Here is a 135202-nt window from a genome sequence, read left to right as displayed (position 1 = left end):
GATAATGTACGTCCTAGATTGTGTTATTTTCACCATGCTGAAAACTGTCAATTGGTCTTATGGTGCATGTGGTACAAAGCCATTTCTGGCATTTCAGTTACATCAACAGTGCTCAGTCATCCGTGACGGTATAATGGAGTTCCCAGTGTCAAGAAAAAGAAGACATGGTTATGTAACAGATGGTGGTTACCATTTTCCTAAGTAATTAGTCATAGGCCTACCCGAGAAATCAACAAAATAAGCTCGGTTTCCCTTTTTTTTTTGAAACACCCTGTATACCTGCGTACGTATCATAAAAGTATCGTAGTGGGCTAAACAACCATGTATGTGGATGTAGTTTGGGAAAAGAAAATTCGCGCCCCGGCCCACATCGAATTCAGTGACCTTCTAAAATTTTCGTAGCTTTTCATTCGTTTGGGGTACAATAGTTTGGGGTACAATGATCAATTTACAAGTTCATGTATACCTCACTGGTAGCAATGTTTAGATTTCTAGTAAAACAGGAAACAGCCCAGCCAGGTGACGCAGTGGGAAAGTTATCTAAAATATTTATAAACATTACAACAAAATAGCCGATAGTATATCATTAGTTTCAATCTTGAAGATAATCGAGACTTAAAAAAAGATAAGATATATACAAGTACAACAAAGTTATAAATAAAACCAAATAAGTTTTCATTTATTTTGTCCCTGTTTATTTCTTAATGTAATAGGGCTCACATCTGAGTGTTTTGGCAAGACTGCATTTTGTGCCAGAAAATAAGGGGAATAAAAATCTTAGGAATAATGGCGCACGACACAAATTCCTCACTGGTCCAACGTCGAGATTTGAAATGCGTAAGCCTCTGTGTTCCTTTGACTCTAACACCTAAGTGGTGAGATACTACCTGACGTCACTGAGACATCATGACGTCACATTGTTTGCCTCATTGCATTCTGGGAGCAAGGTGCATTCTGGGGAAAATATTGGAAATGCGTTCCTTCACTGGTATTGCTATTATCTGGCTCCATCAATGTTTGTCGATTTGCTGTGGAGGAAACGAAAAGCCCATAAACTCCCCTGCATATTGCGGATGGTTTGTACAGTTCGATTTCAGACTTCATGGATTACGAAAAAGGGCCCGGGGGGAATTCTTTTCGACCAAGAAAGCCAAAAGGATTTTTTTTTTAGGAGGGAGAATAACAAAATATATGCCAACGATCCTGCATTCCCCAAACAAAGGCTTAAGGTGGCAGGTGCGGAAATTGTAAAGACTGATTTTTTTTGTAAATCATGCAGCCGACGCATGTGTGTGGTATTCTACTTTTGTTGGTACCAAGTCGGACCACCAGAAGCAGGTTCGGAACCTTTCACTGATTTCAAAGGAAGTTTTCTTTGACAGGGGTGGGACAATGACTCATACTTCAAGAAAAAAATCTTGAAAAAAAATCGGAGTTTTGTTTGATTCGGAGCATACTCAACGAGTAGGGTACTGTTATAAGATACATCTTAACACACAGGTTCAGTCAAAAAAGTGGAACCCAAACCCCCAAAATTGTATTACATATGTAAAGAAATATGAAGCACCAGAAATAATAATGACAGGAAAGCCAATTGCATAAGCTACGTTTAGATAAGAAAAATACTAAAATTGCTCAATCCGTTCATATAATATCACCATTTAAACACAATGACCCTAAAACCTCTTTCGTCCAAAAATGCGATTTCAAGAATCGTCCTCGCAATTGTCTTTAAACATCACCAGCGATAAAACCTCAGTTTAAAGTTAAAAATATTCAACAATGTCCCGTCTTTAAAAATACTACAGTTGTTGAAACAAGTATTCTCTGTCATTTTCTTTGTTGTTCCAAAACAGTCAGAATACACAATAAGTTGCTCTTTTGAACGAAGCAGGTTTTAGGTTCATCGCATTTAAATGGTGATATTTTTTAAACAGATTGAGCAATTTCAGTAATTTTATCATCTAAAAGTAGCTGAAGAAATTGGCTTTCCATCCTCATTATTTTGGTGATACATATTTTTTAAATATGAAATATAATTTGGGGGTTTGGGTTCCGGTTTTTTTTACTCACCCAGTATATAGAGAGATATGACACTTTACCATAAGCTTACATGTTTGATCTTTTTATTATAAGAATAATAAAAATAAGCATTTACAGAACGCTCTTGCACATAAGGTATTACAGCGCTTAACAGAAAAGTAAGTTACAAAAACAAAGACTCATAGTGAAAGCAGTGGAAGCAGTTCACGATCGAACAGAAAATTCTTGAGACAATTCTTGAATCCTTCAAGTGACTGCGCTAAGCGAACAATGTTGGTGCAAAAAATTACGGCAAGCGGTTCGTGGCTCGCTTAAGGGCCCCGAAAAAGTTTTGTATTCTGGATGCTCTGTGTTGCGATAAGAGACAATTTCTGACCACTTTAACCCTTTTTTTTGAAAAAAAAGATGGTGGTGTACGCAGTGCCTGACTAGTCTTTATTGCGACGTCACTTTATAAAAAAATGGGATCCTTTTTTGGGGTGGTGGTGAGGGTGGGGGTGGGAGTGAGGCGGGGGGGGGGGAATGGTCCCCGTTGCCCCCCCCCCCCCGATCCGCCCTTGTAGTCCATCTCCATTGTAGAGTCAAATTCCACGCCAAGATTCCGAACAGTGTTGGATGGTGTGATGACAGCATTCTCGATTTGGATTGATAAATTTGACAAGAAATGTCGCGAAGACGGATTTGTGGCAACCATACATTGGGTCTTATCACAGTTGAGATGAGACATAAACCATTTATGGTGGATCAAGCATAAGCGGACATTGCTGTGTCAAAAGGACTGTAATTTTACTGTGTATATTAAAGCTTAGATAAACATAAACAAAATAACTTCGCCGGAAACCCGTAGAAAAAAATAGAAATGACGTTACGTGCCGGAAGTTCCGCTTTTGAGTGAATTCCTAGTAAGCGGGTCAGGTGCAAAATTCCCAATTACCTCACCAGTGTGAGTCGGATGAGAAATTTCGGTTACCGCTGATGGTTCGGACAAGTTCAATTTTTCACTGCGCATCAACAATAGCAACCTATATGATTCAATACAGGACGGTAGTGAACAGGTGCGCCTTAAAAAGGCACGAGCAGCGGAGTGGTACGAACAGACAGCTTTTGAAGCTAGCACGGAGTGGTTGTATGTACAGTCTGAACTTTTGTAATAGGCAACACCCCGGTCGTGAATTGGTACAGTAAGAGCCCGGGCCGAGGACAAGATGATGACCATTGGTCTGGTGACTGTCTTCTGTCTGGTGGCAGGAACGCTTGGGCAAGGTAAGACAACAGTAAGCCCGGTAAGGCGAGCCGGAGTTAATTCTTCTCTTAACGCCTTGCAAAAGACGGCATGCCGGCGCCTTCTGTGCGGGGCAAGTATTAAATAAATATACGTATTATAAATGAATACGTACCCAGCCACAAACGAAATGAGCAAATTGGCCGTGAATGTTAGTGACAATTATAACGACGGGAAATTGGTTATCTGGCAGACATTTCCACAGACTTGGGTACAACTGTTTTTCAATCTTTAATGTAAAATACCCCAACTTTACCTGATCTATATACCCCAAGAATTTCAGTATATATGTTTTGAACCGCGAGCAGTCGATCTAGCGTATTTCCGACGGTAAGTTTGGTCTCTAAATAACAGCTATTACATGGATGCATTGAAATGTCTCCCTAAATGTCTGGTGTCTGCCTCAAGGTATAATTATTAACGACTAAATGACTCCCTCAGGTAGCATTAACAGGTGTAATACAAAGCCTTTATAAGGCGCTCAGTAGGCATATGTGAAAATAGTACTTATTCAAAGACGCCGATGTAATATGAGAGGAGATATTGATGGTACAGTGGTTGCCGTGTCGCGAGCTGCAGCTACTCGCATTCTCGTCGACGCGTCCACACAAAATGGCTACAACGCAACAAAAACGATGGCCGCAAATAGGGCTTCAGCCTGATTCGCGCTTTTCATGCAAAAAAAAAAATCACCTGATCGATACAACCAAAGCTGTTTTGGATCGTCAAAGATCCAAAAAATGCACACATCAAGACACTATTTTTTTTAGCAAAAGATGGATTACGATTTTTATATGCCTGGGACAAATCGACAAAATAATAACAGTGAGATTTCCGTTTTCGTCGACCACGACGAAAACCTCCTACATTTTTGACGGCCATCAAGCGAAAGATGAAATCGTATCTAGAAAAAATGTCGTGTGCGTGAGATCGTAAATATCGTAAGAAAGCTATTTCGTATTTATGTTTCTAACCACCTCGATTTTTTTTACAACGCCAGAAGCTGGCCGCCATTGTTAAACACGGAAATGGTATGCTCTTGTGACCCAAATTAGATGCCCCGCCTTCTGATTGGTCGGAACACCTTCTTAATATTCATGCCATCACATGATTCACATGGCGATTCGTGTTGAATTTAGTGAATTCTGACAAAGAAAATTCAGTTCAGAATAAAACAATGCATACACATTTTGTTCCTTCCTACAGTTCCAAATGCACCGTGTTACCAAACAAAAAAATCACTGCATTTTGTGGGAATTTGTTTACTCACAACTCTTATCTCAACTTAATACTCGGAGTAAGGATGCAACTGAACAGTAATTTCTTTTTCTTTTAAAATGAACAGTTTGCATTTCTAAGACACACTGTATTTCAATATCGTTAATGCTTCTTCATTTTAACTACGTTTCTCTTATCTTGTCTCCGAATGATTATTCTTGTAATTTTGTTATTTATTTTGTTATTATTTTATTTACTTTGTATATGTTTTTTACGTTATTTTTGGGGGGCAACTCTCCGGACACTGTTGTTTAACTCTGGAGCAGCAGCGGCTGGCCAATTTCATAGAGCTGCTTAAGCACAAAATTAGCTAGCTGGTCGTTGATGCATGACGAACGAAATCTGATGCAAAAATAGCGTGACTCCGAGCGTTCCAACTCGTAGGTTATTTAGCCTAGTTGTAACCAAACCCGGCAGGAATACGGCATGAACTACTTGTATGTAATATGCTTTTTCAAATAAAATCTCAAACAATGGAAATATATAGAAATATATCACCTTTTGACTCCGTGATCAAACTTGGTGATGAGTCAAAGTCCATGCATAAAGAGCAAACTATATGCTCTTCGGTAATAATGTGCAAACCAAACCCGAAACCGAAACCGACAGGACCCGAAACCGACTTCCGGTCGGGTCTGTTCGGTTTCGGTTTACCATTTACATTTTCGGGTGGGGTCAGGTCGGTTTAGCCATCTTTTGAAAAAAAACGAAACAAACTGAAATAAACCGAAACAGTTGAGACATTCAGGTGATACAATATTACTGACAAGTCATTGTGACTGCAGCCGATTGTGGTGTGGTCACCTAGCGCACTATCGGGTCGGTTTGAGGGAGTTAATGTCGGTTTCGGTTCGGTTTATATCCCTGATGTTTCGGGTCGGTTTGGACTTGTCAACCCGACCCGATGCACATCCTTACTCTTCGGTACTGCATGTAAGGATACACAAATTATGCGGATTTGGCAAAACACAATTTAGGGACTATACTAAAGATTATCATAAGGTATCTTTACAGGGTGAGTCAAAACCCTGCCCTCCCCCTCCCAATAAATTCTTCAAAACATTGTAAGCAATTCTCACCGATTGTCATCCAATGGGATCGGATAGTCAATACTTTCATATATCAGTTATTTTTCAAATTGATTTTCTAGTACAGATGTCAATTATATCTTTAAAATTATTTCATCTACTGCTTTGCGATATGAAAAAAAAGGCATTGGTTTCCCAGTTCAAACTCATGCAAATAGTTGACCAAGGAATATAATATTACAAACACTAGTATTTTGGTGGATTAAAAAAAAATTCAATTTGAACTTAAAGCATTGATTTAATGACTTCTCGTGCCATATAGTAGCCACATAGAGGTGGTTGTAATGGACGTGGCCATATCTACATTGTGCCGGGCAAGCATTGTGTACGCGTACCATTGTACAGATACGCTTGCAAACGTATTTTAATTCAGCTTTCATTCTTTCTTTATTAGTGATTCTCTGTTGTGTCAGTTCATGGCAGAAAGCCAATGAGCAAACTTTTCTCACAAATAGTTTCAATGGGCAAATCTTTGGGTTCACAATTTCAACAGAAGAAAAATACCAACAGTGTCTTACTGAAATGACATCGCGGCAACAGCGCCCTCAGTTGTCTGGAAAATCATGGCAAATTTTAAATGTTGAAAGAAGTGCACTTTTCAGTAAAATTAGTAACCAAAAAGGGATGTTAATTAGTTTTCATACACTTAAAAGAGGATTAGAAACTGACACAAAATAAGTTCCGAAGAAATATTCACTTCATGGGCCCTTGAATTTGACAATAGAAAACTGAAATAAAAGTTATATGATTTTTTTGGGCTTTTCCTCTGTTGATCCACACAGTCTTACAGAATTCGGTATTTGTACCTCAGAAATGGCGTCGAATTATGGTTAATTTGTCTTATTTGTTTTTGCTCTCGCAGGTTGGCCTCCAGAATTTAGTCAGTGTCCTTCAGACCAGTATCACAGTATCGCTGATACTAAGCCCGGTGTAAATGTCACCTGGCGGGAACCATACGTCCAAGACGACTACGGTGAAACGACTCAACCCGTCCAGACATTCGGCCCCCAGTCTGGTTCCATTCTCGAGCCCGGGTTCTACACCGTCATCTATAAAGCCACTGATCGGGTTGGACATCCTGTTGAGTGCTCGTTCGATATTGAAATCCAGGCATATGGTAAGACTCGGTTAAGGAGAATACACGTGAAAGTGTGGATTCGTATTTTAAGAATTCACGAGGCGCGAAGCGCCGAGTGAATTTGTCAATTAAGAATCCACACTTGCGTCAAAAGAAGTATTGGCATTAACAGTGAGTGGAGATGAAAAGACATGGGATAAATGTTGCAACCTGACGCCACTTCCGCGATTGTGTACAAAGTCTATGGAGAGTCAAGAATTTTTTTTAAAAGTATTTCCTAACAAAATTGGAAATATTTCTCAGTCCCAGATTCATGTCTTATCATCATTTTTGCATGAATTCCCTTCATTGAGATGATATATGGAGGAAAAAAGTGGCGTCAGGTTGCAACATTTGTCCCGGCTCCTTCCGTCGACAAATTGATATAGGTCAGACGATGATTTCTTTCTGACTCGAAATAGATTTTGCAGTGACGGCGGACAATCTGGCAGTGAAGATGCATTGGTAATTTCGGAAGGAAATTTTCACGCATATGGTCCTATTAATGCTCATTATGGAGAACAATTGTCTGACGTGTTCAAAGTGTGGATTCGTAATTCCGAATCCACACTTCACTAAAGATTCTTCGTTCCGAATCCACACTTTGTGACCAGCGTAACAGATTCGTAGTTCCGAATCCACACTTTTAACAATAGTGTGACGTCATAGCAATGGTTTAAATTAAACTTAATTCATTAAAGCCCCTGTCACACAGTGCCGTTCTGGCATCCCGATGGTGTCACGACCGTAGATTTGGCAAAACTGGACGAGGACTTGACGGCAACTGCTCAGGAGTCAGGACGCTCGTGTTGGGGACTTGTGGGGGACTGCATAGGTCGTGAATTAGACACTGGATTGTCCTGACAGAACGGCAAAGTGCCCCGACTCTTTTGAGCATGTTCAAAACAAACGGGGACTCTCCCGTCCTATTCACAACAGGGTAAGGACGCTGCAAGGTCGGGCGTGGACTTAACTCAAACGGCCTGGAGAGCATCGTTGTGAGAACTACAAGCACGAAGCTGCATCGGGACCGTCTTTCATTCACGGGTCTCCTACGTCTGTGCCGCTCTTACACAGTACCTATACGGGGCCGTATCATTAGTCCGACGCCTCATAGGTCCAACGCCTCATATGTCCGACGCCTCATAAGTCCGACAATGGACAAACGCTGTGTCAGATTTATGCGGCGTCGGACCTATGAGGCGGAATGAATAAATTGTATGCCTACTAAGTCTGACGCCATGAGGCGTCGGACTTATGAAGCGTCGGACTTGTGAGCGGACCCCGCCCATACCAAGACCTCCGCCCGTTGATAGCACTAATCACATGATAGACTTGACGTCAACGGCTTTAATATACGGGACGAGGAAGGGGTGTGGACGGGAGTGTGAGCCACATTTGTCTTGAATAGAACTGTCTGAGCACGGCTTGGACTGGACAAGGACGGGACGAGGACGGGGAACACACACAGATTGTGGTCTGGGATCCAAGGTTGGAGCCATAATTTTTTTTTTTATTTCCCGCGTTGCAGCCACGTTTCAATATTTTTCTTTGGTAGTGACCATCGTATCACGCACGGGGTTAGAGAGCGGCACTGTGTGACATGGACTTCAGGCTCACAGTATGACTGAGCGATTGACAGATATTTCTATTTCCCTCCGAGTGGCAAGCCACTCCACTGCAAGTTGTTCTGCAACTTATCATTTTTATACTGCTGGTTGGAGAGAAGCAAGATAAATCGGCAGTTGGAAAATAATCAGCAATAATCGATCTTTGAGTATTGATTTCTTCGCTTCGCCAATGTAGTTTAAGAGTGTTGCATACCCATTGCTGTCTAAGTGATAGCGAGATGAAAATACACAAGCTTTCTTGGGTAGTATACTTGAACGCATAGCTTCCTGTCTAAGACATCTTGTCACTGGAAACCGAAGTTTGCCCCCCAAAAACCAGAAAATTGAATTTACATCCCCATTATCCAAAATAGAGTTAACAGTTAACTCTATACAGAAGACAATCCCATCACTTTTGCGATAAGTAATAGTTACTATTTCTTACAGCTGCGATTGACGTGTGTCAATCTGCTCCGTGTCAAAATGGCGGCGACTGCATTTCATCCAGCTCGTATTCATATACCTGTTCATGTGCTCTCTATTCCGGGTTCAGCGGAACGAACTGTGAAATCCCACCTGGTAAGTGTTGAGAAAAGGTCATTTTAAAAATCATGAGAATCTGTATCGACTGAATCGATTGTTGTTTAATAGACCCGATTTAACAAGGGCGGATTGAGGGGGGGGGCGCAACGGGGGCCACGCCTCCCCCCGAAAAAAGTTTTTTAAGTGACGTCGCAATAAAGACAGTCAGTGCGTACACCACCATCTTTTCCTTAAAAAATGGTTAAAGTGGTCAGAAATTTCCTCAGATCGCACCACAGAGCATCTAGAATCCAAAACAAAATTTCGGGGCCCTTCAGTGGGCCCGAACCCCACGCCGCCATTTTTGACCCACATTTTGGGAGACCAAAATTTTGGTTGCCCCCCCCTCCAAAAAAAAATCGTTCTGGATTCGCCCTTGCTGATTGACCACTCTTTCTTGGTAGATTGTTCAATTAGAAGAAGAGCACAAACAAGCTGAGAGGCAATGACAAGCATTATAAATCACATGACTAGTTTGGCTGGTAACCTGGTTTTTCTAAACAGTTTTTTTTTGTACCCGGCAAATGTCTGTACTTCACAACTCCATGAGCTGAAATCTCCTGAACTGATTGTGTTTTTTTTTTTAAAATAAAACAATTAGAATGGCCTTTTATTTCACAATGATAGCAAGGACTTCTTCAGAGGCAGGAAGGAGCCCTTGCTAAAGCTAGAATATCAGGCCCTCTATTTTCTTTTTAATTGTAAGCAGAAATACAAACTGACTTTACCAATGCAAACGTTTTTTTCCCCTCACTATTTCTTAAATTTTGATGATACTGATGACATCGCAACATCAGATTCGACTTTAATGGAAATCTGTGGGAATTTTGTCAATTTAAGCAGAGTTATTTCATAACATGTCTCTTGTTACGAAATGGGAACTGACCAATTTTAGTAATCCTCAAAAGAAAAAAAGAAAAATTTTCACTTCAGGAAAGATCAGAAAATAACGAAATGGATATGAATGTTTATTTTTTTCTTCACTTGAAAAAGTAACTGACACATCCGATTTTTTATTCTACTAGAATCATTTGAATGTTTTCTACCATGTGAAAATGGCGCTACATGCATCGACACCATAGACTGGTACGAGTGCAGATGCACGCCAGGCTACACGGGCATATACTGTGACGTGTACAGTCCTGCAACAACGCCCGGCCCAACCACAGGTTAGTTACTCATGATTTCCTTGGAGTTCTTGAAGATGAAGGCATTGTTCAATTAGAAGAAGAACCTGCAGAAGCCGAGAACCATCGACAAGTACTTTTAACCATATGACTAGTTTGGCTGGCTGAGTTTTTTTTTTAAATCTAAGCAATGTTTTTGTGAGACCAGCAAATTTCTGCACTAAGAAGATTTTCCTTTTTTTAACACATGTTTTCCTGAGTACTGAGATATATCTTTTGTTCAAAAATCGCCTTTCACAGGGTTTCTCTCATAGCTCTAGGTCAGGGCTACACAAAGAAAGAAAAACCGATAATCGGTAAGGCCAGAACAGAAAGGCCAGGCCAATGCCCACCGCCTACCGGTGCAGGGCTCTGCGTTTAGGCCTGTTCTAGTTATTCTTCGTGTCCTGAACAAGAGAAATGTTGTTCTCATGGATGTGAACATGTCTGCGCCAATCCAGTTGTTTAAATATGGCTATGTTTTTCCTCTTGCAGTTGATGACTCTCCTCCAGAATTTCGCCCGTGTCCCGCAGACATTGCTCGCCGTATCCCTGCTAGTAATGGCGGGGTAAGGGTGACCTGGCCTGAACTACACGTTGAAGACGACAGTGGTGAGACCATTCAACCCGTCCAGATTTTCGGCCCCCGATCTGGTTCAGTTTTCCACCTTGGATCCCATTTAATCGACTACGAAGCCCGCGACTCGGCAGGGAATACTGCCTTCTGCTCGTTCCATGTCAGAGTCACGGCTTATGGTAAGGCTGGATTAAACTCAATTCAATAGGCTGAAAATACGACACAGCAACTGCAAACATTTCTTTTTCCTTCCTGGATGGGAAGCCAGTGCACTCCAAGTTGCTGCCCAGTTGTAATGCCGGTATCTGTTGAATCTTCGGTCTAAGGAACCTTCGAACCATCGGCTTTATTGCCCCCACTGACGTTATTTCAAAAGCGCTGTAAATTGATTGCTGTCCAAAATACAAGCTTATTCAGGTTGGACTCGGACCCACGAATTAGATGTCAAAGGTTGCCATTTGTTTTTAGAATTTACATTCCCATTTTACAAAATAGAGATAATTACTCTTGACAAAACTGTTCTGTTCTACCGTAGAGCCTCCATCTATTTTCTGCCCGATTGACATCGACCACTGGCTGTCAAGCGGCGAGTCATCCGCCGTGATTACCTGGGACATGCCTACCGTGCTTAGCTCCTCCGGCCATGCCCGCTTGACCTACCAATCCATGGAGTCTGGCTCACGTCTGCGTCCGGGGACATACACGGTCCGCTACCGCTACACCGATGACTCTGCCTTGGAGGCATCTTGCTCCTTTACCATAACCATCCATGGTAAGTCGGTCAAAGTCTGCGTCTTGGAGAAATATCGAATCTAAGAAGCAATTTACAAGGACATACTTTCAGAGGATAATTGAATAAAGCTGGTTGGAAAATTATCCGAGGCATCCAAACCTTGATTACGGTAACTGCAGTTCTGCGCACTTTTTGCATTGCTAGTTTTCTTTCACAAATACCCAAGACAGAACTTTGACCCATTCCTATTGGTCGAGAGGCCGTCACATGGCTGGTTTTAAACGGTTGATAGAGATCAGCTGGCTGGTCCAGTGTCACATGAAATTTGGACTCGTATGAAATCCGGGTTTTGTTTACCGTTTTATTGGTTGAATATTAAAACATCACGAAAGCATGCACAATACTACCAGTGATTCGGTATTTCATAAGTCCTGAATGCACATTTCACCGGCACAGCTACATTCTACGCCACATCCCGCAGTACGCGCAACACGCGCGCACCAATCCCCATATAAAAATTAAACCAGAATTCTGCCAGAAATCTGCCCAAAAAATCCATTCTGTCAAAGTTTCTGTCAAACTCGTTTTAACAAAAAATCTGTAAAAGTTAGCCAAAAATCGTCTAAAACGATCACCCTGTTCACAATGTCAGCCAAGAGTTTGCACGGACAGTTAATTTTTCCCAGTGCATTATATTAGGGGAGATGGTCGACAAATTTGCAGTGCGGGACATTTGAAATTGTTCGTTTTTCTGGTCAGTAGTTTCAAAGCATATGATTGATTCGAGTATTTTGTTTGCCCTTTTCTTTGCTTTTTGTCAATATGGGATTGTTGTAAGGCGGCAGAACGATATACCCCAAGCTACAGCAAAATAACTCAAGTCGTCTGCTGATACTCATTCAATTGGACCATGATTTGTCGACCGTGAACTTGAAAAAATGACTCTCCATGGCAAACTCTTGGTAGCGCACTGCATTGTGAATCGCCCGATGGACTCCAACCTCCTAATGAAACTGATCTGTGGTATTTAGTGTTGCGTCCTTTTTTTGTTCTTTAGACTCCTGGAAACCCCAGCATCCAATACAGGGACCCCAGCATCCCATACAGCATTCCAAGGACTTGACACTGAAAATTGTCATCCCCGTTGGGGTACTGGTCGTCGTTCTGGCCGTCGTGATGTCGATCGGGCTCTACATGTACAACAAACGGTAGGAACTCCCTTAAACTTTCTGCATTCTTGGAAGTATTTATTTTCAATTGAAGGAATTTATACAGTGCAAACAAGCGGGGAAAACATCTCTTATTTCTGGATATATAATAAGGAGGAAACAAATGCAAGTTTTAACTGGTTCACTGCCTGCCTGACAGTTTTGTGTAAAACTGAACGATTGGTTTGGTTATCCTTACCAAGAAAACATGTATTATATCAAACCATGTCATCTTGTGGGTTATATAAAAAAAAGCAATTGAACAGCTATCTTGAGTTGACTGACAAACGAGTTTAAAAGTCGTGTCAGAGTTTAAACAAATGAACCTTCAAATCTAGATCGATCAGTATGTTTTTCGATGTTGAAGACGATCGTCTGAAATTTTCAAATCTTGTATTTTGGATCTTAAATTAAATTGCCTTCTCTTTTTCCTACGAGTGTTAACAAATTGGAACAGAGTAAACATTTCGACTGACGACTAATAATTATAAAAGATTAAAGGGTCATAAAACAGAAGATTTCAGGGTATGTGGTAATTTTTCCTTTCAATTTTTATTTTGTAAAAAACAACAACAACAACAGCAGAAGGAGCATCAACAATGGCGATTCCTCTTCAACCTGCGGCGGCATGCGTATCTTGAAGAATGAGCACCTGCCTGCCGAGGAACCGCGCTATTCCACTCCACCCATCGAAAAGACTCAAGAGATTGCCTAGACATCTGATATCCTGCGTTGACCCTGCCTTCAGAAGATCTGACCACACCCATTTAACCACACCCATCCCCCCTGACCGTGATATCTGACCGTACCATCCGTTTAAAATCCGATGTATTTAACATGCAGGTTATCAGTACCTTGTTTGATACCAGTTTTTTTCATCATTACCAGGCCCATTTGACCACGCCCGTCAACTATGAGGTCTTAAGAATATCTGCTGGAATTGCTTTTCCTCCTGCGATCCCCAATTGTTACTGGATCGAAAAATGGTGTAATTTTTGTTTTCACTTTTCCCACCCATTTTGTAGGAAATTGATTGATTATTAAATAGCGGAGAAGGCAGGGGCAGTAAATGCACCACGACTCCTGAAGATTTGTAATAAAGAAAAGAAAGATTGCTTTAGTTCTGCTTTTTCAGTTTCGGGTTCTGATTTTGTTGATGGAATTTGAAGTTCCCATTTTTAATTTTGTTTTTTATTTGTTTACACTTTTTTTGGCATGGAGCTTCAAATCCTTGTGTTTATTTGCAGCTAAATGTACGTCATATACACAGTTTACATTTGCAATTATTTTACCGCTAAACGCCTTTATTTAATTAAGCTATTAATCGGTTTGTGATTTACAGTAATATCTCGAGTGTAACCAGAATTAGCAATGGTTTTTAAAGTTTCAAACTTTCAGGAAAAACTATCCACTTTCCATTTAACTTATAACACAACAGCTACAGACATCTTTCAAGCATGATTTTTAGATACACGAATCACTTACATTCGGCCCATGCAGACACGGTGGGAGCGATTGGGATCGGAGACATGGGGGCATACAGGCCCAATATCCTCTCCCACGAGCATACATACTTTCGAGAAAAACAAATTCCCGCCGGTTTTTTTTTGTGCGTGGTAATTCCACAAGGAAAACATTTTAGCCATTGAAATTGACATAGAAACACGTGCGTACACGATTGTCAGATACGAACAGCGCCATCTATTGGTGCCCTCCTCGTTTACGGAATTTTCCTGTTCCCTTTGTTTCTTGAAAAGACTTTTTTGAAACATCATAATCAAAATGTGAATGCCCCTCTTTCAATGACGTTCCCTTACCGCTGATTCTGGCAACACTTTGCACTCGTTTACGTGTTTATGATTGGTATGTTTTATTCAAAATGTATTTTGTACTCAGACATATATTTCTTTTTATTAGGAAAAGAACTTGACGATTTATTTCAATTTCTCAAGATTTCAGCTTCATAAAATTTAAGCAAGAACATTTTGCTCAAATCTGATAAAAAAGAGCCAATGAGCACATCTCAGAACTTGTTTATCTGTTTATGATTTGTATGTTTTATTCAAAATGCATTTTGTACTCGGACACAATTTTTTATGACGAAAAGCACTTGATGATTCTTTTCAATTGCACGAAATTTCAGCTTCACAAAATTTGAGCAAGAAAATCTTGCATGATCCTAAACATACTCAATACTGCTGAAAAAAGGCCAGTGAGCACATCTCAGAATTTTTCTATCAATCAATCTAGTTTATTTCATAACTTCATAATGAAAACATATAAAGTACGTAACTTAATAGATAAACAAAACATAAAAGTAAATGACAAAGATAAGTAACAAAGATAAATGAAAAGCAGAGAAGTTATAAGGAAGTTGTAAGAAGTCCAAGGACTTATGAAACACTCCCTTTTTACCCCCCCCACCCCCACCTCCCCCCCCCCCCCGAGAGAAAATCCCAAGTGTTCCCGTTACACGTACCCAACTACCCCACCCCAACCTAAGATGTTCCATTAACTTAATAAAGACAAGAATGTATGTATAAAACAATGTACAATGTAAACACTGTGAGAGTGGTAAAGTAGTAATAGGCCTAAACAAAATAAACAAAATCAATTTCCTTGCAGGTAGTTTCTATACAATGTTTCGCTTCAGAAATAAAAGATGGCAATCCGTTCCAGAGTTTGCAGCCTTGATAGCGAATGCTGTGTTGGAGAGCTGTGGTTTTACATTTAACTTGAGTGCATTTATGTTTTGAGGACCGAGTAGTATATGTATGGTTGCTAATTGAAAAGAAATTGTTAAAAATAACAAACAGGAAGGTTGCCTTTGTGGTAATTATACATAAATACCGCAGTTTGCATGTGGTTGATGTTGGATACTTCGAGCACATTATACTTCCTAAAGCAATCCTGCACTGAGTCACTATACTTCAACCCTGTTATGTATCTATGTATTCACACAACCATGATTGATTCACCGCTGTTATTTGGTTTTATTGTGTATAAACGAAGTAGATTTGAAGTCATTTGAAGTTATGCTAACTTTTTTCATATATATACAGATTTTATTGCTGCATATTCGGTTGTCTTAAAATAGTTTCTTCCTAATAAGTGCATGTTACCCATCAGTTTTGTTTGTTGTTGCTGGTTCAGGATAAATTAAATTGTGAGGTAAAAAAACCATGCACATTTCTTTAGAAATAAATGGTGGTTGGTTTCTTGCAAAATAATGACACCACTGTTCCTTTGCTTCATTTCAAATTATATATAATTTTTTTTAAATTTTTTTATTTTTGGATTATGAGGCCATATTGTACATGCCTCATAATAAGAGAAGAGGCTTTGCTATATGTATATATTTGTATATATATTTATATAGCTTTTATGCTTTGTAAGGCCCCCGCCCCCCCCCCAAAAAAAACCCCAAATTGTCGATCAAATTTTGATCATGCGCGTCAATCTGTTTTCTCCTTCAAATTTTCAGCGGTAGCTACAACAGCGCCCCTTCTTTTGCCGCACCACCTCAAATTTTCGCACCATTAAGGAACACTGTCACGGAATGGGGAGGGGCACAAACTGGGCAATAAAGCAAAATAGTCCCCACTTTCTCTGTACAATCCAAGCATGGGAAAAAAGGTTCGCATGTTATCAATGCTTTCAATATTGAGATTTCAGATCGAGTGCTTCGTATCATTCTATTGTGTCGATGAAATACAAAAAGCTAATATCTGTGCCATAATAGATTGGGCACTTCAAGTAAACCCCCCCCCCCCCAAAAAAATGGTGATGATATTACAGGAAATGGGTCACTTGGCCCATAGACTTGTGTACAACAAGTTTTTTCATCTTTAATGTTACTTAACCCCAATTTTACCTTATCCTTCACCCGCGAATTTCGGTTTATTTCATGAATTGGACCATGAGCAATCAATCGAGCCTAAAAGTCTACCTCTAAATAGGAGCTGTGACATTAGGTAGACACTGAAATGTCTCCCTAATGTCCGGTGTCTCCATAAGGTATCATTAATGACCACAAAATGCCACCCAAAGGTACCATTAACAGGTGTAATAATAATATAGGCTTTCCCGGAAATTTTAAAACAGTTTTCGTTTGAATTCATCGATTCTTATATTCAATTTCGTCCAGCAACAACGATTTAGTGCACTTTCAATGTTTCGTCTTTTGTCAGACAATTTCAAATTTAGTCCAAACAAATTCAAACAATGAGCACACGTTTTCGACCCGGTGTATTCAAATTCGTCTAATATTGATTTATATGAGATGAATTCGATCTCTGAATGCTGCCATTCGGCAACAGGTAGACGGATTTGATCTGTTATGACAAATATTCTCGACCCCTAAAAAGGGTTACCAAACTTTGAAATTGAATAGTAAATGACTAAATTGGTTTTGTTAAAAGCATGTTAAATTTTTCTCGGACGAAATTGAATGTTGGAGTTGGTGAATCTGAATGCAAAATGTTTTAAAATAGCCGGGAAAACCTATTATAATAATAATAATAAATATAATTTAAAAAAGATAACTGACAATCCTCTTTTAACAGAAATCTGTCAACTTTGTATCAAAAATCGTTCTTTTTTATTTCAAATAATCAATAGTTCTCCCTCTTCAATCCTTTCAAAGGTATACAATATCAAATATAAAACTATTTCCTTTCACGATTGTGATTATTGTATTCAAATCTTTCTCATTTCTCCAAAGATAAAGGATATTGTAGTCATGTGTACTCAATCTAACCATTTACTTACGCTAACTCTTTACAGGTATAGAGGAAAAATGGTACAATTACCGACAGAAACAATATTAACCGTAACACAAACCAATCGCTAAATTCTTAAAAACAAAAGAGGAGTATCATCATAGTCGATAAATTAAACATAATGAAGACAATTCATATTTCAGCACTTAATAACTTGAATGCTTTTAAAAACAAATCGTGATAATCGAAAAAGATTATGTTCCTTTTTTTATTATGGCTACACAAATATTAAATATGATTATTTTGTTTCAAAATCTAGTATAATCGGCAGATAGGTGATGGGATTGTTCATTGTTTTGATGATAATAGCATGGAATTTGGCACACAGTCAGAGTATGTCATGAAAAATATTTGGCTATAGGGCCATCGCTGGTTTATTTGTCCTTTGAAAAAATATAAGTTGAAAAACAGGCAATGGCAGCCATTTTGAAAATTTTGGCTATATAGAGCCATTTGCGATGGCTCTATAGCCAAATATCTTTCTCAATCTGACTGTGTGCCAAATTGGCATGCTTTTATCATTAAAGAGTGCAATCGCCTCCCTCCCCCAAATAAAAAAATATTTCCGCTATCTGCCCCACTATACCACGAATGGAAATCCCCTCGGAGTGCGTTATTTTCAATGGGTATTCAGGAACTTGTCAAGAAACCAGTCTGTGTTTAACCACGTTGCTTTTGTACATGTATATTTCAATATAGAGTGAGTGCGCATTACAAGTTCAGAACAATTGTTAAATCATAATAACACTATCAAAATTAAAGAAACTTAAAATCACAATAGTAAAAATCAACATATAAGAATACAACAATAATAAAACCTTATCCATATCTTTTACACAAGAAACATCTTAAGCTTGGTTTTTAAATACTGAAAGAGTTCAAGGGAATGAACAACATGCGTGACGTACTTCCACTAGTGACTCTGCTCCACAAGCAGGGTATGCGGTGGCTGACCCGGGTGAGCCCCGAGAATGACTTCCGACCCGAACGGCACGGTGCTGACCCGTGTCGATCCGGGTGAGCTAAACAAACGCACCCAATAATTGAGGGACGGTATTTAAAGTAAGGCAAACAAATAATAATAATCAGTCTCTGGTCAGACCGAAGTTCCGGAATCGATGCGGCGACGCATTATTTTTTTTTTTTTTCAAGCTTGAATTGTACAGACACGGTTGGTACTATTTTGCTTGTTTGTGTCCTCATTCTACATTGGTGTCCTCCATAATTTGCCTTGGTTCCCTTTATCATTTGCCTTGGTGCAATTTTTCCATTCCTTGGTGCTCCTTGGTTCAAAAATTTGAGGAGGTGCGGCAATAGAGGGCGCTTCCGTGTTAATTTGAAGGAAAAAAGGTTGACGCCCATGATTAAAATCGACGCGCGCTGACCAGAGACCAAGTACTTTTTTTGGCCTAACCAGTCAAGAGAAAAATATCGCTCTAGTTTTTGGAGGTAAACACTTGGTGGCACCCTATGCTGTGAATATCTCGTTTTGATGAATATGCATGCGGATATTAAGTCAATCCCACTATGTTCTCTGTCCCAGTCTCGGTCTCGTCGACACTCTTCGGCGGTTGGTACAGCTTGTGAGCGGTGAACATGAAAGCCAACGTGATGAGCTTCAGCGCGAGGGAGAAGATGATGGCATACAGCGCGAGGTCGCTGCGGTTGTGGAACCAGCACTGCCCCCTCTGGCCGTCCTCTTCGTGCCACAGGGTGCAGGTGGCGTCGATGATACTACCAAAGATGATCGGACCCGGTAGGGAACCTAAAAACAATCCATAATCAGAGACGTGAATACGTGCATACGAAGTGAGGATCAGAACTTTATCTATTAAACATAGTTCTTCAGATTTGCGAGGGGATAAGCTGGGTTAAACGGGGTTCCATATAACGTCCTATATCTTCCTTGAATTCAGAGTTCTATATGGTTCTTAAAAATTTACAGAGTTTTATAAAGTTCTTCAGAGTACTTGTCAGGGAACCTGAAACCTACGGCGTTCCACGGTGTTCTAAAGAATGCTTCAGTATGCTATGGGCCTTATTCATAAGTTCGACATATTAAATTGAAGGCGAGGTAAAATCTTATTTTTGGAACTTGCGAATGAAAGTCAAAGCAATGTCATGAAGTAAATTACAAAATCAGTCTGCTCTAATGAATAATTTAAAATTTGTGATTAAACATACCTAGTAATGAATTAAGCCACATTTAAAAAAGAAATAGTCTGGCTCCATTTCATTCAACAGTTCACAATTTATAAAATACATTCAGGGAACACGACCAAAATGGCTTCTTCGTGAATAAGGTCCATAGAATAATACCGGTCTCTAGAGATTCCCCAGGATTCGACAGAGTTCTACACAATTTTACAGCCAGTTTAAAACGTACCGAATGCTCGCACAATGAGTCCGTATATGCCGAGACCGAACGACTGCTGCCCATCAGGAATGCACCTTTAAAAAGAGAAATGTCGTCAAAAATCGTTATGACCTGTGCGATGCCCTGTGCATTCTTCAAGCATGAAAGTCAAAATATCAACCGGCATCTCAAGTGCACATACACACTCGCAGCTTATCCGACAAAAATCCCATTCACCGAAGATGATTGTGATTTATAATGTTGTCATTTCTAAAGATTGGAAATGTTGTTTTGGTTTGTTTCCAGTTGTTGCAGTTGATCCTAAACGTGTAGTCATGCTTGACCTGCTTAGGCCAAAAAAAGTGTCCGGTTTCTGGGTAGGCGCGCGCGTCGCCGTAGCCATGCGCGTCGGCAAAATGAAAAAGTTTTTTTTTTTTTCAATGATGCCTCAAAACCGCCAAACTCACTGGTTTGACTGGAATCCTGCTGCTGCACAATTTTAACGTGTTTTTTTATTTGGGTTATGATCGAGAATATATCTTTATGCGGCCTCTCTGGGTTCCCATATATTTGCACTAAGTTTAGTCGGGCACCATTTGCAGTTATAAGCCGACATTTGAAGCAAAAAAAACCTGGTAAAAAAAAGATGGGCAAGCTCCATCAGAAACCGGAGACTTTTTTGGCCTTAACTCAGGTCTAAATTCAGGTGTTTTTTTTATAGTTTTCTTGACTTGGATTGAGCCTCATAGTACGGCAGATACGGTAGGTGATGGGATACCAATTGTTTTCAAAAAGCCAAATCTGCGATGTCCCTATAGCCAAATGTAACTATTATGACATACTCCGACCGTGTGCCAAATCCCATGCTTGTGTGATCAAAGGCACAATCCCCCCACATTTTCCAACTCTGGAGTTGCATACCTTGCCAAAAATCGCTATGACGATTATTCCCCTCATTTGATACCGGTGGCCAACATTCTGGACCGAGGCTGATGGCCTATACGAGCACACATATAGGCTTACCTTAAAATCACGTTGACTGATGCTACTCTATCCAAGAATGTTGCGACTATGAGGAAGAACAGACAGACTAGAAATATGTACATCTGGGTGCAGTAGTCAATACCACACCTACCGGGAACGGCCGTGGGTTCGACTGAGGTGCTGTTGACCGACACACACGTGCAGTCGGCATATGAGTATGTTCCGTTCTAAGATGCAAACAAAAAACACCAACTACAGGGGTTAGTCAAAAAAGAGCGAAACCCATTTTTTTACCTTAAAAAATATTGTTCATATCTAAAAAAAAAATGTGAAACAAAGGTTTTGCCCTTCACCGACGTATAAACACTGAATACTCAGTGTGTTACCTCCGGAGTGAAAGTTGGAAACAATCACTCGGGTAAGACTCGAACCCACGACTTTCTGCTTTCTAGTGCAGATGTCTTATACCACGCGACCACCGAGCTAACGAGATCGGTTGGCTGGTTCGAATCTGATGTACATAGCAGCGGGTACCGTACTGCATTATCTATTCATAAGATGAACTTCAAATGTTCCAATCGAAATGCGATTTAAAAAATTTGATTTCAAGAATCGTCGTCACAATCGTCTTCAAACATCACCAGCGATATAACCTCAGTTTAAAAGTTATAAATATGCAACAAAGTCCTTTTGAAGGCCCACCTTTGGAAGAAAAAAAGTGGGTTTTATACATCATATTGTTTGCCTAAGTAGGGTTGTTAATAAACATATTGTGTACTACAGTTGTTGACAGTTCTTGGACCAAGTATTCATTTTCTTTGTTGTTCCAAACAGTCAGAACTCAAAAAAAAGGTCATTAATGCGTTTAAATGGTATTATTCTTTGAACGGCTTGAGCAATTTCAGTCGTCTTTTTTTCATCTAAAAATAGTTTCTGAAATCGGCTTTCCATTTTCATTATCATTTTTGATGCTACTTTTTTTGTTTTAATATGAAATATATTTTTAGGGGTTTGGGTTCCACTTCTTTGACTCACCCTATATTACATATTAATTTAGCAAAAATACACATACTTTATTTGCTACGTCAGGGTGTTTTGCAGGACTTAAGTTTGGTAAAAAAAAATCACGAAAAGAATGACTTATTTCATGTTGTATTCAACAGGGTTGTTAGGTTTGCAGCAATACAGTCAATGGTTTGAATGGGTTTGGTACATGTATACGATTTATAATCCAAAGATGTTAAATTCGGTTCCTTCGAATTTTGTTTTTAACTTAACTGAAGGTAAATAAATACACGGCTTTTAATCTGTGTTTCCTAAAGTGCGCGATTTGGGTCAGTTAATTACTTGCTTTAATATATATACTTTCAGGATATCTTATATATCACTGATGTTTAAAATCGGTAAAAAAATGTTTTCTCGTACCAAAAGAAGTGAAATACTCCAGATCATGGTGTTATTAAAGGTACCAGAATATTTGAAAATTAACATTTCAATAATTTTAAAAGACAAGCAACAATCGACTTTTGGTGGTATAACTTAGGTGAAAGAACATGTTCATGATCAATATTCAGATATTGTACCCTCGTCTGCTAGGGCCTATCATATCAGACGATAAACGAGTTTATGTGGGATTTCTTGAAGGGTTTGTTTAAAGTTTGGTATAGTACCCCGACTTCTAGGCTTTGACATCCAGCGAAACACGGCGAGAAATACATGACGCCATTGCTGCCGCAGACTGGTGCGAAGGGCGTGGTCGAGCAGTGGCATCCGTCGTTGCACGGGTCGTCCAGGCGCACGACCGATACAGCACTGACAAGAGGGGGAAACACAAGCAGGACTATTTAATAGTGGCGGTTGTATATTTTCGTAGAAATGTAAAAACAGGTAACTGGAAGGGTTGTGTTTTTCTGTGGACCGAAGCAAGACTTTTTAAAATAGCATAGTAAAAATACATGTACTGACTTTGTCAGACTAAGCCATTTGCGAGTTAAATTTGAATAAAATCTGGAACGCTGACTTAAACCAATGATTTGCACGTTTTAACTTTGCATTCTCCCGACCAAAGAGACTGTTTCTATATCACGTGATTCGGGGCAAGCTTATGCTAGCAACCCCCAGCTCCGGCATGGTCTGGTGTCTGTATGTCATTCTCGCCCATTGTGAACAATGTATTGGTGCTGAGCGTCTCTTAGCAAGAGCTTGCCCCGAATCATGTGATTAGCATCAGTGTCATTGGTCTGGAGAATTCAAAGTTTAAATGTGCCAAGCATCCTGAGCAAGTCAGTGTACCAGATGTTTTTCCTTCAAATGCCAAAGGGTGTAGGTTACTCGCAAATGGCTTATTTGTAGCGCCGATTGTTTAGGTCTCACCACTGCATATCAATTTAATGTATTTCCAGCACTATAGCATTTTGCGTTTCAGCAACCATTCCTGGTGTTTATTACCAATTCAGTCACTATATGGATGCAAAAGGGTGCTACTCATCCCAATGGGGAACAAAAATACGTGCCTCAATGGGGCTACCATGCAAAGGACCTATAGCCCCGAATAGAGTTGCATTCACTGATGTTCTGTTGCACCCAACCGGCTTAAATGCCTGGTCAAGTTCGTTGTCCTACGGCGGCCATATTGGGAGGCCTTTAAAAGTGACTTTCGGCGGCTTCGGTACCTGCATATATCATGCATGGTGACGCGTGGGCTATCCATTGAGTGTATAATTCCTACCTGTCGTTTGCGTAGTGTTGGTACACGCCTGCCAGTGGTATCTCCGGGCACGTCAGGAACAGCGTCAGGGTTAGCAGTGCATTGGCAGTAAGAGTCCCCATGACAAACTTGAGCATGCCTAGCACTTTGAGCCGAAGCCTCTTGATCAACCAGCCGCCCACGAATAGGGCGCCACAGCCGGCGATGCAGACCATACCACCTGCAAGAAATCGTGCCGAAGCAGTCGATGCATGTCACGTCGAGCTCTTCACTTGTGTCTTATTTATGATGCAGTATAGGGAGTTCAAAATTTGACCTCTGTTTTGATACATCACTATATACTAATGTTATGTAGTTGATGAAAGTTCATTGTTATACCTCTCTCTCTTGAACACTGTATTTTCATTGGCCTAGAACGATCACGTGTTAAATTTATAAAAAGTCCTGGCACACTCCCTATGGGATATGTGCTGTGACTGTGTACGTACGGTACGTACGATATGCCGAAGCTGTGTTCTACCCCGTTTGGGTTCTTCTCAGTTAACTTGAACACTGCACCGTTATGCTCAACAACTGTATCCGACTTACCTTAAACTGCAATAGGACATTGGCGATAATGTCCCCCATGATATTCTGATGCTCCCCTGTGGGCCCCACCCCCACTCAAAAAAATCTTATAGCTACATTGTACGCCACTGCTTACCAACAATGATATTAGCTATTCCGGAACTCAACCCGTACTGCTCCTCCAAGTAGATGGGCAGAAAGGTCCCCACTCCCGTCAACAGGAGGTTGTCAGCGGCCAGTGCGACAGCCACGGCCATGAAGGTGGGATTCCTGACCATGATGCGGAGTGCCGAGGGGAAGTCACGCCAGGCTTTACCGAACTCCTTCTGGCTGGCCTTGCCCGACCGGTCCGACTTGGCGTGGGCCTGGGACTCGCGCTGGGCCCGGACCGTCTGCGTCCCTGCGTGGTGGACGGAATTGTGAGTTAGCTTTTTTTTTAAATTAGTTATTTGTGACGTCTGTTTAACCCACGTCACTTGTGATTTGACTTGTGATTAACTTGTGGTGATTAACTGACTTCGATGTCTGTATGGATTGACAGGCACAATTTAACTACGGATGACGCTTTGTAGCCAACTCACAAGATGAAGGACTCTACAGGTTTGTGCATCGGTTGGAGCAGGGGTTTTTATTCAAGAGGATATTTACTGAGTAGCCGTCCTGTTTATTATTAACAACTGGTTTCCCGTCTCAATATAAGCCTGAAAGGCTGTTATACAGGGTGTCCTGAAAATAATGGTGCATATAAACCCCGCGATTTTCCCAAATTTACAACCGGAATTTACTGCAAATGTTTACATGATCTCCAAGATTACAGATTTAAGATTGCCCTTGTAAATTAAGAGATATGTCTGAATAACCGCGAAGCCAAAAAAAACCCCAACCCATTCTGTGCCACTTTTAAGAAGCGAGTGCTTCAAAAATCAGACATTGCCAGTATGGCTCTTTTGATAAGATTATCCCTATGGGTGTAAGACAAACATTCCATTCACACGACAATATAGGGTTTTCTTCTTTATGTTGAAACAATTTAATAGTGCAGACAGGTTCACTTCTTTAAAACTTCAATGAAAGAGTTCTATTAAATATAAACAATATTGCACACTCTGCTTAAAAATGTTAAAATCACTAACAGTAAAGTGATTTGGTTTTAGACTAGGACTATATACCGATTTAAACTGCTTCACAGAAAGTGGCACAAAATTGGTTTCTTGGCTTTACCGTTATTCAAACATAATATTATCTTTGGAATTACAAAAGCAATGAAACAAACGGTATTCTCAAGCTCAATCTATACCTTGAAGATGGTGTAAACAACCTTGTGGAATTAAAAAAAAGAGTATCGACTACTTATAAGCCAGCTGGTACGCTCAGTTCTCTACTGAACATGTCCTGATGCTCATCTTACCTGGCAACTCGTGCGGAAAGCAGCTCAACGGAATGGCGATGATGAAAGATGCAATTGCGGTGAAGAGGAAGCCTAGCCACCAGGCTCCCACCCACTGGGATGCACCGATACCCGCGCTGACGAAGAAAGAGAGAGAGAAAAAAAGTACAGGTTATCCGTCGGCTGTATGAATACGGTTGGAACCCTAACCCTGCTGAATCCAACGGGATCCAACTATGTCATATACCCGACGGGGCCAAGTGTTGGATTTAGCAGTAAACCCCTTGTGTACATTCCTGCTTCAAAATGTTGGATACAGTAGGCAACTGGACCGCATTATAACGCCAAGTTAGACGCCTTTGGACTCAGCAGACAACTAAAAATAAGGCACAGTACAGGATGAGTAAAAAAAAACGAAACCCAAATGTCCGGGGACCATTATTTTAGTGAAGTTCTGCATATAGCCCTTTCAAAATCCAGGATATAAAGTAGCCCTTTCAAAATCCAGGATATAAAGGCCTAATTCATAAGCTTTCTTTTAGTACAAGAATCATTATCTATACCCGTATAGAAGGGATATAGCCGATGCTGGAAACGGTACCGAGGTTTGGGAAATGGCCCAGGTTTTCATTTTTGCTTGCACCAAAATCCTCGGATGTGTTTGTTTGTTGCTTGTTAACTCACCTGCCCGTGCCTGTATGGAAGTCAGTGTATACGCTCAGCAGTAGCCCCGCTATGACCAAGCCCAGTGCTGGGCCAAGGGTTGCACATACCGACAATATACCTACAATAGATCAACAAAACCAAAATGATAAATGTTTCTTACAAAGAGCCAGTTTCAAGATGCCTTTCCTGTGCTGTTTCGAGTTTATAAACCCTCAATTTATTAAATGCAATTAGTTTATATACATTTGTGTATTATGGTGATATTAATTTGTACGTACCGAGATACATGCCAGCGTTCTCGGTAGAAACACTTTCATCCACGAAAGCGAAGCCAATGGTGTACCCCATGCTTCCGCCAATACTGAACAGGATCTCAGCGAGTATGAAGACCCAAAGATACGCCGACAGGGCTGAGATGCTCGCCTCATCATCGGCCGGGGAAGTCTGGATGTTGCCCTCGGTCAAAGAACAGGTGCTCGTGGTGTTGTCCACGCTGTAAGAGTATACACCAGTTGTGAAGTGCGGCAGCGCGTAGACCAGGTTTCCCACGCCGAGGCAGAGCGTTCCCACCGTCAGCATGCGCGCCTTGTTCCGTTTGTTGCCGGCGTAGGCCAGGAACACCCCTAACACTGCCGCCACCACGTCATACATGGCAGGCAAAAGCCCCGTCTGGAAGCTGGACAGCTCGAACCGGCGCTGCAGACTGGCGAGAGACCCGTCCACAAATCCGTTGACGGCCATGCTTTGGAAGAACAAGTAGGCGCTGATTATGAACAGAAGCCAACGGGGGCTGGCGAAGCAATGCAGGCAGTCGGGTCGCCACGAGAACCAACCGCAGTAGGTTCGGGCCTCGTCTCTGTCGATGTCATCATCTGCCAGCTTTTCGGCGGTGATGTCCGAGAACGCGATGCCATCTTCCAGTGGTTTTGGTTGCTGCAACATAATGATTACTTGAAATTGTGAATGTCGCAACGAAGCCAATATGTCTAGCCAGTGGCGTAGCCAGGAATTTTTCAGTGGGGGGGGGGGGGGGGGGGGGGCTGGGGGGGGCTGGAACATTTCATGGGGGGAGGCTGGGGGGGGGGGGGGCTGGAACATTTCATGGGGGGAGGGGCGTCATGCAGGGGCGTCAATCGCTTCTCAAAAGTGCGGGGGGGGGGCGTACCTTGATCAGAACGGATGCGAGCGCGGGGGGTTCGGGGCCCGCTTAAGGGCCCCGAAAAAAAAAATGATTCTAGATGTTCTGTGGTGTGATCTGAAGCAATTTCTTACCACTTTTCTCCATGCTTTAACTAATATTTTCTTAGCAAAAGATAATTATTTGAACATCGTTTTCGAGGTTGGAGTCATTGAATCAGCTATCGGTATTCTGAGCTATAGGCGTGGGGTTCGGGGCCCGCTTAAGGGCCCCGAAAATGGATTCTCGATGCTGTGTGGTGTGATCTGAGGCAATTTCTGACCACTTTAACAAATAATTATCTTTAATAATTTAAACATAATTTTCGAGTTTTCTCAGCTAAAGGCATAAGAAATTTTTTTGCACATTGTTTTCGAGGTTGGAGTCATTGAATCAGCTACCAGAATGCTGAGCTTTAGGCGTGGGGTTCGGGGCCCGCTTAAGGGCCCCGAAAAATTTTGGATTCTAAATGCTCTGTGGTGCTATCTGAGGCAATTTCTGACCACTTTAACCAATATTTTCTAAGCAAAAGATACATTGTAGTACGTAATAGGGCCATGTAAATGAGACACGAGTTCAAAAATCTGGGGGGGGGGGGACATTTGATATTGTGTCCCCCACCCTTCAAAAAGTGGGGGGGGGGGGACATGTCCCCTCCCCCCCCCCAGGATTGACGCCCATGGCGTCATGTAGATCAATGATAATTTTTTTAGAAACTCAAAATCTCAGTGGGGGGGGGGGGGGGGGCGACTGCTTGGGGGCGACAAGGTCGTCCCCCCCCCACGGCCCCCCCCCCCCGGTGGCTACGCCACTGTGTCTAGCTGTCTTACCTCTATACGAATTCATACTTCTGAAGCTTTTCAATCCACAGATCAAAGCGGTACGCTTAGGCCGACACTAATCCGATTGGGCGAAATGCCATATAAGCCAGCTTTGGTGCCAGTGCCTGATTATCCAATATGTACGGTAGGCATTGTGCGTAGGGCCTATGAAAAATGTGAGGGTCTACGAAAATACCTCAGTAGGCCTATGCCATAAAACATATCCTGACACACACATCCACGCAGAGAGAAGAAAAGTTTTAAAAAGTTTTAGTGTCTCTCTCAGAATTTTCGATTTCAGGAGCTTTCAATCTAGCTAGTACTTGCGGCATGGCCTGCTTATACAGTTTAGCCTGAGCATCAACATGAAATGCGAGGCTGAAATGGTGCTGGTGCCTAGGGCGGAGTAGGGCCTACGAAACACTGGTGTCAGGGTCCTAGCCTATGGAACACTTAAAGGAAAAATACATTTGCAAACATCAAAAAATAAAACTACCAAATCATTTTGAAATACCTTGCTGGACTGTTAGTGAATGACAGTGTAAAGCATCCTGTAAAATCATGGCACCTGGTATACTGTCATTTTCAAGAAAAGTTGTATTTTTGTATCAATTTCCAACGCTGATCAGCCGATCAGCGTTGGAAAAAACTGGCTTTTTTTTCAAATACTGGGCCCAATTGACCATCGTACTTGTTTGCAATCGATTACAAACCTATGAACGGGTACGAGCCAGATAGACTAGTTCCCTGACCTTACCCAATGTATGTAAACTGCTCTGTTTCTTCTTATACTGAGTCAGGGAACCAGACCACAGGAAAATGATTGTTTTTCTTGGTTTTTATAGCATTTTCGAACCCAAAACCTCAAAAAAGTCAGTGTAACTATATTTGCTATATATTTCCAACCCCCCAATTCCATCCATTTCTGAAAATTACAGCAAAAGCAAATGATGTATATTCCCTTTGTATATTCGGTTCGGTTTACATAGACGTAGGCCCTATGCCGTCCGTAACACGTCGCACGCAAATCTTTCCCAATTTCGCGCATGGATGAACGTTCAAGAACGTATCAGGCCTACACTGGAGAAGCCGACTTGGCTTATACTTTACACGGTTTCTTGATTATTGCAGTCAACAACTGGGTTTGTGTGCGGTGACCAGTTCATTCCATTAACAATACCCAACTTAGACTGGATATACGCACAAAGGTTTAAAACCAGTTGGCCTTGGTCTTTTGGATCGATCTTTGAATTATAAGAGTAGGCTAATTCCCTTCCCATTGAAAATCCACACAAACAGGTCTACGACTTGTTTTACTACGGTGGCCCAGAATAGACGCTTAAGTATGGAGAAATAAACTAAACGATTAACGGTTTCGGTTATTCCGTACCGATTAAGCTGATAATCGGGCACGTTGTATATAGGGGGTTCAAGTGCCGCTCATTCTTTTTCACCAAAAAGTGATTACATGGGTATTTAAGTTTTTTGTTTTTTTCGATCAATCGACTGATACGAAACATGACAGCTCCTAAACATTCTATTGAGTGCTACTACATTTCTTTTTTTCTTTCTCTCTCTCGCTCTAGTTTCAGCATGAAAAACGCTTACAAGAGACTGAACACGCGACGTTTTCAACACATAATGTGTATTCGTCGGATTGAATGTTCCAGACATGTGGGTACATGCATTTATTATGTCTGTCCCGAGTGAAATACATCAAACATCAATTTTCCACAGGTGGAACTGTATAGCTTCATTGTCCTTTTATATACATCAGGAATTCGTATTCGGTTGCAATATTCGTTTCAATCCAGGGTCAAGTCCCCACTTTAGTATTTATTCATGTCATGTAAATATTTGATACTTGTTTACTTCCTCAATCATTTTGTCTAGCTCTAAGTTCAAGTTAATGTTCGTTAACCGCATTAGATACTGCGCATAAACATCTACACGCACTGAAGACAAATCTACATGCAACATAATAGCAAAGAAGTATTTGCACGGTCACGTGTCATTTTATTTTAAATTATTTTATAAAAACCCCTAATTTTCATTCATTCCAAATTTCCTCAAACTTGGCACACATCAGTAAGACAGTATACAATCTTTGCCCCTATGTCCTATAATCTGCTTCCTTGCCAGCTTCGAACCATTTAGATTCACGACACAATTTAATAAATAAATGATCAATCCCAGGGTCCAAAATAATGGTGACAGTTTTATGACAGTCCGCCGTGTTTCTTTGTCATAAAAGGAGCAAATGATATATTGGTTTATATCAGGGAACACCACTGTGCCAACATAGAATGCCTTTCCTTCCTGATATCTATAACATATCCTGTTTGTTTATGGGGGTGAAGTGGCTGATATCTTTAACAGGCCTTTCGGAACCATTCATTTCTACCTACATATTCATGTTATTAATATTATCCTCAGCGACTTTACAAAGAATAGCAAAGTATAAGCACAACTTGAAGGTGGTTATACAATTGCCATTCAAGTCCCTAGTACAGCACCGTAACTGTTATATCAACTAAATTCGCAAGGATGAAAAATCCGCAACGGTGAAAAAACCTCGTACCGGAGATCCGGTGATCTGGTGATAAATTGAATCGGTGATCCGGTGAACCGGTGAATCGGGTGAACTTAATCGGAAAGGCGTGAGGCGGCTTTACAATACTGATGTCAAGCCATGAACAAACTTTGCTAAACCTAGTTATTGTGGTGTTAACTATTAAACTTGATATACTATTTGAAGCTTTGGGATATAAAACGTGCATTTGATTTAAATTTAGTTTTATCGAACTGACATGAACTCATCACAACAATTGCAGAGAGATGTCGTACTAACCTCAGCCTTCTATATTAACTTGAAAACATTATGACAAGTTCTGCAGTGTTGAAAACTAAGTCTACCCTCTAAATGTCAAAATGAAAATTGGGGCACGCACCCTGGTCTTGCTGTCATGATTCGAGCTAGCTGAGGCATATAGGCTATGGGTGCAAGCTAGTTAATCCAATCGGTTTTGTGCTTACCCTTTCGTTGCCCATGACGAGTTTGCAGACTTAATATAAAAAAACGACACTCCGTTATTGAACACTCCCTACAGTTTGTACTGCTGATACTGACTGAGTACCACTCGTCACTGTTAAACACTCCAGGCAGGCAACGCTTCGTCAAACATCGAGGTCGGTCGACAGACCATAAAAGACTACCATATTGGTCCGTTCTCACTCAATTTACATAACATTTGAAGTACGAACATCATAAGCAAAGTTTTAACAATGGTTGGCTGACCTTTTTCTTTAAATTCAAGGTTGAGTGTGGAGTAGCTGAGCATGATAGGTTCAACATGTGGGTTTATTTTTATGTTTACCTAATGCACTCTGCTGATGATGGCCTTGCAACTTTGCAAGTTAAGCGGATATACATTAGACCCACTCGGCATATTGAAACTACATGACTTTAAGCTGTTATATATTTAACATGAATAGAAAATGAAATTCCAGGTCTACTATAGTTCCGTCTGTTATTCCAATCTCCTATATATCTTTTTATTTATCTTGCCAAAGCTAATTAAAAAAATGACAGGTTGTAGCAGGTTATTTTCATATACGAAAGGGATTTGTAATTGTAATTGGAAACCCGGCTTCATATACAATAGCAAAAGTAGTCAGTTCGTTGATACAGAAAGTTGAATAAACACGTACTGAAGGAATTCGTTTACACACACAGCGTGTGTGTGCCAGTTTCGGATCTGACCGTGCCCTTGCCCTGTGGAGACATGTACACAATAGGAAACAAAAGATTGTATACGTCACCACAGGGCAATTTCCACAACAGTTTTTACGAAATGGATATATAGATTTTACTCAGAAACTAGGAATTTCCAAGGTGGGTTGATCCGTCGTAAATGGAAGAGTTTTAGAAAAGGGATATTAAGTGCGAATTTCAGCCAAGGAAATGATCGACTCCTGTTAAAATAAGAGCATTTTGAAAGTTCACTTTCAAGCTCAAAAACTTCACTACACGAGAACTAAGAAATGTCTTCAAAGGATACAAATCTCAGTATGTGTGTTTCTGCATTCAACAGGGGACGATGAACAATTATGGATGACATTAGGGTCCCCAATTCCCGATTCCCAATTTGGATTCGTGTACAAAACACATTGGAGGTCTTACTAATAGGTTAGAGTACAGACAAAAGAGGGACAATATAGGTGCTCTGCCAAAGCATAATGAGGAATAACTCCCACCTTTGACTTTTCACGAACGTTATGTACATCATGTTCAAGCGCAAATCCAGTGGCGCGCCCTCATGGGGCTTGTCCTCCCCACCCAAGAGGTTGTCAATTTTATTTTTTATCTTTTATTAGTCCCACAATTTGACCTTTGTGATTATAATCTGTGGCCTTTATTTCGAGCAGTATAATAGGGGTGTAAGTGGCGCCACCTTCGTCAAAATAGTTCCCCCCTGTTTTTCTGAGGCCATTTGAAAAAAAGAAGCTTCTAATCAATTTGAAAACAAAACAGTTGTGAGCCCCCCCCCCCCCCCCCCAAGCAAATCCTGGGTGCACCACTGCGCAAATTATTGGCTTTTCAATGATACCAAATTCATATCTGTAGGTTAATTGATTTCAAAGGTATGACGCAGGAACTTCTACAGTGTCTTGCCAAGTTTCGTAACCTCATTTCGAGAAAAACGGCTTTGGACAAGCATTGCGCCGCCAACGGCAGTGAAAAACAATCTCCAGTTTTTCCACTTTTGCGGGTATTTTTTTCCCAACAAATATTCACAGTGTGAATCTTGGATGCCTTGGCTACTCAAAAATACAAAACAATCAATATCGATTTTGACACGATTTTTCAAGTACATTTGTACATCCGACTTCAGGCGTTTATTTGTCAGGGACAGTCCTCATTTTGTCTGAGTAGGTCACGATTGCAGGCAAATCAGTACACACTAATGTGTGGGTGGGTGTCGGGGGTTGAGGTCATCGGCATTTTGTATGGGGGACCAAGGGCAGATTTATACCGTTCCCCCCCAAAAAAAAAAATTGGCATTGGCCGAGGCCGACTGGTCAGCCAGCTGATCATTTGACGGTAAGTGGGCACATGCATTTTTTGGTACTAATTTTCTCTTGTCTGTTCTCTTGTAATTCGCATTGCACAAACACGATCGTCGTATGAGGGGAAGCAAATTCGGTTTCCGTGCTCCATCATACCATCGATTAAAAAGTAGTCGCACATACTCTTTGGTTTCATTACAAACGGAAAATAAATTACTCTTTTTGGGGGAGGGGCAAATTTCAGGGGTTTTAGGGGGGAAGGGGGTGCACCCCCCCCCCCCCCGTGGCTATGACATTGTTTACACACTAAGTCACAAGTAATAACGATTGACTTTAGGACCTCTTAAACTAGACACTCTGCGATAGCTGTATCTGTCGTAAATTACAATTGAACCGTTTGAAGGAGTTCAAAGTACGATAAGGTACATGTATGGGGTAAAGGTCGTGGTACTCATGTGTAGGGTGCGACTCAGTTGTAGATACACCGGGACAAGATGGACTCATTCTCCGGCTTCGGCCCGCTCGATGCCCGCTCGATACTCCTCGGTCTCGTGGTGTTTCTGGTGCTGTATCGTTTCCTTCGCCGTGCGCCGCTTAATTTACCGCCTGGCCCCACGGGCTGGCCGGTGCTTGGGTACCTACCACAGCTAGCCACGGCTAGGGACGATCCACATGTTGTCTTTTCCAAATTGGCTGCAAGGTATATTTTTGAGTATTATTTACTGACGGTCTGGTCATCATCAAAGCAAGCCTGCGACTTTTTGTGTTGATAGCTTTTATGCTTTAATTACACAGTGCTGATATGCAAAAACATTGTCTAGCCCCCCAAAAATTGTCAAGCCCCCCCCCAAAATAAAACTCCGTCAAAAAATAATGATCTGACCGATGATATAACACAAAATTGGCAGTAGCAAATGTTAAACGGCGACGTCACATGCGAACGGTCTCCCCTAAACAATATAGTCGTGAGAAGGGTGCATTTGTACACTATAATAATTTAGTGTGTATGATTGTAGGATTTTATCAGCGCTCCCCATTGAAAATATGGTACCCCCCCCCCCCCCCCACACACACACACACACACCCAGCCACCCACACACCTATTGATTTTAAGTGTCCGGAGAAAATAACCGGTCTACATTTCAGCACGCCTCCCTGCACACATTTCTGGATCCACCCTGCTAGCCCCCTAAAATATAGGCTGTAGAACCGCGCCTGAATTTGAACACGGGCCGGGGAGCTATATATACAAATGCAGGTTTCTCCTACCTGGATATAAGTAAAAAGTAAAAGTAGTCTGTTTCTGGCCAATATGGCTCGTCAGGCAAGCGTTTAATTAGCTCCGGGGAGTGAGGCCTAATTATAGTTAGGGTTTGTGACTCGTGATCATAGGGTCAGGGGTTCGCATCCTGCTGCCTGCCAAATGATGTGTTATTGGGCAGGCCATCTTACCGGTACCCCAACTTGCCTCTCTCCATTAAGGAGTATAAAGTACTGGCATAAACAGGATATAATCAAACCTATGATGGACTGACATCCGGCCCAAACAAGTGAAATATTCTCACTCGTTTCACAGGAACTATGTAGATAATCTTCTAAAAATAAAACCCTTCATAAATTAGGTATGGCGATATCATCAGCGTGAATTTGGCGGGGACTCTGGTGGTAGTTCTGCACGGGTACCACACCATCAAGGAAGCCTTCAATCTCCACCAACTCAGCGCCAGACCCACCCTCTACGTCAGTGAGAGGCTCCGCCCCGGTGTAGGTAAGCCTGTCTGGATGAAACACTAGCTTTATATTAATTAAGTCCCGAGTCAGATTTGCCATAGGTATAATACTGACCCGAAAACTGGGAGTAAATATAGTTTGTCATATTCAAGGGCGCACCCAAGTGTATGTGTGTGTGTGTGTGGGGGGGGGGGGGGGGGGGGCGCCTCGGGGGCCTTTAGCCCCCCCCCCCCTCCGCCCGCAAGAGGTTGTCAATTCTCCTAAACGTCCCATGATTTGACCGTGGTGACATGTATGTGGCCTAGGGGTGTAAATAGCGCCACCAACGTCATAAAAGTCCGTCCCCTCCCCTCCCCTCCCCTCCCCTCCCCCCCCCCCAAAAAGGGCAACATTTTGTTAAAAAAATCGAACTTCTACAAAAATTTGGAAAACAAATTGTGGGACCCCCCCCCCCCCGGCCAACTCCTGGGTGCGCCACTGGTCAGATTAACAAGACAGTATCTTCTATCTTTTCTGGGTGACGAGTTATCGAGTCAGATGAGTTCAATCCTTGTCATCATGAGAAGTCCTACAAAAACGATGAATTAGAGATTCAGGCCAGTCAGATCAGTAGTGACACCTGTTATAGGGAATTGAAATCTGAAAAAAAAATGTAAACGTTGGTCGGCATTTTGTCCAAACCCAAACATTGATGCCAATACTCAGAAATATGCCGCACTAAAGATGTGTTACGGACACTATTTTGGGTCGATATGAACAGTTTTAAGTCTTTTGGGGGGTCCTATTTATAATAGGTATCATAGCGTCCTCTGGCGAGATATGGACTGAGATCCGGAGGTTTTCCTTGACCGTCCTGAGAGGCTTCGGAGTGGGCAAGTCCAGTTTCGAAGAAAACATTGCAACGGAGGCAAAGTTCCTGATTGAGGAATGGCAGAAGGAAGATGGATCCCCGTTCGACCCAAAGCACCTGATATCAAGCGCCGTGTCGAACGTCATCTGCTCCGTAGTCTTCGGTGAGCGGTTCCAGTACACCGACGACAACCTCCAACGTCTTCTCCAATACTCGGACGACATCTTGGATCAGGTCGGGGCAGGGGGCGCCATCGAATTCTCGTCCTTTCTCTCGAAACTCACGTTCCTGCCGAGCATCAGGAGGTACGTGGCGACGGCCAGGCGGTTCAACGAACAGATCGACTTGATGGTGCGCGCGCATGCTGTCGACTACGACGCCGACAGCCTTCGTGATCTGATCGACACCTTCCTAAAGCAGAAGGAAGTCAAGGAGTCGACGGCTGGTGGGGAATCTAAAGTGTTCACCGGGAACAACCTGAAGAAGGTTGTCGGTGACCTTTTCATGGCTGGAAGTGAGACTACGACCACAACCCTGAGATGGAGTCTGCTCTACATGATGACCTACCCTGAGGTGCAGAGCAGGGTGCAGAAGGAGCTTGATGACGTCACAAGGAGGAATCGATTCCCCCGGATGTCGGACAGACCTGATCTACCGTACACAGAGGCAGTTATCTGCGAACTGCAACGGATCAGCACCATCGTACCGCTAGCGGTCCCTCACTGCAGCACCGAAGACATCACATTTCAGGGGTAAATACCCATGTCAACTTTTCCATCGCAACGAAGTTTTTTATTATTTTTTGTTAAAGATTATTTTCATGATTTTCAGGTGTTCACGATCTTATCCAGTTAAGTTAGAATAACCTCATGGCATCTTCTTCCCACCTATAACAAACACAAAATAGTGATTGATTACGGTATCTGCTGCTAGACTCGAATCCGCCATGCCAGTTAATTGATGCCGGCCGAGGGTGGTCGAGTGATATTAAAGATATCTGTTCTAAGTTATAGTAAGCAAGAGGTCTTGTGTTCGAGTCCAAGCTTGTGAAATTCCTTCTAACAAGCTCTCGGAGACAGTGCTTATGGATTTTCATCTTCACAACGCAAACATTCCATCAACAGAAATTGTAAGTGCAGCATGCAGTCAATGAAATTCATCCTTCAAACGGGTTGTGAATAATTAGATCTTACAATTTGAAGATGTCTTGGTGGAGACGAAGCATGATAATGTTAATGAGTGATCATATGTTTTGTTACATCATGCACATTTTCCCTTTGAAAACCATGCAGGTACACCATTCCGAAGGGGGCGATCGTGCTGTCCAACCTTTGGCATGACCACTTCGACCCTGCGGTATGGGAAGAGCCTGAAGCGTTCCGTCCGGAGCGATTCCGGGATAAAGACGGCAAGCTGATCAGCCGTGAAGAGCTGACAGTTTTCGGCATAGGCAAGTAAAAGACTGTTTCCAATAGTTTGGAATGGTTTGGACTGTTTCCAATGAGAAATCTGAGCACTGGGAGGGGGGGGGGGGGTTGTAGGAGAGGGGTTCACACCCCCTTAACCGCAAAAAAGCAGGGGAAAAAGAAAAATCATGCAGAAATGAGAGCTCATGCATGTCCGCTACACCCTCACAGCCAAAGCTTGGATCCGCCCCTGGAGAGGTCACCAACGACGTGGGCCGGGATAGGGCGATAGACTTTATTCACAAGTCAGCCATATTGAATTGAAAGCGAGGTAAACTCTTCATTTTTGGGAATTTGCAAGTAGAAATGAAAGCAATGAAATGAAAGTTCATTACAAAGTAAAAGCAGTCTGGTCTGATGAATAATTAAAAAATTGTGATGGAACACACCCCATTGTTTTAAACCACATTTAAAATTATTAAAAGTGAGGCTTGGAACGCACTCCAATCATAAAATAGTCTGGCACCATTCCATTCAACAGTTTACAATGTATAAAACAGACGCAGGGAACACGATCGAAAATGGCTTCCTCGTGAATATTCGAATAAGGTCTAAGGGGTCAAGAGTTCCACCCCACTCTCTCTTTGTAACCGTTGAGGGGGTACTTCTGCGCTAAGTCCGTGGACAAAAAAGGAATAATGTCTCTAGGTTCAAGTGTATTCTAGTACTTTCTGATAATCTCTCTTGTGGGCTCCTAGGTCGGCGCATCTGTCTTGGAGAGCATCTTGCCAGGATGGAACTTTTCATTTTCTTCACTCTGCTCCTGCACGAGTTCACCTTCAAGAATCCCCCAGATGCTCCTCCTGTCTCGCTCCAAGCGATCAACGGAGGTACATGGGCGCCTCTGAGTTTCAAAGTTTGCGCCGTTCCCCGGGCATGAGAGCGACAGCGATATGCTTCAAAGTTCCGATAGAATCGAAAACCATACTATTAAACTGACATCATAACTCTTTTTAACCTGGGGGATTTGACGAAGATTTTTTTTTAAGGGATACGACCATTAAACTTGATCATAGAATAGAATCATAGATTCTACCCAAAGAACGACTCATAGTTTCTGTCCGCTGGAGGAAGCTCCACTACTTCGGATATCTGACCAGGGGACGTGCTGCGGAGTTATAGGAGCAACAATCCTGGAAGGCAAAGTGGAGGGCAAAACTCAAGAGGCCGACCCAAAGCAACCTGGGGAGACAACATCAAGGCCTGGACTGGACTGGACTCGGCATCCACACACAGTGTGGCGCGCCAAAGATCGCCCAAACAAAGTTGGCTAGTATACAAATATTGAATGCTTCGAGTGGTGTAGTAAAACTAGCCTCCCGAGGTGATCCGTGGACATTCTATTTTCCCGAGGTGAAGCCGAGGGAAAATAGAATGGTCCATGGATTTAATATTTTAAATTATTTAAATCTGAACACAGTTGAAATAAACTTCAATTTCAATACAAAATTGGTGGAAATGTATTTCTCTCTTCCAAACTACCCCTTTACGAAATGTATAAACCCAAGTCTGCGGCGCGCTCTCTTTGGAACAATACGCGCTACGCGCAACGCGCAACGCGCACACCAGCATCCATTTGCACACAAATACCGCGCCGTGGAAATAGTACTTTGGTTGCTAATGGTATAGTACTTTGGTTGCTACGGGTATAGTACTTTTGACCGTGCATAGAAAGATAGCAAAATTAGAAAGTAACATGTGACTCGCTCTCGGCCAATCAAGACACAGAATCTGTGGGTGAGGTGTTATAATGCCACCCACCCTCTGTCACACGTCAGAGGACGGCACTGGATAGGATAGGATAGCAGTCTTTCGTCACTAATTTTTCAATTGTTCATTTTTCAATTGCGAGTATAAATATTCTCAGCAGCCGTTCAAGAAAGTGCGCCCTCGACCTCGGACGACATCAGTACTTTAAACTGAGGAAGAGGATTTGAGGTTGTCAGAAAACCTTTGGTAAAGTTTTAAGAAAACCGTAATATGTCTCACCAAATCTATACGATAATGAATACAAAGAAATGTTGATACTAATATGAAAAGTACAGATGAGACAGTTTGTGCTGTACCTATAACATCTATAACATTAACTTGCCGGGGCGCAATGACTTGTAGGCCCTAATCATGATAATAAATAAGTCTGACAGCACGTGTCCTGCTCGGCAAAGGTTTTGCAGCGCAAACAGTCTTGACTCGCACAGTCGTAAACTACCGACAAATCTGCTGCACCATAGGCGAAACGTTTTCGTAATCCCCCCCCACCCCCACTAGCTATCGTCATCCCCGCCCCCACTCGTCGACAAATACAAATCCCCCCTCGCAAAATACGGACGGACTAGAGCAAGTCTAGTGGTGACTATGGCCGGCAGGTGAACAACATCTTGGGAAGTTTGACCTTCGGCCGCGAAATCGATCAGCACACAATGCATGCCGGTGATAAAGGGCCCAGTACATGTAACGGCATCATTTACAGAAACTACGTAAACGTACGGTAGGCCCACATGTAGAAATTTTGACAAAACACACTGGTCATAGAAGAGCAAGTAGTACGTACAGTTTTCAGCGTGCAGGTCCTGTACCGTCCGCGGGAAGATGAAAGCGATTGACGGCATGATGGCTCTCGACGCCCGCTCGGTACTCCTCGGTCTCGTGGTGTTTCTGGTTCTGTATCGTCTCCTTCGCCGTACGCCGCGTAATCTGCCGCCTGGCCCCACGGGTTGGCCGGTGCTAGGCTATCTACCACAGCTCGCCATGGCAAAAGAAGATCCGCAAAAAATATTCTCCAAACTAGCTGCCAAGTAGGTATAATAGTCCAAAATCCTAACAGTGTAACAGGCTGTGTTTCATTTCTCCATGGCTACACGTACATGTATTCTCTTATAGTCGATAATTACGAAATCCAAATGCTACTACATGTCCATGATGTATCTTCAACAGTGATTTCCGTATGAGCATTCGTTGCAGCTCCATGCATGGAGAAATAAAACACATGTGTTTTATTTCTCCATGCTCCATGGTATGAATGGTGGGCGTCAACTTTTAATATAAGGGGGTATACATTTGTATAGTGAAATTAACTTAACTCAAATATTTTGTGCCAATATTTTCATTCCTCAAACTATATGAATTTAATCCGACGCCTGTTTAGGTTGAAATCTTTTTGAAAGAAATCTTTTTTTGTTTGTTGAAAAAATGTCCGTAATTTCCGACCCTGTGTGCGCTCTGCAGTTAAGTTGAGATTTGATCTCTATTCAAATGCAGTTCGCTCAATGCTTAAACGTGTACTAAAATAAAGGCAAATAAGTGGACTATTAAAAAAAAAATTGACCCGCCTCAGGAGAAAATCTGGCTCGACAATAAAACCACGACTAAAAATGAGGGTAGTGCCTCTACTTTAATATAAAGGGGTACTAGTGATTAGTGAAATTAACTTTACTCTTAAATATTTTGTGCCAATATTTTCCTTCCTCTAACTATATGAATTTAATCGGACGCCTGCTTAGGTTGAAATCTTTTTGAAAGAATTTTTTTTTGGCAAATAGCAATGTCGGTAATTTCCGACCCTGCATGCGTTCTGCAGTTAATTTAAGATTTGGTCTCTATTTAAATGCAGTTCGCTCAATGCTTAAACGTGTACTAAAATAAAGGCAAATAAGCAGACTATTACAAAAATTGACCTCAGGAGAAAATCTTGCTCGACAATAAAATCACGACTAAAAATGAGGGTAGGCAAAGGAATCCGTTAAGTTACATGTAGGCCTATCTATCGCGCAGACCCTGTAATATTTTCCTCTATCTTTTAGCTCACAATTTGTTTGCATTTTTTTTGGAATGCCGAATCAAATCACACAACTCGCTCACGTTCGCCATTTCACTTACAGATACGGTGACGTGATCAGTGTGAATTTGGCGGGAAATCTGCTGGTGGTTCTACACGGAGTTGACGCCATTAAAGAAGCCTTCAATCAGCCGCAGCTGAGTGCTAGACCGAAACTACACGTGAGCGAGAAGCTTCAGCCTGGGGTTGGTAAGTGAAAAATATTGGGCATTTAATGAAGAACATAGGTTTTACTACCCGTAATTTGCCACTTCATCGGTATGCCTCCAATTTTGGGAGAAGAAATAAGTGACAACATGTCGTGGTGTCCAGTGACACACGCACCACAAACCCAAGGCTGGACTCGAACCAACAACCGGCAGAATTAGATCTTGAGTTGATGCTCCAGAACCCGATCGGGGCTATGGCACTCGATCCACTAACTTGCTGGTACAAACGCCCAAAAATTTAACAGATCGTCCAGAAAAGCATTCTTGCTGAAGATAATTAGACATTTTGCGTTACGAACTTAAAAACTATCCCAATCCGCTTTTGTAGGTATTTTTATTTCGTCTGGCGAGATCTGGACAAAGATCCGGAGATTTTCCTTGACCGTTTTAAGAGGCTTCGGAGTGGGCAAGTCCAGCTTCGAAGAGAACATCGCAACGGAGGCAAAGTTCCTGATCGAGGAATGGAAGAAAGAGGCAGGAACTCCCTTCGAACCCAGACACCTGATTTCACGCTCCGTCTCCAACGTCATCTGCGCCGTGGTCTTCGGCGAGAGGTTCCAGTACACCGACGAGATGTTCAGGCGTCTCATCCACTGCACTGATGACGTCTTCGAGAAGATCGGAGCCGGTGGCGCCATCGAATTCTCGCCCATCTTTGCCAAACTCACGTTCCTACCTGTCGTCCGGAGATACAAGGAGTCAGCCCAAGCTCTAATTGACCAGATTTGGTTAATGATAGAGAAGCACAATCGGGACTATGACGCCGACAACATCCGCGATTTCATCGATACGTTCCTTAAAGAGCAGAGCAAATTCGGCGAGTCTGAGGTCTTTAATGTCGACAACATGAGACAAGTGGTCGGCGACCTGTTCGTGGCTGGGAGCGAGACCACCACGACGACCCTGCGTTGGAGTCTGCTGTACATGATGGCCTACCCCGAGGTACAGACCCGGGTGCAGAAGGAGCTGGATGACGTCACAGGAAGGAATCGATTCCCCCGGATGTCAGACAGACCTGATCTGCCGTACACAGAGGCAGTTATCTGTGAGCTGCAACGGATCAGCACCATCGTACCCCTAAGCGTACCCCACGTTTGCTCTGAGGACACCACAGTTTTAGGGTAAGTAAAGTATCCGGACTTAGTTTTTCTCCAATATTTCAGAAACTAGGGTCCAAATCCTACGAGGCAAATTGACTGGCAACTTGGAGCATGTAACCAACCGCACTTTAAGTTTTAAGGAAGAACATTAACAAAGTACATACACTGTATTTTTGAGTAAACCGTTCATGTGAATTCTTGTGGAACTTTGCAGGGAATTTAAAGTTGTCTGGAACAAGTTTCTTGTAAAATTGCAATGTATTACACGGCCCCAAGAGTAGAAGATGGTACGACTCGAATTGTGCACGCGTTACCAGAGTTATTTTGAATATAAGTAATATATTTTAAGGACATTTTGTTCAATTTGTTCAACCTTTGCGATTGCTCAACCGAATAAACGGTAATTACCCCCACAGACCAAGGTTTTAATTGTTAATCACAGAGTTTTGTTCCTCGATTTAGGTACGATATTCCGAAGGGCACTTTTCTCCTCGCTAACCTGTGGCACAACCACTTCGACCCTGCGGTATGGGAAGAGCCCAAGTCGTTTCGTCCGGAGCGATTTCTGGATGACGACGGCAAAGTGATCAGCCGCGATGAGTTGACCCCTTTCGGCATAGGCAAGTAGATTTATACAGCATGTACAGTACTTACCGAAGTCTCTTGGGCACTTCCCAAACCACCGCGGAGCTCGAAGCTTTCTGCTTTCAGTTGCCTAATTTTAGGGACTGTTACTGCAAACCCTATACACTGTATAAATGTACGTACAGTATAGTTTGAAGTTGTCCAATGGGATCGAACCTATACAGCCTCCAACTTGTTCCGGGACTAGAGAGAAAGCCTAAGCCGAAATGACGCCGACGTTTGAGAAACTGCCATAGATTAATGGGTTAATTTGGTGTCACTTTAATTATTTCTGCAACTGAAGAGAATACTCTTCAGAGGAGCTATGTAAATGTAGTTTAGAAAAAAAACTGCGGAAATGGACGACGTTGTGTCGTGTAGGCTGAAGGAAAAGGTTTTTTTGCCAGGAAAACCACGAAATTGTGTTGAAACAAACAAATCAGGGTTGGGATTTGAACCAAGTTCACAGACATGGAATCACAATCCCGATGTGTTGTAGTATTTGGAATTTTAACCAGTGTTTCTTCTGAATTCCTCCTTAAGGTCGGCGAATCTGTCTAGGAGAGCATCTTGCCAGGATGGAACTCTTCATCTTCTTCACTCTCCTCCTGCACGAGTTCACCTTCAAGAATCCCCCAGATGGTCCCCCTGTGTCACTCGAAGGCACCAACACCTCGACCTGGGCGCCCAAGAATTACAAAGTCTGTGCTATCCCTCGAGGGTGACCGACTCACACAGGCGGCTTCTAATCAGTAACAGAAGAATGTTGCGAATCTTCCAACAGTCATTATCACATTATTTCTATCATGCAAAATATTATATGTACACAGATTATGCATTACCAGTTGATTGTCAATAATGTGACCAAAGCCTTTCAGAAGTTGTGTACATTTATTACATTTTCGTAACATTTACATTGCAGTACTGCTGGACTTGCATTATTTTCTTATTGTCATGGTCAAGTTAAGGAATACGGGTTTAATATATAGTATCCTCATGGTCGTTGAGATACTGTAAGTAGAAATACATGTAGTATGTTTGGTATAAGTACATTTTGAAGAAACCGAACTCCAAACACTCTTGTTGACTCAACCGATGGGCAGCCGTGTTAGTCAAAACAGCTACAGGTTGAGTAGATTATGTAGCATATTTTAAAGCTTAACTTATAAACTTGCTCAACCGTTCGCAGCAAGCAGTTCCATGAGCGAAACCCTCAAGAATCATTCAAATCACTCATGTACTTTTCAAGTTACTGAATTTTAAACACAACCGCCTTTTTAAAGTTCTGTCCACAGATCACAAAAAAGGTTTGTGTTCTTTCAGCGCAACGAACACAATTCACACACATTATGTGATATTAAGACAAGATAAGTTTGCGGTAGCACCATGTGAATAAATCCCTTTTGTAAGTATGTGTGGTTCTGAAAAGAACCTTTTGTGGTTCTTTTCAGAACCACACATACTCAGAACCACACATACTCACAAAAGAGATTAATTCACATGGTGCTACCGCAAACTAGGCTTGTCTTAGTATCTTTCCACCATGCAAACCTTCAAATCTCATCATATGTGATTTGTTTTCGTTTTGCTGAAAGAACACTTTACCGTTTTGTGATCCGTGGACAGAACTTTAAAACAATGCATGGTTGTGTTTAAAATTCCGTAACTTGAAAAGTACATGAGTGATTTGAATGATTCTTGTACAAACAGAAAGCTTATGAATTGGGCTTTCATATCCTAGCTTTTAAAATGGCTACATGCAGAACTTCACTAAAACAATGGTCGCAACATTTGGATTTCGGTTCATATTTATTCACCATGTACACATGTACAAATAAATATGAAAAGAATGGCTTTAAACTTAGACAGCAGATGTCTCGTGATGAACTCATAAGCTGGACTTTAAGATGGACTCAATTTAGTGTAATGGACACATTTTAGTTGGGGTGATGGTGCAGTTATATGTAAAATTGTTCTCAGAGTGACACCAGGAAATCTTTGAGTGGTGACTGTGTGTTGGCCTTCTCCTGCTTGGCCCCGGCCAGCATCCGCTGCAGTTGCTGGTGCTTCTGCTTGTTGAGATTCCGCGCCTTCCTGGCGGAGGCTGACAGCGTGCCGGCAGGGGTGACACCGGGGGATGCGCGGTGCCCTTGTGCTGTCGGTGTGGTGAACGGGGATGCGAACTTTCTGCGGAGAAGAAAACATATCACTGAATATTGATTATTTTGGAATGTCGTTATTTTTTTTATATTTAAAAAAAAAAATAATGCACAGTGGTGTTAATGGAAATAAAATGTGAAAAAAAGCGGTTCAATGGTTTAATTTAAGTTCGTTGCGCCATGGTGGTCAAAACTTTAGGAAGAATCTAAACTCTATTTGTTGTGGCGTACTTTCTACTGATTGAGATAAGCTAACGGACTGAGATGGGTTATGTATCATCAGCTAATCTTTTTTTGTTAAAAAAATTCCAGTGTTGTTATACACCGCGTTCCCACTTGAATTGGAAAAAGGTGGATCAAGATCCGGCATTTTGGTGTGATCGTTATCTTACCGCAACGAAACCGCAAGTCGCGTTCCCACTTATGCTTGATCCACCTTTTCGTACGGAAATGTCGGGTCCGAAAGGTCACTGAGTTCGGAATTACGCGCGCTCTGTGGGAGTGCCATTGTTGCATGGTTGCATGCTAGGCCAGGATGGGTCAGTTTTCAAACAGCACTATCAGAATTCAACGACAAAAATTACGCGAATTCACCAACATAAATCACGGATCCGTAGAGGATCCGTGCGTGCATAAATTAACAGGTGAAATCCAACAGAGCCGCTCATTGTGTGACATCACGGCAGAAACCAATGCATCGATAAGGGATTCCCTGGTTCTGAAGCTTCTCATTGGTTAGAAACGGTCACATGATGTACTACGACATCATTTTCCAATGTTCTATAGTCAATACTTCACATTTGTCACCTCCGTACGTACCGCGTTATCGGCACTATTCTCATCGCATACTCGTAAGCTTTTCCATGATTCTGTGCCAAAGTGGAGTCTTTTGGTGAGTGCGGACTCAGAGTCATTTATGGATGGAAAAATAAGTAAAATTTCACGAATGAAAAAGGTTTAGTAATGGACGAACACGCAACAAAAATAAGGCCTAGTGTAGGTTTAGGATACCACGTGCGCTTTTGCATGCGCGGTGCTAGCCCGTAGTTCAGTGGTTGTTTATTGTGCATGTTGTATACGCTGGAAATGTTCACATGAGCTACACGCCTGAAAACGTGTTTCTTCGTTCATGAGACCGCAACATTTTCGCGCCACTCGTGCACCGGGCGGATGTTACCAGGTCAAATTGCCGGATCAGATCCACCTTTTGCGTTCCCATCTGATCGTGATCCGGCAATTGCCGGATCTGATCCACCAATTGGGGGATCTGTATCCTGGTCCAGAGGTGGATCAGAAAAGGTGGATCTGATCCTGATCCACCTTATAACGGTTAGCGTTCCCACTACACACAATTGCCGGATCTGATCCACCAATTGGGGGATCTGATCCGGCAATTTGGCAAAAGGTGGATCAGATCCCCCAATTGGTGGATCAAGTGGGAACGGGGTCACTGTTGTAGTCCAATCATGATCCCAGTCCCAGGTTTATTTAGATTACCGTGGCACTAAAAACGATCTGTGGAATCTAAAGTATCATTGAAACTCGATCCAGAACTAAAGAAACCTTCAAAGTTTTTGTTGTTCTGCATTCAAGTTTACTATTAAAAGCTACCGGCTGTCACAAGTGACTGTGTATATTCTCCTTAGTATCATTTATTCATTGAATTGACTTATTTGGTTGAGTGGTTTTGAGTGTTTGTATGGGTGTGTGTGTGTGTGTGTGGATTCAGTGATAGGTTGTAAGTTCCAGTGATGAATATTCAGTATTGTTGAGTAAGCCATTCATGGTATGTGGGTGTGCCAAAGAAAGTGCTTTGTTACCCATGTGTGCCATAGTTAGCAGTATGAGTGATTAGTAGAGTATGAACATTTGTCAAATGCCTTCCAAAAATTCCTTGCATGGGAGCGGCTTGGGGTTTTGCCTATGCTAAGCTGCTGCAGGCACTTGCTCGCCAGACACACGAGAGAGAGGACCTATTTTGTCCTTCAACTAGAATCACACAGCTAGTCTGATTTTATTGCCAGCTTTAGCCTGAGCAGCCAACAATCACAGTTCAATACTGACAGTCTGTGGTCTGCATAAAAAGCTGACATTGTATGCAACTCCGAGAGAGTTTTGAAGATGCTAACTGTAAGTTTAAATTATTTTCTTTGCCCACTTTATTTATTGTATTAATTAGAAGTGAATTGATTCAATTGTAAAATCCGAGTTTGAATTCTTTACTTGCTAAAAATGTTGCGGAATCTTAGTGGGATTTTGGCTTGTAAAATTTCTAATCTCAGATGGCACAAAGAATGGGGAGATATTTCTACCGAGTAGAGTGAGCTTCGCACTACCCTGAGGAACTGAAGCTCTTGTCCAGGACCCCTACCTCTACCGGACCCCTTGGACCGGAATCTGAGTGATGCTGCATAGACAGTTGGCAGGCTGACAAGGACCTGGCGGCAGTCACCTTAATGATTGTATAAAATAACTGGCGAAATACCATAAACTTGATTTGGATTTTGAATGTGAGAGTGTAAATATTTTTAAATCAACAAGATTGAAAGAAGGATTAATAATTATTCAATTTTCCCGAAGATAATATTTGATGTGGTATTGGCAATCTAAATGAATTGAGATTAATACAGAAAGAAAAGAAGGTTGACCTAAAATTGAAGAAGTGTTTGAACTAAAATTGAAGAAGTGTTTGAACCAAAATTGAAGAAGTGTTTGAACCAAAATTGAAGAAGTGTTTGAACTAAAATTGAAGAAGTGTTTGAACCAAAATTGAAGAAGTGTTTGAACCAAAATTAAAGAAGTGTTTGAACCGAAATTGAAGAAGTGTTTGAACAAAAATTAATGAATTGTTATTGAAAGAGTAAATTGCGATAGAAACAGAAAGGTTTCAACTTAAACAGAAAAGAAAATTGATAAACTTGAAGTGAATTACGATTTGTGAATTTTGAGGTCAAATTGAAGATACCGTGATTAATAAGTGAATCTAAGAAACGAATTGAGAATTTTTGAGATTGCACAAAGATTTTGTGATTGAAGTTTAAGAAGTGAAAGTTTAAAACTTCACGGGTTAATTGGTGATTTGAAGTTGTGAATTGTTACAAGTTGAGAAAACAAGGATTGTTTGAGTTAAAGATTCACGAGATTTGAAGGAAAGTGCAGAAATTGAAAATTGGAGAATAATTAAGAGGTGAAGATTTGAGAATTGAAAATTTGAAGAATTGATAGATTTAATAGAATTGAGTGATAAATTTGACTTAAGTGATCAACCTAGATTGGACTATGCCATTTTGTGGAATTGAATAATTGAATTACGGGTACAACTCATCTAAATATCGTGAGCTATTTTACTGATTAGATTTCTGAATGCATTGATTACTGAATTTTAGAATCTCAAATAATTTTAGTGCAGCTCATGTAAAATCCTCTTTTTATTGTGACGTCCATTTTATAACTTTGAAATTGTAAATTTGGAGACGAATACTTGAGATTTTAAAACTTGTCTGGGCCCAAATTTCCGTTCGATCAGTTGAGTGTAATTTCATATCAGTTTTGGGAATTGTTAAATTTTGATAGTGAATAAGAGACAGTTTAAGTGAATACGTTTGAGAACCCAAGATTGAGTTGACCTTGTTTTTATTTGTCTGTGTCCCCATGTACTTAGCGTGTTCAGTTCCCTCTAAAATAATGTCCGTAGAAAACCTCTAAGAGGTAGTGTGACACCGGCACTGTTTGTAGAATGTTTGCCTCTGGCTCGGATCTAGACACAACTATAACACTTATCTTATCCAACAGTCTCAAATGAAACGTATTAAATCAAAGGGCTTTGGGCCATCCCCACACCTGCTTTGTTGGGCTTGCTTCGGAGTGAAGTCCCACCTGGGTGTGACAGATGTCCGGGCGTCCTGTCCTCCCGCTTGCTGCGTCTCCTGCTGATGTAGTCTCCTCTTCGCGGCTAGCTTCCTGCGTCCCTCTTGCTTCGGTTGACTGCGGTGTCGCTTGCTGCCGGGAATCTTAGCCGTGGCATTACAAGCTTGGCACTTGATTGACTGGGAGTCAAGAACAGCGCAGAGATTGAATTAACGTCTTCAAACAGAATACATGTACATGTATGTACAGTGTATTCACTAAAACATTTTCTTCACGAAACACTATTATAAAGGCGACTACCGAGTCGATATATACATGTATGTACAATGTAAGTCTTCACATTTTTTTTTAAATTGAACTAGATCATCGAAATCTACCAGGTTTTCTAGGAACGGGAAGGATTTTGTAGGACCGGAGAAGGATTTTGTAGGACCGAGAAAGGCAAGGCCCAGCCAGCCAGTCAGTATTGCTTGTGAGACTCGATATCCCTTGAACATTTTAAGTACAAACATATCTGGAAAGTGGTGATTTTTGCAGAATTTGGAAAGGCAAGTAGGTATTTGGCAGAAAAGTCCAGGGCGGTTTGAAAAGCTCATGGTACGCATGAAAAGTTACTAGGCGAGTCATCGAATACTTTGTAAGACATCATACTGTGGGTTGAGGTAGCGAACATTTCGCCGACTAGGGGCATGATACAAAAACACGACGCACAAAGAGCACAATCTTGAATAAATGTTTCCCGACGCATACCAATTTGGTCTGACTCTGGTCCCATCGTTTCAATTGGCTAGCCGCCTGTTTTGTGAGACTGGGCAGTCCATGCGCAGTCGCCTTCCTCTTGGAGTTGGCAATGCGTCTAGAGAGGCGGAGCTTCGGGGCGAGTCTGGCTGAGTGATTGCCTGGCCGGATGAGGTTGAAGCAGTGGGGGCAGTACAAGGAAGATGCGGCTTGACCGTCTAAGTGAATATAAGGAAAAGGGTCCAAGTTTGTCGATTATGGTTACCAGGTCTGGGACGAGGGCGATTACCCTCATAATTAGCATCACAAAAAGAATCGATTAAGCTATCGGTGTTGCGTATTTATTGATGATGGCCACAATAATGATGATGTTAATAATGACAACGTAAACAATATTGAAATTTAATGTACAATGTACTCTCCTTATCCTTCAGAATCCAACAGGTGTTTTTGAGGGTCTTGCACTAGCTAGGGTTGCAGCACCGTGGACTTTGTGTATGTTTTAAGGAAAGTTCCCCGCAAATGTGCCAAAGATTTCAGGGTGTAAATTTACGCGTGTCTAACTTTTAAAACAAATGCTCTCTCATTTAAGTGGAAAATTGTGCTTAATAAGTATAGGCCGCCTGATAACCCATCAACCTTTGGAGTCGCCAACGATATAAACTGCTCCACTTACCAACAGTGGTGCTTGACGATGACGTTCTATGAAACTTTGATCTAAAATGAAACATAAATGACGTAACATAGATAATTATGGTTGGGCTATGTGGAGCATATAAACAAACCCAATACACTTAATTAGCAATCCCTCCCCTCTCCATGCGAAACGACGCACGACATGAAACTGTTGCCGCCAAAGATTGATACAAGGTCATGTATAAAATAATGTACTATACTTCATGGCTATCGCTTATTCTGGTCTGCCATAATGCATGATACCATTAGAAAAACTTATTCAATCTAACCACCAAAGCCCCCCCCCAAAAAAAACCCCAAAACAGATCGATGCTAGGTTTGAAATGGGCACACAAATAGTGTTTGATAAACGAAATTCAAGCCATTGGACGTCAATGTTTTATTTGGTCACTTTTGACAAAAAAAATGAAATACAATTCAATCACACAAAATGTACTGGTATTAAAGAAAAACACAATGTAATACAATGCATTCCACATCCATGTTTTAAAGATATCAGGAATCTAAAGCTAATAATAGTCGGTCATCTTTACGCCACTGTGCTATGTTGATGACAAAGCGACATTTTAATTAAACGTCAATGCAATATTTGGTCACTTTTGACCCAAAAAGAAATACTTTTATTACACAAAATGTTTGTACTGGTATGAAAGAAATGTATTCCACACCCATGTTCTAAATGTAACGATATGGGTTTTTGGGTTTAAAATAATGAATAATTCATAAGGAACATGAATAATGCAATGTTATTTTCTGGCTGTTCCTTTTAGTGTACTTACCCCGCCAGCCTAATTGCCCTAGTTAACAAGTTTGGACATATGTTCGTCGACATTTAGGTCATTTGATAATTCTATCTTGAGAATGATTATTTGGTAACAGTATGTCATCATCATTGTCAGTAATCAAAGTCAACACTCCTTCTGAGTCAATTTTATGCGCGACGAGGGGTTGTGGTCATTGCATTACGGTAAGAGCGCTACCGCTCACATGGTTTGTCCTCTTGCGAGCGGGCCGTGAAAGAAGCTCAGACCGAGCCAACCTTTGTCTAAAAGTCGCCCACTTTTCCCTCATTTTTGGGGTAAGTTGGATTCTAATTAAGTATTGAGTAGATCAGGTAAGGGACATAGAAGAGGTTGGTTGATATGATTATTGTCAAACTGATTTATTTTTATAGTTTTTAGGGTGTTAGTTTCGTGTGGAAGTGTCAAAACTTTTCTAGAGTTGAATGACCGTTTTCGTACACATTCACGCACAATGCATTATATAATGGCGACATTGAGTTCAGCATTGTGTACATTCAGTACGTGGTGTGCGTATGCACAGCACAACGTTGAATCTCGACCACACTGTGGAATTAGACCTACTCGCTTTATTTCGAAATGTTGTTCGTGTATGTCGCATTGTTTATTGGTGCAGGGGACCTTTTATGATAGAAGCTATTTCCTTAAATATGTTCCCCGTGTATGCTATTTGTATTTTTATGTATTTTAATTTATAGCTGAGACATTGCTGTCACAAGCTTTGAAGGTTGACATCTCAAGTGCATTACAGGCCTTCTCTATTTTATATCAGGGTAAGACTGTAATTCTCTTTGTATGCTTGATTAAGTAGTCATCCTATTTAGTATTATTTTGGAGTGATCATGACACTGTCTACAAAACAACTATATTATTTATAGTTTATGCTGTGTAATTAAAATAACTGTTGTTTATAATATTAATGTAATCCAATGACTTTGGAACAAGACTTACAAAAGTTTAAGATCAATTCATTTTATTCATGGTCAACAGGGTCTTCTTTTATGGTCTTCATTGTCGTCTTATTGGAATCTTTATTCGGATCTTCATTTGGATTATTTTGTATAATCGGAGAAAGTGAATTAAATTAAAACTTAATCAAGTGAATCAGTGTAAACAACCGTCTGAGTGTTCCAGTTCAATTCTACTTGCTTTCCACCTTACTCTATCTTCATGAGGGTGAACCTGACCACCCTTATCATCGTTGGGGTTGCCACCTCGCGACAAATTTTGGCGTCGTAGACAGGATCAAGGTGCGACTTCAAGCAAGCAAGATTAATATTCGTCATCTCTGATTTACAGAATTGTTTAGTGTGTATTTCTTGTTGTCCTCAGACCCCTGATATATTTGTTGTTCTTTCCCTTTTTGGGATATGTATAAAAAAAAATGTTGGCCATGTAGGTCAATTTATTGTCCGCCTGTTCCCCAATGTGGCCGACCATTTTTCATGGAGCATATTCCCTCCGTTATTATGATTCAAGTCTAAGCGTCGGCCATATCCATGTGCTGGTGGACTGATCCCTGATCTTGGCATCATTCAAGTCAAGACTACATCTCTCTTCCAACATGTGAATTTATTGTGTATGGCTTATTAATTGTGGTAGCATTTTCCAAATTACACTGACCACATATTTATTTGTAAACAATTGACCACATATGTACTAGTTATTGTGTCAGGAAGTGTTTGAAATTTCTTGTTTATTATAACAAGCTTGACAATCGTGGTCCTTGAGGTTTAAGTTGAGACTACCACTGACGCATATTAGCAAGTACATTTGTACTTGAGTCATTTGTGATCATTCAGATTTGATATTTTAGTGTCTGCACATATGTAATATACATACAGTGTTAATTGACCACAGTTACTGTTAATTGCAGACTACTTTGAGTGTTTTCTACATTGTATTACAATGTATTGAGTTGTACATGAGAGAGTCTTGTGATGGCAGAGGGCAGGATTTGTCGGTCTCATTATTGAGGATTCATCACTTTGTAAGCTGTTATTTCTATGGGAACATGTGTATGTTTAAATTCCCTCTCTAAAACAGCATTGTGTGCCAACTTGATTGGTATCTTTGTATGTATGATCCTCATTAGTGCTTTCACTTAGTATGTAGAGGGCTGTGAATTTTCGAGTCCCTCTTTGTTTTTTGTGAAGCCATATTTTTAATGATTGACAGGTCCATTGCTCCAGTCCCTATTGATTTGTGACCGTGTGTATCGACCCTCTTTGTCTCCAACTAGTGGAGAGTCTATGTAAGTTTGGACGAATTTTCTGTGGTCCTAGACCCGGTTTGTTTGGTCACTTGTTGTTTAAATATAAAACCACCATGTCATTGTTTTGATTCCCTCCTGTTTGATGTGGGAAATTTACTGCAGCTGAACAATTGCAGAATTTATGTTCCTTAGTAGGTAACTATAATCTTGTGTACAGATTACACATGGACATTGGTGTTGTAAAAATCAACGTGAGGATTAGCCATAATATTATTTAATCAAAGTTGACATTCCTTCACATATTTTTGTTTGTGTTATTGTAGCCATTGGTTAGGCTGTCAGTCATAATGGCATCTACAGAAGCCCTTATGGATATCATAGTACAGTCACAGAAGGCTCTGACTAGTGTTCTCCAAACATTAATTTGTGAAAACATTCCAACAGTGGATATTTCCATATTTTATGGCCGACCTAAGAATGAAGTGGATCTCACCGTTACGGATTGGTTGGATGATGTTGAAACATACTGTAGGGAATGTCATCTTGAGGGTACAGCCAAGGTCAATGTAGCTATTGACCATTTAGTTGGCGTTGCCAGAGAGGAAGTCTTTTGTAATCCCCCTGAATATCGTAAAGACTTCTCAAAGATTGTTGGAATATTGAAAGCACGATTTGGTTCCCACTAACCGTTCATTCTCTCTGGACCATGTTTTACGCTCGGAAGCAGAAACAAGATGAATCAGCATTAGCTGATTTAGGTCGTGCTCTGATGTTGCTGTATGATCGCATAGAGAAAGTAGCCTCGAATCCTGAGGAAGGAAAAGCTCTTGCTTGCCTTCGAGAAAGAAGTCTGAGGGAACAATTTATTGGGGAGCATTGGATTCATGTGTGCGATTAGTTACGCAGATTAGGAATGAAATATCCTGACCTCACATTCTATCAATTTCGAGACGTGGCTCTTGGGTTGTTTGAAGATTTTGACAATGCAGCAAATTGCTCGATTTCTGTTGACCCTTATTTTGATTATTCAGCTACCGCTGTAGCGGAGCAGAGTACAAATTGCCCAGGTGAGACAATACCTGAGCAGGAGCAAACCAGTGAGCATGTCAGAGATATCCGCAAGCCACTAAATGTTGACCTCTCGCAGCAGTTGTTGCGACCTCCCAGTTGTTCACACTTAAAGCAAGGCCATGTTGCTCAAACTTGTATCCAGCATCAATGTCATGAGGTTGTAGATGCTAACTATAACCATCAAGGCCCAGCGAGCAGTTCTTGTGAAACGGGTTCTGATTTTTCTGAATTCGCAATGCCTGCATTGAACATTAAAGTGCAGGAAAAAGCAGGGAACCCCGGTGACCCTTCTGTGATTTCACAAGAGGTAAATGACGATTCCAAACCTCTTGAATGCCAAGATTCTTTAGGAAGCCCAATTGTCAATCATGAAAATGAGATAGTCATTGATCTGGGTTACAGTTCCTCTTCAGATATAGATGGGCCGGGTGAAACAACCTCTGAAGTTGTTCTTTCCAGTTGTCAGTCGATTCCAAATTGGTCGCGTAAGGTAGACACAAACACGAGTGTGCAAGCGAAGCCTTCCTATCTCATGCATGGCGTAGCTCTGCTGCCTGTAGATGAGCTTGGCGCGCAGCGGTCAGAACTTTGTAAAAAACGAACTGGTCGCTGGCCCACCGCAATTACTTAGATGAGTTTTGGAAAATTTTCAAATGTCTGATAAGTCTCAGACCGTGTTTTAGTTAGTGAGATTTGCCTGCTTCAGCAGGATCGCCATTGTGCCATCTCCGTGTATACATTGTATTGCTAGTTTTAGTTTGCATTATATTTCAAAATGTGATGCCATAATTATAGTTCGCATTCCAGTTGAAGCGAAGTATGAAGTTTTTGTACATCATAACTTGTTAAATATCTTGTTTAAATTTGGAAAAGTGCGTAACAGTTAATATTTGTACATATCTTGTTAGAAATGATGAGGTGGATTTGTTTAGTCATTGCTCAAATCACAATGTGACAGGTTATTTCCACTGCTTGGATATTGTATAATTCTAACAACGTTGATTAGTACATACATGTACATATTTATATTGTATTGAGTATAGAGTGATTGAGAAGAATTCTTTGAAGTTGTTGGTACAGTATAGCCAAAGTTGTTTTCTTGCAATTGCTCCAGTTGCTGGGAATTGACACACCTATTCATTGTAATTTTTGATATATTGCATGACATAATGTACTGGATTGTTAACGTGCGATATAGACATTATAATTTGTGTATCCCTAATTTGTATTGCTAATGAAGGACAATTCGAGGTCGCATAGTCTTAAAGCAGGGAACATGTAGTGAGACGTCTTTTACGAGGCACCGTACAATTTGCACACTACCCAGAAAAATGTATACAAACGCGCACTCAGTGCCGTGAACGCGCGAATATCATCCCTTTTCTGCCTGCACACCAAAGTGTGAGTATCATGTACAAAACTTGTGCTTGAAAACCAACATTTTAGTTTCAAATGAGCAAAATTTGTATTATCTTTACATTCTAATGTCATAATGCAAGTTCTCTGCTACCGCTGGGCTAGCTTTTAGTTTAATTCATGTTGACAAAAGGAGTGATTTAGGGGTGAATTAGTCTTCACAATTTCAAAGTTTTAATCACCGTGTGTCACGTTGATTTATTGCAATACTACTGTTTCATGTCAGGTGCAATATGGATGCCTAGTTCACAACACAGCGTACACTTGCCAGGCGTTCGGGGAACTTCGGGGAACCGGTGAATCTTAGGAACCTCACTTTGAATCTGGGAACTTTAGAAATACAAACTTTGTGATTCAATATATTTTATCATTGGCAATTGTGTCACAATTTATAGAGCTAGAAACAAAACTATTATCTTATCAATACTTTTTGCAAAAAAATAGTTAGTGGCCTGACGTTTCGACCCTAGCAGAGTCTTTCTCGAAGGCTGAATGACAAGACTATAAACATAAACAGGTACATGTATACATTACTGATGTAACAAAAGCAGTCAAGTGGAAATAGATGATGCAGAGGAAAATACACAGGGAAAGCAGGCGGCTGAACAGAAAGGAGGGTAACAAAAGGGAGGGGGATTGGGGGAAGGGGATGGTTGACCACAAGAGGTGGGGAACACAAAGGACAAAGTCAATGATGGGGAGAGGGAGAGAAAGGTAGTTAATTGGTGAATGAGGCAGACTGGAGGGGGGGGGGGCTTATCTGTGGTGAAAAGGAGAAGGCAAAGACAACAAGTTATTAGTCGTTTCCTTCTTGGATGTTCAGACCATGGGGTTGAATGGTCTGGAGACGTCTTATCCATAATTTCTCTCTACTCAGACGAACAATCTCTCTGTGGTTTCCTAGTGCCTCAATGCCCTGTAAAATCATGTCAGAAATTGAGTGATTAGGAAGATTGAAATGATGTCCTACAGGTGTATCCAGCTTATGGGTGTTGACTGTGGATCTGTGGCCGTAGAAACGTCTCTTGAGTGTAGTTCTCGTTTCACCTATATATTGAACACCACAAACTTTGCAAGATATTAAATAGATTAGATTAGTGGTGGTGCAGGTGACATGACCCCTTGTCCTATGGGTGGTACCACCGGTATGGCTGGTGAAGGAGTCCGATTCTCTGATGTGTTGTCTACAGACGATGCATTTGGAGGTGTTGGGACACCTGAAAGTTCCCTGTGGCAAAGGGGGGTTAACATTATCATTAAGGGGGGGGGGGGACTTCTGCCCGGACAATGAGATCCCTGAGACTGGGTGGCCGTCTGTAGGCAACTATGGGTTCTTCTTGTACAGCACGTTGAAGTCGATCTGATGTGTGAAGAATATGATGGTTAGAACTGGTTATTGTACGAATGGGGGGTGGAGAGTGAGGGGTGGAAAGTGACAACAAAGTGAACTCTCTCCGTGGAACTCTGTTGTTGCACAGGTCTTTTTGAAAGTACTGACTCTCCCTGGAGCGAGCCTTGACTTTCTGAATTGCTCGATGGACTGCCAGGGAGCTATGACCCCGGGAGATGAAGTGTTTCTTAAGTTCCAAGTAAGACAGATGATGGAGGACACCAAGGTATGCCAGGACACAATAAAGCAAAATACTACCCACCTTCTATGTACAATCCAAGCTTGGGAAAAAAAGGTCCGCATATTATCAATGCTTTCAATACTGAGATTTCAGATCTAATACTTCATTCTATAGTGTCGATGAAATACAAAAATCTAACCGCTGTGCCATCATAAATTGGGCACTTCATAACCCCCCCCCCCAAAAAAAAATATATAAATATTTACAGAAAATGGGTCATTTGGGAGGCATTCCCATAGACTTGTTCACAATTTTTTCCCCATCTTTAATGTCACTTAACCCCAATTTTACCTTATCCTTCACCCGCGAATTTCGGTTTATTTCATGAATTGGACCATGAGCAATCAATCGAGCCTAAAAGTCTTCCTCTAAATAGGAGCTGTGACATTAAGGAGACACTGAGTTGTCTCCCTAATGTCCGGTGTCTCCATAAGGTATCATTAATGACGACAAAATACCACCCAAAGGTACCATTAATGCAGGTATAATAATAAAATAATAATAAAATATAATTTAAAAATAAAAGATAACTGACATTCCTTTCGAAAAAAATCACTACATTGCAATAGTGAGAGTGGCATCTAAAAAATCTTTAACAGTAATCTGTCAAATTTGTATCAAAAATCGTTCTTTTTTATTTCAAATAATCCCCTTAATCCTTTCAAAGGTATACAATATCGAATATAAATCTATTTCCTTTCACGATTGTGATTATTGTATTCAAATCTTTCTCATTTCTCCAAAGATAAAGGATACTGTAGTCATGTGTACTCAATCTAACCATTTACTTACGCTAATTCTTTACAGGTATAGAGGAAACCTGGTACAATTACCAACAGAAACAGTATTAACCGTATTACCCGTGCAATAAGTGATATTGCTGTTCTTAAAAGTACAATACATTTTTCTTCATTAAAAAGGCGTAAAACAAAAACCAATCGCTAAATTCTTAAAAACAAAAGAGGAGTATCATCATAGTCGATAAATTAAACATAATGAAGACAATTCATATTTCAGCACTTAATAACTAATGAATGCTTTTAAAAACAAATCGTGATAATCGAAAAAGATTATGTTCCTTTTTTATTATGGCTACACAAATATTAAATATGATTATTTTGTTGCAAAATCTAGTATAATCGGCAGATAGGTGATGGGATTGTTCATTATTTTGATGATAATAGCATGGAATTTGGCACACAGTCAGAGTATGTCATGAAAAATATTTGGCTAAAGGGCCATCGCAGGTTTAATTGTCCTTTGAAAAAATATAAGTTGAATAACAGGCAATGACAGCCATTTTGAAAATTTTGGCTATATAGAGCCATTCGCGATGGCTCTATAGCCAAATATCTTTCTCACTCTGACTGTGTGCCAAATTGGCATGCTTTTATCATCAAAGAGTGCAATCGCCTCCCCCCCCCCCAAAAAAAATATTTCCTCTATCTGCCCCACTTTACCACGAATGGAAATCCACTCGGTGTGCGTTTCCCCTTTTTATTTTCAATGGGTATTCAGGAATTTTGTCAAGAAACCAGTCTGTGTTTAACCACGTTGCTTTTGTACATGTATATTTCAATATAGAGTGAGTGCGCATTACAAGTTCAGAACAATCGTTAAAACATATGTCAGAGAAAACTATCAAAATTAAAGAAACTTAAAATTACAATAGTAACTAGACTTATGTTTGTGGACAAACACAGGGCTGTTTTGGTTATTTTTTGTGGCATGTGACATGTGACATAAAGTTTCAAGTATAAGTTCCATCCAGGAAGGATGTGTAGTTCTGTTTATAACTGGTGGCATATAATAATGTGATTACATTCTCATATGTCTTTGAATTATGACGTCACATGTGACGTGATGACGTCATGATGACATCACATCAATTTTCATCTATAACTATATTTTTGTTTGTAAGTAACAACTTAGCCATAGCATACATCGTTGAAAGCAAGTTCACATCTTACACCAATTTTAAATTACAAGGCACTAAGCTTCCGGTTTCAACCGGAAGGAAGGGTCACGTGATTTTGCACATACTATTACAAATGAAGACCCTGGATTATTCTATCCATTCCCGCACACGTCAAGTTCAGGTCTCTCACAGTTGATTTTATATTGATTTTCAAAGATTAAATCTTTGAATTTTTAACGTGACGTCATGTGATCCATGATGACGTCATCGTGACGTCACTTCAATTTTCATCTATAACACATCCAAGTTTCAACCTTATCGAACCTGCATTTATGGAGATAGAGGCCTTCAAAGTATTGACCTATATTGTGACGTCACATGTCACGTGATGACGTCATCGTGAAGTCACTTAAATTTTCATCTACAACACATTCCGGTTTAGGTACATCTTTCAACCCAATCGGACCAGTAGTTCTGGAGATATAGCCCAATCTGTCAGATCTAGCCGAATTCTGCTAGAAAATGGTCACAATAGAAAAATCGCATATAATGTGACGTCACGTGACTCGTGATGACGTCATGATGACGTCAATGTTCGGCGACCATCTGTGGGTGGTGGTCTAAGTGTGTGCCAGGTATAAAGGCAATCAGATTGATTTTAGTGCCCAAAGTGCCGGTGACTAAAAAACGTGTACAAATGCTATGGGCATGGGCTGAAAAAGAAAAAAAAAAAGAAAAAAAAAAAAATCTTAACGAAAACAAAGGCTGTTTCGGCCGGTTGCCGAAACAGCCAAAAACCAACATATAAGAATACAACAATATTAAAACCTTATCCATATCTTTTACACAAGAAACATCTTAAGCTTGGTTTTTAAATACTGAAAGAATTCAAGGGAATGAACAACATGCGTGACGTACTTCCACTAGTGACTCTGCTCCACAAGCAGGGTATGCGGTGGCTGACCCGGGTGAGCCCCGAGAATGACTTCCGACCCGAACGGCACGGTGCTGACCCGTGTCGATCCGGGTGGGCTAAACAAACGCACCCAATAATTGAGGGACGGTAGTTAAAGTAAGGCCAAAAAAAATAAATAATAATCGGTCTCTGGTCAGACCGAAGTTCCGGAATCGATGCGGCGACGCAGGTTTTTTTTTTTTTTTTCAAGCTTGAATTGTACAGACAAGGTTGGTACTATATTGCTTGTTTGTGTCCTCATTTTACATTGGTGTCCTCCATAATTTGCCTTGGTGCCCTTTATCATTTGCCTTGGTGCAACTTTTCCATTCCTTGGTGCTCCTTGGTTCAAAAATTTGAGGAGGTGCGGCAATAGAGGGCGCTTCCGTGTTAATTTGAAGGAAAAAGGTTGACGCGCATGATTAAAATCGACGCGCGCGCTGACCAGAGACCGAGTACTTTTTTTTGGCCTAACCAGTCAAAAGAAAATATCGCTCTAGTTTTTGGAGGTAAACTCTTGGTGGCGCCCTATGCTGTGAATATCTCGTTTTGATGCCGATATTAAATCAATCCCACCATGTTCTCTGTCCCAGTCTCGGTCTCGTCGACACTCTTCGGCGGTTGGTACAGCTTGTGAGCGGTGAACATGAAAGCCAACGTGGTGAGCTTCATCGCGAGGGAGAAGATGATGGCATACAGCGCGAGGTCGCTGCGGTTGTGGAACCAGCACCGCCCCCTCTGGCCGTCCTCTTCGTGCCAAAGGGTGCAGTTGGCGTCTATGATACTACCAAAGATGATTGGACCCGGTAGGGAACCTTAAAACAAATCGTAATCGGAGACGTGAATACGTGCATACGATGTGAGGATCAGAACTTTATCTATTTAACATAGTTCTTCAGATTTGCGAGGGGATAAGCTGGGTTAAACGGGGTTCCATGTAAAGTCCTATATATCTACCGAGTTCCATACTTGTCTGAGAACCTGAAACCTACGACGTTCCACGGTGTTCTAAGGAAAGATTCAGTGTGCTGTGGACCTTATTCATGAGTCAGCCATATTAAATTGAAAACGAGGTAAAATCGTATTTTTGGAACTTGCAAATTAAAGTCAAAGCAATGACATGAAGAAAATTACAAAATCAGTCTGCTCTGATGAATAATTTAAAATTTGTGATTAAACATACCTAATAATGAGTTAAGCCACTTTTAAAAAAAAAACATTAGTCTGGCACCATTCCATTCAACAGTTCACAATTTATAAAATACATTCAGGGAACACGACCAAAATGGCTTCTTCGTGAATAAGGTCCATAGAATAATACCGGTCTCTAGAGATTCCCCAGGATTCGACAGAGTTCTACACAATTTTACAGCCAGTTTAAAACGTACCGAATACTCGCACAATAAGTTCGTTTATGCCAAGACCGAACGACTGCTGCCCACCAGGAATGCACCTTTAAAAAGAGAAATGTTGTCAAAAATGGTTATGACCTGTGCGATGCCCTGTGCACTCTTCAAGCAAGAAAGTCAAAATATCAACCGGCATCTCAAGTGCACATGGATTTAGTATAGGAAAACACTCGCAGCGTATCTGACACAAATCCCATTCACCAAAGATGATTGTGATTTATAATGTTGTCATTTCTAAAGACTGGAAATGTTGTTTTGGTTTGTTTCCAGTTGTTGCAGTTGATCCTAAACGTGTAGTCATGCTTGACCTGCTTAGGCCAAAAAAAGTGTCCGGTTTCTGGTAGGCGCGCGCGTCGCCGTAGCCATGCGCGTCGGCAAAATGAAAAAGTTTTTTTTTTTCAATGAAAGATGATGCCTCAAAACCGCCAAACTCACTGATTTGACTGGAATCCTGCTGCTGCACAATTTTAACGTGTTTTTAAATGGGGTTATGATCGAGAATATATCTTTATGCGGCCTCTCTGGGTTCCCATATATTTGCACTAAGTTTAGTCGGGCACCATTTGCAGTTATCAGCCGACATTTGAAGCAAAAAAAACAGGTAAAAAAAAGATGGGCAAGCTCCATCAGAAACCGGATACTTTTTTGGCCTTAACTCAGGTCTAAATTCAGGTGGTTTTTTTAAAGTTTTCTTGACTTGGATTGAGCCTTATAGTACGGCAGATACGGTAGGTGATGGGATACCAATTGTTTTCAAAAAGCCAAATCTGCGATGTCCCTATAGCCAAATATAACTCTTATGACATACTCCGACCGTGTGCCAAATCCCATGCTTGTGTGCATGTGATCAAAGGCACAATCCCCCCAAATATTTCCCCTATATCTGCCCCACTATGATGTCTGTATACATAAGAGCACACATACAGGGTGAGTAAAAAAAAAGGCGAATCCCAAATGTCGGGACTATTGTTTTCAAGAAGTTCTGCATGTAGCACTTTCTAATTCTAGGATCTAATCTAAATTTTGAAAGTGCTACATGCAGAACTTCACTAAAACAATGGTACCGACATTTGGGTTTCGCTTTTTTTACTCACCCTGTATTCTATAATGACTGTATACATAATAGGCCATCAGCCTGGGGGTTTGGTCGGTATCAAATCAGGGCATAAATGATTATAGTGCGCATGCGCAAGGTATACCGCCCCCGCCTAGACTGTGGGTAACAAGCATTTTGATGGACAATTTGAAAAAGGGTGATAACACCCAAAAAGCTGCCACCGCTGCAATGCTATCACATATTTTCCAACTCCGAATGTGTATACCTTGCCAAAAATCGCTATGACAATTATTCCCCTCATTTGATACCGGTGGCCAAAATTTTGGAGCAAGGCTGATGGCCTATAAGAGCACACATATATAGGCTTACCTTAAAATCACGTTGACTGATGCTACTCTATCCAAGAATGTTGCGAATATTAGGAAGAACAGACAGACTAGAAATATGTACATCTGGGTGCAGAAAGTAATACCACACCTACCGGGAACGGCCGTGGGGTCGACTGAGGTGCTGTTGACCGACACACACGTGCAGTCGGCATATGAGTATGTTTCGTTCTAAGATGCAAACAAAAAACACCAACTACAGGGGTTAGTCAATAAGAAGCGGAACCCATTTTTTTTACCTTAAAAATTATTTTTCATATCTAAAAATAATGTGAAACAAAGGTTTTGCCCTTCACCGACGTATAAACACTGAATACTCAGTGTGTTACCTCCGGAGTGAAAGTTGGAAAAAATCACTCTGGTATGACTCGAACCCATGACCTCCTGCTTTCTAGTGCAGATGTCTTACCACGCGACCACCCAGCTAACGAGATCGGTTGGCTGGTTCGAATCTGATGTACATAGCAGCGGGTACCGTACCGCATTCATAAGATGAACTTCAAATGGTCCAATCGAAATGCGATTTAAAAAATGTGAGTTCAAGAATCGTCGTCACAATCGTCTTCAAACATCACCAGCGATATAACCTCAGTTTAAAAGTTATACATATTCAACAAAGTCCTTTTGAAGGCCCATCTTTTGAAAAAAAAGTGGGTTTTATACATCATATTGTTTGCCTAAGCAGGGTTGTTAATAAACATATTGTGTACTACAGTTGTTGGCAGTTATTGGACCAAGTACTCATTTTCTTTGTTGTTCCAAACAGTCACAACTCACAATAAACTACTTTTTGGGTAAAGTAGGTTTAGGGTCATTAATGCGTTTAAATGGTGATATTCTTTAATCGGATTGAGCAATTTCGGTATTTTTTTTTATCTAAAAATAGTTTCTGAAATTTGCTTTCCAGTCATTATTATTTTTGGTCCTACATATTTTTTTTAAATATGAAATATATTTTCGGGGGCTTGGATTCCGCTATTTTTGACTCACCCTATATTACATATTAATTTAGCAATAATACACATACCTTATTTTCTACGTCAGTCTGTTTTGCAGGACTTGCAAGTTCGGTACAAAAACTTACGAAAAGAATGACTTATTTCATGTTGTATTCAATAGGGTTGTAAAGTTTGCTGCAATACAGTCAATGGTTCGAATGTGTTTGGTACATGTATATGATTTATAATCCAAAGATGTAAAATTCTGTTCTTTTGAATTTTGTGGTTAACTTAACTGAAGGTAAAAAAAACACGGCTTTTGATCTGTGTTTCCTAAGGTGCGCGATTTGGGTCAATTAATTACTTGCTTTAATTGATATACTTTCAGGATATCTTATAGATCACTGATGTTTAAAATTGGCAAAAATGCTTTCTCGTACCAAAAGAAGTGAAATAATCCAGATCATGGTAATAAGGTACCAGAATATTTGAAAATTAATATTTCAATAATTTTAATAGACAAGCAACAATCGACTTTTGGTGGTATAACTTAGGTGAAAGAACACGTTCATGATCAATATTCAGATATTGTACCCTCGTCTGCAAGGGCCAATCATATCAGACGATAAACGAGTTTATGTCGCATTATTTGAAGGATGTGTTTAAAGTTTGGTATAGTACCCCGACTTCTAGGCTTTGACATCCAGCGAAACACGGCGAGAAATACATGACGCCATTGCTGCCGCAGACTGGTGCGAAGGGCGTGGTCGAGCAGTGGCATCCGTCGTTGCACGGGTCGTCCAGGCGCACGACCGACACAGCACTGACAAGAGGGGAAACACAAGCAGGTCTATTTAATAATGGCGGTTGTATATTTGACAAGTAGAAATGTTAAAACAGGTAACTGGAAGGGTTGTGTTTTCTGTGGAATGTTAAGGATCAACCGAAGGCAGTTTCTCGGGACCGAAGATGACATTGGTTGTGGCAAGACTTTTTAAAATAGCTAAAAATACATGTACTGACTTTGTCAGAACAAGCCATTTGCGAGTTAAATTTGAATAAAATCTGGAACGCTGACTTAATCCAATGGTTTGCACGTTTTAACTTTGCATTTTCCCGACCAAAGACACTGTTTCTATATCACGTGATTCGGGGCAAGCCTTATGCTAGCAACCCCCAGCTCCGGCATGGTCTGGTGTCTTTGTGCCATGATCACCCATTGTGAACAATGCATCGGTGCTGAGCGTCTCTTAGCAAGAGCTTGCCCCGAATCATGTGATTAGCAACAGTATCTTTGATAAGGAGAATTCAAAGTTAAAATGTGCTAAGCATCATGAGCAAGTCAGTGTACCAGGTTTTTTTCTCTTCAAATCCCAAAGGGTGTAGGTTACTCGCAATTGGCTTATTTGTAGCGCCGATTGTTTAGGTCTCACCATTGCATATCAATTTAATGTATTTCCAGCATTATAGCATTTTGCGTTCAGCAACCATTCCTGGTGTTTATTACCAATTCAGTAACTATATGGATGCAAAAGGGTGCTACTCATCCGAATGGGGAACAAAAATACGTGCCTGAAAGGGGCTACCATGCAAAGGACCTATAGCCCCGAATAGAGTTGCATTCACTGATGTTCTGTTGCACCCATCCGGCTTAAATGCCTGGTCAATTTTGATGTCCTACGGCGGCCATATTGGGAGGCCTTTAAAAGTGACTTGTGGTGGCTTCGCTACGTGCATATATCATGCATGATGGGCGCGTGGGCTATCCATTGAGTAAATAATGCTTACCTGTCGTTTGCGTAGTGTTGGTACACGCCTGCCAGTGGTATCTCCGGGCACGTCAGGAACAGCGTCAGGGTTAGCAGTGCATTGGCAGTAAGAGTCCCCATGACAAACTTGAGCATGCCTAGCACTTTGAGCCGAAGCCTCTTGATCAGCCAGCCGCCCACGAATAGGGCGCCACAGCCGGCGGTGCAGATCAGACCACCTGCAAGAAATCGTACCGAAGCAGTCGATGCATGTCACGTCGAGCTCTTCACTTGTGTCTTATTCATAATGCAGTATAGGGAGTTCAAAATTTGACCTCTGTTTTGATATATCAGTTTATACTAAATTACTAATGTTATATGGTAGATGAAAGTTTATTGTTATACCTCTCTCTTGAACACTGTATTTTCATTGGCCTAGAACGATCACGTGTTAAGTTTATAAAAAGTCATGGCAGGCACACTCCCTGTGGGATATGTGATGTGACTTTGTACGTACAGTACGTACGGTGTGAAACGCTTGTATCGTTGGTACCCACGCTATTTTCACTATGTTTTCACACTTGAGTGTGAGCAGCGAATTAGCAGACGATTAGCTGTTCGAGCTCGGTACGCGACGTGCATGTGAGTTGACGTTCGATTGTCATGATTGTTGTGTCTACTGCTGTTTGTTTCGTTGTGTTTTCGTGTTGAGTTGGGTCACACAGCAATAAACCTCTGTACTGATGATGTCACACTTTGTTTACGTGTGTGCTTTCCTATTGTGTGCTTTCCTATGATGTCCCCCATGGTATTCTGATGTTCCCCCGTGGGCCCGACCCCCACTCAAAAAATCCTATAGCTACGCCACTGCTTACCAACAATGATATTAGCTATTCCGGAACTCAACCCGTACTGTTCCTCCAAGTAGATGGGCAGAAAAGTCCCAAATCCAGTCATCAGGAGGTTGTCAGCGGCCAGGCCGACAGCCACGGCCATGAAGGTGGGATTCCTGACCATGATGCGGAGTGCCGAGGGGAAGTCCCGCCAGGCTTTACCGAACTCCTTCTGACTGGCCTTGCCCGACCGGTCCGACTTGGCGTGGGCCTGGGACTCGCGTTGGGCCCGCACCGTCTGCGTTCCTGTGTGGTGGACGGAATTGTGAGTTAGCTTTTTTTAAAATTAGTTATTTGTGACGTCTGTTTAAGCCACGTCACTTGTGATTTGACTTGTGATTATCTTGTGGTGATTAACTAACTTCGATGTCTGTATGGATTCACAGGCACAATTTAACTACGGATGCATGGCGCTGTATAGCCAACTCACAAGATGAAGGACTCGAACAGGTTTGCGCATCGGTTGGAGCCGTGTTTTTATTCAAGAGGATATTTACTGAGTAGTCCTCCTTGTTTTTTTTATTATTTACAACTGGTTTCCCGTCTCAATATAAACCTGAAAGGCTGTTATATGTTTATCCAACTTTGTGGAATTAAACAAAAAAGAGTGTTGACTACCTATAAGCCAGTTGGTACCCTCAGTTCTCTATACTGAAACTGTCCTGATATCAGTGCTCATCTTACCTGGCAACTCGTGCGGAAAGCAGCTCAGCGGAATTGCGATGATGAAAGACGCAATGGCGGTGAAGAGGAAGCCTAGCCACCAGGCTCCCACCCACTGGGATGCACCGATACCCACGCTGACGAAGAAAGAGAGAGAACAAAGTACAGGTTATTGGTCGGCTGTATGAATACGGTTGGAACCCTAACCCTGCTGAATCCAACGGGATCTAACTATGTCATATACCCGACGGGGCCAAGTGTTGGATTTAGCAGTAAACCCCTTGTGTACATTCCGGCTGCAAAATGTTGGATACAGCAGGCAACTGGACCGCATTATAACGCCAAGTTAGACGCCGTTGGACTCAGCAGACAACTAAAAATAAGGCACAGTACAGGGTGAGTAAAAATAACCGAAACCCAAATGTCGGGACCATTATTTTAGTGAAGTTCTGCATGTAGCCCTTTCAAAATCCAGAATATAAAGGCCTAATTCATAAGCTTTCTTTTAGTACAAGAATCATGAAAATTGCTCATGTACTTTTCAAGTATTAAACGGAATTTTAAACACAACCACCATTTTAAAGTTCTTTCCACTGATCATAAGAAGGTAAATGTTCTTTCAGCAAAACAAAAACAAATCACATAGGGATGTGTGTGAATTGTTTTCGTTTTGCTGAAAGAACGCACACCTTTTTTGTGATCCGTGGACAGAACTTTAAAACGGTGGTTGTGTTTAAAATTCCGCAACTTGAAAAGTACATAAGTGATTTCAATGATTTTTATACTAAAAGAAAGCTTATGAATTGGGCTTTCTTATCCTAGAATTTTAAAGTACGACGTGCAGAACTTCACTAAAACCATAGTCCTGACATTCGGGTTGCGTTTTTTTTTTACTCACCCTGTACAGGAAACTCCAGTTAGACTCTATTGGATTTAGCAGGGTAGTCCTGAGCAACTACTAAAAGTTAGGGTATGGACGGTAGGACGGTGGCCAAAAATAAAGAGAGGCTTTACTGCATAAATGCATATCGGATCATTTTCTTTTCATGCATTTTTTTTCGTTTCCAATAATAATACGACTCAAAAGCCAACAGAGAATGTTCTAAACTTAACCTGTTGAAGCGTCAGCTCAGTGGATATTACACTTTTAATACGAGAAAGCAGTGATGAAACACGATTTCCTCACTTAATTGGCATTCACGGGTCGGTCATATTAAATTGAAAGCGATATATAATATTCATTTTTGGATCTTGCGAATAGAAACGAAAGCAATTAAATAAGTTAATTACAAATTAATACCAGTCTGCTCTGTTGAATAATTTACAATTTGTGTTAAACATTCCCTAATGTTTAAAGCTATAGTCCATCATTTGTAATTTGTGCATTTTGTTCGTTTGAAGCAACAAAAGGGTTCAAAATCTAATGAAGGATACTGAACAACTAACCTGATGAAGTTTCAGCTAAGCTTCAGCTGTACATTCCGAGAAAAACAGCATTCTAAGATCTCAATTTCAAATCAAAAGTTACTGAATCATGTTTTGAATTGTTTTGAATTGCAGCTTTACGCGACGTAGCGCACTGATCCGACGAATTATAACAACCGCGCGCGCGTGTGCGTCGTTCCAATACTTGTGCGCGCTGGGCTGAATAACAAAACGAACTACTAATTTAAATTTTCCTACGGTGCTTCTTAAGAATCACCGTTGGAAATGCCTTCTTTCGTTGATTACTTCAAAATGACAGCTTCCCAGAAGGAATAATTTCACAGGGAGTTTAGTTCCCTTACTATCTTTCAACCAAGTTTGTTTTTCAACAATAATTACGCCAGTTACTTTTCGGATGGCTGCAAATGATGGACTATAGCTTTAAGCCACACAAACAATGAAAGTGAGGCTTGGAAGGTATACATAATCTGACACCATCCCATTCAACAGATTACAATATATATAATAAATGAGAGCAAGCCAGAGGGAATTTCACGGGGTGTTTATTCCAAGCAAACTTGATGTTAATAATTATTTTGGTAGGTTGTTTTGGGGGACAAATGCAAGTGATCCTGTATTCCTTTAAGTTAAATGCCGTTTCACAAAAGGTATTTTTTTGCAAATTATTACAGGTATAATTTCAAGCTTCGCTGGTTAATTTCATCATGCTAAATTTCCGAGGGACCACTTTCTGCGCTCAATGTCAAATTAATATACCACGAGGCCACATTTTCGTGTGCATTAGTTTCTCATTCGAGCATTTTTAAAGTGCTTAATCTTTATCTATACCCGTATAGAAGGGATATTGCCGATGCTGGAAACGGTACCGAGGTTTGGGAAATGGCCCAGGTTTTCATATTTGCTTGAACCAAAATCCTGGGATGTGTTTGTTTGTTGTTTGTTAACTCACCTGCCCGTGCCTGTATGGAAGTCAGTGTATACGCTCAGCAGCAGCCCCACTATGACCAAGCCCAGTGCTGGGCCAAGGGTTGAACATACCCACAATATACCTACAATAAATCAACAAAACCAAAATGCTAAATGTTTATTACAAAGAGCCAGTTTCAAGATGCATTCCCTGTGCTGTTTCGAGTTTATAAACCCTCAATTTATTAAATGCAATTAGTTTATATACATTTGTGTATTATGGTGATATTAATTTGTACGTACCGAGATACATGCCAGCGTTCTCGGTAGAAACACTTTCATCCACGAAAGCGAAGCCAATGGTGTACCCCATGCTTCCGCCAACACTGAACAGGATCTCAGCGAGTATGAAGACCCAAAGATACCCCGACAGGGCTGAGATGCTCGCCTCATCATCGGCCGGGGAAGTCTGGATGTTGCCCTCGGTCAAAGAACAGGTGCTGGTGGTGTTGTCCACGCTGTAAGAGTATAAACCAGTTGTGAAGTGCGGCAGCGCGTGGACCAGGTTTCCCACGCCGAGGCAGAGCGTTCCCACCGTCAGCATGCGCGCCTTGTTCCGTTTGTTGCCGGCGTAGGCCAGGAACACCCCTAACACTGCCGCCACCACGTCATACATGGCAGGCAAAAGCCCCGTCTGGAAGCTGGACAGCTCGAACCGGCGCTGCAGACTGGCGAGAGACCCGTCCACAAAGCCGTTGACGGCCATGCCTTGGAAGAACAAGTAGGCGCTGATTATGAACAGAAGCCAACGGGGGCTGGCGAAGCAACGCAGGCAGTCGGGTCGCCACGAGAACCAACCGCAGTAGGTTCGGGCCTCGTCTCTGTCATCATCTGCCTGTTTATCGGCGGTGATGTCCGAGAACGCAATGCCATCTTCCAGTGGTTTTGGTTGCTGCAACATAATGATTACTTGAAATAGTGAATTTCGCCAACATGTCAATATTGTCTAGCTGTCCGTGTATGCGAATTCATTTTTCTGAAGCTTTTCAATCCACAAATCAAAACAGTACGCTTAGGCCGACACTAATCCGATATTGGGCGAAATGCCAATTGGTGTCAGTGCCTGCTTATCCAATAGACACGGTAGGCACTGTGCGTAGGGCCTACGAAAAATGTGCGGGTCTACGAAAATACCTCAATATGCCATATAACACATCCTCACACACATCCACGCAGAGAGAAGAAAAGCTTTAACAAGTTTTAGTGTTTCTCTCTGAATTTTATTTCGGGAAAGCTTTCAAACAAGCTAGTAGGCCTACTTGGCATTACCTTTTTGGTACAGCTTAGCATCGTTTAGCGTTGTGCTGGTGCCTAGGGCGCAGTGGCGTAGCCACCGGGGGGGGGGGCCGTGGGGGGCGACCGCCCCCCCCCCCATGAAACCTTGTCGCCCCCCAGTCCCCCCCCCCCCCCCCCCCCCACACTGAGATTTTGAGTTTCTAAACAAATTATCATTGATCTAAATCTAATAGTCGCGAATGATCCACATGATGACCACTGAAAAACGACCCTTCGACCGGCGACCGCGGACCAGTAAGCTGACAACCGGCGTGACATAGCGCATAATGATAATCTAAAATCCGTATTAACACCCACTGCATGCACTGCTCGCTCACACCACGGAACATGTATTATAGACAGGTGGTCCGTGGGTCACACAGTTTCAGTCAGCGATATCACGCGAATCGGCCACGCACAAACTTTTTCGTCCATTCATAATTATAAGCTAAATAATAATAATATACCAATTAAAATTCCTTGAAATCAGTGGCGTAGCCACGGGGGGGGGGGGGGGGGGGGGGGGGGCGTGGCGTGGGGGGGGACGTGGGGGGGGGGCGAACTTGAAGGTGGTTATACAATTGCCATTCAAGTCCCTAGTACAGCACCGTAACTGTTATATCAACTAAATTCGCTAAGGTAGGGTTTGAGATCGGATTACATTTGCATGATTACATTAAATTAGAACCCCCTTTTTGTTAGAAATGTCTAGCTATGTGCCTATGCCTTCCAGGGTGAACATCGTAACACGAAGGAAGTCACATGAATCAAAACTGATCGATTATAGAACAGAATTGGCATGTGTGCAGGGATAACGTTACGGTATCCGCAAGGGTGAAAAATCTGCAAGGGTGAAAAAAAAACTCGTACCGGTGATCCGGTGATCTGGTGATAAATTGAATCGGTGATCCGGTGAACCGGTGAACCGGGTGAACTTCATCGGAAAGGCGTGAGGCGGCTTTACAATACGGGATGTCATGCCTGAACGCACTTTGCCAAACCGAGTAATGTGTCAAACTTGGCATAGTATTTGAAGCTTTTCGATATAAAACGTGCATTTGATTTAAATTTAGCTTTAACGAACTGACATTAACTCATCACAACAATTGCAGAGAGATATCATACTAACCTCAGCCTTCTATATTAACTTGAACACATTACGACAAGTTCTGCAGAGTGTTGAAAACTAAGCCTGCCCCCTAAATGTCAAAATGAAAATTGGGGCACGCACCCTGGTCTTGCTGTCATGATTCGAGCTAGATGAGGCATAGGCTGTGGGTGCAAGCTAATTAATCCAATCGGTTTTGTACTCACCCTTTCGTTGCCCATGACGAGTTTGCAGACCTTAATAATAAACGACCGACACTCCGTTATTGAACACTCCCTACAGCTTGCACTGCTGATACTGACTGAGTACCACTCGTCACTGTTATACACTCCAGGCAGGAGTCAAACAACGAGGACATATCGTCGTATAATGGGGGACAGCAAATTCGGTTTCCGTGCTCCATCTAGCCTTGGTCAATGCTCTCGTCGTTATTCGTCCCGTACTCGGTCAATCGTCGGCATACATGTATATATCCTCACGCGCTATGCACATGCATGTAAAAATACAGCGCGAACTTTAGGACCTCTTAAACTAGACACTCTGCGTAAATTACAATTGAACCGTTTGGAGGAGTACAGGGTTCAATGAGGTACATGTACGGGGTAAAGGTCGTGTAACTGCAGCCTCTGCAAAACCTATAGGGCGCCCTCTTTTGACAACTAGGATTGTACTTGTTGAAAGCACATTGTTTTTAGGAGCCATCTTTATTGCATGTTTTATATTGTACTCCAGAGCATCTAAAAGGACCACCAGAACCTGATTGTTTTTAAGGCCTAAATAACCCCCAGAAAAAGCAAGGAGGTATTGTTTAATGATAACTCATATCATTGAGGACTTTCTAGAGTCTTTTGAAGCTTTAGTTTATTCAGTTTTTATAAGAAAAGTACTGGACTCTCATTTATATGTTATTTGCATGTAAACATAGTGTATAATTCCATAATATTAAACTATGTATTTGGATTTGTTCTTGTAATTGCAGTTTTCACGGAGCTTTGCCAGTTCATGTTTCGTATTCAATGGATGGAACTGTAGCCTAGATCACAGAGCCTCAATTATTGGAAATTATTTGAACTTGAGCCTGTGTGCTGATCCCTGATCCTTGAATCTTTGTTCTGTATTGGAGCTGTGTTACCATACTACCATACTGAAGTGAGAGCTTTACAATACATTCTTGAAACAGCAAGCTTCTGTCGAGACCTTGTTTATTTGTCTTCATCTTATTTTTCGAGACACTGCGCCCCCTAGTGGCACCCACACCTTAACATAGGCCACCGACTTCATGCGAATCGATAAGGCTGCCGCTACAGGTCGTGGTACTCAGTCGTCGATACGCCGGGACAAGATGGACTCATTCTCCGGCTTCGGCCCGCTCGATGCCGCTCGATACTCCTCGGTCTCGTGGTGTTTCTGGTGCTGTATCGTTTCCTTCGCCGTACGCCGCTTAATTTACCGCCTGGCCCCACAGGCTGGCCGGTGCTTGGGTACCTACCACAGCTAGCTGCGGCTAGGGACGATCCACATGTTGTCTTTTCCAAATTGGCTGCAAGGTATATTTTTGAGTATTATTTACTGACGGTCTGGTCATCATCAAAGCAAGCCTGCGACTTTTTGTGTTGATAGCTTTTATGCTTTAATTATTACACAGTGCTGATATGCGAAAACATATTGTGTAGCCCCCCAAAAAATTGTCAAGCCCCCCCCCCCCGCCCCCCCCCAAAAAAAACTCCGTCAAAAAATACTGTAGGCCCTATCACTGACTGATGATATAACACAAAATTGGCAGTCGCAAATGTTAAACGGTGACGTCACATGCGAAAGGTTTCCCCTAAACAATATAGTCGTGAGAAGGGTGCATTTGTACACTATTGTAATATAGTGTGTATGATTGTAGGATTTTATCAGCGCTCCCCATTAAAAATATGGTTCCCCCCCCCTCCCCCCCCCCCCCCCCCCCCACACACACACACACACACACATACTTGTTTCACATGACTAGTGTGGACTTTCCATTGCTTTCGTGTAGTTAAGAAAAACCAGTGAAAAAACTCATTTTTCTCAAACTGTGAAAACTCTTTCAACCCAATTTTTTTTCTATGATTCCCTTTAGTGTTTCTCTTCATTCTGCTACAGATAAACCTAACCCAAAAATGCCTCTAAACCTGTTTTCCAGAAATGGGGAAACACTGTGTGGACGTGGGCAAGTCCACACAACGTCGGTGCTACCTACATTATGTGGACGTCTTTGTTCGGAAGTCCACACTGCGTATGTAAGACAAGCTCACCCCCACACACCTATTGATTTTAAGTGTCCGGAGAAAATAACCGGTCTACATTTCAGCACACCTCCCTGCACAAATTTCTGGATCCATTCTGCTAGCCCCCTAAAATATAGGCTTTAGAACCGCGCCTGAATTTGAACACGGGCGGGGAGCTACAAATGCAGGTTTCTCCTACCTGGATATAAGTAAAGTAAAAGTAGTCTGTTTCGGGCCAATACGGCTCATCAGGCAAGCGTTGCTCCGGGGAGTGAGGCCTAATTATAGTTAGGGTTTGTGACTCGTGATCGGAGGGTCAGGGGTTCGCATCCTGCTGCCGGCCAAATAATGTGTTATTGGGCAAGCCGCATCTTACCGGTACCCCAACTTGCCTCTCTCCATTAAGGAGTATAAAGTACTGGCATAATCGGGGTATAATCAAACCTATGGTGGACTGGCATCCCAATCAAGTGCAGTTTTCACAGGAACTTGAGATATGTAGATAATCTTCTAGAAAAAAATCCCTTCATAAATTAGGTATGGAAATATCATCAGTGTGAATTTGGCGGGGACTCTGGTGGTGGTTCTGCACGGACACCACACCATCAAGGAAGCCTTCAATCTCCACCAACTCAGCGCCAGGCCCACCCTCTACGTCAGTGAGAGGCTCCGCCCCGGTGTAGGTAAGCCTGTCTGGATGAAACACTAGCTTTATATTAATTAAGTCCCGAATCAGATTTGCCATAGGTAATACTGACCCGAAAACTGGGGCTAAATATAGTTTGTCAGATTCAGGGGCGCACCCAAGTGGGGGGGGGGGGGGGGGGGTTCGCCTCGGGGGCCTTTAGCCCCCCCCCCCCCCCCCCCCCCCCCGCCCACAAGAGGTTGTCAATTCTTTTGTTTTTTGGGGCCAATTTTTGTTTAGTCCCATGATTTGACCGTGGTGACACCCCTGTGTGGTCTAGGGGCGTAAATAGCGCCACTTCATTAAAGTCCGTCCCTCGAGCTCCTTCCCCCCCAAAAGGGCAACATTTTGTTAAAAAAATCGAACTTCTACAAACATTTGGAAAACAAATTGTGGGACCCCCCCCCCCCGGCCAACTCCTGGGTGCGCCACTGGTCAGATTAACAAGACAGTATCTTCTATCTTTTCTGGGTGACGAGTTATCGAGTCAGATGAGTTCAATCCTTGTCATCATGAGAAGTCCTACAAAAACGATGAATTAGAGATTCAGGCCAGTCAGATCAGTAGTGACACCTGTTATAGGGAATTGAAATCTGAAAAAAAAATGTAAACGTTGGTCGGCATTTTGTCCAAACCCAAACATTGATGCCAATACTCAGAAATATGCCGCACTAAAGATGTGTTACGGACACTATTTTGGGTCGATATGAACAGTTTTAAGTCTTTTGGGGGGGTCCTATTTATAATAGGTATCATAGCGTCCTCTGGCGAGATATGGACTGAGATCCGGAGGTTTTCCTTGACCGTCCTGAGAGGCTTCGGAGTGGGCAAGTCCAGTTTCGAAGAAAACATTGCAACGGAGGCAAAGTTCCTGATTGAGGAATGGCAGAAGGAAGATGGATCCCCGTTCGACCCAAAGCACCTGATATCAAGCGCCGTGTCGAACGTCATCTGCTCCGTAGTCTTCGGTGAGAGGTTCCAGTACACCGACGACAACCTCCAACGTCTTCTCCAATACTCGGACGACATCTTGGATCAGGTCGGGGCAGGGGGCGCCATCGAATTCTCGTCCTTTCTCTCGAAACTCACGTTCCTGCCGAGCATCAGGAGGTACGTGGCGACGGCCAGGCGGTTCAACGAACAGATCGACTTGATGGTGCGCGCGCATGCTGTCGACTACGACGCCGACAGCCTTCGTGATCTGATCGACACCTTCCTAAAGCAGAAGGAAGTCAAGGAGTCGACGGCTGGTGGGGAATCTAAAGTCTTCACCGGGAACAACCTGAAGAAGGTTGTCGGTGACCTTTTCATGGCTGGAAGTGAGACTACGACCACAACCCTGAGATGGAGTCTGCTCTACATGATGACCTACCCTGAGGTGCAGAGCAGGGTGCAGAAGGAGCTTGATGACGTCACAAGGAGGAATCGATTCCCCCGGATGTCGGACAGACCTGATCTACCGTACACAGAGGCAGTTATCTGCGAACTGCAACGGATCAGCACCATCGTACCGCTAGCGGTCCCTCACTGCAGCACCGAAGACATCACATTTCAGGGGTAAATACCCATGTCAACTTTTCCATCGCAACGAAGTTTTTTATTATTTTTTGTTAAAGATTATTTTCATGATTTTCAGGTGTTCACGATCTTATCCAGTTAAGTTAGAATAACCTCATGGCATCTTCTTCCCACCTATAACAAACACAAAATAGTGATTGATTACGGTATCTGCTGCTAGACTCGAATCCGCCATGCCAGTTATTGATGCCGGCCGAGGGTGGTCGAGTGATATTAAAGATATCTGTTCTAAGTTATAGTAAGCAAGAGGTCTTGTGTTCGAGTCCAAGCTTGTGAAATTACTTCTAACAAGCTGTCGGAGACAGTGCTTATGGATTTTCATCTTCACAACGCAAACATTCCATCAACAGAAATTGTAAGTGCAGCATGCAGTCAATGAAATTCATCCTTCAAACGGGTTGTGAATAATTAGATCTTACAATTAGAAGATGTCTTGGTGGAGACGAAGCATGATAATGTTAATGAGTGATCATATGTTTTCTTGTTTTGTTACATCATGCACATTTTCCCTTTGAAAACCATGCAGGTACACCATTCCGAAGGGGGCGATCGTGCTGTCCAACCTTTGGCATGACCACTTCGACCCTGCGGTATGGGAAGAGCCTGAAGCGTTCCGTCCGGAGCGATTCCTGGGTGACGACGGCAAACTGATCAGCCGCGAAGAGCTGACAGTTTTCGGCATAGGCAAGTAAAAGACTGTTTCCAATAATTTGGAATGGTTTGGACTGTTTCCAATGAGAGTGCCAAGAAATCAGAGCACGGGGGGGGGGGGGGGTAGGAGAGGGGTTCACATCCCCCTCAACCGCAAAAAATGCAGGGGAAAAAGGAAAATCGTGCAGAAATGAGAGCTCATGCATGTCCGCTACACCCTCACAGCCAAAGCTTAGATCCGCCCCTGGAGAGGTCACCAACAACGTGGGCCGATAGGGCGATAGACTTTATTCACAAGTCAGCCATATTGAATTGAAAGCGAGGTAAACTCTTCATTTTTGGGAATTTGCAAGTAGAAATGAAAGCAATGAAATGAAAGTTCATTACAAAGTAAAAGCAGTCTGGTCTGATGAATAATTAAAAAATTGTGATGGAACACACCCCATTGTTTTAAACCACATTTAAAATTATTAAAAGTGAGGCTTGGAACGCACTCCAATCATAAAATAGTCTGGCACCATTCCATTCATTTTACAATGTATAAAACAGACGCAGGGGAACCGATCGAAAATGGCTTCCTCGTGAATATTCGAATAAGGTCTAAGGGGTCAAGAGTTCCACCCCACTCTCTCTTTGTAACCGTTGAGGGGGTACTTCTGCGCTAAGTCCGTGGACAAAAAGGAATAATGTCTTAGGTTCAAGTGTATTCTGGTACTTTCTGATAATCTCTCTTTTTGGGTCCTAGGTCGGCGCATCTGTCTTGGAGAGCATCTAGCAAGGATGGAACTCTTCATCTTCTTCACTCTGCTCCTACACGAGTTCACCTTCAAGAATCCCCCAGATGGTCCCCCTGTCTCGCTCCAAGCGATCAACGGAGGCACATGGGCGCCTCTGAGTTTCAAAGTTTGCGCCGTTCCCCGGGCATGAGAGCGACAGTAATATGCTTCAAAGTTCCGATCGGATGGAAAACCAGCAAACTATTAAATTGACATCATAACTCTTTTTAACCTGGGGGATTTGACGAAGATTTTTTGTTAAGGGATACGACCATTAAACTTTATCATAGAATAGAATCACAGATTCTACCCAAAGAACGTGCGACTCATAGTTTCTGTCCGCCGGAGGAAGCTCTACTACTTCAGACATCTGGCCAGGGGACGTACTGGGGAGTTATAGGAGCAACAATCCTGGAAGGCAAAGTGGAGGGCAAAACTCAAGAGGCCGATCCAAAGCAACCTGGGGAGACAACATCAAGGCCTGGACTGGACTGGACTCGGCATCCACACACAGTGTGGCGCGCCAAAGATCGCCCAAACAAAGTTGGCTAGTATACAAATATAACATGGTTTGAGGGTGGACAGTCGATATTGGCTCCCCGAGGTATTGGAAGATGACAAACTAGTTCCCGAGGCGAACCCGAGGGAACTAGTTTGTCAACTTCCAATACCGAGGGGAGCTAATATCGACTGTCCACCCGAAATAAACCATGTTATATTTGTTTTACTATACTTCATACATATTCAGTTGTCGATTTTTTTTTATATATGCACCTAAAACAAAATTCGGGGAAACTTGTACAGCTCACCAAAAGAATATTGTTGCTCAACTTCAATTACTAGTTCGGTTCGTTTGCAATATAATACAGTTACTACAGTTGTAAATACAGTTGTTGTGTACAACTTTCTTTTGTACAGGAGACATTTACACGGTCTATACATTTTCTCCAGTATGGCATCATTGAGCTCTGGAAATTAACATTTACGCGAACCGTGCAACCATGCATCTCTCCTGGGCGATGCTCGCGCGTGCGTACTGCACCCGTGCGACAGTTCCTCGATTGCTCTGTAAAGCGCATGCGTAGTAGACTGTCGCACGGGTAAACCATGCGACAGTCTACTACGCATGCGTATTTACCCTTTGCGTGAATCCTCGCGCGCGCGTTTGGTAAACAGCAAGAATAACATCTTGCACGTGATGGTGAATTGACCAGTGAGAGTTCGGCTCTCGATCATGAATATGTATGAGGTATAGTAATATACAAATATTGAATGCTTCGAGTGGTGTAGTAAAACTAGCCTCCCGAGGTGATCCATGGACATTCTATTTTCCCGAGGCGAAGCCGAGGGAAAATAGAATGGTCCATGGATCACCGAGGGAGGCTAGATTTACTTTACCACGAGATAAAGCATTCAATATTTGTTTTATAACACTTCACCCACAGATTCTGCTTGATTTTAATATTTCAAATTATTTAAATCTGAACACAGTTGAAATAAACTTCAATTTCAATACAAAATTGGTGGAAAATGTATTTCTCTCTTCCAAACGACCCCTTCACGAAATGTATAAACCCAAGTCTGCGGCGCGCTCTCTTTGGAACAATACGCGCTACGCGCAACGCACAACGCGCACATCAGCATCCATTTGCACACAAATACCGCGCCGTGGAAATAGTACTTTGGTTGCTAATGGTATAGTACTTTGGTTGCTACGGGTATAGTACTTTTGACCGTGCACAGAAAGATAGCAAAATTAGAAAGTAACATGTGACTCGCTCTCGGCCTATCAAGACACAGAATCTGTGGGTGAGGTGTTATAATGCCACCCAACCTCTGTCACACGTCAGAGGACGGCACTGGATAGGATACGATAGCAGTCTTTCGTCACTAATTTTTCAATTGTTCATTTTTCAATTGCGAGTATAAATATTCTCAGCAGCCGTTCAAGAAAGTGCGCCCTCGACCTCAGACGATATCAGTTCTTTTAACTGAGGAAGAGGATTTGAGGTTGTCAGAAAACCTTTGGTAAAGTTTTAAGAAAACCGTAATATATCTCACCAAATCTATACAATAATGAATACAAAGAAATGTTGATACTAATATGAAAAGTACAGATGAGACAGTTTGTGCTGTACCTATAACATCTATAAAATTAACTTGACGGGGCGCAATGACTTGTAGGCCCTAATCATGATAATAAATAAGTCTGACAGCACGTGTCCTGCTCGGCAAAGGTTTTGCAGCGCAAACTGTCTTGACTCGCACAGTCGTAAACTACCGACAAATCTGCTGCACCATAGGCGAAACGGTTTCGTAATCCCCCCGCCCCCCACCCCACTTGCTATCGTCATCCCCGCCCCCACTCGTCGACAAATACAAATCCCCCTCGCAAAATACGGACGGACTAGAGCAAGTCTAGTGGTGACTATGGCCGGCAGGTGAACAAAATCTTGGGAAGTTTGACCTTCGCCCGCGAAATCGATCAGCACACAATGCATGCCGGTGATAAAGGGCCCAGTACATGTAACGGCATCATCTACAGAAACTACGTAAACGTACGGTAGGCCCACATGTAGAAATTTTGACAAAACACACTGGTTAATAGAAGAGCAAGTAGTACGTACAGTTTTCAGCGTGAGGTCTTGTACCGTCCGCGGGAAGATGGAAGCGATTGACGGCATGATGGCTCTCGACGCCCGCTCGGTACTCATCGGTCTCGTGGTGTTTCTGGTTCTGTATCGTCTCCTTCGCCGTACGCCGCGTAATCTGCCGCCTGGCCCCACGGGTTGGCCGGTGCTAGGCTATCTACCACAGCTCGCCATGGCAAAAGAAGATCCGCAAAAAATATTCTCCAAACTAGCTGCCAAGTAGGTATAATAGTCCAAAATCCTAAGAGTGTAACAGGCTACACGTAGCCTACATGTATTCTCTTATAGTCGATATTTACTAAATCCAAATGCTACTTTGTCCATGATGTATCTTCAATAGTGATTTCCGTATGAGCATACGTTGCAGCTCCATGGTATGAGTGGTGGGCGTCAACTTTTAATATAAAGGGGTATACATTTTGTATATAGTGAAAATAACTTTACTCTAAAATATTTTGTGTCAATATTTTCATTCCTCTAACTATATGAATTTAATCGGACGCCTGTTTAGGTTGCAATCTTTTTGAAAGAAATTTTTTTTTTGGCAAATAGCAATGTCCGTAATTTCTGACCTTGCGTGCGCTCTGCAGTTAATTTGAGATTTGGTCTCTATTTAAATGCAGTTCGCTCAATGCTTAAACGTGTACTAAAATAAAGGCAAATAAGCAGACTATTACAAAAATTGACCTCAGGAGAAAATCTGGCTCGACAATAAAATCACGACTAAAAATGAGGGTAGGCAAAGGATTCCGTTAAATTACATGTAGGCCTATCTATCGCGCAGACCCTGTAATTTTTTCCTCTATCTTTTAGCTCACAATTTGTTTGCATTTCTTTTGGAATGCCGAATCAAATCACACAACTCGCTCACGTACGCCATTTCACTTACAGATACGGTGACGTGATCAGTGTGAATGTGGCGGGAAATCTGCTGGTGGTTCTACACGGAGTTGACGCCATTAAAGAAGCCTTCAATCAGCCGCAGCTGAGTGCTAGACCGAAACTACACGTGAGCGAGAAGCTTCGCCCTGGGGTTGGTAAGTGAAAAATATTTATGAAGAACATAAGTTTTACAGTATTATCTCGGCTTTGGGCCCGTAATTTGCCACTTCATTGGTAAGCCAAAAATTTTGGGAGAAGAAATCAATGACAACATGTCGTGGTGTCCAGTGACACACGCACCACAAACCGAAGGCTGGACTCGAACCAACAACCTGCATAATTAGATCTTGAGTTGATGCTCCAGAACCCGATCGAGGCTATGGCACCCGATCCACTAATTTGCTGGTAAAAACGCCCAACAGATCGTCCAGAAAAGCATTCTTGCTGAAGATAATTAGACATTTTGCGTTACGAACTTAAAAACTATCCCAATCCGCTTTTGTAGGTATTTTTATTTCGTCTGGCGAGATCTGGACAAAGATCCGGAGATTTTCCTTGACCGTTTTAAGAGGCTTCGGAGTGGGCAAGTCCAGCTTCGAAGAGAACATCGCAACGGAGGCAAAGTTCCTGATCGAAGAATGGAAGAAAGAGGCAGGAACTCCCTTCGAACCCAGACACCTGATTTCACGCTCCGTCTCCAACGTCATCTGCGCCGTGGTCTTCGGCGAGAGGTTCCAGTACACCGACGAGATGTTCAGGCGTCTCATCCACTGCACCGATGACGTCTTCGAAAAGATCGGAGCCGGGGGCGCCATCGAATTCTCGCCCTTCCTTGCCAAACTCACGTTCCTGCCTGTCGTCCGGAGATACAAGGAGTCAGCCCAAGCTCTGGTCGACCAGATTTTGTTAATGGTAAAGAAGCACAATCAGGACTACGACGCCGACAACATCCGCGATTTCATCGATACGTTCCTTAAAGAGCAGAGCAAATTCGGCGAGTCTGAGGTCTTTAATGTCGACAACATGAGACAAGTGGTCGGCGACCTGTTCGTGGCTGGTAGCGAGACCACCACGACGACCCTGCGTTGGAGTCTGCTCTACATGATGGCCTACCCCGAGGTACAGACCCGAGTGCAGAAGGAGCTTGATGACGTCACAGGAAGGAATCGATTCCCCCGGATGTCAGACAGACCTGATCTGCCGTACACAGAGGCAGTTATCTGTGAGCTGCAACGGATCAGCACCATCGTACCCCTAAGCGTACCCCACGTTTGCTCTGAGGACACCACAGTTTTAGGGTAAGTAAAGTATCTGGACTGAGTTTTCCTCCACAGTATTTCAGAAACTAGGGTCCAAATCCTACGAGGCAAATTGACTGACAACTTGGAGCATGTAACCAACCGCACTTTAAGTTTTAAGGAAGAACATTAACAAAGTACATACACTGTATTTTTTAGTAAACCGTTCATGTGAATTCTTGTGGAACTTTGCAGGGAATTTAAAGTTGTCTGGAACAAGTTTCTTGTAAAATTGCAATGTATTACACGGCCCCAAGAGTAGAAGATGGTACGACTCGAATTGTGCACGCGTTACCAGAGTTATTTTGAATATAAGTAATATATTTTAAGGACATTTTGTTCAATTTGTTCAACCTTTGCGATTGCTCAACCGAATAAACGGTAATTACCCCCACAGACCAAGGTTTTAATTGTTAATCACAGAGTTTTGTTCCTCGATTTAGGTACGATATTCCGAAGGGCACTTTTCTCCTCGCTAACCTGTGGCACAGCCACTTCGACCCTGCGGTATGGGAAGAGCCCAAGTCGTTTCGTCCGGAGCGATTTCTGGATGACGACGGCAAAGTGATCAGCCGCGATGAGTTGACCCCTTTCGGCATAGGCAAGTAGATTTATACAGCATGTACAGTACTTACCGAAGTCTCTTGGGCACTTCCCAAACCACCGCGGAGCTCGAAGCTTTCTGCTTTCATTTGCCTAATTTTAGGGACTGTTACTGCAAACCCTATACACTGTATAAATGTACGTACAGTATAGTTTGAAGTTGTCCAATGGGATCGAACCTATACAGCCTCCAACTTGTTCCGGGACCAGAGAGAAAGCCTAAGCCGAAATGACGCCGACGTTTGAGAAACTGCCATAGATTAATGGGTTAATTTGGTGTCACTTTAATTATTTCTGCAACTGAAGAGAATACTCTTCAGAGGAGCTATGTAAATGTAGTTTAGAAAAAAAACTGCGGAAATGGACGACGTTGTGTCGTGTAGGCTGAAGGAAAAGGTTTTTTTGCCAGGAAAACCACGAAATTGTGTTGAAACAAACAAATCAGGGTTGGGATTTGAACCAAGTTCACAGACATGGAATCACAATCCCGATGTGTTGTAGTATTTGGAATTTTAACCAGTGTTTCTTCTGAATTCCTCCTTAAGGTCGGCGAATCTGTCTAGGAGAGCATCTTGCCAGGATGGAACTCTTCATCTTCTTCACTCTCCTCCTGCACGAGTTCACCTTCAAGAATCCCCCAGATGGTCCCCCTGTGTCACTCGAAGGCACCAACACCTCGACCTGGGCGCCCAAGAATTACAAAGTCTGTGCTATCCCTCGAGGGTGACCGACTCACATAGGCGACTTCTAATCAGTAACAGAAGAATGTTGCGAATCTTCCAACAGTCATTATCACATTATTTCTATCATGCAAAATATTATATGTACACAGATTATGCATTACCAGTTGATTGTCAATAATGTGACCAAAGCCTTTCAGAAGTTGTGTACATTTATTACATTTTCGTAACATTTACATTGCAGTACTGCTGGACTTGCATTATTTTCTTATTGTCATGGTCAAGTTAAGGAATACGGGTTTAATATATAGTATCCTCATGGTCGTTGAGATACTGTAAGTAGAAATACATGTAGTATGTTTGGTATAAGTACATTTTGAAGAAACCGAACTCCAAGCACTCTTGTTGACTCAACCGATGGGCAGCCGTGTTAGTCAAAACAGCTACAGGTTGAGTAGATTATGTAGCATATTTTAAAGCTTAACTTATAAACTTGCTCAACCTTTCGCAGCAAGCAGTTCCATGAGCGAAACCCTCAAGAACCATTCAAATCACTCATGTACTTTTCAAGTTACTGAATTTTAAACACAACCGCCTTTTTAAAGTTCTGTCCACAGATCACAAAAAAGGTTTGTGTTCTTTCAGCGCAACGAACACAATTCACACACATTATGTGATATTAAGACAAGATAAGTTTGCGGTAGCACCATGTGAATAAATCCTTTTGTAAGTATGTGTGGTTCTGAAAAGAACCTTTTGTGGTTCTTTTCAGAACCACACATACTCAGAACCACACATACTCACAAAAGAGATTAATTCACATGGTGCTACCGCAAACTAGGCTTGTCTTAGTATCTTTCCACCATGCAAACCTTCAAATCTCATCAAATGTGATTTGTTTTCGTTTTGCTGAAAGAACACTTACCTTTTTGTGATCCGTGGACAGAACTTTAAAACGATGCATGGTTGTGTTTAAAATTCCGTAACTTGAAAAGTACATGAGTGATTTGAATGATTCTTGTACTAACAGAAAGCTTATGAATTGGGCTTGTCATATCCTAGCTTTAAAGTGGCTACATGCAGAACTTCACTAAAACAATGGTTGCGATATTTGGGTTTCGGTTTGGTTTTTTTATTGACCGTGTATATCAAAAGAATGGCTTTAAACTAGAGAACAAATGTCTCGTGATGAACTCATAAGCTGGACTTTAGTGTGATGGACTCAATTTAGTGTAATGGACACAGTTTAGTTGGGGTGATGGTGCAATTATATGGAAAATTGTTCTCAGAGTGACACCAGGAAATCCTTGAGTGGTGACTGTGTGTTGGCCTTCTCCTGCTTGGCCCCGGCCAGCATCCGCTGCAGTTGCTGGTGCTTCTGCTTGTTGAGATTTCGCGCCTTTCTGGCGGAGGCTGACAGCGTGCCGGCAGGGGTGACACCGGGGGATGCGCGGTGCCCTTGCGCTGTCGGTGTGGTGAACGGGAATGCGAACTTCCTGCGGATGAGAAAACATATCACTGAATATTGATTATTTTGGAATGTCATTATTTTTAATTTTTTTTAATAATGCACAGTGGTGTAAATGGAAATAAAATGTGAAAAAATCGTACGCGCAAGGCGGTTCAATGATTTAATTCAAGTTCGTTGCGCCATGGTGGTCAAAACTTTAGGAAGAATCTAAACTCTATTTGTTGTGGCGTTCTTTCTACTGATTGAGATAAGCTAACGGACTGAGATGGGTTATGTATCATCAGCTAATCTTTTTTTGTTAAAAAAATTCCAGTGTTGTTACTGTTGTAGTCCAATCATGATCCCAGTCCCAGGTTTATTTAGATTACCGTGGCACTAAAAACGTTCTGTGGAATCTAAAGTATCATTGAAACTCGATCCAGAACTAAAGAAAACTTTCAAAGTTTTTGTTGTTCTGCATTCAAGTTTACTATTAAAAGCTACCGGCACTGTTTGTAGAATGTTTGCCTCTGGCTCGGATCTAGACACAACTATAACACTTATCTTATCCAACAGTCTCAAATGAAACGTATTAAATCAAAGGGCTTTGGGCCATCCCCACACCTGCTTTGTTGGGCTTGCTTTGGAGTGAAGTCCCACCTGGGTGTGACAGATGTCCGGGTGTCCTGTCCTCCCGCTTGCTGCGTCTCCTGCTGATGTAGTCTCCTCTTCGCGGCTAGCTTCCTGCGTCCCTCCTGCTTCGGTTGACTGCGGTGTCGCTTGCTGCCGGGAATCTTAGCCGTGGCATTACAAGCTTGGCACTTGATTGACTGGGAGTCAAGAACAACGCGGAGATCGAATTAACGTCTTCAAACAGAATAATGTATGTACATGTACAGTGTATTCACTAAAACATTTTCTTGAGGAAACACTATTATAAAGCCGACTACCGAGTCGATATATACATGTATGTACAATGTAAGTCTTCACCATTTTTTTTTTAAATTGAACTAGATCCATCGAAATCTACCAGGTCTTCTAGGAACGGGAAGGATTTTGTAAAACCGAGAAAGGCAAGGCCCAGCCAGCCAGTATTGTTTGTGAGACTCGATATCCCTTGAAAATTTTAAGTACAAACATATCTGGAAAGTGGTGATTTTTGCAGAATTTGGAAAGGCAAGTACGGTATTTGGCAGAAAAGTCCAGGGCGGTTTGAAATAGCTCATGGGAATACTAGGCGAGTCATCGAATACTTTGTAAGACATCATACTGTGGGTTCAGGTAGCCAACATTTCGCCGACTAGGGGTATACAAAAACACGACGCGAGTAAATAGAGCACAATCTTGAATAAATGTTTCCCGACGCATACCAATTTGGTCTGACTCTGTTCCCATCGTTTCAATTGGCTAGCCTTCTGTTTGGTGAGACTGAGCAGTCCACGAGCAGTCGCCTTCCTCTTGGAGTTGGCAATGCGTCTGGAGAGGCGAAGCTTCGGGGCGAGTCTGGCTGAGTGATTGCCTGGCCGGATGAGATTGAAGCAGTGGGGGCAGTACAAGGAAGATGCGGCTTGACCGTCTAAGTGAATATAAGGGAAAGGGTCCAAGTTTGTCGATTATGGTTACCAGGTCTGGGACGAGGGCGATTACCCTCATAATTTAAGAGCATCACGAATAGAATTCATTAAACTATCGGTGTTACGTTTTTAGTGATGATCCCACAATAATGATGATGATATTAATCATAATAATGATGATAATGTTAATCATAATGACAACGTCGACGATATTGAAATTCAATGAACAATGTACATGTACATGACAGTGTATTTTTCCTAACTCTCCTTATTTATTAAGCATCAACAGGTGTTTAGAAGGGTTTTGCATTAGCTAGGGCTCAACTACATGCACATGGGGTTTGTTGCTGACCTCAGTGTGCTTTTGATACGATGCATGAAACCTTAGTGGGTTGCGGCACATATACAGTGGACTTTGTATGCGTTAAGGAAAGTTCCCCGCAAAAGTGACAAGGACTCAGTGGCTTTAATACATGTACGTGTCTAAACACTAAAACACAACTCTCTAATAAGTGCAGAACTGCCGCCGTAATATTAGAGGAACGTACGCAGAATAGGCCATTGAAGTGGAAAACAGTGTCTAACAAGTACATTCCTTGTAATAATCCATCAGTCCTTCAAGTCGCCAACGCTATACATGTAAATTACTCCACTTACCAACAGTGGTGTTTGATGATGACGTTCTATGAAACTTTGATCTAAAATAAAACATAAATGACGTAACATAGACAATTATGACGGGGCTTTGTGGAGCATCTACATGTACATGTACAAATAATGAACAATTCCCTCCCTTTCCATGCCGAAACGAGGCACGACATAAAACTGCTGCCGCCAAAGATTGATACAAAGTCATGTACATGTACATTGTACAGTCAACTCTCATTATCAAGAGCACTTTTATCAAGAGGTTCTGCTTATAAAGAGCAAATTCTGAAGTCCCAAATCTCAGGTTCTCTTCGTGTTTCTTTGTTTCACTGACCCTTTATAACAACTTTCCCGTTATACAGAGGTAATTTGGGTAGTCCCATCGACCTTGTTATAACGAGAGTCGACCGTATATGTACTTTACTTCATGGCAATCGCTTATTCTGGTCTGCCATTTGCATGAGAATATCTGTTATCTTAACCTGCCCCCCCCCCCCCCTCCCTAAATATGATCAAATCAATGTTAGGTTTATGATCTCAAATGAGCACAAAAATAGTGTTTGGGAAACGAAATTTAATTCATGGACGTCAATGTTTTATTTGATCACTTTTAACGCAAAATGAAATATAAAACAAGTACATGTACAATGTACTTGCATGAAGAAACAAGACACTATACCCATGTTCTAAAGATATCGGCGGAGGTTAATTGTCGGCCCTCTTTACGATATTTTTCGATGGTCATGACATTACGAGTTTTCGATGAAATTAAAACTAAACACTCCAGCAATTCGAATACCAGTAAATGCTAAACAATCATTTAAAGTATCCCTCAGATGACCTCAGTGGAAATGAAATATGAAAGAAAGTTCCATAAAACACGGACACAACTTCGTATCTAGTTTTTGCATAGTAATGGTAATAACATTCGAAAATGGAAGTATGAAATAAATATAAATTAGAACGTCTATATCGACGGACAGAGTAAGTGAAATTAAACTTGAAAGGGATAAAAATAAGATAATCTAAATGTATTACTAGATTACACACTGAAGTAAGAACAGTTTATGGCTAGACGGAGGCAGCTTTTGATTGAAAAAGACGTCTACGGCAACTCGGATGTCCGGACAGTCTTCTGAAGCGTAACGACCGCGTGTGGCGGTTCAATGCACGGTGTGCCTCGGCCTGGAGACCAAGAGCGCGGGCTGCGGACATGAAGGTCGGTATGTAAGGGGCGCTGTAACTTGGGTAAATCTGGGAGATCTCAGAGAGTTGGGTGAGGGCTGTCAAGATCATAGCTCGCACCTCGGAGTAGCTTTTGAGGTTGGGCTCGGGTCTGGCTGTCGAGGTGAGCTGATTCAACCATCCTCGAACGGTGCATAGAGCTGAGGTTGGGACATAAAAGTGAGAAGAGGAAAATTGTTAACCACTGACGAAAATTTATTACAAATAGTTCCAGGCATGCATGGAGGAATAAAGAATGCTTCGACCAAGATAAGGGTGGAAGACTATCATTCAAAACTTGACAAACTTGGAAATTCTAAGAAGTGTCCTATAGCCTAAAATGTATGTTGGAAGAGTTCCCAGTTACAAACCAATAGCTCGTTTCATACCTCAGTACGGTACATGACGTAACGGTCAAAGGAAAACACATTCTAAGATACTGAACACATTCAATGTTTTCTTACTGCAAACTGTAAAACAGACGTCGAATTCTTGTTTTCATAACACCTAAGTAAACTTGAACAGAAGATCCGAATATGCCTTCAAGTAAATTTTCATAAACATTGAGATGCTTTGATTGAATGGATTCAATCTTTACCAAGTTTGGGTGCAGCCTCCTTTATCCCAGGTACGGTGTTCAGCAGGTGCTGCCTTATGCACCTCACGGAGGCGTCGCAAGGGCCCATCCAACTCCTGTAGCTCACCCGACGTCTGCGCTGAACGCTGCTCCTGATGTAGCTTGCGATGGCCGAGGAGATTTCTTTGAACCGGGAGGGTAGATGACCACGTAGATACGGGGCTCGACTGGTGGAAGGATCTGCCTCAGGGCTCTTGGATGCCGACCACTCTCGGATGCACCACTTGTGACTGCAATCGCAGGAGGCGGGTGGGGGGAGAGTTGGTCGTGCACGAATGAGAGAGTCGATGGAAGGTGCGGTGTCGTTGCTTTTGAGTAACGAGCGCTTGACCTCTGCCGTGCTATCTTGGTGGGATTGGCCCGGCTGTTCGTCATTTTTAAGACTGTTCTCCATCTTGTCGCACATCTTGACCGGGACATGTACTGCTTCTCGAAGAGCGAATCGAGATCTGATCAATCTACGAGATTGTTGACGCTATCTTCGTCTTTGAAACTACAATGGGTGCACTGGAGTGCGGATCAAACGCCGCTTGCCGTGGGCGTGGGTAGTTATCAAAAGGACCGGCCCGAACTCACAGAGAGTAAACCGGGCTCTGATGTGCCGACCAATTAGCGCCTTTGCACCAAGGCAAATGATGGAGGGCACCGAGGCAAATTATGGAGGACACCAATGTATGTGAGGACACAAAAAAAGCAAAATAGTACCCACCTTGTCTGTACAATCCAAGCTTGAAAAAAAAAAAACCCGCGTCGCCGCATCACTTCCGGAAATTTGGTCTGACCAGAGACCGAATATTTTTTTTTTTGCCTAAAAAGGAAGTCAAAAGAAACATCTGGTACCCAGTCTCTGTTTCTATATTATTTCCTCGACACATACCACCAGACTAGCTACAGTAGTCAATCTTTTTCAACAAGTTGGGCATGTACCAGTATAGTCTTGGGCTTTAAATTGAAATCACTTGGCTGCAGTCTCATTATTCTCAATCATAATTATAGTAATTACCTCAAACATGGCTTGTGAAATAAATGAAAAGAATGTTGCAACCTGACGCTGCTTTTCTCCATATACATCATTCAATGAAGATCTGTCATTGCAAAAATTTCCAATTGAGTTAGGAAACACTTGCAAAATTGTCTTGACTCTCCATAGACTTTGTACACAACCGTTGAAGTAGCGTGTCTGAGGTTGCTACATTCTTTCCAAATAAATTACTGAGAACCTTATCTTTGCCTTGTGTCTTTGTGGACATTTTGAGAATCTTGTCCGCTAAAGAGTTAGTAAAGTTGGCCTGACTTTCTTTTCTGTATCTGTACAGCTACGTTGCAGAAACCTATTCAGGTATCATGATCGCAACGGAGTATAGGTACTCAAGGCACTGGGAGTTATGTTTATTATTAGATGAATGAATTACATGAGAAATATGAGACCCATTACATGTATGTAGCACCTTATAAAGGTTCACAAGGTGCTGTGGCCACTGCCAGAAACACCGGGGCGAACCCTGGGTTCTTTAACGTGCCTTATACAACACGGTCTTTACTTCCAATCCTTAGGACGAAGCAATAGTGGTAAAGTGCCTGGAGTAATTGCAGATGCAGAATACTGCGCCACTCGGAAATACACCCCTAAAATCTCTGGCTACGCGGTTGGAATCACTGGAAAAGAAACAATTCCAGTCCATTGCCAGCTACGCGGATACTGAGTGGGGGTCCATTATTTGAGAACGAAGCAACACAAAAGGAATGGGAGTTGCTGAAATTTTTTTAAGTCCAAACCAACTACCCTGTTGCCGGCTACGCGGATACGGAGTGGGAGTGCAGTGGAGCATGACGCACGTACATGTAGTGCTGAGAAGGTTTATTGAGGTCAACCAACCGTGACTCCGTAGCCGGCTACGAGGTGGATAGATTGAGTGGCGGGATATTCTGCATTTGTGCCATGTGCCTTGCTCAAGCTAGAGCACAAGCACCATGTTCCCACGCGCGGTCAGGATTCGAACCCATGTACCACGGCACATGAACACCGTAACAATTGGACCACAGCACCCGACTGTTTTGCATGTATTCTGCAGCATGGAGCTATATGTCTGCACTAACTGATGGTCCCATTGAGTCTGGCTTCTGGCATGTCAGGTGTCATGCCAAAAACTGTCCGGCGCCAATTTGTTTTGCAACAATCGACAATCGGGGACCGGTTCCGGTCAAATATACACTAGCTGCCTTCGGCAATGTTCGGCTTCTACTTCTATAGTTATCATGTTATACTGGCCTACTCACATAAAATATTTTGATAGATGTGGATTCTTCTCGGCATAGAGATTTCCGGCAGCCCATAGGAACCTTAAATTTTGTTGCTTTTCACTGCCTATTTGCTCACGTTCGTGGTCTGCCGCCATTCCGCCTGTTTACGTTTGTAATGCGCGCACTCAAATAGGCAAACACGTGCACTCTGGATATCAAAACCTCCACGCGCCAATAAAGAGTCAATGTACCAGACCAATTTTGCCCGACTAATATCTCTCCTGTTTTTACAAAGATATATTTAAAACCAATTTTAACTCAGTATTTACAACGGAAAAAATTATAATAGTTTCAACTATTCTTTTTCGGAAACTTTGATGGAGAAACTTGTCCAAATTTTAGAGTAAATGTGGTTTTTGACTTGGAGATTAAGCAACAAACAAACAAACACTTCAAAATGGCGGCCCCCATGTTGTTTACCATTTTTCTAGGAGTTTTCGTTAGAATTGTTCTATTTAACTCCTCCCTGGCTTCATGGCTAGCAGATAGAGTAGAAGTATCAACGCCTTTAACATCGTGGAAATCAGGTAAGCAAGAATAGTAAGCATTGTGTGTTATTTGAGATAAGATTAAGGAAAAAATAAAAAAGCATTCGCAAACATGGCAAATAAAAAAACTGCGCTGCATGCTGCATGTGCAGTACGCACAGGGAAGTACGCCGTGGCTATAGTTACGGCAGTCGACCGTCTGGTTCCCTGATCTAACAATTTCGACGTCAGGATCTTTTGGTCTGGGAACCCTTTAAAACGTTAAAACTAAAAGTAGGTAAAGAAAGGTAACATTACTTTTTTAACTGGAAAGAATTTTGCAACCTGATGCTGCTTTTTCTTCATTCCCGATCACCTCTATGCAAAAATTAGTGTTATAATAATAGATATAAATATGGAACTGAGAAACATTTCCAATTTTGATAGGAAATACTTAAAAAAATGCTTGACTCTCCATAGACTTTGTACACAACCGCTAAAGTAGCGTCAGGTTGCAACATTGTTTCCTTTTAAAATTCTCTAAAATCCTAGACTAGAGTCGATCCCGGTACCTTCAGCCATAGCATGGTCATGATGGTAGTCCGTTTATCCAATTGAGCTACCAAAACTCGATCTGGTTGGAATTACAGTATATATACATGTGATATAGATGTGCAATGTTTTTCTTGCAATGCTGAAGTAACCATGGCCATTGAAAATAGTGTTACGGCTGCCGTAATAATACAGCGGAAAGAATATTACAACCTGTTGAACCTGATGCCACTTTTTTTCTTCAGTGCATGTTTTATATTAATAAGGTAGTGGATATTTTGCCGGAGGTAACGCCGGCAAACTAACGTTTACTAAAGGTTTGCCGGCGGCAATCCATATCAACAGAGGGCGCTGTACTCTTTAAGATAGGGCTGAATTATAACATGTATTAAATTCCCACTAAAGTTGTGTAGCACAATCGGTGCACTGGTTAAGCAATTGCTCTAGAGAGTGGGATGTCCTGAGTTCGAATCCTGATCCCCGTCACATTTTTAAGGTTTTTTTTCCCATCCCCAAATAAATAAGAATTTTCTTCTTTTATTATTTTAATATGTCTCAAACATTTTATTGCAGAGTATGACTTTTTCTTTTTCAGATTTGTGGCTCTGGAGGATTTTTTTTAAAGGGAAATAAAGTCCGAAATTATAAAATGGTCTGATTACCATCTTGTAAATACAAAGTTACAATAATAATAATGGCATGGAGCCAGACTAAAATTTGTCACCGGAAAATGTTTTAAGTACAAAAAAACAGTAACTGCGCATGTTCAGTGCATATCCGGCAAACTAACGTTTACTGAAGGTTTGCCATCTCCGGCAAAATATCCACTGCCTATTAATAAAGGTCAGTCGTTGCAAAAATGTTGAAAAGTTATTAATCTGGGACTTAGAAACATTTCCAATTTTGTTAGGAAATACTTCAATAAAATTCTTGATTCTCCATAGACTTTGTACTCAACTGCTGAAGAGGCGTTTGGATACTACATCCTTTCCTATTAAAAGCCACTACGTAACACGTATTGTGCGAAGAGAAAAGCACAGATAGTATTGTATGCAATCAGCGTTGCTCGGCATCTACATGTAAACATATAAACATGGCAGTATTCTCCATGAATGATGTGTCGAATCAAAGTTGAGACATTCCATTCTTTGGTATATTGTTATAATTTATTGGGGCTGATTATGTTTCAATGATTTTGCTTTATTTACAGTTATAGAAGGAATTACCTTACTACAGAATGGCATCTCGCCATATGCTGGAGATGTATTTCACGAGGTGAGTATTATATGATAATGTATCTTAACCTGCAGTGATTAGTAAAGTAGCAAAATCTACAATGAAAACTGGAATATGATAATTGTTGTTGACAAATACAAGAAATACTGTTCATAAAACACGGAACTATAAGAGGATTATCGGTATCAATATCAATTGGTAGTAATACCTAAAAATACTTTAAAAAAAATTCTGATGGAGTGTCATGGCCTAGCTGTTTCAGAGGCAACAGTGACGTGGGTTCGAGCCTGCCGGCGGACACTTGTGCCCTTAAGCAAGGCACTTAACCATTATTGCTTCGTCCTTCGGATGGGATGTAAAGCCGTAGGTCCCGTGTGTTGTATAATGCACGTAAAAGAACCCAGTAAACACTTATCGCTAAGAGAAGGGGTTTGCCCCGGTGTTTCTGGCCTCCTGTATAAACTCCCACGTGGAGTATTTAGGAGAAGAACCAACCAAGAACCAAGAACATGTAGCTTCTAAAAGAGGTACACCATGTTTTTCCCCAATTCTTCAGTAGTAGTGAAAAAAAAAAACAGGCTTGGTGTTGTATCTCCATTGTTTTAATTAGATATGAGTTTTAGATTAAGCTGCATATGGGTGTGGAATTAAGCACAAATATGAATTGATGTTTAAATTTTGTATTTTTCCTCTTACAGACACCACTTGTGCTGTATTTCTTCCACCATGTGCTGTCTGTAGGACCATGGCTGGTGCCCACAGTCTTCGTTCTACTGGACCTCATCACTGCCTGCCTGCTGCATGCAGGGGCAGGACACTGCTTGACGTACCTTGTAAGTTGGTTAGTTTGTTACAACAGATGTGCATTTCCACATTCAGGGTCATTCCGATCACAAAGGATCAAAGAAATTGTTACCCTCCTAGTTTGTCTGAAAACTCACTGGTAACCCTAGCCCTGCTGAATCCAACAGGATCCAACTATATCATATACCCGTTGGAGCCTGTTGGATTGAGCAGTAAACCCCTGGTACAAAATTTATGCATATTCAGAGTTGGATTCTGTTGGGCACTGATAAATATTACCGCCAAGTTGGACTCTGTTGGTTCCAGCAGACAACTAAAAATTTATAGGCACAGCTTGATTCTGTTGGATTGAGCTAGAAGGAACCGTTGGACTCTGTTGGATTGAGCTAGAAGGAACCGTTGGACTCTGTTGGATTGAGCTAGAAGGAACCGTTGGACTCTGTTGGATTTAGCAGGGTAGTCATGTGGAACCCTTGTTAAGAGAAGTGAGGATGATTTATTGAAGAAGCACATTTTTGAGGATTCAGGAATTTCTAGTTAAAAATGCCTTCAGAAAATAGCTATTTTGAACATACCTCAAGTTCTTGAAATTCTCATTCTTCTTTGTAACGTTTCCCTACGTGACTGTCCTCATGTCTTGCCAATTTGGGCAACAAATTAAATGTGATTGTTTAAAAAGTCCCCCTTTGATTTATTTTTTTTCTTTAAAATCTTTTCGTTTAGTATGTTTTTAAGTTTTAACGTTGTTTGGATTTCAAATTATGCATTAAGGCCAAAAAAAGAAAGAAAGATGTTTAGCACCCTGCCTTTTTGAAAAAAAAGGAAAGAGGAGACCCCCCTTTTTTTTTCTTCCAAAATGGCCGCCCGATCCGGCTATTTTTCAATAAGGCCGCCAGGTTTTTTTTTAAATGGCCGCCATTTGGACTCAGGAAATGACATACCAGCTTTATATGGGCTAGATGCAACAGACAAAGAGGCCAAAATGATGTCACTGTTTAAAATTTATCATTATTGGGGTTTAAAAAAAAGGGGGAAAAAGGAGGGTGCCTGCTCAAAGGAAGTGGGAGGGGACGCTAAACATGTTTTTTTTTAATTTGATCTTACAGCTTTTGACTCAGTCAAAGGAAAACAGGATATACTCCAAGGATGCAGATAAGCTTCTGATAAAGAGATCTGATATACTTGATTTGCCTCGGCTGGTAGCTTCAATGTGAGTATTATAATTCTGCTTTCTGTTCCTCAATAATACTGCAATGTTTCCTTGTACGAAATTGAGCTGTAACTTTTGTGCTCCTTTGATTGAAGGTGATCCATACTTTAGAAAATCATCCAATTTCCAAAACTTGTAAAATAGGTCAATTTCTAGGTTTGTTGCATGCCTTCTTTAAAGACCATGAATCAGTTTGAGTCTTTTGTTATAATTATTAAGGAACCAGGTTTTCCTTTCAACTTCCATTTGTTTATGTTTTTTCCAGTTACCTGTTGAACCCCTACACCATAGTCACCTGCGTGGGTCAGTCCACTATAGTCGTGACTCATCTTGCAGTTGCAGCAGTCTTTCTGTTTACAACCAGAGGTATGAACAACTTTGAAAAAGGGCACATGTGTGCTCCATCTGGGCCAAGGTTAAATGAAACTCAGCAACTCAATTTCTGACTTTGTCTCCGATGGACTATTGTAACCCAATTAATGAGACATTGCCTGAGTTTTTACTAAAAATGTTTATGTGTTGCGCAATTGTTTTCAGAAATATAACTTGAGAATTTTATTTTCTACTGTTGCTCAGGGCACAGGTTTGCAGCTACATTGGCCTTAGCAGCAGCAACATACCAATCTCTGTACCCAGCAATGACGGTAGTGCCTTGTGCAATGCATCTGGTCATTTTAAAGGTAAACTTTGAGTAAGACGGCTGTTTGCTACTAGCTGTTTGTCCTGTAAAAGAACTATTACGAGCATACCTCGTGTGAGCTGTATTCAAGCTACTGGGTGTGTGTGAGGTGCATGCATGCTGTGGATTTTCACTGGTCCGGGTGCCAAGATTCCCAATATAGGATTTGGTTCACGTTGTTGATGTTGCTGTCTACTGCCCCGGCAGCTTGACATGGCGTTCCTGGGGCTGGTTGCATTAGAGGAACAACATCCAAATGCAGTCTTGTGGTACCAACTGCTATATCAGTTTCAAACTGGCAGGCCGTGGCTTTGTCTGAGTATGTCCAACAGAACCCTCTCTGTCTCTGGTCCAACGTCTGATATATCTAAGTATACATAGAAGTTTGTGACATCATTTCATTCCGAAATCTGGACTAAGATTTTATTTGGTCAATTTTGATGTCACGTTTTTGTAATACAACAACCTGTACCTCAACACGACACTGACTATCAAAACTGTTAGTAAAATGCTACTCATCGTGAGTGTAATGTTTACGTGTGTGGGGAGATCGCATCACACACGGGGTCGCGCGTATAGAAGGCGCCCGCTGATTGGTCACTTTCTCGAGGTCACATGCAGGCGAGTTGCAAAATTAATTGCCTAAAGACTAGCCATGGCCAAACTGTAAGATGTCTGCACTAGCAAGCAAGAGGTCATTCTTTTAGACTTCTTGCAAGCTCAGAGTATGTATATGTAAAGTGCTAATGAATTACATTAGTGAAGGGCATGGCTAAATCTTCAATTGACCAGGGTAATAATATTAAATGTTCCCACTAAAGAATTATACTCACGTTGATCACGGTTATCAATAAAAGGTAATTTGTTTCTCTTTTTCTCATCTTCTCCTAGGCTCAGACTGGATCCTCCGTTGTCTCCTACCTCAGTTCCTCCTCCATCAAGTCTTACATCTCCACTACCGTGATGTTCATCTTCTGGCTGGGATGTCTTCACGGACTGTCTTTCCTCATGCTGGATTCCTGGGACTTTCTCTTCTCCACTTACGGCTGCATGTAAGTCCCAGCCTGTTGTGGTGTGTCGCCTGGGATTTTTTTACAACTGCTTATCTAGCTCCCAGAATAATGTTTTTGAAATGGTATCATGCTGAATGGTATCACATGTCATCCGATGAAAACTGGGGTGCCAATGAATGTTTTCACTGGATGACGTAATCTTGGCCGTAATATGGTTCATATTTCATGTGAATTTGATGTCATGAAACATTTGCAGTCAGATATTTTATTTATCAAAATGTGCTCATTTAATTTGCAGTACCAATTTTTGCTGTGATGCTGAACATTTGCATTGACATGTACTTTTGCAAATAAGAACTCGCCTCTCTCTGTCAGATTTACTCATTACATGGCCAGTGAGTTTGCACTACTTCCCCAAATAAATAATGCTGTTTTTTTTCTTCCAAATATCTTAAACACATTCTACCAGAGAGCATAGACTCAAACGTTTTACCAATGAATTTCTTTTTGACATTAATGTTTTTACCTTAATTGAGTACCGAAGTGTGACGTCATTTTGAACCGGGAAGTGTAGTGCAAACGAATGGAGTACGCAGGTGTGTTGGTTCATGGGCTGAATCCCGCGCTAATGTCTTTTACACACATAATTGTGCGCGTGATGTATTCACTTCGGTACTCTATAGCCTTGGTCCAAATTGCTTGGTTACACCTTTCATTGGCAGTGCATTCAGCTGCTTTCGTTGGCACATGTGGAATTGCCGGCTGTAGCCAAGTTTTTTCTTAAAAAGGAAACTCAGTTTTCCCTTTGTGGTTTATTTAGTAAAGGACACTTTTATATCTACAGTCGAGTCTCGTTAATACAAACTCTTCGGACCTAGCCAAATTGTTTGTTATATCAGAATTTTGTATTAAGAGGAACATCAGTCTCATTCATTGTGCACATAAATGCACAGTCGGGACTAAGGCTTTATGTTTGTTATAACCAGAATTTTGTATTAACAGAGTTTGTACTAACGAGATTCGACTGTATTACATTTTGTATACATCAAGAGCATATTTCATCTCCTCAGCCTTACAGTGCCCAACCTCACCCCCAACATGGGGCTGTTCTGGTATTTCTTCACCGAGATGTTTGAGCACTTCCGTCACTTCTTCCTGTGGGTGTACCAAATCAATGTCTTCATCTACACGGCGCCACTGGCCATCAAACTAAGGTAAATAGTATTGACAGATTTGTGACAGCTTGGCTAAGGCCAACAAAAAAAATAAGTCGGTCTCTGGTCAGCGCGCGCGTCGATTTTAATCATGCGCGTTAATCTTTTTTTTTTTCAAAATTTTCCGCGGTAGCTCCAACAGTGCCCTCTATTGCCGCACCTCCTCAATTTTTTTTTACCAAAGAGCACCAAGGAATGGGAAATTGCACCAAGGCAAATGATCGAGAGCACCAAGGCAAATTATGGAGGACACCAATGTACATGAGGACACCAAAATCAAAATAGTACCCCACCTTGTCCGTACAATCCAAGCTTGAAGAAAAAAAAAAAAACCCCCCAAAAAAAAAAGCCGCGTCCCCGCGTCAGTTCCGGAACTTTGGTCTGACCAGAGACCGAGTATTTTTTTTTTTGGCCTAATAGAGAGCTTGACAAGAGTGCCCTCAGAGTGGACAGGTCCGTGTTCTTCTGAAATATGCATGAGTTGACACTTTTCATTGTTTCTGAATTTACATAACAAAAGCTGCCCACAGTGAGAACGCTCTATACAAACATTCTAAGTGAGATGTGAAATGTTAGATGTTACATGGCTTATAATTCAGGGAAGAGTTTGGCGCGCAGGTTATGCGTACTGCGCGATGTGGCACACCATGCAGCTGTGCCAGTGTATTGTGAATTTAGGAAAAAGAAATTCTGACTCACTGGTAGTATTGCGCATGCCTACGTCAGGATGGTGAATGTTCAACCAATAAAACGGGAAAAGGCACCGGATTTCGTAGGAGTCCAAATTTTACGTGACTCTGGAAAAGTGTTTAAGACCAGCCAGCCGGTCTTAATCAACCATTAAAGACTGACCTCGTGACCGGCTCTCGACCAATAGGAATGGGTAAACTGTCTTAGGTATTATGAATGCAGAATTATAAATCTATCTATTATCTTTCTATTTTTGTTAACAGGAAGCACCCGCTCTTTATGATGTACATTCAGTGCATCATTATAGCCATCTTCAAGTCCTACCCAGCATTTGGGGACACATCGGTCTATCTGGCCCTGCTCCCGGTCTGGTCTCATGCCTTCTACTGTAAGTACTGCCAGTATTGTGAGCACTTCTTGTGGGTACTGGCTACATGATTTTCCAAACCTCGGCCTCGTTTATGGCTTTGCATTCAGGAGACTTTTTGGCCCGAATCTTAGGGTATTCCAGCTCAATACTGGTTCCATTTTCTGCTTTACGGACAGTCCAATGTTTTGAGAATTTTCATTTGATTTAAACATTGAAGGCATCTAATTAATTAAAGCCAGAGATGAGGCTGAACTGAAGAAGAAGCCGAGGTTTCGTAAACATCTAGGCGGGCTTGAGTTGTGGGCTACTACTGCGATTCTTCTTGAGTTGATGTTAGTGTTTTCAAGAGAGCCTATGCTGTAAAGTAAGCCACTAGATCTGAAAATGACCTTTGATAGAAGATGAGTCTAGCCGATGCAGAGCTTAGTACACAGACCTTTCTGTATAAAATCTGGACAACCATTTCGTTAGTTTCTCTTTCATTTTGTAGATCTACGTAACAGTCTTGTGGTGGGAGTCATGTTTGTCCTGTCCTCCATCTTGGCTCCCATCTTGTGGCAGTTGTGGATCTACTCGGGAAGTGCCAATGCCAACTTCTTCTTTGCCTTCACTCTGGTCTACAATACCGCCCAGGTAAGAGGCAGGAAACTTTCAGGTTTTTCAGCATGTTCAGCATTTCTTTTTAGTGGGCGGCTCAAGGATGGGACTTTGAAAGGTGATGTTGGGGCAGAATTGTTGTTGATTCCTAAGTCAAATCACAAGTCAGTCATAATTAAAATGATAAGCATGTCGAAAGTCAGGTCACAAGTTAGGTTACAAGGCAAATCACAAGTCAGTCACAAGTCAAAACAATGGGCTGGGGTAATAACACTGATGTACCATGCCGTGAGCACCTGCTTGATGGATTTGTACAGGTTATGGGCTTCGTGCACCCCCAAAAAGGGCGTTTTTTGGCCACTTTTGAGAGCTTTTGAGTTGCATGAAATACTCACAACTTCCTGGAAGTGCCAAAGCTATCAGCCACAGTGTCTTCACGTGAGCGTCAGGCATCGTTGGCGCGTGTATGCATTCAAATCAAACTTGCGGTGGTCTCCTAGACTAATCCCCGCCACCAATAACTTTGGATCATTAGAAGTACGCAGTGGATGAACCGGAAACCAGTCTCTCCCCGAACTCTTCTTTTCTGGCCGTTGAATGCATGCTTGTGCACAGAGCAGATAAACCCATATTCAAACACTTCACTTGCTCTGGTTCTGTCCCCATTCAGTTGACGGGAACAATTTGGCAAAAATGTGATTGTTGATTCTCTCATTTCTATAGATCTTTCTTGCCACCGATGTCCTGTATGCCTTCTTGAAGCGGGAGTTTGCACTGGTTAATGGAATGAAGCCAACAGACAAGGATGGAAATACTCAACAGGCAGTATTGCAGTAAAACGCATACAGGCAATGTCGTCTTACAATAAAAACTGTTGTATATATTTATAAAAGTTTTCACATTTAAAATAATCCGCAAACTCGAAAGCAGTTTTTTCCATTAACTTGAGCCTCTGACATGAAAGTTAAAAATTTTGTAGAAACACATTGCACAATGTTTTTTTTTAAAAGGAGCATGGAATGTCATAGTGTGCAAGTTCTCTATTGGGACCGTGGACCATAACTGCTCAACTGTTGTAGTCATTAACCCTAAAAGGGCCGGGGGGAGGGGGGGGCGGAAACTGCCCCCCCCCCCTCAACTTTTTTTGCGATAGCCTTGAATTTTTTTTTTTTGCGACCCGAGCTGTTATGAATTTTTAGCCTCGAGCCTTGCACATCTTTTGATATCAAAAACATAACAATCAGACCACGGGTTGCCGCACAGCTTATTGCCGCACAGCTTATTAAATAACATTCTTCAAAACTTACTTATAATAATGACGTTCTCCAAAAATATCACTGGAAGGAAAGCCATCAGTCAGTGGAAAGTTTGAATTCACAGAATTAGTACCCACACTCTGTTAATTTTTGTAAATATAATTAGTTTTGGGATACCAATGGACGGAAAGTTTCTGCATAATCTTTTTCTAAAGAATAAAAATTTGTACAGAGAAAATAAAAATTGTTAATTTGTAGCACATGACCGAAGTTTAAGGTAATAATTTAAAAAGAGCAATTTCATGAGCACTCCTGTGAACCAAATTGCATTGATCAAAATTTCTTTGGTTTTGGATGGGATAAAAGGATCTCCTCTGTGCCCCTTGACAGTCTTCCTCCTTTACTTGAACAATTAGCATTATTCATTGAGTTACATCGGCCCCGACGCAAATTCCATCTTACGAACAGCATTTGCAAACACATGCCCCCATAGCCTTCAAAACCAACCCACTGAGAGGTTTTGGGGATATTTCAATTTGGAAATTGAGTGAGGCAGTGCCCAGTCACTGATACTTTACGCTGAACTTGGTGCCCATTGGAGGCACTTGGAAGAACAAATGATGTGCAATTGTCTTCTCCTTTGAAAGAATCAGGGTGGTGCCCAAGAAAAAGTTAGGTTGAAAGTTAAAAGTTCAGGTTCTTTGGTTAATCCACTGGTGGCATGGGACTGCTGGGAGGCGTGCTGGTCGGTTCAAACCGAGACATTGGTTCACCGTGTTCGTGGCTCTGTTGATACGGGTTGGGCTCGAGTTCCCGTGGTTCGTTGACAGTGTTCGGTAAAGTCGTCTCGCAAGAATAATCCGGTGCGACCGGTGAGGACACGCCGTCCGTGCGAGCGTCCGGATAATGAGCCACCGTGGCCTCGTAAGATGGCGGGGGCTCCTGCGGTATTTCGGGCGGCTTCCACGGGCTACTGCTGTAGTCTGGCGGCTCCAGAGCGTGCGGTGGTAGACTAGGATCAATCTGTATCCCGTTGACTATGAAAAGCCCGGAGTTGCCCCGCGGTATCGGGTAGCGGAGGGAGTCTGTCGGGGTCGCAACGTCCAGAGAGCGGACCCGGTTACGGTGCGCAGTGAGCGCGTTCTTCTGCCGGTGGTGGATGTACCGAAGGATCATTAAGGCACATGCTACGATGACACTGCATGCTATAATGATCCCAATGATGGAGCTCATCTGCAAGGAGATGATATCTGTTCGAGAACAAATCAACGTTACAGTTACAGTTGTAAAACACGCTTGTCTGACATGATCGTCAGTAAAAGTTCGTTATAGCACTACAAATAGGGCTGCAAATGGCTCCCTTTTTTAAATTGGTCTTAAAAATTACAGTCACCAAGAGAGGCATTTAAAAGCCCTGTTAGTAGGGCTAAAGTTCGTTGATGCTGTATTTAAATTTCATGTCGATTTTTTCCCCTTCTACTATCGTCCTTCGGAAGAGACCTTTTTCATGACCTTTTAGACACCTCTACCCTTGTCACTTCATTTGGTCTTCCAAAAAATACGCCCTGCTAGCGAAAATTGTTGTACAAAAAGTTGCTTCCGTTGGAAATGAGGAGGGGGACTCTCCTTACTGAAAAAATGTGATAGTAAAAAATTGATGTGCTGAGTAAACAATAGACTGATCTAATAAGCCCCGCCCAGTGACGCTTTTAACCAATCACAGCCGTGATTTATGTCAAACATATACGTGCGTGCATGCGCGTATGACGCGCGCTTCTGGAGCATCTGGTGTGGCCATAGATAGGTGTGGCATTCATAGATATAGAATAAAAAGACTCGGAGAAGCACACGTGTTGTAACAACACATGAGTGCAGTGGGCGGGGCTTAATGGATCGATCCTTTTCATTGGTCACATTTTTAGCAATGGCAATTTTCTGCTCACCGGATGGAGGGTCCGGAGGCGGGCTATCTGTCTCGCAGCTCACGGCAACATCCTCTGAGTGCAGGCAGTTGTGTTCTCCCCAGCCGTTGTGCGGACAGTGCGTCAGGCGGGACTCTTGTCCCCTGCAGTGGAGATTGTCCAGCAGAATATCTCCCGTGTGAATCCCGTAATCTGGGAAAATAATTATTTTGGTCGGTTGAGCGATATACGGTTATTATGCAAAAGTAAAAAAAAAACAGTTCATTGTAACCCGACCGGTACATTGAGAGAGTAGCGACAAGTATATATTTGGACGCACTGATAGGTCAAACTCAGATAGATTTCCTCATTCTTGGACCAAATATGGCGTCCAAAATCGGTACCTCTCATGTAGCTACCACTGATCTCCATTATCATGCAGATCGGTGATCGCAACTCTCTCTATAGATTGTTTGCGCTGCATCCATCTTTGAGGGTTGTCCTTTTGTTCAACAGGGACGTCATGTTTACGCATGGGTAGGCCTCTCGTGCATGCATTGTTAGTGTTAAACATAAAAGAGTAATAACTAACTTCTAAATGTGGTTGATTTTGCCGTATTATGCCTGCACAGTTTGTCTATCTCTGTTTGTTGTTCTGACCTGTACTGTCTGATGACAATTCTACTCCGTCGTAGCCGAGTTGTCTGCAGGCAACTCTGGCTGCGTTCTCGTTCCAATCATCATCGCACACGGTGCCCCAGACACCGAGGTGGTAGACCTCTAACCGGCCGGCCCACGCCGTGCTACCACCCGTCAGTCGAAGGTCTCCGTCCGCTGGTACATGGTAGGAGAAACAAAAACACGGGTGAAAGATACATGCTTGATATTTTTGTGTGCGGTCAATCTTCAGAATTGTGCGGGGAAACTTTACAATGCGGAAGAATCTAAACATTAAAATTTGCAAAAAAAGTCATCGATATGGGATAAAACTCAACATTGAAAACGTCTGAAATATTATACAGTTTCTCTATCAGCTTTTTAGAAATTAGAATCCAAAGTTACCTGGAGTATGTTCTGAATTACAGATGACCCCGGCGTCACAGTCGTGGCCGCTGCACAAGTCGTCAAACCATCCGTCTCGTGCGCACTGAGCCAGGTTAGTCTCCGTCCCGTGACATCGAAGCCCTGATATGTAAACAGGGCCCGTGAAGTCTGCGCCGAATAGAGTCTTGGCGTCGATGGCCACCTTAAATGTCAACATTTCGATAACATTTGATTTATTTTAAAGGATTCCTGGAACGAATTGTCGACTCAAAAGGCAGAGACGTTCGATTAACTGAATCTAGCCATTTACTTTTCTTCAAGACGTAAAAACAAATATAAAAGGCGCTGTTTTTACTCGATGGTTGAATGATGTTTGTTCGCAATACTGGGCTTCTCCCTTCACCGACGTAATTTTATAAGCAATGAATGTAAAATCGTTCGTCTGTGGAGCTTGCCAGGAGTCGTCCTCAATGGACACCATTTATCTTATCTAGACAGTAACCAATTTCTGAGGGTTAAGATATCTTGAAAACAATCGAAAATTTGGTATACCAGTTATGAACGTTTTTATTGAAAACTTATCAACGAAAATCTTATGGAAGGCAAGTTCACCGTTAGTGGCTCAAAATTGTGGGGTGCTGTGGTCCAATGGTTACGGTGTTCGACTCGTGGGTTCGAATCCTGACCGTGGGAACATGGTGCTTGTGCTCTTGAGCAAGGCACTTTACCATTATTGCTTCGTCCTTCGGATGGGACGTAAAGCCGTAGGTCCTGTGTGTTGTGTAATGCACGTTAAAGAACCCAGTATCGCTTATCGTTTGCCCCGGTGATTCTGGCAGTGGCTGCAATATGCGCCGCAGTACCTTGTAAACCCTTCTAAAGGTGCTACATAATGGGTCTCATATTTCTCATAAACTATTATTTACCTTTCTTTAATAATAGACATAATTTCCGAGCGCCTTGAGTACCTAATTGTTGGTAGATACGTGCGCTATATAAGACTTCGGTGTTATTATTATTCAACATTTAAAAGAAACAAAATTTTCATTTTCTAACTTTGCTTAAAAAAGTTGTATCGCACCTGAGCTCCCTGGAAGCCAAGTTGTCCACACGCCACGTTAGCCTCCTCAATACCCCAATGGTCGCTGCATATCGTGCCCCATGCACCGCTATGGAAGACGCGTACAAGCCCCTCGTACGAATTGCTGCTACCGTCCAAGCGAATCGTTACGGCGTCTATTAATAGTAATAAGGGAAAAAGATCAGATCAATAATCTCTAGGGAGCTGAGATGGTATAATGATGTAAAGTGCTTTGATCTTAATTAAAAGCGCTTTACAAGAACCCGTTAATATAATTACATGTATTATTAGTATTAATAAATCAGTGACCAAAGACAAGATATATCAGGAATATACTCCAGGAAATAACATTGGAAAGGTTATTTTGCTTTTTCATACTTAATTACTTTAAATTTAATGTTGTGACGTCCCATGAATGTATTTTGCTGTCAATTTGTGTTTCTGCCAGCCGAAATGAAACAGCTACGACTGCAGAAACATGGCTATATTTTTTTCTGAGAAAACTGAGGCCAGCGTTATTGACTGCTTGCCATTAAAAACCAGAAATATGACGCTTATACGTGTATATATTTAGAGTAAGATCAACATTTTGGAACCGAAAAAATCAAAACAGCACTCATTACATAAGGACAACAATCAAGCAGTAAATGTCTTATGCAAGGCCACAGTCCTTTTGCGGTCAACTCCTTTCCTACCATGTTTTACACTCTTTTGTCACCGTTTGAATCATGATTAGAGTAATCAAGGAAATTGTCATCTTACCTGTTTGATCGTAAGCCTGGCAGACAACACCCGCAGCCGTATCCCCCAGCTGACACCCAGACACCACACCCCACCCGTCAAAGGGGCACTGGTCCAGCTCCTCCTCCCCACCCTCACACCTCACCCTGTCCATCCAGTACGCCCCACTCCCCGGGGGAAAATCCCCACCCCAGGTGGCGTTCTTGGCCGTGCCGTAGCCCAGCTGTCGGCACACCACGTACGCGTCGTTCATGTCCCAGCCGTTGTCGCAGACTCTACCCCAGGTGCTGTCCCGGTAAATCTCCACTCTACCCTGGTAGATTGTCGAGCCGCTCACCAGTCGGACAGAATGCTGGTCTGTCAAAAAAATACATAAAATTTAAAAACAAAATCTAAATTTAACATCACTATATTAACATCAATTAAAATACCCCAATGTTTTAACGCTGAAAGCGACTTTCTTTTGGAAAATCAATTTGTCATGGAGTGATGTTGCTGGAATTCTATGGTTAGGCCCTACTGAATTGTGGAAGAAGAAATTTCAGTTTTGTCCTGAAAATAAGTTTCACTGCATTTCTTTTAATACCAAAATAATCTTACTGATAGAAACACGGCGCGAACTGTTATTGAAGAGCATATGGTCAAATTAAAAAATATAAAAAAGGATTTGTCAGACTCTCAACTTAAGAGGTAAAATAGTTGTTTGTGATGTTTATTAGGGAAACTCTGTTTTGTGTGTTTAGTAATCACTTTTTAAGTTCTAGTTTTTTTGCAATTACGAATACGTTCCATTTCGAAATGTTGCTTTAGGCCATACAGTGTGCGCATATTGTTTGTGAAAATGACGTAACTCTTGAAATTTTGTCATATTAGTCCAAAAAGAAATCTTACCTGGATTAGTTTCTCCAGAAATTAACCCAAATGTCCAGAAAATCGATAAACAAACTAACATCCCGAGTCTGAGACCATGAGTCCGTGATGGCGTCCCACCCATGACGACTTTCTCCTTGTCACTTTTCAACCCAGAATAAGACTAAAACTTCAAAAAAACTTGCAGTGACTTTCCATTGAGTTCGTGTCCAGTTGAGCCTCTGCCGCCTTCCAGCCGCATCTTCCAACAAGCATGCTTCCTTGTCAGTCCAGTCACATTACCAATCTAAGGGCAAGTTTGGTTTTAATCATGGAGCTATCTCCCTTGCTTTAGCAAGTCACTGTTTATTCGTCAACGACAATAAATATTCCAAATCGCCATGAAAGCTCCCCATTACACATCCTGTTTCGTTGTATAACATTCATGTCATCGCGAGTTGATGGTAATAATCCGAAAGCACGCTGTCCTTTTGCAGTCCTCACAAGCTGTCCAAAACAATCTCAATTCAATCATCAAAACGGTTAAGCATTCTTTACAACTGCTTTTGATGACGTCTTCAAATAACCATCCAGTTCGTCCATCCACTCATTACTTTTGCAGACTATAAGAAACTGTATGTTCAAATATTATAATTAAACCGCCGTCGTTATTTCATTTCGTCGTGTAAGCTGTTATAGTTTGCTTGGTCATCTTGCTGTACGTCACTGCGGGCGTGTATAAGGCTTCCTTGAATAAGGCTTCCAAACACCTTACAAAAGTAATTGTCTTGCGGGTTTTGTAGCTCCTCCACGAACACGCATAATTATGTACATGTACGTTGTAAACAGCTCATCTACAGCGTTAACTGGATCAATAGATCTATCATGGCTGCCCGAAGTCGATCCCCCGTGAAGGTGCAGTCAACAAACCGCCGAGTTGTCCAGAACGCTTGAGCGAGCTCTTTGTTGGCAAACCTACTGTAATGGGCAACGGCAACTAGGGTAAACACCAAAGTGAATCCTTAATGTAGATCAATATTTGTTCGCTCTCCAAGCATTTTTACTCGGAGGACGCAGCAAGCAACTGACATTAGCTCCATTTACAACTACATAAAAACGCTGTTTTCTTTATTTTAAAGGTATATGACGAGTAATCCTCCAAAAAAAAAAAGGAATGAGAAGTGCATCACCTGACCACAACATCTAATTTATTTAACAGCTAGGTCTTGTTGGTAAAATCTTATTGTATTTTCCCAAATGTGCACAAACTAAATGGCGCCCTTATATCGTGTCTGCCATATCTATAAATAGATTTGATTGTCTACCGCAGCCGGAACACGCAGTGTCAGGGGCGGATCCTGCTTTGGCTGCTGTGGGAGGGGGGGGGGTAGATAACTGTCAAATGGGGGCGGGGGTATAAGGCATTAATAAGACTTTACTAATAAAAAGTGGCCCAGTCCGGTTGACACATGGATCATATAGACCTACAGGGCATCGGCCCAATTCACTTTTAAAAAGTTGCATGTTATCATTGTCAAATACTGTTTTATTTGAACTGTTGGCCACTGTGCCACATACAGTGAATCTCTTTAAGCCAAACTCTGATAACTCAAAACAACTGTTAAGTCAAACAAAGAATCCAGTGCCTTCAGTAGTATAACAATGATATACAATCCTGCTTAACTCAAAACTCTGCTTAAGTCAAATTTTGAAACTCGTTCCCTTGATGTTTGACTTATCGAGATTTAACTGTAAACGAATGTTGCATTACACATTTGAATGAAGAGCATTTATGAATGTACATGTATTTTGTTGTAACCAATCCGGAGTAGGCCTATATAAATGATGCATGTTTTGCTCTGAATTTTTGCTCTGTCCTCACTCATATACACTGGAATCCTTTCAAAGCATCATAGAGTTCATGTCACTTTTTATTTCATTTCAATACTCGAATTAAAAAAACATAGTAAGCTGAAATCTTTTCATTCCATCCTTTCATGGCCTACTCTTTGACATGTCTGAAATTAAATGCAAAGAGATTGCTACGATAAAAACGAGTTTTCGTACATACACTAAGTTTGACCATTTTTCTGAACATCGTGAAACAGTTGCCATTAGTGTTTAATGCATAATATAAAAAAAGGAAATTAATTATATTCTTCAACATTGCGTTGAGTTCCTCCTTCAAAAAATGTCTGTGTGACATGTATTTTTTAAATGTCTGATTTTGATAGAAATTAATATTAAACAGATGTATTCGAAATATTATTAACATTTTTTTGATAACTTAAAATATAAAGTTAAAAGTTGTTGATGGTACCTTTTTTAATTGACAACATTGGATAACACCAGGCATATTATAAGCGGTATATATACTCAAAATAAATCGAATATCTCTATTTTATTGATAAAACAGGTGTTTCAATGTAATCATGACTTCTGATGAATTTGTGACTCTATGATGGACTTGATTAAACCTCCGCAGTATACGGACGCAATTTTTTGGGTACAGACAGTGGAACTATCACGTTCATTAAAATAAATTGAGCATTAAAGATTGTGATGCACGTATTCTGCACCCCTCCCCAAGTATTCCTTACAGCGCACTCATTCGCCCAAAATTATGTCTTATTGATGTCCTCAAAAAGAGAACGAGCAAAGAGCATCCTCATTGTGTTAACTTCCACAGATGAACAAAGACCTGTCCACAGTGAGGGCGCTCTGTGCAAGCTCTCTATTTCAATGGTCACTACCGATCCCAGTTTAGCATCCCAGTCGTGCACTGTATCTTCCCAGGCAAGCGCCGTAGCTAATTAGGGTGTTGACATAGCTCTGTTCGTGTACTCCCTGGGCCAGGTGGGCGTGGGGCCCGCTGGCGAATATCTGCACGTCCTCCCCTCCGTGCGTCTCCTCCAGTAAGGGGACCAGCGACTGGGCTTGGTAGTCAAGATCTTCTGCTCAGAGATAAGAAAGGAGGGAAGGATATTTAAAACTTACTTGTATTTTGTTTTGGTAGGGACATTTAATACGAGATTGTTTCCACTCAAAAACTATGGGGCACGGTTTGCCTATTTTATGTTCAAGAGAAGAACATCTTTATCTAAAGGATGTACATAAGTTAGCACCTATTCAAATCGACGTCAGGGTGCCAACCTGAAAACTGCGGGCACCAGACTCAACTGTTTGCTCGTCTTTCTCTCTTAAAATGCGCATGCTCGCTATGGTTAAGGGCAGTGATGGAGATCAGTGCTCTGCACATGCGCACTCTAGTGGCAAGCCCTCTGATCTCGTCCAATCAAAGCACGCCCATAGCCGGCCATTGACTGTATTTGATGACAATAAGTCATATTATTTCACAGGAAAAAGCTGGCTTAATGTTTCCAAGGTTTGACCATTTTTTGCTGAACAGTTTTTGGTGGCATTTTTTTTAATGATTAAAAGGTAAAAATTACCCGTGTCTACTGCATCGATGCGAGGTCGGCCGTCTGAATTGATGAAACTCTGCTGAACTGCCACGGCGGAAGGCCCGTTCACATAGCCCAGCTGGGTATACGCCCTACCGTCACTGATCGTGGCGAACTCTTCCTTCGCATACACTTTCCCTGTCCGTGAGAAAAGGTTGTTTTGTCGTTATCAAGTGCAAGTAAAGTCATGGTTAGATTCACCGGAAACTGTCTCATTCATTTTGTTTGGTGGAATGTGTCCAATCAGCATTAAATGTCCCGATAGGCCTACATTACATAAGAACATTGCAATCGTGCTGAAGTTTTCCTTTTACAAATGCACCCTTCTCACGACTGCTTATTTAGGGGGGAAACCGTTCGCATGTACGTCACATTCTTACATTTTGCTAGTGCAATTTCTTTATGGATTTTTTTTTTTTTGGGGGGGGGGGCTAAACAATTTTTTTTTGGGGGGGGGGGGGGGGGGGCCTACAGTCCCCCTAGCCCCCCCCCCCTCCTAGAATTGTTACTGGGTTCATCGTGTATGTAGCAGCCAGTAAATTTCTGCAGAAAATCCCTACAGTGTAATGTGAGTTTTAACAGTGACATCACAGAAACAGATGGCAGAAAATGGGAAATGTAATTGTACATGTATGCCTATGTGAAACAGTGCAATAAAAAATGAATTCATAAAGATTATTCTAAAAAAAAGTCAAAGGCACGGGCATTTGCACAAAACAATTACCTGCAATAATAAATTGTGGAGTTGTTTTTAGACGACCTCTGATCTTTTATTGTTGATATTCTCGAATGGGTCCTAACCAAGAACGGGTTTGTCCCCTCGTGGTGGTAGCAGCAATTAAGGATTAAGACTAGTTTGGTTGGTATTCTCAAGTGGGAGGTTACCGACAATGGGCCCTATATACCTAGACAAGTTCCAGGTGTGGAATGGTGTAGATTGTATGTTATTCGCAGACGGGTCCTTACCTAGAATGGGCTGTCCCCTGCAAGGGTAGCCGGCCATGGTCATGGTGTGGCCGTGATCTGCGGTGACAATCACCATGGTGTCAGTTTTGCTTGTCATGGCCATTGCTTTCTGGACGGCCGCGTCCATGGCCAGTGTCTCGTGGAGGGCACGCCCGACTTTGTTTTCGTGGTGTCCGGTGTCGATATGCGCTCCTTTGGATTCATACAAACAAATAAACAGCTGTTTTAACTCATTTAGAGTTGTTGAAATTGCAGAAGTATGAGTAGAAAAGCAACAAGTACTACATCGCTGTAGCTTTAATGTGTATTCTTATTTGGACACCTCAAAGATGGCTGTGTAATGTAGTCTGGTTCCCCGACCTGACAATTTCCCCCGACGTCTACACGTCTAAATTGTAGGTCAGGCAGCCTCCGTGGCTAAAAATAAACATGACGACATTGACGGCCCTTTTTCAAAGCTCGGCTTCGTTTCCGAATTCGCTTTATCACATAAAGCTTTTAATGTTCCGATCATTTTTTTAAAAATAAATCACTTGCTTCATATATCATACAGTTATGATATACAGTTTAATACTTCTGTAAGAAAACATTGACTAATTTTGACCTGGAATCTTCAAAGTTAGACACCCAAACAGCACTGTAAGCAGGCGGAGCCGAATTGAGACCACGCCGAGTTTTGGAAAATGCCGGTAACGGTCGTCAAATTCAAACTAGTGCATGACGCAGCAAAAAGTTCGCCCCTCGTATACGATCCGAGTGCAAAATCGTCGTTGAATTGCAAGTTTTCTAAATAAAAGCAATGGATATTAATTATCAACTAGTTTTTTAAAAGTTTTAATAAGCAATTAGCAGTTAATAAAACCTATATTATACTCGGAAATACTCGGACACTATCCGATATTCGACGAAATGAATTCGGCAAACTTCGGACATTTTCGGAAAAAGGAGGAATTCCTCCCGTTTTAGTCACGTGATGTAAATTGTTATACATTGTATTACCGGAGGCTACCTGACCTAAGATTCATCAGGAATAGTCGGAATCTTTTGGTCTGGGAACCAGACTATGTGTAATGCAAAGGGTCTGTTGACACTTGAGGGCGCTACATCTTCCTTATACCGCTTCTCAGAAGTCATTTGTTGTAGAGTGCCTTGCCTAGGGACACACGCTCCGGCTGGAATTGAGCCTACAACCCATAGAATGACGAGTAGGCGAGACAATTAAGGGCTTCAGTGTACTGACATTGATTACAAATCTTTGGAAAGAAATAGTTTTAAAAAAAAATACAAACCTTCCACCAGCAGGAAATAGTTTTGGTTTTTGTTTTGGAGAAGCTGGAGCGCCGTCTCCACCATTTCGGTGAGACTGGGTTCCTTGTCGGGCTTTCCCTCGTTGTAAGACATGTCAAAGGTGTTGAACAGACCTACAATAGAAAGATACGAGTTCATTTCGATCAATCAAGGTCTTGTATTGGAGATCCCATGAAAATTTATTTTCACAAAGATTCACAAATAAAGAAAGAAGATCTCGATGGTTGTCTGAAGTAGTACCCTGAGGAAATCTGAAACATCCAAGGTAGCTGAAATGTCCGAGTTGCTCAAATGTTGCTTAAAAAGTCAAAATATTCGGAACCCCTCACTGATTTTGTGGCTTTGGGCCCTGGTCAAAATAAAATACTTTCTTACCAAGAACGTAATCGGTGGATGCACTGACCGACTGAAGGGCTGCTTTGTTGGTGACGTAGCTAGTGCTGCCCAGTGCGCCGTATTTCGTCTGCCATGCCTGGATGAGGTCTGCGCCATCCGTCCTGCCTCCTTTAACGCTTGAGTCTTCTGGGTCCGTCTGGTCGTTCCTCATGAAGTAGTGCCTGCCACCGCCCAGCGCAACCTGCCGGAGTTGCAATAACAAGTCAATTGGAAGTCGATCGCAAGTCAGAGATAAGCCAATCGTACGTCAATTGCTATTCAATCGCAAGCTTAATGACATGTCAGTCACAGACTATCATGACATGTCAATCGCGTCAGTCACAAGGCAATTCACAAGTCAATCCATGGCAAGTTGATCGGAAGTTAAATCACAGGTCAGTCACAAGTCAATCACAAGTCAATCACAAGTCAGTCACAAGAAAATCACAAGTCAATCACAAGTCAGTCACAAGAAAATCACAGGACAATCACAAGTCAACCACAAGTCAGTCCGGAGACAAACCCCAAGTCAACCATAAGTCAATCACAAGCCAATCACAAGTCAATCACAAGTCCATCTCAAGTCAATCACAAGACAATCACAAGTCAACCACAAGTCAATTACAAGCCAATCACAAGTCAATCACAAGTTAGTCACAAGACAACCACAAGTCAATCTCAAGTCAATTACAAGACAATCACAACTCAATCACAAGTTAGTCACAAGTCAATCACAAGTCAGTCACAAGACAATCACAAGTCAATACAAGACAAAATCACAAGTCTGAATCACAAGAGACACTAAGAAAAAATGACCAAGACCTGTTTTTGTCATTGTTTATTCCGTTACTAGTAACCTAACTTTTCAAGTGACTCACTTGTGATTGACTTTTGATTGATTTATAATTACACAGATTACTTCCACAAAATGTTTAAAATAAATATATATGTTACTCTCTCTATGCCACACGTTCTAGATATTTATTAGTGATTTCCTTACGTCAATTTCCACGTCATTACCGACGAACTGTTTTGCAATGTCGTCGACATCACAATTGGTCTGATCGGCCGGGATTTCAAGTTTCCAGTCTGCGTCGGGGCTGTGGGCGTAAGTTGCTGCTGGCGTGTTGCCAACTAGGGCGGCAGTTGTCACTATACCAACGTTCCAACCTTTCAACAAAAAAGGACAAATTTATACGCGAAGTTAGAGATTATGCATACTCATTACTCTTGTAAGACTCATGTGAACCACAAACTTACACGGGCTTGCATTTTATTGTACATTTTAGAATAAATATTTTTTAAAGTACTTATATTGGCCTGAAGGTCAAATTCATACTTTGCATGCTCTTTAGCAGTTGCCGCAACGTTCGTATACTTTTGATATAAATTAGGCCTAAAGTCATTTTTGTAAAAAAAAAAAGACCTAGCCCTAATTGCTACGGGCCTACACAATTGAAAAGTATTGTTTTGGTGAAGGGATCCCTCTTTTTGGGGTGGGGGGAGGGGCACAAAACCCACCTGCTTCTTTAGCTTCGGTGAGAATTGATTTCACCTCGTTGCCTTTTGCCGAGGAGCAGTCTCCAGGTACCGCGGCGCCGCTCAGACCCACCACCCGGCTCTTGGTCTTCACTCCGGTCAAGATCGCCGTGGCCGTGCTGGCACAGTCCGATACTTGCATGTCAACGTTGTAGGTCTTCACCAGAGTGAGACAGATATCAAGTTACATGCTTCATCAGGCGAAAAGATGATTTTTAAATCTACACTCTTAAAATGCTTAACACAGTCAAAATCTTGGTTTGGTTTGGTTAAAAGAGTGATATATGGGCGATAGTGTTAACTGTTTCTGCTTATTTCAATTCGCTTAGGCCCCCCCCCAAAAAAAAATTCTAGCCCCCCCCAAAAAATTCCATAAAAAAATTGCTCTAGCAAAATGTAAGAATGTGACGTACTCTGCGAACGGTCTCCCCCTAATGCGAACGGTCTCCCCCTAAATAAATTGTATTGAGAAGGGTGCATTTGTACACTTTTAGTTAATATAGTGTGCCTGATTGTAAGATTTTATCAGCAGTCTCCACTGAAAATATGGCACGATCCCCCCCCCCACCCCCCCCCCACCCCCGCACCTATTGATTTTCGGAGGCGTAAGTGTCCGAAGAAAATGACCGGTCTACATTTCAGCACGCCTGCCTGAAAAAAATTCTGGATCCATCCTGCCAGCCCCCCCCCCCCCAAACAAATATAATATTGGCTCTAGAACCGCGCCTGTACCTTGGACATTCCAACGTAGGGGAACTCCTCGAAGGATAGGAATCCCTCCTCCCCGGGCATATCGAGCTTCTGTCCCTTCAGGATCCGGGCTCCTGTCACGGTCGTGATGCTCATGCCGTCACCGATGAACAAGATGACGTTCTTGGCCGTGTTCTTGTTCAGGTTCTCGGACAGATTGATGGCATCCTTCATGGTGGCTCGAGCCTGATTCCTCCAGTACTCGGGATCGGCATCTGCGTTTGAGGGAGTGTGGTCCAATGGTTAGGGTTTGTGGCTCATGATCACAGGGTCAGGGTTCGAATCCTGCCGCTGGCATTTATAGTGTCCCTTGGCAAGCCACTTCACCCACTTGCCTCTCTCCACCCAGGAGTGTAAATGGATAATGGCAATACGGTGGGGAGTAACCAGCGATGGACTAGCATCCCGTTCAGGGGGAATAGAAATTTTCTCCGTCGTTTAATACCAAGGAACCGGGGATCAACGCCGGCCTAGTGAACCATAATGGATTGGAGCAAATTTTACATAAACAGAAAAAATGTACACTAGCGTTAATGTCTTGCGACTTACTTTATGTATGTTTTCTGTCAAAAACACTCTTCTGGGCAGCTTGTGGAAAATAGTCTTCTTTTTTTCAAATAATGATATCCCAATGATGGTTTGATTTGTGAACAGACTTTCCTTGGAGAAATTATGCCAAATTGATTTTTGATGTCACTAAGATAATAGGAAACTGCCTGTTAGAGTTTACGGTTGTACGTTTTCTTGAACTATTACACGTCTATAATTCATTAAACAAAAGTTCCCTTTAGAATCACAGTAGCAATCTGAAATCTGTATGTTTACCTTTTAGACATTATGATAGGGTCGAAATACTTTAAATTGGGGCAGGGACACTGTCATGAGAACTTTAAACTCCCAAATTCATATATTTCCCTAGTCAGGTTTGCTTACCTCTGATCGCGATGTCGTCCAGGTTTTTCTGAAACTCCGGCGTGCGAGGCTTGTTGATGTTCACATCACACTCGCCGGGATCTGCGTTCACACGGCACCAAAGGAGAAAAAAACGAACAACCCTTGAAATTGACGACTATTTCATGTACTTTACAAGCAGTTCAAAACGCACAGCAAACCTCAGCCAGCGTACCGGCTATACGATCATTATTTTTCTGTGTGTAGAAAAATGTGTGACTACAAGACGATTCCAACATATTGGTCATTGTAAGATTCCCATTGAAAAAGATATTCCACAACTTTGATGCCAATTCTCCTTTGAAATATATTAATCTACTTTAAATCAATTAATTACAATTGCAGTATCCGTTATTAGAATGAAAATGTCTGCATTGTGGGAAAAGTGACGTATGGCACGCAGCCAAGTGAACAGGACAAAATCATTCACAGAGTTTCATGCTTTAATGAGATCATAAACCTAAAAATACAGCCGTGCATTGGCACAGTCGTGCATTGGCGTATTGGACTTACTTGAGTGATTTGCAGCCAGCTTGAGTCAAATCAAATCCATTCGACATTTATTTTCAACATTGCCATCCTCAGTGACAATTCATATATGTATATGGAAAAATATATGTATAAACATTCTTCACAGACGATATGTAATTGAGTGTAAACATTAAACGATGTCAACATGAAGGAAAAAGGTGAAGCACTGCTTTGAAACCTTTCCCTCGGACAGGACAAAACTTAAAAGCAAAACTGTTACTATCACATTTTTGAGAAATTCCCAAAAGAAAACATGTTCTTGTAAAGGATAAAAATTATGCCAAAAGAACTTAATTACTTCCCTGGGAGTGTCACATCAGTGATATCCTTTCCTAAGTTTTTTTTTTCCGTAAAACAAAATATTCGGTATGTGATTTTTTTTGTTCTATTGAGGGCCCCGATCGAAACGAATTTTTTAAAGAAATCTGAAATAGTTTCACACTGTCGGACCAAAAAGAGCACTCTTGAACATGTCAACTTACTGCTCAGTAAATCATTTCATTAAAGAAATGGTTTCAATTTATACACAACTCACCCGTCTGTCCTTCGACGTAGTTCAACTGGCCGGCTACAGCCACGCAAACCAGCAAGACCAGAGCCGTGGAAGCCATGTCTACTCCACTACCGCCTGATAACACGGACTAAAACTGGAAAGCTATGCCTGAAATAGTTCCTGGTCTTTCGGTCCCAATTCGTGTTCCTCTATTTGTCGACTTGTAGTGCCGCTCTACGGTCGCGCAGCAATTTTGGGAGCCTGATCAGTAGTTCGATGATATCAAATTCATGCAGTTTGACACTTGTACGGAGATAAGCGGTTTTGGGGGAGGAGCTAAAAGTGAACTCCATTGCGCATGTCTGTACTGATCACCTGATATGATCGAACTCTGGTCTTTGGACTGTTATTGCAGAAGTACCGAACTTTATCAAGGACGGGAAAGATCGATTTGAGTCGATTTTTAAGAATAGCAACGAGGCGTAAAATTTGACCTAGTTCACGACCATCCTGTACCGGTACCTATAAGGTAACAACATGAACTACATGTATTGAATTCCAGTTCCGTGATGACTATTGAACGAACAGCAAAACATCAGACAATAGGTTTTTTTACAAAAGAAACGCCCCCCGCATTTAGCTCCGGGCTTTTGACGCGTTCTTGCTTTGCCGCCCTCTATAGGTGACCTCTGACAAAGCACAGAACTCTAAACACTTTGACCGCCCACTCGGCAAACTATCAAAGCGTCTCATTTTAGAACTGAATCCGACCCAGTAAGATAAAAAGGAGATATTAAGATAAGTCAAGATTGCTTGAAGCGGGTGAATTTAGGTCTTTATCGCCGTTGAACCTTCCAAAATCATCGGGTAATTGGTGCGATCAGATGGTGAAAAATACCCCTGTTGTGAAAAGTGTGACGTTGCAAAAAGGAAATACTCCAATCAATCTTCTTCGAGTCAGGTGTTTTCGAATTATTGTGCCGACCCATAACTCAGTCAAGAATAGCATTGTTTACAAAAGCAGTCAAATTCGTCACGAGCCTTTACCAGATGACTGTTTTGGTGGTTCCAGTCACGGAGTGCACTCCCAATCCCTTCACAATGGAAAATTTCTCTTTAGAAAAGTTGGGGAAATGCCAGGGGGGTAAACATTTTTACGATCGCGCAGGTTTTTATTTTCTTTGTCCTCAATATGTCTGGTGAAGCTAACAGTAATCTGAATTGTGATACCACTTGAACTAGTCATGACTTGCAATTTACAAAAATGCAATAAAATAAAAATTAAAAAAAACCCAACAACCACGAAAACAACGAAAACGACAACAGCGACAACAGCGACAACAGCAACAACAACACCACCACCAACAATACCAGCAACAACAAACAACAACAACAACAACAACAACAACAACAACAACAACAACAACAACAACAACAACAACAACAACAACAACAACAACAGCAACAACAAAAGTTAAAGTTTACATCTTAAAAACACACTATTTCAACATCTAATAATACATTAACAGTCAAATTCAGTTTAAAACTTGTTTTACCTTAAATACTGAATACAAGAATTGGAAAAAAAATAAGCAGAAACTGCGAATTCAAAAGACAAAATCCAAAAGAGAAACAGACCCAAAAGCAATAAGTATAATATCCTCCAATTAAAAATATAAAGGTGTTTTGAAATACTTAAATACTGCATACTAAATAAGAAATAGAAAAACACCACAAAATACACACAGTTATGTCGGGCCAGCAATCTCTTTCCCACCCCTTCCAACCCGGAAACAATTTATAACTTGAAGAGGTTGAACAAGGAGGTTAGAACATTTGCTGGTATAATGCCATGAAAGTCTAGTTGTTTAGGAGGGAAAAAAGGGTCAAAATTGAGACCACTGCTTCATTCTTGTACTTTTTCGTGTCGGTGCTGGGTGCATGCAACTATTACAAAATATAGGAAATATAAAATGTATTATAAAAGTGGACATTATTTTTATTGTTTTATGTGAGTAATTTCCCACTTTTAGTTTACAGATTATTGCAGGTAAACTCCACAAACAGTTGATGCCATCACTACATGAAGATTATTTTATACAAGCGGAAACGTTTTCACTGGGCACACAGATGTTTAAAATTATTGAGAAGTAATGCATTGAAAACCAAAGCTGCAGGAAATGGCCGCAAAAGTTAGACGAATATTATACACCCGTCTTAGAGATGTTCTTAAGAAGTTTTTTGTTATGAAAGTTTTCACGCATTTGTAAGGAAATTCTGGTGCTGTTTTTTTGTTTTTGTTATGCTAATGCCAAGTTGCATGTTACCAAGCAACAGTGTGATGTCATTTCAGGCAGAAATCTCAATGTTGCAGCTATTTCAGCTATTGACATGATGTTATCGCAAACCCCCCATTCATTGATCTTGTCGACTTTGCAAACCCTTAAGTCTCAAATTACAATCTTGATGTTTACAAAATTGCAGATATATAAATGGCTACTCCAAAGCTCGAGTTGCCGCGTATAGGACCAACGGGAGCCACGCCATCGACCGGGGGAACGCGCTCCCGCTCCCGGGGGTCGTTACGGGCGAGCCCTCGGTAGGATCCGCCGTGTGGCACCGGTCAAGGTAGTCCCCAATGCAGGCGGCGTACTGCATGACGTGCATGATGTAGTTCTGCTCGTGGACCGAGTGGAACAGGTGGGACCAGGGCCCGCGAGAGAAGATGGCAACATCCTCGCCACCGTGCGTCTCGTACAAATGAAACATCAGAGCCTGCTGCTGGTAGTTAGAGTCAGCTGTTTATAAGAGTAAGAAAAAAAGTGAAGATTTTATAAATGTTTGTTTGAAAAGTTCAAAGCAGAACAATAGAACCGCTAACGTAGGGCTGGATAGCCCAGTTGTTAGAACACCGGAGCGGCAGTCCGAGGTCGCAGGTTCAAGCCCCCTCCAGTCAATTTTTTAGTTGACAATGGACAATGTCTTAACTACGACCCTCTTATTTTAAAAGAGTGCAGCAAAGTCACTCGACTAAAACTTAGACATTTGGATTGAATTTCATTCAATGGAATTAATCCAGTTTGAAATCTAGAAACAAGTTATTCTTCACTGTCACGGTCATTATTGTATGGGATCCAACGGTGCAGTTGAAACAGTAATTACCAAATAATGATAATCACAACCTGTATTAAAATCTGATTGAAACTTTCCAACAGCTGAATTCTTACGAAGCGTGTCTAGATACAAAACAAAATGTTGGAAATGATCCCTTTAGATTTAATGGAGAAAAAACGCTCCATTAGCTAGTGGCGTAAATCACTATGAAGCCCCGCCTACCCCCATGCAACCATGAAGCATTATCAATGTCCGGACAAATCACTACGGCTGTTTTAAATCAATCATTTTCGCCACGGGGTATGGTTTTTTTACTGATTAAACGTCAAAATAGCTTAATGACTTCAGCGGGTTAGGCAAAAATATGTCGCAAATGCGCGCCCTTCGAAACTGTACCAATGTCTAGCCCTAATGCTATTCCATGCTATAACATGCTATTCCATGTCAATGTTCAGTTTATTTCAAACCGCCCAAAATCCCGTTAAAACGTTAAGTAGCAGATTGACTAAAATAAATCATAAGTTAGTAAAATGATGGCAAACGGGAACACTTAAAAATTCAATTAGATAAGCGTAATTATTTAATATTATAATTTCGAATTGAAATTGTAACTAGATTAAATGGTACTTTTGTTAAAATACATGTTATTGGTTCATCTAACAATGTGCAACTTAAAAACTGTTTCCTGAAAATGTTTACTCCCAAAAAGTGATTAAAAGTTACTTTTACATGTTAATATTGATGCGTGTGTCAAACATAACTGCACCAAACGTTTATGGTGGTTCTAGACAGCGGCTAAACGGGGGTGGGGTGTGGGGGGGGGGGGGTTCAACACCCCCTCCTCCCGATCCATTACTGATCAATAGTCGTCATAGTGCTCTCAATTATATCAAGAATTCCAGTCATAGAGCTATCAACTCTAAATGTGTTCAAATCGAGACGGGTTATCCCGAATACATGCGAATCAAACGAGCTTACATTAACTAATCAGGTTAACGTCTTGAGTTAGCTGTAACGTGAATTAATTATCATAAGTTACCTGTGTTAACGTTGGTTATATTCGGGCGCTCATCAGTCTCAACTAGTGACTTCTGGACGATCGAATTGTAAGGCCCGTTGTAATAGCCAAGTGTGGTATATGGTAGTCCACGCTCGTCAGAGAATATCTTATCTGCCAAAAACGGGACAAGATTGGGACATGAGATTGAGGTGCTCAGCCCAAAGCAAGAACAGAAATCATTTCAATTCTCACCACGCGCCTTATTCACGAGTTGGCCATTTTTGTTGAGTTCCCTTAACATATATCAATCATTCTTAACTGTTGAATGGGATGGCGCCAGACTATTTTCGCAGGCATGATGCAGCCTTTTTTTACTGTAATTTTTTTTTTAAATCTTGCTTCAAACATTAGGGAACGTTTAATTACGAATTATAAATTACTCATTTCAGCAGACTGGAATTAATTAGTAATTAACTTGCTTTTATTTCTCTACACAAGTTCCAAAAACGAAGATTTTACCTCACTCTCAATCCAATATGGCCGACTCGTGAACGAGGCCCAGAGAGAGGAAACGCGTAAGGAAACGAATATGAATTGAATAAACCATGTCGCCCCTCTGTTTTGTTGTTATTGTAACCGCAGATGCTTAAAGTTGGTGTGTACGTGCTTTTTGGGTGCGGCACCTTCAAAAATAGTTTTGCAAATTGAATTGATAATTTTCTAGCATTATATTAGTTGTGAGCTTTCCAATGAGACATCGCACGAAAAAAATCAGCCCGCGACAAGTAATCAATTCCTAAATTTCAACTTCTGAATTAAGAGCGGCACGCTCCTAATTCGTTCTGAATAGTGTGCGCCATTTCTGAACTGAAGCGCGCCTTTTAAAACCACTATTTAAAACTGTACAAAGACCTGCAAAAACAAATAAGCATATTTATTTGTTGCAGGACATTATATTCCATTAAGTTTTGTTCCGAAAAGAAAACTCAAAATTTAAAAAAAAAACACGTATATACCAACTTAAATACAATATGCAGATTTTGCTTTATAATGCATATGCTGTTGTATATGGAAAGAACCTCACTGCTTAGTACTTCACACGATTATTCTACCTGTACGATTGCTGTAGTCTTTCCAAGAAGAACAGCAGAAAAAGTGCAAGAATCAATTGAATTATCCAGCGAAGTCCATTCCTAATATCATGTATCATTATTGAACGATTAACAATTAAACCTTCTAAAACTTTCACCCACTAGTAATTCTAGTACTATCGACACCATCAAAACGAAAATACATACATCACTTTGATACTATCTTGCTTTATGGAGGACATTTGTAACTTTTTTATGGGTAGATTTTTTTTTTTTTTTTACAAAAAGCGGTAAAGAGAGAACGAAAGGACAGATGAGAGATAAGGAGCAATGAGACATGGGAATCGACTGACCCAGAATCTTATGACCCCGTGGCTGGTACCCAGCGAACGATAACGTATGCCCGTGATCGGCTGTCACAGTGATCAGAGTGTTGTCATTTGTCAACGCCACTGCTTTGCTAACAGCCTGCTCAAGCGCGATGGTGTCGCTCAGGGCATGAGAGGCGAGGGAGAGATGGTGTGCGTGGTCTATCCTACCGGCTGGAAAGAAGTTGGGGAAACATTAAGAGTATTAATGGACTGATTGGTCGGTCGTTGTCGGCTGTTTGGTTGTTGGTCGGTAAATGTCGGTCTGTTGGTCGATTGCGACAATTATTTGCTCGGTTGATTGGTCTGTCAGGTTTCATTTTAATTAGTTGGTTCGTCGGTTTGTCTCACAGTAAGTTGATTGTATTGTTGTTGACAGGACGTTCTGTCTGTCCTGCTGTGCCGGTCAGTTGAAATCGTTGAATGGTCAGTTGATCGGTTGCGGGTTTATCAGTTCGTGGTTGGTAGGTTTAAAGTCATTTTGTTCGGTTGGTTGACTGGTTGTCGACCAGTCGGTCGGTTTGTCGAAGGCTCGATTGAACGAATTGGTCGATCCGTATAGAAGGTTGTTTCTGTTGGTTTGTCGGTCGGTACGTCGGTAGGTCCGTAGTTGAGTTTGTCTGTAAGTTGGTTGATCAGTCGGTTAATTGGTCGGCCATCAGTGGGTCGGTCCTTCATTCAGTCAGTCGGTCGGTTCGACAGGTCGGCTGTTTGTCCGACTTTCAGTCGAAACGGTAATGCATCGGCCGGTTTTGACTACACGTATTAAGTCAGATTGTCTCATCAGTACCGCAAAACAGAACACGAATGCAATATTCGTACCTTCGATGAAAAGAAAGAATCGATTATTTTTCCGCCGGAGCAATCTGATTGCCTTCTCCATCATCTCAGCAAGGCTCGGTTGTTCACCGACGCCTTGAGCTCTGTCGTCAGAGTAATGCAGATGTTCATAGCCGAACAGTCCTGGGAATAGAAGATTTGAGATTCAACCCATGTATTTTAGGCCTCCCGAAGTTACATTTTGGCATGTCAAAATAATTTTCACCCTGCTGACCACAGCCATAGTCGGCTCCCTGCAAGATTGTCTGTCTTTATTCAAATCAAACTACCTTTTTTTTTTAAATAGTGTAGGATAAATTTAATTGGACAAGGTGGATCCTTGCTGCCATTAAAAGTTGTGAATATGAATGTTGAGCATGCTAAGTAATCACTGAAAGAATAAAATACAAATAAACATGATTTTTGGGCTGAAATCGCAAAACCAAAGCAATTCACATTCCATGCGTGTTTTCGAAAGGAAACAAGAAAAGGAGATTTCAAATTTCCATTAGAAGAAAGTTCTTATTCCTCAGGTAAGTTTCCTTATTGCATTGCTAGATGCACTTAACACAAAATGCTAAACGGGTCAATTCGAATAGAGAGCTGTTTGTACCAAGCAGATAGTCCGTATTCCACGGATCGATCCGGTCGAACTCCGTCTGGTTCCACACGTACTTCGCAATTCCCTTCTGACTGTATCTCGCTTGCCACTCCTCGATCAGATTCCTCCCGTCCGGCCTGGCTCCAAACTTGTCCGGTTCCACCGGATCGGAGAGGTTATACGGGGTCAGCCAGCCGCGACCGCCTCCCATGATGACCTGGAGACATAAGACACTGTCACAGACACTGCTACACTGCTGAAACTGGCTTGACAAAACCGGCCCATAACCCAGGCATCCACCCATCCACTTGCACAGACTTGTTTACGTTACATACCGAGTGTGGACATTCCTTTGTTTTCGTGTAATTAAGAAAAACCTGTGAAAAAAATTCATTTTTTTAATTTTGCGACTGATAAACCTAACCCAAAAGGTGACTGTTCTACGTTCCGACACCCCTATGTTCCAACAACCCGCACATTAGATTGTGTTAGTCCCGATAGGGTTAGGGTCAGGGTTAGGGTTAGGGTTAGGGTTAGGGTTAGGGTTAGGGTTAGGGTTAGGGTTAGGGTTAGGGTTAGGGTTAGGAATAGGAATATGTGCAGTCGGAACATCGGGGTGTCGGAACATAAAGGTGTAACCACCCAAAAGTGCCTCTAAACCTGTTTTCTAGAGAGGGGGAAACACTGTGTGGACGTGGGCAAGTCCACACTTCGTATCTGAAACCTGGTTTATGTAGGCATCTTTTGTTTGAAAGTCCACACAGTGAATGTAATGCTTGTACACCTATGCAGACAAACCAAACCAACTACCAAACCAAATACCCACCAAAAAAACAGCACAATTCTAATGTCCATGAGCCTGTAAGAAAGGTATAGGTGCATGTTAAGGTTTCATTAGGGGGCAGGGGTATCTCCACCTCTCTGATTTAAATCGGACTAATACTGACACTCCCGGCTCATCCCGACGCTCATCTCTCCCCGTGGCATCTGTAGATGATTTAGAAAGGTGGCCGTCAAGATGCATGTTCTTTGCCTGTTAACAGAAGTTCTTTTTGCAATAAATTCCTTTCCTTCTAAAGTTGTACATAACTATTGGACCAACCTTATAGTCTACTGCATAACTAAGTGGTGATATGACGTCTTACACTGTACGAATTGGTTGAACACTGTTGGGTTATCTGCCCAACATTGGTTTGAATTTGTTGGTTAAATTGGGCAAAAAGTGACCGACTATTGGGGAGAATTAGCCCGAGAGAGTTGGCCGTTGGTATGTTGACCGACATTGGGCAAAATACCAACCCGTATTTGCCCAACTTTTTTTCAGTGAAAGAGCGGTTCGTGTACACGGTGTACATTGTACATGCGCCAAAAGATTGTCACAACGAGTGGATATCCATTGTTGATGGTAAAGAGGTTACGGATAGAGTTTTACCTGCAAAAAAAAGTGGAGTGAGCGATAGAGTTGTTTATGTTTACCGATCTGCACCTAACACGCTGCAATTTCCTTTTTCAGATTTACTGCAGCAATAGGGGATGGGTCACGGATCCTGTTACACTGTTTAATCTATATGCAAATTTCTTGCAAAGGACTGCCAATTTTTCGTTTGGCTTTCATCACAAAAAAGGGTCAAATCGTATCGGCAAAGTATTATTGGCACCGAGTGCACCTGACCTTTGCACTATAAGAGTATATTGTTAAAAAATAATGCTCTAACTTATGAACGACTGTTTCTTAGGTATTGGTATCATCAATGGACATTAAATTAAATGAATCCGAAATAAATTCTTGATTAATCCGAGACATGCACATGGTTAATGTTAATGGTTTGCTGGTACAATCTCAAAACTTTGTGAGGGGCGCTTGAAAATATATGCACAACGGCGCCTGGACTTTTGTGCCGGAGGCTTCAGTCTGTGTGTAATATATTTCCGCACAGATGAAAATTGACAACGCGAACATTATTGTTGTTTAGAGATCAAAGGTGGACTTCACTGCTTTACAGGCAAGCAGGATGTGAGCTAAAAAAAATATGAAAGGCTTTTTATGGTCACCTAAACCAGATGAATTTCGTGGGAATTAGGCTTGGTTCTATTGTGGTAGTTATGTTCAGTCAATCGTTGTTGTTGCCACTGGCGAACAGGCAGCTCGACAGTACTATTTATAACAAGAAAAAAATAGTTCTTGGCATTTTTTTATACTTTGTACTGTATGTGTTCCATGTCCGGGCTTTCAATACGTCTCGATCTCGGTGCATGGAACGGGTAATTTCATGCTGCTTCCAGGCATAGATATCTGCTAAGCACCAAATATTTGCTTAGCCAAAAGAACGGTTCATCGGATGTCTGAGAGTGGTTCTCATTGGATTTGTCGCTAAGCACGTATTTGTGCTGAGCTATTTCTATTAAAGCCTCGGGCCTCAGATTTTTCTCTCTCCGGTATTTTGACCAAGGGTGTCAGTGATAATTAGGCTCAGTCTTGGTTTCCAAGTTTTAAGTCTCAACTACACATTACAGATTAGGTACACTAAGATGATGGATAGGCCTAAAGCAAATCATTCCCAATAACTGTTACAACTTTCCAAATTTGAGGTTATTACATGCAGTTCTACTCTGTATGAATGGAGTCCTTTTTTAAAATCAAATTTAACTTGACAAGTTCTTCGTTTCGCCCTAAATGATATGCTGTTCACCCTGACAAAAAATAAGGAAATTGAACTGGTGACAATACATAAAAACAGAGATTGCATCTTTAAAGTAAGCCCCTCTACTACGATTTCTGGCTCCGCCCTTTAAAGAGGGCCATGCTATGTAGACCAATTAAAATAAAATTTGCCATCAGTATTTGGATCTCAGACAAGAATAATGGCTTTGTGGATCAATATAGCAAATATGTGTATTTCGATGCGGGTCTTATAATTGTAACACATTTGGGTAAGCCTTTCTCTTCTTTGGAGCAACAAAAGTTGTTATTTAAATGCGGAATCCGTGCAACTAAACATGCTCAAACTGAGTAGGCCTAAACAGTGCTCATACAGTTACGTTGATGTCAAGTGCAAAACCTTCCAAAGAATAATGAAGATTTCAAAATTTCGAGAAAAAAAAAACTTACATCGATGTCAAAGTCCGACTCGACCAGCTGGGCGGCGATGTCCTTGCAGCCGGCCTGCCGTGCCTCCTCCGGTAGGGCGGCCTCCCAGAACCGCTCCGGTACGTGTGCGTACGTCGCTGCTGGCGATGCATGAGTCACCCGTGTCGTAGTGACAAAACCCACGGCCATTCCTGCATTCAAAATACACATTTTGTTTTACAACTTAATTCATTTACATTGAGAAAATTATCTTAGCATTTAGATTTGGTAGGTTTAGCCCTGGCCAGTTTGTGAACAGGGTTCAAATTTATAGCGAATATGCCGAGCACGAAAAAAAAAGGCTTAGTAAAATGTGTACTGAGCAAAACAAATCAGCAAGTCTTCTACAAAAATGTACAGCTTTCCAATGTAGTTTTTGCTGTTTTTCTCTCAGTGAATTTAATTCGCTTAGCCAAAAATATATGCTTAACAGCTCTTAAATGATTAAATCTGTACAAGACACATCTCCTCTGTCATCAGAATAAAATATTGTGTAGCAAATCTGCTGAATCTTATACATCTCTTATATAAAAATGAACATTTACTGAAATTATAATTCAACGTGGTAATCATTCCGATACCTCCTGAAATGAGGTGACATAATTGTTTACTTCTTGTTATCAACTCAAATTCTTTCTCAATTTCAAAGAGTGAAATTCACTCCATTCGAGTGAAGATTCACTCCCACAGTCGGAAACTAGGGACTAGACGTTTTGGAGTGAAATTTCTTCAATCGTAAAAATCGAGTTTTTACTCAAGCTTCGACTGAAGTGGTTCATTTTTCAGACTATTTCAATCGAAAGTGAGAGTGATTTTCACTCTAAAACGTTTAGTCCCTAATTTCATTCTTTGGAATTAAGAGAGTTGTTTGTCCGTCTCTCGTTAAATCATGTCCTTGTGTTAAACTTCAATGATTCCATCCGTTTCTTAACGACATTCATGCTAAGACCGCAGTCAACACACCTGCTTCCTTGGCCAGTTTCAAGATCGAGTCCACGCTATGGTTCATCGTGGTTGGGTAGCACACTGAAACGTTTTTGATCCCGGCGTCCAATCCGATTGTGCGTCTCTTCGCCTTGACGCCGGTCAGGTACGCGGTGGCAGTCCCGGCTGAGTCCGGTACCTGAGAGTTCGTGTTGTATGTCTGTGTAACAAAGGAAAGAGGAGCTAGACAATTAGTGTAATTGATTATTGATAGTTTTTTTTTTACTTATCTCAAACTGAAAGAACTAATTTCTATACAGGGTGAGTCAAAAAACGAAACCCAAATGTCGGGACTATTGTTTTAGTGAAGTTCTGCATGTAGCACTTTCAAAATCTAGGATATGAAAGCCCAATTCATAAGCTTTCTTTTAGTACAAGAATCATTCCAGTCACTTATGTACTTTTTAAGTTACGGAATTTTAAACACAACCACCGTTTTAAAGTTCTGCCCACGGATCACTAAAAAGGTGTGCGTTCTTTCGGCATAACGAAAACAATTCACACACATCCCTATGTGGTTTGTTTTCGTTTTGCTGAAAGAACACTTACCTTTTTGTGATTCATGGACATAATTTTAAAACGATGGTTGTGTTTAATGAATTGGACTTTCATATCTTAAATTTTATAATTGTTACATGCAGAACTTCACTAAAACAATGGTCCCGACTTCTTTTTTTTTTTTTTTACCCACCCTGTATTAGGCCTTCATCAGATTCGATTCTGTGAAATGAAATGTGCAGTGCTAACACGTGATCACCTTAGAGTATCCAAAATGAGGGAAGTCCTCGAAGGACAGTTTAGCCTCCTCCCCAGGCGCTCCTGCTCGCTGCCCTTTCATGATCCGTGCAGCAGTTATTGTGCTTACACCGAGTCCATCCCCAATGAAAAAAATAACGGCTTCGGCGCGGTTAGTGTTGTGCTCAGTGGACCTGAGGGCGGCTCGGAGTTCGTCGTGCGCTTCGCTCCTCCAAAACAGCGGATTCGTTTCCTCTGTTAAAAAAAGGAATTCTTACATGAAACTTGGTAGAGATATAAACCATGTGACGGTTTTACGGAATCTAGCTTTGTCTACGTCCAGTACACTTTCTAAAAGTATAGGCCTACTATATATTTACACTTCAAAATACGTTACGTTTTTCATCGAATTATCTGATGTTGATTGTCAAGTGTTAAAAACAGTACAGTGTCTAACAAAAAGCAATATGATCACTTGTGAAATGATACAAACTTAATTGTTGGAATTTTGAAAATATTTTTTTTTTAAATAGTTCTCTTAAAATATTTCAGTACAGGGAGATCCGACTGCCGATCTTCATAAAAACGAATATATATAAAATTGATATAACATCAACGTCAAATTAATATTAACTTTTAATCAGCCTATCAATTTCCACTTAGAGATACGAAGTAGATTTTTGAACAGCTGTATCTGCAGTAGGCAAACACGCAATCGAGATAAACCCGACATAACTATGATCATCCAGCACTCGACAGTTGCGAATTAATAGGAAAGGTGTGAACATTGAATCTTGACACCATCTTGAAAAGACCAGTAAAAGTATTACAATTTATACACATAGAAAATAGATAAAAAATAGCCAAAATCTGACGGAGCAAGCTACAACAAAATTGCACTCTAAAATTGGAATGTTGATTGTGCTAAAATAGATAAATTAAAAAACATAAGTTTTAGAAAGAACTCTTATTCAAACGACAACATTTAAATAAAACTGCAATAGTTGGATAATTTCACTTTGATAATGTGAGCTCAATATCAAATTATGCTTAGCATTAAATTGTTCTTGGTAGAACGTGGTTACCAGCGATTAATACTTTGTGATAGCTATTTTTCGCTGGTTCTCAATCTGACTTGTATAAACTTGTTGAGCATTACGTCTTTACTAAGTGTCCAACATATTTCGCACATGGTACTAACATATCATTTTACAAGGACATAGCACAACATTTTACGAAAGAAGAAAGCTAAGAAAATTTATAAAATTAAAACAAATAGTAGTGCCGTGGGTGTTCAATTAGCCATCGTGTATACAGTAGGTCAAGTTTAAGACCATTTACGAAATGAATATGACCCAACAAAACAGGACTCAATACCTGTGTACGTCAGATAGAAAACGAAACAGATGTGTGGAATTCTTTAATTTAAATTAAGGCTTTTTTTTCTTTCGCACAAATATTTCATGATTTGTGAGTAGACCGGTCACTTACCCAATCCATTTGTTATCGGCGTACACATGACCATCAAGACTAGAGTCCAAATCACCCAACTTGTCCTCCGGGTCAGAGCCATCATTCGTGTTCCACAGGCGACGTGTGTGTGCAGGCACGGTTCCCAATGTATTAATAAATATGCGAATCACACCACAGACGAACACGACAGGTCAATATCGAATTAAATATGGGGGTCAACTGTTTATTCTTGTCAACTCAACTCCTCAATAATAATGTTTAAATTCTTTGATTTTTTTCTTATGCCGTGAAATGTTGACTGTTGGACTTCGTTGAGTGGATATCGTAAAACGGGTGGCAGAAATTACGGGTACATTAAAGTTTTATGCAAATATTTGCAGTGATATTTGCTGCATAGAAAATGGGTTCATAATGTGTGGTGCGCTTGCCCTTCTTTGTGGCCTTTATATTCAAATCAAACATAGAGTACAGTACACTTCTCCGCACACGTCGAGTGCCATTGGTGACGGAATTTTTGCTGCTTAAATTCTATGACTTCTGTTCCAATTTTTTTTAATTCAAAACCGCCACTGCAAACATAGAAAAAGTAGAGCAAAGAAACTATCATGCCACCTGGTTCCTTTGAAATGTAAATTGTATATATTTAGCCTTCGGTTGTCACTGTTCAAAATCGAAACCGATTGATTTGTAGTTGAACTTTCAAAAATTCGGGGGAAAAAGGCTGTACAAAGGGTAGTGATCAGGCGCGGATCTGGGCCCCCCAACTCTGGCAAAAAAGGCCAAGTATCCGGGAGAAAAAAAGCTTTAAACCCCAGCCCCTGCGAAAACTTCTGAGTGATTTCTAAAGATGATAGAGCGGCTGCTCCCAATATTTTGAAAAGGTTAAATAGTCGCAAAATATTTCTTATTAAGGTATCCCATTTAAAAAAAAAGGAGCATTCTCACCGGCTCGATGACGTCAGAACATTGAGGTCCCTTTCTCTTACTTGACAGTTAATTACTTATGGATTATGGAAGATGCCGATTCTTTTGAGGACATTTTGTTAAGCGGTGTGTTTGTCGCGTCCGGGCTCAATATAAGTCACAAAGACCCTAAGGCAAATCTGTTCTGCAAGTAGGCTAATATTTTTTTGTCATGAACCTACAATTTGTGAGAAATATTCTAGACTTTACTTTTTGTTATTTTTTTTCAGTTTCAATCAATCCTCTACTGTATTCGATATTGGTGCTTTATTTGACTCGATTCCTTGTTCTGATAATCGATTCCATACTAATATTTTATTCTATTTCTTGTTAGTTCCTGTCGATAATGTTGACGAAGCAGACGACCGGTATTAATTTGCGCCCTCTATCGATGACAAAACCAGAATTTAACGTGTACAAAGATGAATCTGGTTACACATATATCTGATAGAGACTTTGGAGTCCAGAAGTTATATGATTGCGTTGCCTGTGATCGACAGTCACTCCACAAACCTCTTAAAACTATGGATTTCAACTTTAACCCATTATTTGATGCTGAGCTTTAAACGGATGACTTTTATTAGTGTAAATTCTGTTTTTGTTCCTCTCTTTCAAAAAAAGTGCACCAAAAGAGCTAAAAGCAGATATTTATCGGTCAAGTTGATGTAGTTTGTTTACATATTACTGTTTTGAGGAACTTTTCGACCCGGAGAAAGGGTCAGTCAGAGGGCACAAAACCGCATGTCCATCATTGTTACGCTGCAATCGGAATTGCGTTACTATACAATCAGAAGAGATATTGGAGAGTTTACGTTGAGACTGAGAACTATAAGCAAAGTTGAGAGTGTCACAGGATGGGACCTACTGCACCTGTGCCGTGAGCTGTTTACATGTACTTCGTCCAAGCTAATAGGTCTGATTGGGCCTTCAATGGTGTTGACTTCCGCGATAACCCCAAGTATATTTCTAATTAAAGCTCAAGGTGGAAAATCTCGCGATGGAGTGTGTATGCCACCGTAGATGGCGCCCTTTTAGTAAAGTGGCGGTTTTGGGTTTTGCGTGTGACCGTGATAATCCGTGGAAAGGAACTTTCGTTAATGCGAGTTAGAGTTAGCCTAAGGTAACATGTATACAGATTTGTTGGTGTCATGTCTGATATTGCAACTCATCTCCAAAACCTTGCATAAAATGGATCATTTTGTGTAATTAAGTATTTCCCCAAAGCTTGACTGCAGAAACAAACACTTTTGCGCAAGACTACAATATTGCAAGTAAACTAAGAATCTCAAGTTTTAACAGATAAATAATGTTGACTCGTAACTCAATTTTCATTTTAAATGAAATGTTCACTTTGTTTTGCTGAGAAAGGCTACTTCGTCCTGCTCTGTATCGTAACAAAAACAACAAGCACACACCACTGTAAGATGTCCAGAGATCTTACGGCGTCTTATTCGACAATAAGCTTCAACAATAATTGTATGATAGCACCGCTAAAACTGACATTTAAAAGTTTAGTCCACTGAAGACTAGTTTGTTAACGCGTAATCTAATTCTGACGATACGGTTTCTTAAATTTAGAAATGCTTGTTGACTTATACGGATAACTGCACCAAGTTTATCTGACAATACCAAAATTACCCTAATTCGATAAGAACTTCAAAGGGCAAATTTCGTTTTCGAGTGACTTTGAGGTGAAGTGATTAATCACGATGTCCGTGATGCCTACGTTGTTGTGTCACTGGCCGGTCATAATCTACCGTAAAATTGTGACTTGACTGAACTTACGGACAATTTTCGGGACCGTCATTTCGGCGTTTGATCCCCGGGATTCCTGGCATACAAGGCCCGGCATGGCGCTCCGTGTGCTTCGCTTCGCTCTTGTGGCGTCGTTGGCTGTCCTGATCAAGCAAACTCTAGCAGGTTAGTGGTGCACCTAAACCTCTTTTTGTACTTTGTGCAGGCCCATTGTGTAGCTGTAAGAGGAAAGAGAACTGAAGTCGGAATCGTTTGCTATGCATTTATGTTCCGTTTAATGTAATAATATGGGCTTTTTTTTGTAATGGCAACAATGGCAACAAAATTGTTCATGAATTATTTCTCCATCTAACCAAACTCTTAAAGTATAACCGTTCGCCGTTTTTCATGTCGCTTGATTTTTTCCTGCGATAATTTCACGTTACCTTTGCTCTTCTTTCATTTTGGACTAAAGTAATATGACATTGTTTCTTAAGATCGGACAAGATGGCTCTCAGAGGTTACATGGCAAATTGGGAAATGGGTATAGTCGAAAGAGAAACCGAAGACACAGAGTAACTTGCTTCCAAATTTTTTTCTGTTTATTTTAAAGTTAAGCCAACTCACAACTCTTGAAGGTTTTGCCTATAGTGTGACTTCGATTTTACCAATTGAACATCAGCCATAGTTAAGACAGGAGATAAAAATAAATTGAAAAACGTTTGCAATATCTCCCTCACATAACAATTGTGTTTGTTCACATAACCAACTTATCTTTGTAAACATCCATTTCTTAAATGTAAAAGTAACACTGCTACATCGTACATTTATACAATCCCTATTGCTTGG

At 41.6% G+C, this 135202-nt stretch overlaps 13 protein-coding genes, 2 long non-coding RNA genes and 1 pseudogene across 17 annotated transcripts; 8 read left to right on the top strand and 8 right to left on the bottom strand.

Moving 5' to 3' along the window:
* Positions 1 to 2951: 2951 nt before the first annotated feature.
* LOC119737188 (sushi, von Willebrand factor type A, EGF and pentraxin domain-containing protein 1-like) lies at positions 2952 to 15329 on the top strand. 2 transcript variants are annotated; one of them, XM_038211365.1, is made up of 8 exons: positions 2952 to 3306; positions 6554 to 6808; positions 8866 to 8997; positions 10026 to 10169; positions 10662 to 10922; positions 11279 to 11515; positions 12534 to 12684; positions 13270 to 15329. In XM_038211365.1, the coding sequence occupies exons 1-8, from the start codon at positions 3249 to 3251 to the stop codon at positions 13397 to 13399; spliced, it is 1368 nt and encodes a 455-aa protein (XP_038067293.1). In that variant the 5' UTR covers positions 2952 to 3248; the 3' UTR covers positions 13400 to 15329. The 2 variants fall into 2 exon arrangements, with proteins under 2 accessions (XP_038067293.1, XP_038067292.1); XM_038211364.1 differs by having other exon boundaries at positions 13267 to 15329.
* Positions 15330 to 18792: 3463 nt separating this feature from the next.
* LOC119736369 (solute carrier organic anion transporter family member 4A1-like) lies at positions 18793 to 31453 on the bottom strand. The gene is made up of 10 exons (XM_038210382.1): positions 31167 to 31453; positions 26411 to 27065; positions 26151 to 26250; positions 25488 to 25603; positions 24216 to 24479; positions 23534 to 23732; positions 22476 to 22617; positions 20845 to 21032; positions 19852 to 19916; positions 18793 to 19230 (listed from the first exon to the last, which is right to left on the bottom strand). Exons 1-10 carry the CDS (start codon positions 31179 to 31181, stop codon positions 18977 to 18979), a joined length of 1998 nt encoding a protein of 665 aa, XP_038066310.1. The 5' UTR covers positions 31182 to 31453; the 3' UTR covers positions 18793 to 18976.
* Positions 31454 to 33694: 2241 nt separating this feature from the next.
* Positions 33695 to 38566, top strand: LOC119737118 (cytochrome P450 2J6-like). Its single transcript, XM_038211216.1, has 5 exons — positions 33695 to 33900; positions 34823 to 34968; positions 35726 to 36533; positions 37074 to 37231; positions 37946 to 38566. Exons 1-5 carry the CDS (start codon positions 33695 to 33697, stop codon positions 38125 to 38127), a joined length of 1500 nt encoding a protein of 499 aa, XP_038067144.1. The 3' UTR covers positions 38128 to 38566.
* A 1044-nt stretch (positions 38567 to 39610) lies between these two features.
* On the top strand, positions 39611 to 44325 carry LOC119738629 (cytochrome P450 2J6-like). The gene is made up of 5 exons (XM_038213536.1): positions 39611 to 40042; positions 41126 to 41271; positions 41620 to 42412; positions 42854 to 43011; positions 43559 to 44325. The coding sequence occupies exons 1-5, from the start codon at positions 39837 to 39839 to the stop codon at positions 43738 to 43740; spliced, it is 1485 nt and encodes a 494-aa protein (XP_038069464.1). The 5' UTR covers positions 39611 to 39836; the 3' UTR covers positions 43741 to 44325.
* A 352-nt stretch (positions 44326 to 44677) lies between these two features.
* On the bottom strand, positions 44678 to 50510 carry LOC119738507 (UPF0711 protein C18orf21 homolog). The gene is made up of 4 exons (XM_038213409.1): positions 50456 to 50510; positions 49792 to 49997; positions 49015 to 49220; positions 44678 to 45202 (listed from the first exon to the last, which is right to left on the bottom strand). The coding sequence occupies exons 1-4, from the start codon at positions 50508 to 50510 to the stop codon at positions 44992 to 44994; spliced, it is 678 nt and encodes a 225-aa protein (XP_038069337.1). The 3' UTR covers positions 44678 to 44991.
* On the top strand, positions 46875 to 48788 carry LOC119738508. The gene is made up of 2 exons (XR_005272464.1): positions 46875 to 47304; positions 47457 to 48788. It is a non-coding gene; the product is annotated as an uncharacterized LOC119738508 (long non-coding RNA).
* Positions 50511 to 51211: 701 nt separating the features above from the next.
* On the top strand, positions 51212 to 52922 carry LOC119737957. The gene is made up of 3 exons (XR_005272418.1): positions 51212 to 51553; positions 51974 to 52048; positions 52266 to 52922. It is a non-coding gene; the product is annotated as an uncharacterized LOC119737957 (long non-coding RNA).
* Positions 52923 to 60672: 7750 nt separating this feature from the next.
* Positions 60673 to 72972, bottom strand: LOC119737955 (solute carrier organic anion transporter family member 4A1-like). The gene is made up of 10 exons (XM_038212630.1): positions 72577 to 72972; positions 70231 to 70879; positions 69971 to 70070; positions 67597 to 67712; positions 66895 to 67158; positions 66060 to 66258; positions 64953 to 65094; positions 63317 to 63504; positions 61870 to 61934; positions 60673 to 61296 (listed from the first exon to the last, which is right to left on the bottom strand). The coding sequence occupies exons 1-10, from the start codon at positions 72589 to 72591 to the stop codon at positions 61043 to 61045; spliced, it is 1992 nt and encodes a 663-aa protein (XP_038068558.1). The 5' UTR covers positions 72592 to 72972; the 3' UTR covers positions 60673 to 61042.
* Positions 72973 to 73628: 656 nt separating this feature from the next.
* LOC119737956 lies at positions 73629 to 78892 on the top strand (annotated as a pseudogene).
* A 1847-nt stretch (positions 78893 to 80739) lies between these two features.
* On the top strand, positions 80740 to 84506 carry LOC119738728 (cytochrome P450 2J6-like). The gene is made up of 5 exons (XM_038213663.1): positions 80740 to 81185; positions 81858 to 82003; positions 82354 to 83146; positions 83590 to 83747; positions 84295 to 84506. The coding sequence occupies exons 1-5, from the start codon at positions 80980 to 80982 to the stop codon at positions 84474 to 84476; spliced, it is 1485 nt and encodes a 494-aa protein (XP_038069591.1). The 5' UTR covers positions 80740 to 80979; the 3' UTR covers positions 84477 to 84506.
* A 1062-nt stretch (positions 84507 to 85568) lies between these two features.
* Positions 85569 to 92385, bottom strand: LOC119737338 (UPF0711 protein C18orf21 homolog). Of its 2 annotated transcripts, XM_038211612.1 has the most exons (5): positions 92240 to 92385; positions 88111 to 88151; positions 87250 to 87455; positions 86540 to 86709; positions 85569 to 85925 (listed from the first exon to the last, which is right to left on the bottom strand). In XM_038211612.1, the coding sequence occupies exons 1-5, from the start codon at positions 92356 to 92358 to the stop codon at positions 85715 to 85717; spliced, it is 747 nt and encodes a 248-aa protein (XP_038067540.1). In that variant the 5' UTR covers positions 92359 to 92385; the 3' UTR covers positions 85569 to 85714. The 2 variants fall into 2 exon arrangements, with proteins under 2 accessions (XP_038067540.1, XP_038067542.1); XM_038211614.1 differs by lacking the exon at positions 88111 to 88151 and having other exon boundaries at positions 92240 to 92354.
* LOC119737337 lies at positions 88675 to 90583 on the bottom strand. The gene is made up of 2 exons (XM_038211611.1): positions 89924 to 90583; positions 88675 to 89486 (listed from the first exon to the last, which is right to left on the bottom strand). The coding sequence occupies exons 1-2, from the start codon at positions 90366 to 90368 to the stop codon at positions 89173 to 89175; spliced, it is 759 nt and encodes a 252-aa protein (XP_038067539.1). The 5' UTR covers positions 90369 to 90583; the 3' UTR covers positions 88675 to 89172.
* A 237-nt stretch (positions 92386 to 92622) lies between the features above and the next one.
* Positions 92623 to 102613, top strand: LOC119737336 (phosphatidylinositol glycan anchor biosynthesis class U protein-like). The gene is made up of 11 exons (XM_038211610.1): positions 92623 to 92790; positions 94493 to 94557; positions 95217 to 95351; positions 96429 to 96532; positions 96798 to 96898; positions 97109 to 97212; positions 98103 to 98263; positions 99295 to 99438; positions 100392 to 100516; positions 100989 to 101131; positions 101819 to 102613. Exons 1-11 carry the CDS (start codon positions 92661 to 92663, stop codon positions 101930 to 101932), a joined length of 1326 nt encoding a protein of 441 aa, XP_038067538.1. The 5' UTR covers positions 92623 to 92660; the 3' UTR covers positions 101933 to 102613.
* Positions 101950 to 109092, bottom strand: LOC119737334 (scavenger receptor cysteine-rich domain-containing group B protein-like). Its single transcript, XM_038211609.1, has 7 exons — positions 108010 to 109092; positions 107140 to 107475; positions 106378 to 106532; positions 105315 to 105498; positions 104913 to 105086; positions 104295 to 104465; positions 101950 to 103601 (listed from the first exon to the last, which is right to left on the bottom strand). The coding sequence occupies exons 1-7, from the start codon at positions 108110 to 108112 to the stop codon at positions 103057 to 103059; spliced, it is 1668 nt and encodes a 555-aa protein (XP_038067537.1). The 5' UTR covers positions 108113 to 109092; the 3' UTR covers positions 101950 to 103056.
* Positions 109093 to 109492: 400 nt separating this feature from the next.
* On the bottom strand, positions 109493 to 118835 carry LOC119738816 (alkaline phosphatase-like). Its single transcript, XM_038213782.1, has 10 exons — positions 118387 to 118835; positions 117303 to 117383; positions 116352 to 116584; positions 115602 to 115776; positions 115081 to 115250; positions 114081 to 114282; positions 113687 to 113818; positions 112398 to 112589; positions 111420 to 111569; positions 109493 to 110921 (listed from the first exon to the last, which is right to left on the bottom strand). The coding sequence occupies exons 1-10, from the start codon at positions 118460 to 118462 to the stop codon at positions 110731 to 110733; spliced, it is 1602 nt and encodes a 533-aa protein (XP_038069710.1). The 5' UTR covers positions 118463 to 118835; the 3' UTR covers positions 109493 to 110730.
* A 1775-nt stretch (positions 118836 to 120610) lies between these two features.
* On the bottom strand, positions 120611 to 131778 carry LOC119737102 (alkaline phosphatase-like). The gene is made up of 9 exons (XM_038211196.1): positions 131675 to 131778; positions 130206 to 130438; positions 129428 to 129608; positions 128447 to 128616; positions 125350 to 125554; positions 124740 to 124880; positions 123903 to 124091; positions 122498 to 122629; positions 120611 to 121142 (listed from the first exon to the last, which is right to left on the bottom strand). The coding sequence occupies exons 1-9, from the start codon at positions 131757 to 131759 to the stop codon at positions 120841 to 120843; spliced, it is 1638 nt and encodes a 545-aa protein (XP_038067124.1). The 5' UTR covers positions 131760 to 131778; the 3' UTR covers positions 120611 to 120840.
* Between the last annotated feature and the right edge of the window lie 3424 nt (positions 131779 to 135202).

The sequence above is a fragment of the Patiria miniata genome, unplaced genomic scaffold (genome assembly GCF_015706575.1).
Source record: "Patiria miniata isolate m_02_andy unplaced genomic scaffold, ASM1570657v1 HiC_scaffold_3, whole genome shotgun sequence".
NCBI classification, from domain to species: domain Eukaryota; kingdom Metazoa; phylum Echinodermata; class Asteroidea; order Valvatida; family Asterinidae; genus Patiria; species Patiria miniata.
The sequence above is the reverse complement of the archived record's forward strand: the minus strand, read 5'-3'. Positions and strand labels throughout refer to the sequence as shown.

Bases quoted from the DNA above. Each gene is read 5' to 3' on its own strand.
- LOC119737188 (XM_038211364.1), top strand. From the start codon at position 3,249: ATGATGACCATTGGTCTGGTGACTGTCTTCTGTCTGGTGGCAGGAACG. The intron at 6,809-8,865 runs GTAAGACTCGGT...TATTTCTTACAG, and splicing joins TATTGAAATCCAGGCATATG to CTGCGATTGACGTGTGTCAA. The intron at 10,923-11,278 runs GTAAGGCTGGAT...GTTCTACCGTAG, and splicing joins TGTCAGAGTCACGGCTTATG to AGCCTCCATCTATTTTCTGC.
- LOC119736369 (XM_038210382.1), bottom strand. The intron at 25,604-26,150 runs GTGAGTTAACAA...TTTCTTCGTCAG, and splicing joins TTCCATACAGGCACGGGCAG to CGCGGGTATCGGTGCATCCC. The intron at 23,733-24,215 runs GTAAGCAGTGGC...GATTTCTTGCAG, and splicing joins AATAGCTAATATCATTGTTG to GTGGTATGGTCTGCATCGCC.
- LOC119737118 (XM_038211216.1), top strand. From the start codon at position 33,695: ATGGACTCATTCTCCGGCTTCGGCCCGCTCGATGCCCGCTCGATACTC. The intron at 34,969-35,725 runs GTAAGCCTGTCT...TATTTATAATAG, and splicing joins GAGGCTCCGCCCCGGTGTAG to GTATCATAGCGTCCTCTGGC. The intron at 37,232-37,945 runs GCAAGTAAAAGA...GTGGGCTCCTAG, and splicing joins GCTGACAGTTTTCGGCATAG to GTCGGCGCATCTGTCTTGGA.
- LOC119738629 (XM_038213536.1), top strand. From the start codon at position 39,837: ATGAAAGCGATTGACGGCATGATGGCTCTCGACGCCCGCTCGGTACTC. The intron at 40,043-41,125 runs GTAGGTATAATA...TTTCACTTACAG, and splicing joins TTCTCCAAACTAGCTGCCAA to ATACGGTGACGTGATCAGTG. The intron at 43,012-43,558 runs GCAAGTAGATTT...TTCCTCCTTAAG, and splicing joins GTTGACCCCTTTCGGCATAG to GTCGGCGAATCTGTCTAGGA.
- LOC119738507 (XM_038213409.1), bottom strand. From the start codon at position 50,510: ATGTTTCATTTTAGATCAAAGTTTCATAGAACGTCATCGTCAAGCACC. The intron at 49,221-49,791 runs GTATGCGTCGGG...CTTGACTCCCAG, and splicing joins ACCAGAGTCAGACCAAATTG to TCAATCAAGTGCCAAGCTTG. The intron at 45,203-49,014 runs GTGTGGGGATGG...TCTTCTCCGCAG, and splicing joins AAGCAAGCCCAACAAAGCAG to AAAGTTCGCATCCCCGTTCA.
- LOC119737955 (XM_038212630.1), bottom strand. The intron at 67,159-67,596 runs GTAAGATGAGCA...TCCACCACACAG, and splicing joins CTTTCCGCACGAGTTGCCAG to GAACGCAGACGGTGCGGGCC. The intron at 61,935-63,316 runs GTAAGCCTATAT...CTCTTTTTAAAG, and splicing joins TCAGTCAACGTGATTTTAAG to GTGCATTCCTGGTGGGCAGC.
- LOC119738728 (XM_038213663.1), top strand. From the start codon at position 80,980: ATGGAAGCGATTGACGGCATGATGGCTCTCGACGCCCGCTCGGTACTC. The intron at 81,186-81,857 runs GTAGGTATAATA...TTTCACTTACAG, and splicing joins TTCTCCAAACTAGCTGCCAA to ATACGGTGACGTGATCAGTG. The intron at 83,147-83,589 runs GTAAGTAAAGTA...TCCTCGATTTAG, and splicing joins GAGGACACCACAGTTTTAGG to GTACGATATTCCGAAGGGCA.
- LOC119737337 (XM_038211611.1), bottom strand. From the start codon at position 90,368: ATGTGCGACAAGATGGAGAACAGTCTTAAAAATGACGAACAGCCGGGC. The intron at 89,487-89,923 runs GTAAAGATTGAA...TCCCAACCTCAG, and splicing joins GGAGGCTGCACCCAAACTTG to CTCTATGCACCGTTCGAGGA.
- LOC119737338 (XM_038211612.1), bottom strand. From the start codon at position 92,358: ATGGCGGCAGACCACGAACGTGAGCAAATAGGCAGTGAAAAGCAACAA. The intron at 88,152-92,239 runs GTGAGTAGGCCA...GTTTTATTTTAG, and splicing joins CATCTATCAAAATATTTTAT to ATCAAAGTTTCATAGAACGT. The intron at 86,710-87,249 runs GTATGCGTCGGG...CTTGACTCCCAG, and splicing joins AACAGAGTCAGACCAAATTG to TCAATCAAGTGCCAAGCTTG.
- LOC119737336 (XM_038211610.1), top strand. From the start codon at position 92,661: ATGGCGGCCCCCATGTTGTTTACCATTTTTCTAGGAGTTTTCGTTAGA. The intron at 97,213-98,102 runs GTAAACTTTGAG...ATCTTCTCCTAG, and splicing joins TGCATCTGGTCATTTTAAAG to GCTCAGACTGGATCCTCCGT. The intron at 99,439-100,391 runs GTAAATAGTATT...TTTTGTTAACAG, and splicing joins CCACTGGCCATCAAACTAAG to GAAGCACCCGCTCTTTATGA.
- LOC119737334 (XM_038211609.1), bottom strand. From the start codon at position 108,112: ATGGGTGGGACGCCATCACGGACTCATGGTCTCAGACTCGGGATGTTA. The intron at 105,499-106,377 runs GTGCGATACAAC...TTGACATTTAAG, and splicing joins TTGGCTTCCAGGGAGCTCAG to GTGGCCATCGACGCCAAGAC. The intron at 105,087-105,314 runs GTAACTTTGGAT...ACCATGTACCAG, and splicing joins TAATTCAGAACATACTCCAG to CGGACGGAGACCTTCGACTG.
- LOC119738816 (XM_038213782.1), bottom strand. From the start codon at position 118,462: ATGGCTTCCACGGCTCTGGTCTTGCTGGTTTGCGTGGCTGTAGCCGGC. The intron at 114,283-115,080 runs GTAAGGAAATCA...CAACTCCGGCAG, and splicing joins GTAATGACGTGGAAATTGAC to GTTGCGCTGGGCGGTGGCAG. The intron at 111,570-112,397 runs GTAAGGACCCGT...TCTCACGGACAG, and splicing joins CAGGGGACAGCCCATTCTAG to GGAAAGTGTATGCGAAGGAA.
- LOC119737102 (XM_038211196.1), bottom strand. From the start codon at position 131,759: ATGATGGCTCTGACCCGGAGGACAAGTTGGGTGATTTGGACTCTAGTC. The intron at 124,881-125,349 runs GTACAAACAGCT...TTCTATTCCCAG, and splicing joins GAATACGGACTATCTGCTTG to GACTGTTCGGCTATGAACAT. The intron at 122,630-123,902 runs GTCAGTCGATTC...CGTTTTTGGCAG, and splicing joins ACGGGGTCATAAGATTCTGG to ATAAGATATTCTCTGACGAG.